Raw genomic sequence first — 144,179 nt, forward strand, 5'->3', positions numbered from 1 at the left:
TTATTTTAAATCTATATCGATGTTTCATATATCACGACGTCTTTGTTTATTTCAATCTGACGTCGAAGCAAATGCAACTTCCCAAGTTAATTGTTCGATTGTTGCCACGTGGAATGAGTTCATTTTTCAAGCCCCCCTCCCAATTTTTTTTAAGGATAAGGGTGACCATGCATAGTTCAAAAACTTTACACATAATTAAACTTGAAGCCATGTATTGGGTGACTCATTTTCACTTTATGATCTCAACCCCATACATAAAAATGCTTGCAAAGTACATCGACGGTTGGGAGTCAGGCCACCCATTGTTCTTCCTTTCATTCAACATGCACGCTTCACTCTAGCCGACTATGGGCCACTTTGTGTCCACATTAATTTCATTGGCTAGACCCCGGCCAAGTCGAGTGGTCTGAAGTCAAAATTAATCTCCCTCTACACATTATCAAATGAGCCCAAGGCCCAACCTTCGAATGGTCAGGGTCCAATCGGCCCATTCGCAAAATTTTCATTGAACTCGCTCAAAAGCCAACTACTCCAGGGCTGGACTTAAGACCAAGTTGAGATTAAACGAAGTTATGCCTGCAGAAATTCTGGAGGCCGACCTCCACCCACAGGCCTACAACACTAACCACGGCGAATAGACCAAAGAATTGTATGTTAATTATGATCTCCTCCTTGGCGAATACTCTCCACTCTGTGATTAGCTTTGTATCTCCACTTAACAAAATTAAACTCAATTGGTTGGCTTCATTCTAAACTAATTGTTGCTCAATGGCCGAACTAAACAACGTCATTGGTTTCACCTTACGTTAATGTCGAGCCTTCAACATAAAGGAATTGAAAGAATAATTAATCTTAAAACCCAAGCACTCGATAAAAAAGTGTCATAAAGTAATTTACTCAAAGTGCAAACAAAATATAGTTCATTAATTCCTTCCAGCCTTCCCAGTGTAGGTGGGGTCTCTGGACTTATACCAACCATAAAACAAGAAATCTCTCACCATAATATTTATTTAACATTTGCAAATAGAACTTTGAATCTAGTGCACAAAGATGGAACTTACATTACATGGTTACTTGGCCAACCACTAAAACAACTTAACTTAGCCTACTAATTGGCATTACAATGAGCCACATGGCTATACTAACAACCCAGATTCCTCACTATAATTTCCTAATTTTGGTTTATACACAACAAAATAAAAAAAATAAAAACTTCTTCTAGAATCTACATGGCTCCATCAAGCCTTAAACAAATGATTTGTAGAGGGTGATGCTCCTACATCAAAATAATTTTTCATCCCTATTTAACTCATAAAATTCGCTTTGTTACAAATGGAAAAAAATCATAATATATACTAACATCATTTTTTAAAAGTGCTATATTTTGATGTTTTTTAAGTAACTCAAGAGTTGAAGTGGCAATATGTTAATGTCATGTATGTGTTTGCATGTAGATCACTAATAATGTAAGTTGAAATATGTTGTTGATCTTTGAGATGGTGGGAGTATTTTTTCAATTATACACTATGAATGAACCAATTTGTCATATTCAAAGAGAAGTAGGTAGGACGTTTGGTGATAGGTCCAATTTTTTTAGGCCTTCTCAGTTAGAAGTTTAAAATATTGTTTAAAAAATTATGATGTTGCGATATGGACATGGGATTTTAGCCCCAAGGGTTAGCTCAATTGGTCAAGTTCATGTCGTTAAAGCACCTCGCTAATGAAGGTCACGGGGTCAAATCTTCTCGATGCCCTCAGGGTTAGGCTCTACTATTAACCCGAAGGGATGTGATCCCTTCAGGTGGATCTGCCCAGATATTTCCTCGAATATATATATATATATATATATGGACATGGGATTTCAATAACAAATACATCCGCCAAGTACTTGAAAAATCAATTTTTTATATAAGGATCGAATTTGAATTACCTAATTATGGCTCCAACTAAATGAAATGTGCAAATTTTTTAATTTATGGGGCTAATACAACTAAACTTGGTAACTATGTTTTAATTTGCATTCTTAAATGAAATTTGTCATTAAAATTATTTTATATGATACATTGAGACAAAAAGTTATTTTTTATTGACAAATATTTACTTATTTGTACTAAGACTCATATAGTGTGAAATGTAGATTTTGAAATAACTCTCAATGTAAATAAAGGTACAACTCTTTTTTTTTTTTTTTTTTTAAGAGACGGCTAGATTTTTGTATTAATAAAACTTGGATTATAGGCTAGAACCCTTATAGATGTTGACTGTATTTTGTTCTTTGATATTTTTTGTTGAACATTCTATCAAAAAAACATAAATAAATAAAATTCCATTGTTCTTACATATTTTAAAGTCATTACGACTACACAATCTATAAATCATTTGTAATATAAATAATGTGATTGAAGCCAACAACACATTAACCTATTTATTAAATTTATTTAGTTATATGCATTGATACAAGTTTATAAATGTATTGCACATTTGAAATTATTTAAGATCTTAATGTAAGTAAAGATATACCTTTTAGAAAACAAATTAGAATTAATTGATAATGAGTTCTATGTGGTCTATTTGATTTTCAATCCATAATTTTTTATAACTATGTATTCTTAAATCAATTACTTATATATGCAATCATCTCACATAAGTCAGTAAATTGGGAAGCCATTTATTGGCTCATTTATTGACCTATATATTGACCTAACATGTGGTTTGATATCAGTGCATAAATGTGACATTGTTGTTCTCGAAAAAACACTCCATGTAAAAGAAAATTATTTTCCTAATAAAATGTGGAATAATTAATTGATAATTGATGTTAAGTGGACTATTCAAGCTCATTCAAGATATGAGCCATAAATAGATGCCTTAATACTTTTTGCACCATAAGATGACATTTGATTTTCCCATCTATATTAACATTTTAAATTTCAAATTTTAAAAACATTTTGTAATTGATATAATCTCATAGAAGCCAACAAGACATGAAGTTATTTATTGAATTCCTTTTTTTCATGCAAGATGCAACAGTATCATGATATTCATAAAGAATCAAAGATACATACAATAAGTGTCGCACAACCATAAGAAGGAGAAAGAAACTGCAGAGGGTCCAATTGACACAGATCAAAGTTTCATGACTCAAAATTGAAATGAGAGCCACTAAGAAAACTCTCAAAAATGAGTAAATGATCATTCGTACATATATGCCATAGATGTTTCCAACTTAATTTGAGATTTTCGTAGTTGAAAAAATAAGGATAGAAACACGATTTTACTACTTCGAACCATAAAAGCAATTGATGGTTTGCTAAAAAATAATTGTAACTAGTTAAAGATATGAAAGAGACAAAAATATACTTAACATAAATGACCAAAGATTCATAATAGCTTATAAAGACCACATAAGAGGCATTCTCCTCTTATCCATTCATCAAGGTATATTAATCCATTTTGTCGTAGGAGACCTCAATGGATAAACCATAAAACCTTTGAACCTTTACAGTTCTCCAAAATGCACCAAAACATGATAGATTGATAATGCCATCATGAGAGGCTAGCTACTAAACAGAGAAATTGTGAGTAGAGGAAAGGTGGCCCCGCCACAGAGAGAAATTGGCAACAAGGACAAGTGAAAAGCAACGAGCAATGAATACACACAGTACCTTGAGAGGTGAAGTTATCCCACATGATGTTCCATCTAGTGGATTCTCCTCAACCACTGGGTATGGTTTGTAGAAGTTCGCGTCATCGGGCACAGGAATCTCGGAAGATATTGGACACTACCAGAAGCATGGAATTCATCCAGTCATTGCTTAGAGTCACTAACGTGGGTGTGAGATCCAATGGTCTAGAAAATAGGGCCTCTCCCTGAGTCATGGGAATGACCCACTCCCGCTAGGTTTGACATCGAGTTGCGGCGAGGCAAGTGACGACTAGGAGAGGGACTGTGCGACCTCACATAAAGAGCACCTGCGAGTTCTATGGAGTAAGAGAAATTGCTAACCATATCCCTCGATGGGGAATCAAACCCCTGAAGTTCCATGCCTAGCAGATGGGAAATTTGATTGTATGTCGACTTACCATGATGGAGGTGATATTCCAAGTCCAACACATGACCCTTGAGCTACACCTTAATGTCATGTTGATCTCTTTAACGATGGCCCATCACATTACACAACGCTCAAAGGTGGTCTCCTGAGGTTAGAAACTCGTGGGATTTTTCATAAGCCACCATGCCTCGAAAGTGGTGTGGAATTCCATTATGAAAGTGCTCATCTCCATGCCCATGTGAAGAAGAGTTAGGAGGTTGGCCTTTCCCATGCCCTCATTTTCTCAGTCTTCCTTTCTCTAGAACCATGGACATAAGGCCACCCTCTCTCTAAAGGAAGAGGTCTGAGACAGTTGACAAACCACCCTCTCTCGAAAGCTAGAATTGAATTGCAAGGTGCGAGAATCCATTGTTTTAATGGTAGACGATAGCCACGGAGGGAAAGTGGAGAAGTTCAATGCTTAATACACTTTAAATACTTGAAGGGGATGGACTTCATAATAGACACCAACCCATATCTCCTTATCGAGGCAAAATGAATGACTCAATGCATGCTCTAACAAATTCCATCTCGAGGTTCTTGATTGCAACCCATATCTGGGGGAGTAAGGATACAAATTTTACAAAATAAAGAATTAATTGATAATGTATTCTAAATGGTCTACTTTGATTTTTAATCCATTACTTATTCTATGTATTATTAAATTAAAAAATTGTGATTGCAATGTGAGAGTAGTCATCATTTTAATGGTCAATGGTAGTCGCAGGTGGAAAGTGGAGAATGTCAGTACTTAATGCACTTTAAATGCTTGAGGGAGGTGGACTTGATGGTAGACACCACCCTATATCTCCCTTCTCGAGGCACAATTCCAGTTCCAAACATCAGCGTCGTCTTGATTACCACCCTGATCCGGGGCAATAAAGATACAAATTTTACAAAACAAATAATTTAGAATTAATTGATAATGCATTCTAAATGGTCTACTTTGATTTTTAATCCATAACTTCTATGTATTATTAAATCAAGAACTCGTGATAATTTTATCGCCAAACATGGTGAAAACATACATTCAAAGTAGTCGACTAACTGATTTTCAAACTTAATCTAGTTAAAGTTCTAAATTCTAGATGCATTGCATAATTCCAAATTTAATGAAATGTGTTTGTAATAGGTCCTTGTAATAGAATTTTTCCAAACTAACTAACTTTTAAACTTATTCTAGTTCAAGTTCTAAATTCTACATCCATTTCATAATTCCAAATTTAATGAAATGTATTTGTAATCAGAAATCGTAATAGAATTTTTCAATCTTTATTGAAATATGTGTTTTCCCCAATAAAACACATAATTATCATTTGCAATATCACCCCAAGCATTAGTCGTCAAAAAATAACAATAACAGACCAAATTATTTGTATGTTATATGATTGAACTTGGGGAAATAGCTTGACGAGAGAATTTTCCTTCTATCCATTGGCACCAACTCATGTAGGTGCCAACCTCATGATAGGCAATGAAAAACAAGAGCTAATTTACAGATTGTGGCTTTGGTTTGTTGCACTCATCCCAATTTGTAATTATTACAGCCATAATATTAACATTCGCACATTCCCGCTCACTAGCTTCCCTTTCCCTCTCAACCCCACATAGTAAAAAGAATGGAGTTTGCTTCTCTGTTAAATAATCCTTATGTTATCCCACTTCCTTTTAGTGCATTGCACAAGATAACTAGAAAATATCTACTATTCAAAACAAGGAAAATTCAATTTCAAATTAGTTGTTCTTAATCTCAACAGTTACCATGAACATAGTCATGACTTCAGCATACATTCATGATAACAAAACTACAAAAACAACATATTTCTTCTAATAACAAGCATACTACAACATCAACATTCTAACATCCTTTTTTCATAAGAAAATGATTGATTTTTATGAAGGTGGAACAAATCCCTTCCCAAGGCATGCATGAACATAAGATTTGGGAGGAGACCATGCACCCTTCCTTCGAGCTTGGGAAACTAATACTTAAGGCACATAATACAAGGACATAAAGTCTTATGGTGATCGCACTTGGTTGGAATACAATAATATTTATTCGGCCACCCATATTTTCCCTCTTGGTGCTTCATTTCCGATGGTTCTCCTAAGAAGATATAACCCCAAGTGCACCTTTCAATAACTTTATCATATTAAATGTTAATTTTGATAATAACCGAGTGGTAAACATACCAAGTACTTTCCATTCACTTGCACGAAATGCTCATATAATGATAGGGGATGTTACAAGACAAGCCTTTTCTTGGACTATTAGGGAAATGGTATTTAAGGGCATGACATTGACAACCATGGTTTCTTGTAAGGAAGACATATCCTTCTAAATATTAATCTCTTCCAAGAAATCCCTTTCCAATATTGACTTTCAATTTTGAATCCTTTATTAAGAAGAGCCATAATGGCCTATAAAGTGTTCAGGAAAAACTCCAATGTGAGCTCTTCTAAGGGTATATTGATTTTTGGAATTCGAAATATATGATATATAATTTAGTATTAAAACCACAAACCTTTTTGTTGGGTTGTGGAATCATGTTAATTAGTTGTAAGCCTTCCTAACTTTTTAAGGAATATTTTTTCGCATTTTTATCAATCATGAATTATATTAAATAGTAGGCTACAAAACATGAGAAGCCTCTACTTTGAAAAATGAATGGAACAAGTCTACATAAAACATCTTTATGTTTTACATTTAACAATAGAATGGATTATAATATGGAAGATTGTGTTTGTTTTTGCAAGAGTATTCTATTACTCGTATTGTTGTGTTAATGTCAGATAAGGATAACTATGACAACTAGGTAAATACAAGTCCTTATATGAGCTTACAACTCACCATATTTAGCTCATAGGGAAATGAGGCATTGGAAAAACCAACTCTAACACCCCCCCTTAAGCGAAACATAGGAAGTAACTAGAGGAAAAAAAAACAAAGAATGAGTCCCGACAATAAGGCCTGATTAGGTACCCGTGTACAAATTCTCATAAGTGTAGAAAGAGAAAGAAAACCATAGGAAAAAAAATCCCCCCCCCAAAAGAGAGAAAGATTCCAATGCTGAAATTATCATGGAGCAGAAATTGTAGATCTGATAATGATCCACTGAATGGCAAGAACATAGTCCTGCTCAAATCAAGAAGTACGAAATGTTGAAGTACCAAAACTCTCAAGATGAGAGTTGTGACACCTCAATGAGGTTGGTCGATCTCTGAAGTAGGAATGTTGTAGAGGCACAAGGGTGGAAAACACTGTCAACTTATCCAAAAAATGCTTCCAAAAAAATAGGCATCGGTAAATGTTAAAATTGGAAACTAGGGACAAACTCCATGTGAGTCATCTTATTTATGCCAATTGATATTTTTCTTGGATTCCTCTCATCGATAGGTGTAGGATTGATCTAAAGATCATCCAATTTCGATAAGTATTCATGGAGATATGAATTTATTTGTGTTATGGGACAATTCGTCAAAGTTGGCCAGCAATCAAATTGTCCCCACTTGTGCTCAACGTTTTAGTATAAAAAGAGGTGGTTTGCTAGTCATTTACACACACTCTTCTTGTGATCTCTTCCTCTCCACTTGTCTTTGGGTTTTCATGGGAGGAGAGATCCTAAGAGACAACTCTGCCCTAATGAAGAGATGCCCTAGATCTAAATGTTGTCATGAGAAGGAAGAGTCTTGGGCATGCCCTAGCCGCAGTCAAGAAGGGAAGTGAAGTGTAAGCCCTCATCGCAGCCAAGAAAAGGATCTCCAATCTAAGGGATCTTCAATGCTATCTAAGGAGCCCTAAAGGAAGCCCTAGCCGCAGAAAATAGGAGGACATTTGCAGCCCTATAAACGCTGTCAATGGAGGAACATCTAGACGCTATTAAGGGGGATATGCCATGCCCTCATCCGCTATTCTGAAAGAGTCAAGGAAGTAGTCAAAGGAGGTCTTAACTTGTAAAATCCTTCGTTGTCATAAGGAAGCCCTACTACCTAAACGCAGATCTAAAGGGAGATACCTTAACTGCTGATCTAATCTAAATCAAGGTAGTCATAAAGAAGCCCTAAACATTGTCTATAAACGATGTCCTAGCCGCAGTAGGAAGAGAGTCCTAGTAGTCGTTAAGGGAGAGATATAGCTGTTGTGAAAGGAAGGTCTGACCACAGTCAAAGGAGGCCTATTTCAGCAGACAAAAGAACCTAAACCACAACAAGAAGGAGATTGATCAACGTGTCCATTTAAGGGTTGTTTCAGGAGTCAAAGTAAAGGGTTGAATTGCTTGTTGGTAGGAGGCTTGAGTGAGCTCTTGCTGGAGGGATATCAGTCACTCTATAGGTTGTCATAATCATGTTCTAGGGATTGTTGTATGCCACTTGGATTCCATTGTAATAAGAAGAGAGCATAGACATATTTCAGTCATTCTTAAGGGCTTGAAGGCTACTCTGAATAGTAAAGGCAATGACCTTTCCTTGGAGATCAATTGCAGTCAAATATCGGCAGACTTTGAGGATTGTTAGGAGACTACACCTTGGACCTATTAAAGGAGTCTAGTTGCTCTGCTAGGCTATAAACCATAACAAGCAGGGAATAATGATGATTGTAAATGGTTGCAGCATATTGGATGCAGTGATGGATGCAGCATGATGGGTGGAACATTGGGTGCAGCTCAGTGATGGGAGCAACACAGTGATGAGAGCAGCTCAATGATGAGAGCAACTTAGTGATTAGGTGCAGCACAGTGACGGGTGCAGCATGATAATGAGGTACAACACAGTGATGGGTGTAGCATGGTGATGGAGTCACCTTGGAGGATCATCAGTATGCCTTCACCTAAGCTCAGATCAACTACCTCATATGCCATCTTCTTAGATAAGATCTTTGCTCTTATTTAGATAAGTCAAAAGGTTGACTTCTAATATATATGTACTATCTCTCTCTCCGTTGAACTATTGAAGAACATATAAGAAGAATTGATCAAGGGTTCCCCACATTGGGGTTTGTCCCTGGCTGGCACCAGATCTTGTGTCCTCTTGTCTTGGCTTGCCTTTTGCGATTTATGTTTATGTTCTATCTACATTTTACTATCATGCTAAATGTGATTGCTAATCTAGAATTGATATTGAGCTAATATGGAAAATTGAAGTAAATTTGCTATCAGCATAGAACATACCTAAAATTAACATGGTATCAGAGTTGAGGTGAAGACAAATCCCAAGCAAGAGTGAAAGAGCAATAACCAAAGACAGTTGGGAAAGGACAAAAGGCTCAATGGATTCCTCATCCCTCTTCAAATTCACCAAGGGTGAAGTCAAAGCAGAGAATATTATCCAAGTGGCGCAGCGGAAGCTTCTGATGGCCTACCTTAAGATCACTTCAATGGGAAGTTTGGACCTAAGGGTGGAAGGAAAGGTAGATTCCTTGCTTGCAATAAGTTCGGCCATTATGCGAAGGAGTGTTTGAATGGTAGGGACACATCACTTGATGAGGATAACAATCATTCCAAGGACATCTTCAATGATCAGAGGAATGACATGTAATGCAAGTCATCAAGGAAATCGTTGTCTCTTCAAAGAGAGCAAGGAACTCGAGGTATGAAGAATCAAACATTGTTTTTGATAAGCTTAAGAAGTATCATCTTATATTGGCCCTCTCCACTACTTCTCCTACAGACTCTTTGGGAATATGGCTTATTGATTGTAGTGCTTCAAGGCACTTCATCGAATAGAAAGAAGCTCTATCTAATTTGTTAGAGATGGAAACAATCTTGGATATTATACTTGGAGTCAATGCCACCTATACCGGAAAGGGTGTAGGGCATGTTACCCTTCAATTGAATAAGGGGTAGAACGATTCATTAACAAGAAGTTATTTATATACCTGATCTCAAGAGGAACCTGGTGTCCATTTCGGCAATGGAAAACAAAGGTTTCAGGGTGGCATTCATTGATGGAAATGTACGTGTTTGAAAATGGAATTTTCAAAGATGTTTTTACTCATGGGTTCAGGGTTGGCAATTTGTATCAAGTTGCGGGAAGACCTTTGGGGACCATGTCAGTTGACACATCCCTTCTATAGCACCAAAGGTTTGCTTATTATGGGGCCCTACCCGATGTGAGTCAGATGGTGACAGGGATACCTGAATTCAAGAAGAGCATGAAGATACGTGTCCGATATGTACCGAAGGCAAATTTTACAAGGGAACCATTCCCCTCATGTAGCAAGTCCACAGGTTTGGAACAACCCAAGGGGTTTGAGATTCATGATCAGGATTCCCATGTATACAGGTTGAAGAAATCTCTCTATGATTTAGAGCTAACACCACGTGCTTGATATGAGAGGATTGATAGTTGTCTGATGAAGTTGAGATTCATTAGGAGTGAAGCCGATCCAAACCTTTACTTGAAGGTTGTGGATGATAAACCTCTCATACTGGCACCTTATGAGGATGACCTCTTCCTAACAAGTGAAGACCCTCTCATTTGCAAAAGTAAGAGGGAGTTGGATTCTGGATTTGGAATGGTAAACTGCAAGCCCGTGACTACCTCGATGGAGCTTAACTTTCAGAATTTATGTGATAGTGACGTCGGACCTGATTTGGGAAATGCCTTTGAGTTTCATAAACTCATACTAGCATTGATGTTCTTGGTGAACTCCTGTATGGATATATGTTTTGTAGTTAGCATGTTGAGCTCATATATGGTTGAGCCTCACTGGATTGGTGCCAAGAATCATTTGAGATATGTTCAGGGCACAATCTCTCATGGATTGAGATACACTGTCGGAAAGGCAGGTAGTGTGGAGGATTGCAAGAGCACTTCTGGGTGTTGGTTCTCTTTAGATTCCTCTTTGATATCCTAGATGAGCAGGAAGAAGAAGTCGATTTCTTTGAGTACCACTGAGGCCGAATACATAGCTACGACTATGAACTCGTGTGAAGCTCCCTAATTGAGGAAGCTATTTAGTGAGTTGTTTGGACACATGATAGATACCATGTGATCTTCTGTGACAACCAGAGGGGAATTCGTTGTTGAGGGATCCCGTATTTTATGATCGCTCCAAGCATATATACATCAGGTACGACTTTATCTGGGATATGGTACATCGATGAGAAAGAAGGCTCCATCGCATTGGGACTGATGTGCAAGTCACCGACATTCTATCAAAGCCCCTGGGAAAGGTCAAATTTGTGACTTTCCAAGAACGACTAGGAGTCGTGGAGAGACTCTCTCCTAAGGGTCTTGTATGATATGGACATTGAGCTCTGGGAGCTCCGAGGGGCTTCGGGGTACATCATGGACTGATGAGAAACCATTGGGTGAGTTGTTCAGCCTTCCCCTAGTGGTTTGCTTTGTAGGCGGGATGAGTGGTTCATCCTTCTCCTGCTGAGACACAGTCACAGGGTGAGTGGTTGAGCCTTCCCCTAGTGATTTGTTGTGTACAGGGTGAGTGGTTCAGCCTTCCCTTGGGATACCCCTGGTGACATGTAGGCAGGATGAGTGGTTCATCCTTCTCCTTCTGAGACATCCTACCCATGTAGTCTGGGACTCATGGGAAGTACCTCTCATCTGGCCAATGAGTAGGGAAATGAGGATAGGGGACCATAGTAGTATCGATGGACGCATCATGTTACTACCGTACTCCCTATGCTAGGATGATATTGATCTAGGATCAATGAAACTAACTTTGATTCAATTTGAGTGGTTTGAGACACTCTCTTTTGGAACTGACTTCTAGTCAGTAAGAGTGATATAACTCACTCTCTTTTGGAACTGATTTCAGATCAATAAGAGTGGTATGATACACTCTCTTTATTTGAAATTGATTTCGGATTAGGTAGAGTAGTATGAGACACTCTCTTCATATGGGACTGACTTTAGGTCAGTAGAGAATGGTATGAGACATTCTTGATCAATTCTTCTTCTTCATGGTTCAGCAGAGAAGAGCAGTGCAGGGCACTAATGGCAGAGATATCACAGTCTGGCAGATGGATCAGCGGATGGAGTTCTCCCTAGTTGAGAGGGAGTGTTAAAATTTGTTGGGTCCCTATAATACTAGTGATTACCCCATTACTATTGTAGTTATACCCCTTATTTATATTGTTGTGCCCCTATTACCCCCATATTGTTATTTCTGTGCTCCATAGAATCCCTCTATTGTTATTTTTGTGGCTTTATATTATTATTGTTAGGTCGGCTGGATTATATTGTAACTCCTTAGACTCCTATATATAGAAAGGAGGTTTTGTCATTTGTATCATCCAAGAATTGTTCATTTATGTAATGTAAAGGAGGTTTCCCCCTCGAAGAGGCTGAATTCTAAGGCGTTGATCTATCTTTTCTATCTTTTCTTGAGCTGATTTCATAACATTTGGTATCGGAGCTTTGGATTCTAGGGTTTCGCTGTTCCAAACAGGTCATCGTGGCATTTTCGCTATAACTTTTTTTCTGTAACGTTTCAGAAGTCGTAAGAAAAACCCATTTGAGAGGAATTGGCGCTGAACCTTGGGTCCGAATTTCAGAATTTTTCGCGTGATATTTTCGGAGATATGATCTGAGGAAGTTGGCCTTTTTGCAGACTCCTGAATTACATTCAAAACAGGTGACCTGGGGAAAATCATCATAACTCTCTCTCTGAGGATCGGATTGAAATTTCGTAAAAAGGTACAGAAAGAGGACGGACTATAGTTTCTTGTGTGTGTGTTTCAAATTCAAAGGTTGAAACAGTGACTCGTGGCACGTCGTACAAGTTCGCTCTACTGAACTAGTCTAAAACAAGTCACTGTGGGAGATTTTACATAACTCTTCCTTGGAGAATTCAATTTGGCTCAGACTTGTGGAATTGGAAAGAGGACGCAAAAGGCTACTACAGGTAGCAATTTCAGAACTGGATGATCTGAAATTACATAGATATATCAGATTCAATATCAGGCTTCTATAAAGTGAAAAAAGGTGTGTAGTTTTTTTTTAAATTTTTGTGTAAGCTTGGTTTAACGGAATTCAAAGGGCATAGTAAAGCATTATTATCGGTAACTGATGCCCCGAGGAAAGAAAATGCAAACACCTAGTAAGGAACCTGAAAGCTCTAGCATGACACATGAAGAAGAAGAAGAAATGCTACATGATATATCAAAATTACAAGAACAAGTGCAACAAATGTCACGCTCACAAAAGCTAACAGAAGCTAAGATAAGTGGCGTGGAATCTAAGATAAAGGGCATGGAAGCTAAGATGGATGATTCGAAGACAGATTTGAAGAGAGACATGGCAGATTTGAAGATAGATTTGAAGACAGATATGGAAGAATTGAAGAAGTTGCTACAAGAAAGGGTCACTAATGGTGAAAAGGTAGTAAAGGAAACTCATGATGAGAACAAAAGAAATGTTAATCATGATACCATAGACGCTAATGTTGGATTGAAGAATCACCATATTCCAAAAATCGATATGAGGAAGTTTGATGGCAAGGATCCCGCTACATGGATATTACAGATGGAGCAATTCTTCGATCTCAATAATGTGCAAAACACACAAAAGGTACGTATGGCAACTGTATATTTGGAACCAAATCAGTTTGTATGGTATCAATGGCTTTGCTCTCATAAACAATTTATCACTTGGGCAATTTTTACGGAAGAATTGATAGCACATTATGAAGATACAAAAAGCAACACTTTTTTTAGCCAATTGATAAGTCTCAAACAAAAGGGTTCAGTAATGGAGCACATTGAGGAGTTCCAAAAATTGAACATAAGGGTAAAAGATATTCCAGAGGAGCATAGGATTGATGTGTTCATAGGGTCTTTAAAGGATAATATCCAACATGATGTTCGCCTTTGGGAACCTGATTCATTAGAGAAGGCATTCAGGTTAGCAAGAAAAATGGAAAGCAAAATTATGGCAACCAGGAAGCATACCACTCACAACTATAAAGACGGAAGTGTTGTTGCCCCTAGTCTTCCACAACCTATAAGGTTGACACCACAACAATTGGAAGAAAAAAGAGCAAAAGGGCTTTGTTACAGTTGTGATAGCAAATACACTAAAGGTCATAAGTGTGCTGAGAAGAAATTATTCTACATAGATTGTGAAGAGGAAGAAGAAAAGGAGCAAGAAAGGTCAAAAGAAGAAGATATACTCCAGGAACAAAGCCTAGATGAAGAACAAATAAATCCGACCATATCTTGTAATGCATTGGCGGGAATTACCACTCCTCAAACCATCAAGATAGAAGGACAAATCAAGAAGAAAAAGGTAATAGTGTTGATTGATTCAGGAAGCACCCACAATTTTATTCATTGTAGGGTAGCAAAAGAATTGAATTGCTTCCTATATCCAGCACCAGAGTGTCAAGTGATGATTGCAAATGGAGGAACAATAAATTGCTCTGGAAAGTGCCATAATATCAAGCTATCCATGGGAGAATATGTATTGACTAGCCCAATGCTTTCCATTCCAATGGGAGGTGCGGATGTTGTACTAGGAGTCCAATGGCTACAATCCTTGGGTACAATAGCTTTTAATTTTCAAGAACTTTTCATCAAATTTTCTACGGAAGGAAAGGAAGTTGAATTAAGGGGTATTATAGGGAAACCAGGAAAGATAATCAGCTCTCATGGTATGACAAAGCTTCTAAAAAAGGAGCAAAGAGGTGTAATTGCACAATTATGTTCGCTAGATGTTTCCACATTGGAATCATCTATTTCTCCAGATCTCCAAAAAGTCTTGGACAATCATTCCAAGGTATTTGAGACTCCCAAGGTCTCCCACCTATGCGTGATCATGATCATGCTATTCATCTGATTCCAGGAAGTGTTCCTCCAAACATCAGGCCATACAGATATCCCTATGTCCAAAAAAGTGAAATTGAACGTATGGTTGCAGAAATGCTAGAGGCTGGTATAATTCAACCGAGTCAAAGTTCTTTCTCAGCTCCAGTAGTATTGGTGCACAAGAAGGATGGATCATGGCGCATGTGTCCATATTATAGGGAGCTCAACAAGCTCACTATTAAAGATAAGTTCCCCATTCCTGTTATTGATGAATTACTGGATGAATTGCATGGATCAATTTACTTCACCAAGTTGGATCTTCGTTCGGGATATCATCAAATCAGAATGAAGATTGAAGACATTCCAAAAACGGCATTTAGAACTCATGAGGGTCATTATGAATTTTTGGTCATGCCTTTTGGCCTTACCAATGCACCTTCAACATTTCAAGGTTTGATGAATTCAATTTTCAAACCATTCCTTAGAAAATTTGTGTTAGTATTTTTTGATGATATACTAATCTACAGCAAGTCTTGGAAGGATCATGTTGAACATGTTGACAGGGTGCTACAACTATTGGAGGAGAAACAATTATATGCAAAAAGATCCAAATGTTTCTTTGGAGTCCAGGAGGTGGAATATTTGGGTCATATTGTATCTCATGAAGGAGTTAAGGTAGACCCTAGCAAAATTAAAGCCATTAAGGAATGGAAAATCCCCACATCCATAAAGCATCTGCGAGGATTTCTTGGGTTGACAGGGTATTATCGCAAGTTTGTTAAGAATTATGGGAGAATAGCAGCACCTCTAACAACATTATTGAAGAAAGATTCATTTTCATGGACTCCGGAAGCAACAAAGGCCTTTGAACATCTTAAAGAGGCAATGTGCCAAGCACCGGTCTTAGCTACACCGGACTTCACAAAAACCTTTATTGTGGAATGTGATGCTTCAGGAAATGGAATTGGTGTTGTTCTAATGCAAGATGAAAGACCCATTGCTTTTGAAAGTCGTCCAATCAAGGGAAAGTTTTTAAGCAAAGCTATTTATGAGAAGGAAATGTTGGCAATACTCCATGCACTTAAGAAATGGCGACCCTACCTAATGGGAAGACACTTCAAGGTAAAAACGGATCATGATAGCCTTAAATACTTTTTAGAACAAAGATTATCCTCTGAAGAGCAACAAAAGTGGGTCACAAAGATGTTGGGTTATGACTTTGAAATCATCTACAAAAAAGGGAAGCAAAATGTGGTGGCAGATGCACTCTCAAGAAAGGATGAGGATGTGGAAGCATTGTTGTGTGCCATTTCTATTATCCAACCAGATTGGATAAACGAAGCAAGGGAGGAATGGAAGAATGACGAAGAAGTGTGGGCACTTATTCGAAAGCTACAACAAGATTCCAGTACTTCTGATACATTTAGCTGGCAAAATGATTCGTTATGGTACAAAGATCGCTTATACCTCTGTAAGAATTCCCAGCTAAAACAAAAGATTCTTATGGAATTGCACACTTCTCCCTTAGGAGGGCACTCAGGATTTTTAAAAACTTACCACAGGGTTAAGAAGGAATTTTTTTGGGATGGCCTTAAATCAGATATTCAAAAGTTTGTGGCGGAATGTTTGGTTTGCCAGCAAAATAAAGTTGAAACAATTAAGACACCAGGTCTATTACAACCTTTATCCATTCCAAGCCAACGTTGGGAGGAGGTTTCAATGGATTTTATCACAGGTTTACCCAAGTCTGAGGGAAAGAGTGTCATCATGGTGGTAGTTGACAGACTTACCAAGTATGCACACTTTTGTGCATTATCACATCCATTTAAAGCCAGTACAGTTTCTACTGCATTTATGGAAACAGTTCAAAAGCTACATGGAAACCCAAAGATTATTGTAAGTGACAGAGATCCCATTTTCACTGGAAATTTTTGGACAGAATTATTTTCTTGTCTTGGTACTCAGTTAGCTCATAGCTCATCTTATCATCCTCAATCTGATGGGCAAACTGAGATAGTAAACAAATGTTTGGAAGGATATCTTCGTTGCTTTGTATCTGATAAACAGACACAATGGGTCAAATGGTTGCCTCTGGCTGAATGGTGGTATAAAACTTCCTTCCATACAACAACAAAAATGACCCCATTTATGGCACTTTATGGGTATCAACCACCATCCATCACATCATATTTAAGAGAAAATTCTAAGGTTCAGGCAGTGGAACATCACATCGAACATCAACAACAAGTCCTCCAACTCTTAAAGGATAACCTCGTGTTGGCACAAAATAGAATGAAACAACAGGCAGATCAACATCGCAGTGAAAGAAGTTTTGATGTAGGTGATTGGGTATTCCTACGGCTACAACCATATAAGCAAATGTCCCTAAAGCAAGCTAAGAAGGATAATAAATTATCACCAAAGTATTATGGTCCGTACAAGGTGTTGCAAAAGATTGGTACTATGGCATACAAATTGGAGCTTCCTGCAGCTTCTCGATTGCACCCAGTCTTCCATGTTTCATGTTTAAAGAAGGTTATAGGTGACAAGCTCCCAATTCAAACAATATTGCCAGAACTTGATGAGGAAGGAAAAATTATATTGGAACCAGAAGCAGTCACAGAAACAAGAACTCGACAGCTACGAAATCGATCAATTTCAGAGTATCTTATCAAGTGGAAGAACTTATCCGCTGAAGATTCCACATGGGAGGATAAGAATTTTATGCAAAAGTATCCAGAACTACTCAAGCGTTGAGGACAACACTTTTTTGAAGGAGAGGGGCATGTTGGGTCCCTATAATACTAGTGATTACCTTACTATTGTAGTTATACCCCTTATTTATATTGTTGTGCCCCTATTACCCCCATATTGTTATTTCTGTGCTCCATAGAATCCCTCTATTGTTATTTTTGTGGCTTTATATTATTATTGTTAGGTCGGCTGGATTATATTGTGACTCCTTAGACTCCTATATATAGAAATGAGGTTTTGTCATTTGTATCATCCAAGAATTGTTCATTTATGTAATGTAAAAGAGGTTGCCCCCTCGAAGAGGCTGAATTCTAAGGCGTTGATCTATCTTTTCTATCTTTTCTTGAGCTGGTTTCATAACAAAATTGGAAATTAGGGTCAAACTCCATGTGGGTCATCTTATTTATGGAAGTTGGTATTTTTCTTGGATTTCTCTCATCGAGAGGTGTAGGATTGATCGAAAGATCATCCGATTATGATAAGTATTCATGGAGATATGAATTTGTTTGTGTTATGGGACAATTCGTCAAGGTCAACCAACAACCAAATTGCCCCCACTTGTGCTCAACGTTTTAGTGTAAAAATAGGTGGCTTGCTAGTCATTTGCACACACTCTTCTTGTGATCTCTTACTCTCCACTTGTCTTTGGGTTTTGGTGGGAGGAGAGATCCTACGAGACAACGCTACCCTAATGAAGAGATGCCCTAGATCTGAATGTTGCCATGACAAGGAAGAGTCTTGGACATGCCCTAGCCATAATCAAGAAGGGAAGTGAAGTGTAAGCCCTCGTCACAGCCAAGAAAAGGGTCTCCAGTCTAAGGGAGCTTCAACGCTATCTAAGGAGCCCTAAAGGGAGCCCTAGCCGTAGAAAATAGGAGGACGTTTGCAGCCCTATAAATGCAATCAATGGAGGAACATCTGGACATTGTTAAGGTGGATATGCCATGCCCTCATCCGCTATTCTGAAAGAGTCAAGGACGTACTCAAAGGAGGTCTTAACTTGTAAAAGTCTTCACTGTCATAAGGAAGCCCTATTGCCTAAATGTTGACCTAAAGGGAGATCCCTTCATTGTTGATGTAATCTAAATCAAGGTAGTCATAAAGAAGCCCTAAACCCAGTCTATAAAAGATGTCCTAGCCGCAGTAGGAGGAAAGTCCTAACCACTGTTAAGGGAGAGATATAGTTGCTGTGAAAGGAAGGTATGACCGCAGTCAAAGGAGGCATATTTTAGCAGACGAAGGAACCTAAACCGCAGCAAGAAGGAGACAGATAAGCGTGTCCATTTAAGGGTTGTTTCAAGGGTCAAATTAAAGGGTTGAACTGCTTGTTGGTAGGAGGCTTGAGTGAGCTCTTGCTGGAGGGATATCAATCACTCTATAGGTTGTCATAATCATGTTCTAAGGACTATTGTATGCCACTTGGATGCCATTGTAATAAGAAGAGAGCATAGACATAGTTCAGCCATTGTTAAGGGCTTGAAGGCTACTCTGAATAGTAAAGGCAACAGCCTTTCCTTGGAGATCAATTGCAGTCAAATCTGGGTAGATTTTGAGGATTGTTAGGAGACTACACCTTGGACCTGTTAAAGGAGTCCAGCTACTATGCTAGGTTATAAGCCATAAAAAGAAGCTAAGACTGGTGAGTGTAGATGGTTGCAGCATATTGGATGCAATGATGGATGCAGCATGATGGGTGCAGCATTGGGTGCAGCTCAATGATGGGAGCAGCATAGTGATGAGAGCAGCTCAGTGATTGGGTGCAGCTCAGTGATTGGGTGCAGCACAATGACGAGTGCAGCATGACGATGAGGTGAAGCACAGTGATGGGTGCAGCATGGTGATGGAGTCACCTTGGAGGATCAGCAGTATTCCTTCACCTAAGCTTAGATCAGCTACCTCATATGCCATATTCTTAGAGAAGATATTTGCTCTTATTTAGATAAGTCAAAAGGTTGACTTCTGATGTATATGTGCTATCTCTCTCTCTATTGAACTATCGAAGAACATATCAGAAGAATTGATCAAGGTTTTCCCCACTTTGGGTTTTGTCCTTGGCCAGCGCCACATCTTGTGTCCTCTTGTCTTGGCTTGTCTTTTGTGATTTATGTTTATGTTCTATCTGCATTTTACTATCATGCTAAATGTGATTGCTAATCTGAAATTGATATTGAGCTAATATGGAAAATTGAAGTAAATTTGCTATCAACATAGAACATACCTAAAATTAATAGTAAAGAATCAAGACAAGACTTCAAACATAAGCAACACCATCAACCAACAAACAAACAATGAGGCATGTAAATATGATAACTCGGCTAAAATGGCATACAACAACACTCTTGAAGTTCTATGAACACTCTCACCATCACATTTATCAAACAAGGCAATGACAACAATATCTGCCACAATCTAACTGCACCCCCCGCCCCCCTCCTCCTCAAAACAAAACTACAGAAGAAGCAAGAATCTAAAATCTTTGTTGTCAACAAATTTCCTTTCTGAAACACAACTGAGGGAACAATGAGAATCAACAATGAACAACTAATGCAACATGATGATATGAATTCTGCAAGAATTGGTTCAATTGATGCCATGACCATCTATCGACCCATCCACAGTCGATCCTAATGGTTGGAACTGGTCCACGATGCATTCTTTCCCATCTCTTTTGTAACGATCTGAATGCAGGACTAGTAATTGACCAAGAATGGTGATGCTTGGTAATTTCTTCTGATGAGGATGTGCAAATAATTCATTTTTTTTTTAAGAGTCAAAGTTGGGTGCCACAACATTTTCATCTAGAATGACATTAGCAGCCATGTCATCAAGATGTTTACCACAATCAACATGAGCATTTTTTTCAAGCACCTCACATTTGGATGTAGGTGATGAGGCAGCATCAGGATCATATCCAAGACCTTCTCTTGATGTCTGCACTACAGGTTTAATAGGAGCAACAATTCCATGTCCATCCTTGCCAAGTCCTCCTACAGTGTATCCCATTTTACTCAGCAGTCGGCATCCAATACCAGTGGTATGTTTTCCAAAACTGGGTGTGACAAAGGCATGTGATGTGTCAACATCAGGCTTCTAGTATTCAACACCATCAAGTGTGGAAGAAGGTGAACTTGGAAGCTCAACATCAATTGTCTCTATCTTCAATTTCTGAAGACGACTAACCTCTAATTCAAGTTCTTGCTCAGCTTCTTGCAGCTTTTAAATGACCTCATCCTTCTCAATTAGTTGTTGAGACAAGGCATCATAATCTTGCTTTAAAAAATGATATTGCTCCATCATTGTTTCTTTTAAACAATCAATTTCTATAATGTGTTGATTATTTTGCTCTTCTAATTGCTTCTTCAAATTTGAGTCAAAAAAATACTCAACTTCCTCTTGCAAGTCATCAAAGAGATCAATCTTCTCTTGAAATTCATTTGCAAGCATCTGGAAATATTTTTCCATTGTTGATTCTATATGGTCAACCTTTTGAATTTTCTCAATTATGGAAGTTTGCAACCTATTCTTAAGATTTGCATTCTTTGCTTGCAAAAAGGCTGCATTCTTTGCTTGCAAAAGGGCTACCAATGACTGTAATTAGAGAACCACTTTACGAAGTTCATCTGCTGCCTTCTACTTACAAAGCTCCAGCGACCCTTTACCATCTTGATAATACAAAGCTCACATAGCAAGGGGCTTTCCGAAAAAAACTTAAAAGAAATTTGTGATGGCCATGAACACTGGTGGTTTTCTACACCAACAGCGAGCTTTGAGGGTGGTCGATCAGTCTTTATTAAGAGGATATTGTAACAGCTCTGTTGGGATCTTAGAAATTTCATCTACCAGCTCTGAACCAACCAACCTTCTTCCACCATTGCCTAATCTGCCAAATTCAAACAGTCTTCTGAAGAGAGCTGACTTAATCACAGGTCTAGACTCGCCACGTATAAGTTGCAGCAGAGACCATGTAAGAGTATTGAATTGGACTGGCCTCTTCTGATTAAGATTTGATGTCAGCTGGGGCGATCGGCAAATTTGCAAAATTTGTGAAATGCTCAGCCGAGAGATCAATTTCAATCAGATTTTCCTCCTCTGGAAATGAAGCTCTCTCATTTTCTAGGAGATTTTGTTCACGAACAGAGCCCTGTTCAGGGAATCCCTCGAAATAAATCCAGATCAATGAGATTGGGTTCCTCTGTGACATCTGGGTACAGTCCACGCATCCCCTCAGCTACATATGTTTGGAACTCGCTGCTTTGCAATGGCAATTTCTATTCAATTCGCATCTTCGGAGGTTGAATTTGAAGAGTTCCCATGGAACATCTCAAGTCGACTCTCATCCCTACCATGGAAATGGAAATCTACAGGTGGGCCATTCTTATCCTTATTTGGGTTTGCTCCATCTGCTATCGAATGTGGATTCTAATAATCAAACAAAGAACCCAAGTTTTCTGAGGATGCCTCCGAGCCAGAGTCAGAAAATGAATCGAAGCTTTCCCAAGAAGAACGTAATGGTTCGGAGAAGAAATCATTTGAGCTCAAACGCAATGAAAATCTGGGTAGTTCATCACCTTCTCCTTCTCCTAAATCCAAACCTGAATAAAAGATACGCTGCCCAACGTGAAATGATCCATCTTCCTCCTCAAAAAAAAAGTTGCAGAAAATTAAAATAATTGTCAAATTAGAAGGGCAGAACCGGCAGACGGTTGAACGAAGTGTTGAACCCACAACCTCAGTGCTTCGGCTGCTTCAGATCTGCAGTAGATCCCACAAAAAAACTTCATCCGGCCAGATCTAAACTGTGACCAAAAAGTGCAGTCATTGATAAGCTACAATAAAAATAAAAATAACTGTGACCAAAAAGTGCAGTCATAGAACTGTGACAAAAAATTGCAGTTATTGATAAGCTACAATTAAAAAAAATAGGAGGTTAGGGAGGAATTGTCCCTTCGGGTAAAAGCAGTTGGAATGTGGGTAAAAAAATTCAATAAATCATGTAGAAGCAGTGTTTAAATCATGTTTTTGATGGTGGAAATAGATTTAACACCATCAATAACTTTTGGAGCACTTAAAATTTTGAAGTTTGATAGTTTTAATTTGGATTTACAAAAATTAGTGCTGGATTTTTTCAAAATATGGCCAGAATTTCCATAATTTTCTGGGCAAAAAAACAATCTGATTAGACTACGGCAAAAAAAATAGATCCATATCGTGTCACTCAATCAGATTTGTAGATCTAGAAAATATTGAGACATCTCACTAAAAACAAAAACTCCATAAAGTCCATTCAAATAATAAAATAAAATTACAGAGATTAGGAAGGAGTTGTTTTTAGTGAGTTTTTTGGATTTTCTCCTGCAGAATCTGGCAGAAAAAATTGATGTGAAATCTTGATTTGTGTTATTTAAACTGGTTTTTTCACTGTATTTATGGAATCAGCACCTTCAAAAACCCCTAGGGCACTTCAATTGTGCAGGGATTATCCATCAAACTTGTGATTTCAATAAAATTTTACCGGATTTTATTGAAATTAGACCGAAAAAGCTTCCAAAAAATCTCACTAAAGACAACTCAGATTAGGAATCGCCCACTTTAACATTATGCAAGAATATTCTATTACTCACATTATAATCACTAAATAAATACAAATTCCTTTATAAACTTACAAATCACCTTACTTAAGTTACAGAGAAATAAAGCATAGAAAAAATTGAGAAATAAATATAGAAAAAATTAATTCTAACCGTTCTTTGATTAAAATTACATTATATTTCAAAAATAACCTTTCAAAAATTTTAGAGAGACCGTGTAAAGGTGGGCTTAGTTACAATCTACCTACCAACCAAATAAGAGCATATTTACTTACCATACTTTGGAGAGGGTTATAATAAATGATGTCTAAAAGGATTTGTAACTGAGTTTTTGGTGTAGGTCGAATGATTTATACTCATCAAGGTCCTCTTTCTGGTGAAATTTTAATGGAACAAATTTATTGGTGGAATTTTAATGGAACAAATATTACGCTAGTTCATTCAATGAATGCACTCCTCTTTATCGGTGAAATTTTAATGGAACAAATATTATGCTAGTTCATTCAATGAATGCACTAGTATATCTCCTAGACTCAACTAGGATTTATTTTTCAATTTTTCTCATGCAAATCTATCGATATGTGATTATGTCCTAAGTCAACATTCAAGGGATTTACCAAGTTATGAACTTGGGATTTTACAAGTTATCTCCCAATTTATAGTAATAATTGCGAGATAATATGTTTTAGGAATTTATTTGATTTTTTTAAAATATATTTATTGGAATTATGAAAAAATAAAAATAAATAAATGAAATTAAAATATGTTTAATGAAATACAGATGATATTGTAGAAAATTAGAAAATAAATATTTTATAACAAAATTTTAATTTTAAATAAATTTGAACCAATAAATTTATTATAAAAATTTGAAAAAAATATTTCACAACAAAACTCTAATTTCAAATAAATATACTCGAATAAAATTATTAAAAAACAAAACTCAAATTTCATAAATAATATTAAATTTGAAAAATACATGTAAACACATTATAATAAAATTATTCATAAAATAATATATTAACATTAAAAAAAATGCAAAACAAGGATTACCATGCAATTTATGCAAACTTTTACTTTTCAATCTTCCCCTCAACCACCCCTTCTCCCAAAGGTCCTTCTTATGACTCTATTACATATATTTATATGATTTAAAAGTGAAAAATATAATAATATATTTTTCAACGCCTCTTATGGTTGTTCACTCACTCTTTACGCTTAGATATGCAAATTGTAATTCAAAAGACTCTTAAGTAAAATAATTGGTTATCATGAATTAACCTTATTCCATTTAATTCATGTTAAAATTTGTTATGAGCATGACCTATTCTGGAAGGGTAATCCATCGAAAAATACATCCTCATGATTGGGTCTTAGATGTGTTTCTTCATTGAACTTTTTGTGATATCAACCTATTCTAACAACTTAGGTTCATGTTGTTCTAGGAACTTCTTTTGCTGGTTGACAAGTCCACTTAGTTTAATGAACTCATCCTTTTTTAAAATGGTGGAAAGCCATATTGGTTGGCAACCTCTTGGGTGTTAATTATGAGTTCTTTATCAACTTGTAACAATTTTTTGGTGTCTTCATGGGCTTCCTTCATGCAATCTCAATCTTGTAACACGTTTTTGGTGTCTTTATGGGCTTCCTTAACGCAATCTCAGACATGTTGAATGTTCATAATAAGTTAAGTTGAGTTATGTTATGAGAATGAGTTAAGTTTATCTATGCTGAAGGTTTATAATAAGTTCAATTGAGTTACGTTATGAGCATGAGTTAAGTTTATCTATGTCACGTGAATGGAGAGGATGTACTTTCATTGGAATGGAATTGAACTCATCTTACTATACAATGATGTTGTTTAGATCTTGTAACTTTTTAACCAATTTGATGATTCTACATTCCAACCATCTTAAATGACCAAAACTATAATGAATAGATTCTTAATTGTGTGAACATGTTCATAATAATTGATTTGCATTCCTTATATGTTAAGCTTTATACAAGCCTCATTTTAACCCCAAAACCCTCAGTAAGCCCTAGATATTGAGTGATTACATTTCTATTAATAAATTGTTATGTAGGCTAGAGCCCCTCATGGTCTCATTTTATTATAATTGTACCCCTTGTCTCCTATATATTTACTAAGGAGACCTAGTCTTAGGATCATCAAATATTGTCATGTACATTGCATTCATTGTAAAAGGAGGTCTCCTCCTCGAAGATAACTATAATTATTGATTTCTTATCATTTTTTAGGCGTGGTAAAAATAACATTTGGTATCAGAGCTCATGATCGTAGGGTTTTGTTGCTTCAAACATGTCATCGTGACATTTTCGCTTTTTTTTTGTTGGGAGGTTTTAGAAGGTGAAACTCTTAGTTCAAATTTCAAATCTTGGTTCGCTATATTTTCGGAGATATGTTCCAAGGAAGGTAGGGTTTTTAAATTCTCCTAAAATTTGTCTCAAACTTGGACCACGTTGAGGCAAAATAGTGGTGAATATCTAGTTTAAATTTCATATCTTGGTTCACTATAGTTTTAGGTATATGCACTAAGGAAGTCCAAGTTCCTGAATGCTCCTGGAATCAGTTTCCAACAAGTCAGTTTGGCATTTCGAAATAATTTATTTATTTATTATTTATTTTATGTTTCATATAGTGAAACTTGAACCATATTAAGGAGAAATATTGAGGAATGACTGATTCAATTTTCAAAATTTAGTTCACTATACTTTCATAGTTATACCCTATGGAAGTTAGGGTTCATGAACAATCACAAAATTATTTTGAATAGGTAATCTTGTTGTTTTTGTTATACGCTCCTATCTAGTACTTTTCAAATTGTGAAATCTTAAGGGATTTTGGGAGACATAAAAGTACCTCAGATACAAATTCTAGAATTATATTTGAAAAATTGGACATGTGGCATGCTATACAAGTTTGCTCATGGGAAGAGGTCAAAGAGGAATTATAGAATCATAGTATTATAGAACAATTTTTTATATCTAGAAGGCCTCAAATCTTAGAGATATATCAATAAATCTTTGGCCATTACTATATTCATGAAATTAAGATATGTAACTTATCAGTGACCTAATTGTTGGTTAGAAGATCCCTTCTTTTGTGACTGAAATTTGTGAGAAAGAGAAGTGTTACTATTATTATTTTCCAACATTCTTTCAAAGAAAGCTACTACACCATCTACTCAAGGTTCATCCTTGACTCTTGAAGAATGTGAAGACTTAGAATTTATGGTATCTCAATTAGAGAATAAAATTAATGAAATGAACAACAATATGTTCAAAAAGGTGGATTTATTAGATTATCAAAACAAACTTAAAAGAGAAGTGGAAAAGAAGATGAATGAAAATAAGGAAGGAATAGAAAACAAGATGAATGAAAATAAGGAAGGAATAGAAAATAAGATAAATGAAAATAAGGAAGGAATTAAAAAGAATATGATTGAAAATATGGAAGAAATATAAATCCCATGATTGCCATGGAAAATGTTTTCTTGGAGAGGCGTCCTAAAACTGATGTGGAGATACAAGGAAAGCATGATTATAGGGAGAAGCGCAGTGTTGGGAATCAGTCTCATATGTGGAGTATGCTATCACAATTGGAGAGAACGGACATTGAATTGAATAACTATAATCATATCTTTTTAATCCAAGATCCACAGCATTAGGGCTTTAAGTTGGGACCAAGGAACTATTAATTTCAAAATTCGATATGAGGAAGTTTGATAGCAATGATCTTGTAACATGGATATTTAAAATGGAGCAATATTTTGATCTACACCAACTGGCATCCTTACAAAGGTAAATATTGCATCTTTCTTTTTAGAACAAAAGCAACATGTATGGTATCAATGGATTTGTGAAAGGAAAAAGGATTTTGTTATATCTTGGCCCATTTTTATAAACGAATTGATAACACATTATAGGGATATTAAGAACAATACATTCTTTAGTCAATTGGTAAATATTTTACAAAAATGTCAATTACAAAGTACATTCAACAATTCCAAAAGTTGATTCTCAAAGTAAATAACATTTCAGAGGATAATTTATTATACCTATGTATGGAAACTTTAAAGGAAAACATCTAGCATGAGGTGCATCTCTTTGAATCTAAACCTCTAGAGCATGCTTTCAATCTAGAAAGGAAAGTTGAAAGTAAAAATATGGCCACTAGAAAATCGATCACTAATAACTATAAGAAGATCTCACTCCCTCTCATAAACTAGCAAGGTTGACTCCTTAGCAAATGTATGAAAGAAGAGCAAAGGGGCTATGTTTTAATTGTGGCAGCAAGTATATTAAGGGGCATAAATGCAATGAGAAGAAATTATTCTACATTTACTCTAAAGAAGAAGAAGATTAAGTATTGGAAAAGTCACAAGATCTAGAGCTACAAGAGACTATTCGAACAATATCATGCCAGGCATTGGTTGGCATTAATACTCCACAAATCCTCTGTTCAGGAATTATCATTGATGTCAAAGCAATGGTTAAGTATGGCCTCAAAAGCATCACCTGAAGTAAATCAAAATTTTGGTGGACAAAATTAAGGAAAACACAAGAATGGATTACACCATCTCGCAATTCTCACCAAGACCTTTTCAACGGTAGGTGTCACACCCCCTAACTCCTCTTGGTTGAGTAGATATGACTTTTTGAAGTCAAATTTTGGAATTTGGGCCCTAGTGAAGACGACCCTCCTAAGGAACAAATTTGCCCTTCTAGATGTGAAGTTGGCCTTGTTTGGGGGTCAAAGAGGCCTATAAATAGGTTTTCTCCACACTCAATTTGGCAAGAAAATTAGTGGAGGAAGGAATAAGAACTTGGACATGTTGAGGAGTAGTTTAGAGAGGTTCATAACTAATGGACCAAGGAGTGTGAAGCGAGGTTGAAGAGATAGCTTTTAAAGGCTTTTCTATTTTGGTTAGGGAATTATAGAGGCTATTTTTGACTAGTTTTTTAACATCATTATGGATTAGATGAGGGAAAACTTTCAGCCCTGATCTAAGACTTATTTCATCCCTATTGCAGCCCTATTGTTTGACCTTATTACCTGCCTCAGGTTCATCCCTATAATAACCATGTTCCAACCCTGTAACAACCCTATTTGGGCCCTGTAACCTACCTTATATCCAGCCCTGTGAAAACCCTATTTTTGGCACTGTAACAAACCTTAGGTTCAACCCTATAACTAGCCACAGATTCAAACCTTATTCAGCCCAGTAAGTTGCCTCAGTTTTTGGCCTTAGTAGCCCTATTTAGACACTTTTAGAAACTTTTTTGGAGCCTATTTTGAAGCAATTTTGGAGAAATTTTTGGATTAATTTTTGGAGCTTATCTGGAACAAATTTGTTAGTAGTTTTGAAGACTATTTTGGAACCTGCTTTGGAGAAGTTTGAACAAGTTGATGCCTGAAAAGGATCGGTGTCATAATTCTTTTTCCAGATTGGTTTCTAGGCTTGTTCAAGTGGATTGGTATCCTCATTCTATTGCCAGGTTGGTGCCTAGGCTTGTACAAAAGGATTGGTGTCCTTATTTGACAGGTTGGAGCTTGAATTTGTAAAGGAGGATTGGTGTCCTCATCATTGTAATTTGAGCTAAAAATATACAAGTGATTTTTCATTTTTGAATTCTTGTGTCATGGCATGGTTTTTGTTTCGTAATTTTAATAGGTTTTAAATTAGAAAAATTAATGATTGGGTGAAACACTTATTCACCCCATGATCCGAATGGAAAATGGCATCAACCCATGGTATTCATCCACCCATGGTATTGTAAGTGGCATCCACCCATGGTATTGTAAGTGACATCAACCCATGGTATTCACTCACCCATGGTATTTGCCCATGGTATTGTGACATCCACCCATGGTATTCATTCACCCATGGCATTGACCCGTGGTATGATGACATCCACCCATGGTATTCATTCACCCATGGAATTGACCCATGGTAATGTGACATCCACCCATGGTATTCACTCACCCATGGAATTGATTCGTGGTATTGTAACTAAAAAATAATATAAGTAACAAGTCACATTTTGTAAAAGGACAGTTTGTCCACCACAATGTAGCTTTTACAGTTATTCTTCGTTTTTAATAAAAAATATCTTTGTGGTTTTGTTTATTGGGTGTTCTCCTCTTTTTCTTCTAGCATTTCAATTTTTCAGAGCTTGGGGGTCTTCCCCCAAGATTCGGATCAGTGGTATCAGAGCAGGTTACGATTCCATGGGAATGAGGGTTTCATGCATATTTCAGTTTCAAATTTTTGCAGCAATATTCAACAAACTTCAGGCACGCGCTGCAACCTCCATAGAGCACTTTCTTGGGCCAAGCAGGAAGAATTTTTCTTTTTTCATTTTTTTGCAAGAATTGTTTTTTGGGCGAAGAGTTTGCAGATCAGATCTGAAACATTTGGTGCAATATTTACAAAAAAAAAAAAAAATAACAGATCTGGATTCCTTGCAAAAAATACCAAAATTCAAAAAAACAATCGGCCGAATCGGAGTCTGGATGAGGGAGATATCGTTGATTTAAAATCAAATATGTTGTAGAATTTGTTTCTGATTGAAACTGGTGGATGGCGAGATAAACAAAAACACAAAGATTCAAAATAAGAATAAAGGACAAAAGACATGGGTGATTTGGAAGCATAATCTATCAACGCCTTAGAAGGAAGAATGAGAAGTTAACCAGAGAGATCATCTCTCCCAAAACTGCGAAAGAGGAAGTTAAGCAAGTAGAAGAAGTCTTGAGAAACAAATTAAAGGAAAAGGAAGAGATGTGAAATGTTGGAAGCTGAAGTAGTATCTCTAAAAAAGGACTTGGACAAGCTTAACAAAGATTTGAAGAGATCTAAAATTCTGGATGCCATTCTCAATTGTCAAAATTCACCATATGACAAGCCCAGGCTCAATTATATAGGTGAATCCTCTAGGTCATAAAAGATAGCCAGTAGTACTCATCGTTAAGGAAAGTCTAGAAGCTTCATCAAAAGCAATGTCGAAAAATCGAGAAGTTTTATCGATATCCTCAAAGGGTCTCCTCACAATCCTCACAACAATTAGGCAAAAAATATAGATCATCCAAGAAATGAGATACAACCCTCCCTTGAAGAAATGACTCACCAAGGAAATATTATACTAGAAGGTATCAAACTATATTCCTTGGTCATTTTTTCTTATGTAAAAACTTTGGTCATTAAGTAAAATATTGCAAACCTTATAGGACTAATCACCAACCTCCAAAAACTAAGGTTTTTAAATTAAAAGTTTAGACCAAATCAGAACTCATAATTATTTTTCTCTTCTTTCCATGTATATTATAGAATATTGGAAATGTAATAATATAGGTCATGAAGCACAAAATTGCTCATTAAAGGTAAGAGAAGGAGTCTTGAAAAGGAAGACCAAACAATCTACACCTGAGGAATGTGGGTCAGTTACGTATGCTCAGAACAAGCAGATCAAGTTGTTCGTTTACAATGGATGCTCTAAGCACATGACAGGAGACCAAAATAAATTCATCTCTTTAATTAAAGAGAAGGAAGGAAGTGTAACTTTTGGAGATAATGGGTCAGTTAGAATTGTTGAAATAGGTACCGTAAGTCAACAATGACAGGGGAAAATCACACAATGTGTTATATGTTGAATGCCTTAAGCACAATATTCTAAGTGTCATCCAAATGTGTGATCAAGGATATGATCTCATCTTCAGTGTTGAAGATTCTGAAATAAGGAGATCATCTTTAGGAAGTCTCGTAGGAAAAGGCGTACGAAAAACAGATAATGTATACATTCTTAGTGAAATTCAAGAATAAACATGTTGCATGATTCAATCAATCGAAATTTGGCTATGGAATAAACACTTGGGACACCTAAGCTTTGAAAACTTGATGAAGATCAATAAAACACAAGCAGTAAGAGATATGCCCAGAACTTCAAAACCAACAAATGTTGTATGTGTATCATGTCAGCATGGAAAACAAATTGAAGCCCCAAGGGATAGATCAGTTGGTTAAGTTCTTGTTGCTAAGTACCTCTCCTATCGGGAGGTCATGGGGTCAAATATCCTCGATGCCCTTGGGGTTATGCCTTGCTAGTTTGGCTGACATGTAGATCCCTTCCGGTTGATCTACTTGGATTTTCCCATGGATGTAGCAACCACTCAATGTCCGTGAACCACCATTAAAAAAGCATGGAAAACAAACCATGACTAGATTCAAGTCAAAGGAGTGCTCAACGTCAACGTTGTTGGAAGTTACCCACACAGATTTATGTGGACCAACTATAACTTTGACATTGCAAGGAGAAAGGTACTTTATGTTATTCATAGATGATTATACTAGAATGATTTGGGTTAAATATGAATCATAAGCGTTAGATTGTTTCAAAATTTTCAAAGCATCAGTTGAAAATGAAAGTGATTTGAAAATCAAGTGCTTAAGATTTGATTAGGGAGGAGAATTTACTTTAGGTGAATTCAATTAATTATGTGAAAAAACATTGAATCAAAAGGCAACTCTCTATTGCTATCACCCCACAACAAAATGGGGTGGTAGAAATAAAGAAAAAGTCAATGCATGAGACATCAAGAATGATGTTGTTAGAAGCTAAATTACCTGTTAAATTATGGAAGGAGGTAGTTGGGGCAACAGTATAAATCATGAACAGAGCACAACTCCAAGTAAATAAAAATAGGACTCCATATGAACTATGGAAAGGAAGGACCACTCTGTAAAACACTTCAGAATATTTGGGAGAAAATGTTTTATGAAAATAAATGACAATTATATGGGCAAGTTTAATTCCTGAGTAGATGAGGGAATTTTTCTTGGATACTCATTACGATGTAAGGCCTACAAATGCTACAACAATTGATTTTGAAAGATAGTAGAAATTATTAATGTAAAAATAAACAAGGCTCTACCCGAAAAGAAAAGGAAAAAAAAAAAAAAAAAAAACAAAAACAAAAACAAAAACAAAAACAAAAAACAAAAACAAAACAAAAAAAAACAAAAAAACAAAAACAAAAAACAAAAAACAAAAAAAAACAAAAAACAAAAAATCAAAAATCAAAAAACAAAAAACAAAAACAAACAAACAAAACAAAAACGAAAAAAAACAACAACGACAACAAAAAACAAAAACAACAAACAAAAAAAAACAGATCTAACAAATGAAAAAGACCTTACCTTTACAGATCAGTGGGAAATTGTTGCAAAAGAATAATGGGAATTAGAAAACCTAGAAGAAAAAAAGAAACAAAGACTCCAACTAAGACAACATTCAAGTTTGTATAGAAGCATCATCCGGAAAACCAAGTCATTGGAGATATGGATGAAGGGATACAAACACAAAGAAGAATGACCATTACACCAAAGAAAAAAAGCATAACTTTGCTATCCCAAATAGAACCAAATAATTTTTACTCAAGCATGTATCAATTAGCACTTGGTAAATGCGATGGAAATAGAGTTTAACCATATTGAAAAAAAGTGAAACTTGGGATCTCGTGCCTCTTCCAAAGGATAAAAATTTAATTGGAATGAATTCGATGTTCAAAAAAAAAATGAATGAAGAAGGACATATTATAAAAAATAAGGCAAGATTGGTGTGCAAAGGGTATGCTCAAATTGAAGGAATTGACTTCAAAGAAACATTTGCTCTAGTTGTTAGGTTAGATGCTATAAAAATGTTTTTAGCACTTACATGTTCAAAAATATTCAACTTCTACCAAATGGATGTAAAATTATCCTTTCTAAATGGAAATTTAAAGGGAGAAGTATACATCGAAAAACTTGAAGGCTTTGACTTGTCAGAGAAAAAAGAGTATGCGTGCAAATTCAAGAAGGTCCTGTATAGATTAAAACAAGCTCCAAGAGCTTGGTATGTCAAACTAGATCACTACTATCAACAACAAGGGTTTAATAGGGGATTTGTAAGAAGTAAATTGTATAAATTATGGTGTATATTTGCAATTTCTCATGAAATTTTAATCAAAATCACAAGACATGGACCTATTCTATTGCTCTGTAGAATTCAATTCACAATTTAGAACATCAATCACAAGCATGCAATACACAACATTTTTTCCAGGGGAAAGCAATCTGCTAAAAACCCCAATGCCTACTTGCATTAATCTGATGAATAGAGATGTATTATAATTTCTTTTCTCAACTGAGCATAATCGGCAAGTGAATAACCTATCTCTCTAACAAGATCTGACCCAGACTTAGTCAATTTTTGCCTCTACTTGAGCCCCTATTTCCTTGCGCAATTCCTTGAGAAATTAGGCCCCTATTATTTAGGAATTTCTCCAAAATGGATTGCAAAATTCCCAAGGTTGGTCATCTTAATGCATGAAACACTTGTACACTCATGAATAGTCTATAACTCATGTTACAATACCTTGGAATCTCCACCACAGCTGGGTAACCCGAATTCTCTACATGCACTAGCTATTTTGGGCTAATTGATTAGTTAACTAGATAATCACTAAGTTAGACTGAAGTCCCACTGCATAGTTGACCTTCCACTAGTTCCTCCAACAATTGGAACTAGTTTAACTAAAAACAACTTGAAATAATTGTCTTTGATTGCTACAAATTAGCAATCATGCATGCTTAACTGAACTCTAACTCCTCCAACTCGAATTTACTAAGATAATTGAGTGACAAGAGCCATGTCACCTCAGTTAACTACATTCAAGTTGTATGTTGATGTGGAAATTTGAATTTTCTCAATTTCACCAAGGAAAAATCAAATTGAGACTTTCTTGCTACATTTTTCAACACTCCCTCTCAGTAAGAGAGGAATTATCAACCACCCCTATCCTGCACCTTTGGAACTTGAACTTCCCTCCTAATAAGGCCTCTGTCAAAATATCAATATCTGTTTCCTCTATCGAAATGTATTGTAGCAACATTATCCACCTCTACACATAGTCCCGTAAATGGTGATACTAAATATCTATATGCTTGGATCGACAGTGAAATACAGGATTCTCAGAGAGCTTACTGCAACTCTGATTATCACAATAGATCACTATTGGACCCATCATTTGACAAAACAGTCCCACAAGTATCTTTCTCATCCAAATCACCTCACATGTTGCTTGACTTGTAGCCATGTATTCTGCTTTTTGTGAGTTGAGTGCCACAAATATTTTCTTCCTTTTGTACCAGGAAATAGTTGCGGACCCAACACTGAAAATTCCACGTTATTTACTCTTTCAGTTGGATGGAATCCCTGCCCAATCTGCATCTATGAAGCCACACAACTTCACTCCCTCTGTCTGTTTGTACCATAATTCATATTGGGCAGTAGCTTTGAGGTACCTTAAAACATGCTTATATGCCTTGCAAAACAATTTGGGCAGCCTAACCATATCTTGAATCAGTTGGTTAACTGCATAACACATATCTGGTTATTTGTTCACAAGATACATCAGTGAACCCATTAGCTATCAATAAATGGTAGCCTCCACTTCCTCACCTGAAGTGGCATCCTCCTTTCTCCATTTTGTCGCTAGAGATGTCTCCATGGGTTTGCAAATATCCATGCGGAATCTCTACAATATCTTATTTTCATACTTGCCTTGAGAGACAAATAGTTCCCCATCGCCTTTCCATACATCCAACCCGAGGAAGTAGTGCATGAGACCCATGTCCTTCATTTCAAATTCTCTTACAAGGTCCTCCTTGCAAGATTTGATCAATCCTTCATCACCGGTTAAAATTAAATCATCAACATATAAGACACCTCCTCCTCAATAAACCCATTGACAAATGTTGTTTTTACATTCATTTGGTGGATCTTCCACCCCATCTGTGCAACTAGATCAAGAATTAATCTAATGGATGAGTACCTTGCTATAGGAGCAAAGGTATCCTCATATTCAATTCCCTCAAATTTAGATTACCCCTTGGCTACAAATATGGACTTATACTTCTCTATGCTTTCGTTTTTTGCATCCTTAACCTTTAATATCAATCTTGAACCCACAATTGACTTATCTGTTGGTTTTGGGACCACTTCCCAAACATTGTTCTTCATAATGGATTTGTATTCCCCCACCATTGCATCAACCCATATAGGTTTCTCTACTGCTTCCTCGAAAGAGGATGGCTTAGTCTCTATAAGCTCAAGCATTAGAGGCATGTAGCCAGTGTACCAATCAGGTGACCTCCTCTACCTACGAAAATTTGAAGGAGCTCCCACATTCTCCTTTGCATCCTGCACGAGTCTATCAACTTCCCTAGTTCTTTTTCTACATTATCTAGATGTTTCTGCTTGATTGGATGTATCCACTCTCTGCTCCTCTACTTTTGGTTGCTCCACAACTTCTTGAGGCTCCTCCTTTGGAGCTTAAAGATCCTATTCTAGTGGGATCTTAAGCTCCCTCTCAAGAGAGCACCACATCACTTTATCCTCATCAAATTTTGCATCCATTCACACAACTTTCATTATGAGGGATTGCAAGTACACATGGTAGTTGTGGGGAGTTTTTGTGTAACCCAAAAATACCCCCAACTCTGTTGTTGGCTCAAGCTTCTTCCTTGATTCTTTGGAGACATGACAGTAAATATAGGCTCCAAAAATCACATTCAACTTTCTCCTCAAGAAATCCTCCTCCTGTGTAATCATGCCCAGAATTCGATGAGGACTTTGGTTTTGCAAATAGACCATTTTGTTGCATGCATCTTCCCACAAGTGCATGCATAGGCCTTGTTCATGAAACATCACCCTCACTGCTCCCACAATGCTATGGTTATTTATCTTAGCCACCCCATTTTGTTGTGCGTCATGGGGTGTTGTCATCTCTTGTCGAATGCCGCCTTTGGTACAAAAAAATTTGAATTCATTCAACACGTACTCACCTCCATTATCACTCTTGAGAGCCTTCACATTATTTCCAGTTTCTTTCTCAACCAGTTCCTTGAATTCTACGAACTTGGAGAACGTCTCATCTTTCTTCTGCATGAAGAAGATCTAGCACTTCCGTGAGAAGTCATCAATAAAAATGACAAAATATTTGTGTCTTCTAGTGGAGGCTATCGAGAAAGGTCCACAAACATCAAAGTGGATCCTTTCTAGGACTGCATGTGCCTTGTTGTTCCAATCATGGAAGGTGGATTTTGTGTACTTCCCCAACGTACATCTTTTTCATACATCCTATTGCTCAAGTGCTCCTTTACAAAGGCTAATGGTTATTTGTCGCATAATATTTAAGGTGCCATGATGCAAATGGCCAAGTCTTATATGCCAAAGTTCACCAACATCATGGCCCTGCACATTTTCTGCCTTAGTGCTTAATGTGAAAGAATATTCCACTTCTAACTTATATAGTTTCTTCACACAAACCTCGATCTGCTTCACATGTCCCATGGCTATGTGTCTCAGGAATGAATTCCCTTTGCTGAAGATCACATCATAGCCACGGTCTTCCAAAACTGCAACAAAGATTATATTTTTCTTTAGGCCCAGAACGAACATGACATCCTTGATTCTGAGAGGGGATCCTGACTCCCTCTTAAAGGTTATTGTACCAACCCTGGTCGTGTTGTTCCTTTCATCGTCCCCTAACTTGACGTGCATCTACAAATATTTCTCTGCAAGGTCACTGAAAAACTCTCTACACCCTGTCATGTGGAATGGTGCACCTTATTCCAAGTACCACATGCTCCCCATCATTGTTTTGTCCATGCAAGCGATAAGGGTAAATTCAAGCTCAAACTATGAAGCCAAGGCTTTACCTATTTCTCCTCTAAGGTCTTCTTTCTTGACTTTTTTTTTGGACACTTTGCGGTAGAGTGCCCCAATTCATGACAATGGAAACATTTGATTTTGGAACAATCTTTCTTCTTGCCCCCTTGGCTAGATTCTGGTTTGGTTTGATATTTCTTCCATTTTCCCTTCTTTACCTTTCCAACCAATGCAAATTTTTCTTGATATTCGCCCTTGGATGAAATGCCATATCTGGTATTCTGCCTTATTTCATCTTATACCAAATCAGACCATAAGCGTTCCCAATTCAGTATTTTCTCCCTCTCGTTCACCGAATCTTGGTAGCTATGTGTTGAAGGTGTTGGACCCACCAACATGTCAAGGGATCTCCCTGGTAAGAAGTCCCAACTAGACCTCAGAACGTTTGGTGTAGGACTCCCAGTAGTGGGTCGTACAATATCACCTTGACCGCGATGGTGTGCAGAGGCAAGTAAGATGTCCCTGTTGGTAGCAAGGGTGTGACATATGCAATAAGTCAAGGAAGGTGCATGAGCAGTTCTAACACACAGGGGGTGAGGTGAGTGCACCCCTTGGAAACCTATGAAAGCACAGAGTTAAGAAGGGAACACACGAGCAAAGATGCATCACAAACTAGAAAGCAAGTGAGCTAGAAATCCAAAGTGATGGTTAAACCAACAACACATTTCAGTAAGATTCATACATACTTATATAGGAAATCCATACATGCATGCGTAAGCAAACAGATACATATATTATTAGAGTAGACAAGTTAGCTGAAATACAATAACAACATATGCATGAAACGTGTTGGCTCTGTTATATTAAGAAGTGAAAGTTCCAGTCATACAATACAACCATGACCAACCACTAGTTCCGACAGCAAAATGTTATAGTCACTGCCGCCTGCTCCTCCAAAGAGATATACTAGCTCTGCACAGTGGAGAAGCCAAGGCTTGTTACAATACTGTCTGAGCCTTCTCTACAATACTCATATTGGAATCTTGGTTGACCAAAAGCCTATACAATGAGTTATGAGGTACTATAAATAGAAAGGGGTTGGGTGACCCTTGACATCCCCCTCTGTGACTGTTCAACTACCCTCATGACTCTTCAACTACTATATGACTATTACATTCAACTATCAACACTTGGAATTTCACTTTACATGATGTTACATTACAATGCACATGTACCCATGTGGGATGGCATAGGCTTGAGCAAGCCATGCAAGACATCACTAAGGCTCGGACATATGTGGGATGACCAACTCTTCGACATCCTCATGGTGGTTGACCATGGCGAACTGATGCCAAGTTTGGTGGTCCATTGTGGTGTCCGCGCACTCAATGGTGACATCCTATTGAAAGCAAACTCTTGCCTTTGTTGCATGCCGGTACACTGGTATGGATCCTCTGTCCAATTCGTCTGATAACATGCACATGATCATCCTGGGTGCGACCAGACCGGAAACATGTTGATGCATAGTGTCTGTGCTGATCTCCAAGTATGTGTTGGTGGTTGTGCGCGTCAACTTGTCGGAATACATGTTCAGGTCCAGTCAGACTTGCTTCTTGTCTTCACCTCGGTGAGTGTGCCAAATGGGTGGGATCGCATGCGTGCGCACGATGACATGCATGATGTTCAATTCCCTTACATGTGATCAACAACACGGCTTACCTTGTATGTTGTGTTCCAACTGCTGGGATGGATCTATAACTTGTGCGGGCGCAATTTCATCTATTTGTGCATGTTGTGCCCCTATTGTACCTGTTCCTGCTGCAACTTATTCTCTCATCTGTGAAGCTCTTGTTCTTCCTTGAGTTGCCACTTCAGCACATGAAACTCCTTCTTTGTTTCTCTCTCTACCTTTGTGGGATATTCACGCCGCTCCGTCACGTTATAGCTTCAATCTCCAAAGTGTCTTTCATCACGAGTGGATTTTCTTTGAACTCGCAGCTTTGCTCCGCCTCTGTGTTGTCAACAACCTTCCTCTTGCATTTGTCACATGTGGGTGTGTTGCCTTCTACTGTTGCTGATGGTGTTGCTCATTGTGATGCTACTACCATATTATCTTGATGTCCTTGTCTACAAACAACTTAATGTCTTCATAGGTATGCAAGCTCATAGACACCTGCTTGGTTGTAACTCCGTTGTGCTCTCAACAATGTCCTTTGACTCTGCTCTCCTGAAGGCCATTGTACTTGTGCTGCTGAGAGACAGAGGAACACTTGTGATGCCTGGATACATAGCAACACCTATGGAAAGCAACCTATCAGTCAAAAACCAAAATAAACTTGAGGACTGACTTGCAATATACCTGTGTGATTGATTGTGAAGATTGTGTAATTTCCGTTGGGAGGTCGGGAAACTGACTACCAAAATTGCGCAAGGCATATTTCAGGATGTCAGAAAGCTGACTGGCTGCTGGAACTATGAAATGCATAGTCCAACCTAGCATGCTGAGGACCAAAACTGCACAATGCGCAATTTCAGTCAGTAGTGACATGCAACCAACAAATTGCATTGCGCAGTTTCTAGGGACAACAGGACACTGCCTCCAAGACTTGCATAATGTAAGCCTGGAGTTTAATGTTGGGCCAAACTTGTGCAATTTTTGGAGGCAAGGTAGAGTCTTCACTTTCAGAAATGTGCAGTGTTAGCCGGGCAAGGCACGGTCTAGGCCAAGGCAGCCCAGACCAGCTGACGGGCAACCGAAAACATGAGAAGTATGAATGCATGATGAGATGAGTGCAAACAAGAGTGAATTATTATGCATGCAAACAGTAAGTGCATGATTCAAAAATAGGATAGCACGCATGCGAGTGAAGTGGGTCGTCGCGACAGCGACCGTCGGTGCAAAAATGCTATCATGCATGCGACAACAGTGAGATGCAAACAAAAACTGAAACGACGCTTGTACAAGCTAATATGCATGCAAATGACAGCAAACATTCATAGAAATCAAGCAGACAACACTCACACAAGTCGAAACACAAAAAGCGGCAGAAACGCAGCGCAGGATATGCGAAGCGAGCTTAGCCCACAACAGCTGATATGAATGTGTCGACGAATCCTAGATGTAATGTGGAATGTCAGAGCTGCAAGATTGATGCGAGGAATGAGCTCTGCAGCGTCTGGAAAAAGGGTTTTGATAAAATTGAGGTTATGACGTGCATGCCACAAATCTAGGAAAAGCGACACTTGGAGGGAGGTTTCTAAAGTGATCCATGCATGTAATCTCTAGCTGCTAAAAATGGATCCCTAAATCCATGGATTCCTTTGCATGCTTCCTTGGAAAAGCAATCCATGCATGAAAATTAGTTTTTCTCGGTCCCAAAGGGAACTAGTCAACCTGAAGGCACATGCATCGGGCTGTGAGCCTAGGGGAGGGATTTGTGCAGTTTCTGGGTTGAGCAGAGATGCTTGTCCCAAGGGGATTGCGCAATTTCTGGGAGGAACAGGTGACTGTCTCCCAGGATTGCGCAATTTCTGGGTTGAGCAGTTGCCTTAGGTCATATTGCACAATGTTCTCAAGGAAGCCTGTCTGACTTCATTGCGCAATTTCTGAACCCAGCAGGCTACCTAGCTGATTTGCGCAATCTCTGTTAGCTACTAGGTTGCTGTCCTAGAGGGATTGCACAATTTCTTAGAGCAGCAGGTGAATGTTGCCCAGAATTACACAATTTTTGGGTTGAGCAACTATCCTGGGATGAATTGCGTAATTTTTTAGAGGAAGACTGTCATGAATAATTACGCAATTCTGGAGCCCAAGTGGGTGTCCAGCTAGGTTTTCGCAATTTTTGGAGGGAAGGCTGGTTCCCCTCTAGAATTGCAAAATTCTCAGAGGGAGTTGCTCAACCAACAACTAACACTAAGTTTGGAAAGCAACCTGTGAACGAGGTGGAACAAACATGCATGCACAGGATGACAAGACTCTATGAAACAGCTGAAGCCTATGTGCTTGACGATGTAAGACATGTTGTTGAGGATGGTTGGTAGGGAGGCTCCAAAACGAATCTAAAGAAAAAATTTGGAGGGTGCTTGTAGTCGCTACAACATTATGTCAGCTCTTCAGAAGGCCTGGAAGGGCTAGGCTTACCAAATCATCAGCTGAAACTGTAATGCCAACTCCTGCAAGATCATCACTAACTTGTGTGGACCTGCTTAGATACTATTAAATAGTGTCATTCTTTTGCATCTTGATATTTCAAAGTTTATCCTTGAGCACTAGTTTCCTATGGTTGTTGCTATTCTGGAACAGATATGTTAGTGCCTGCCACATTGCATAAGGAGTTTCTTTCCCATGGATATTTGTGACAATGTGGTCCCGTACTCCCTCCAATATTATTCTCCTCTCCTTGTCTACATATTTCTTCCATTGACCAAGGTTTTGGGCATCAGATGCTTGTCATTTTGCAACATTTTTCTTGATGTATTCTAGCAATTCATTGTCATCTAATACCACCTCCATGTGATCCTTCCATGCGATGAAATTAGAGTTTCCTTCCAAGGCATACTCTAGCCTCAACCCGTTGAAGGTCATCTTCCCAACTCTGTAGATATCCTACTACACTGAAAACCAAATTCGAACATCCTGAGAAACAACATCTAAATTTTTGCTCTAATGTGAATCTTGCTATGATACCATGTAGAAATTATGGCGTAAATTTACAACTGCTCATGAAATTTTATTCAAAATCACAAGACACGGACCTACTCTACTTGTCTGTAGAATTCAATTCACAATTTAGAACATCAATCACAAACATGAAATGAGAAATGAGACTCATGCACACGGTATTTTTTCTAGGGGAAATCAATCTGCTAAAAACCCTAACACGTGCTTGCATTAATCTGATGAATATAAATGTATTAGAATTGATTTTCTCAACTGAGCACAACCTGCAAGTGAATAACCTATCTCTTTGCTCACTGAGAAGCTCTGACCCAGACTTAGTCAATTTCTACCTCTGCTTGATCCCTTATTTCCTTGTGCAATTCGTTGAGAAATTAGGCCCCTATTATTTAGGAATTTCTCCAAAATGGATTGTGTAGTTCCCAAGGTTGATCATTTGATTGCATGCAACACTTGTACATTCAAGACTAGTCTAAAATTGATATTACACCGCCTTGGAATATCGGCCACATCTGAGGAACTTGAATTCTCTACATGCACTAGCTATTTTTGGTTGATTGATCAATTAAATGGATCATCACTTAGTTATACTGAAGTCACACTACACAACTGACCTTCCACTAGTTCCTTCAAAATTTGGAACTATTTTACCTGAAAAAAATTGAAATAACTAACCTTTATGGCTACAAATTAGTAATCACACATGCTTAACTGAACTCTAATTCCTCCAACTCGAATTTATTGATCTAATTGAGTGATAAGAGCCATGTCACCTCAGTTAACTGCATCCAAGTTGTCAACTGATGTGGAAATTCGAATTTTCTCAATTTTACCAAGGTAAAATCAAATTAAGACTTTCTTGCTGCATTTCAACGCAACTTATACTTGAAAATGGACAAAGACAACTTGTTGATCATGCTCATGTACATGGATGATCTGATTTTCGGTAGAAACAATGATGAAATGAGTCACGTATTTTCCCCAGAAATATCAAAATAATTTGAAATGTCAATGATCAAAGAGTTATCCTTCTTTCTTGGACTTCAAGTAACTCAAACTAGTGCTAGAATTTTCATTATGCAAACAAAATACCTCATGGAAATGCTTAAACAGTTTTAAATGGAACAATGTGTTATTGTAAGTACACCTATGACTAGAGGTTGTAAGCTAAGTAAGGATGATGAATCTCCTGAGGTAGATTGCACTCTTTAAAGATCGATGATTGGAAGTCTCTTATACATGATAACTTCAAGGTCAGACATCAAGTAGGTAGTTGGCATGGTGGAAAGATTTTAGTAAGCTCCCAAGGAATCTCACATTCAAGCTATAAAAAGGATATTCATATATCTAAAAGGCACCCTTTATTTTGGAGTATGGTATCCAAAAAGTACAAATCTTACTTTGATAACATACACCAATGTTGATTAGGCAAGAAGTATTGACGACCATATGAGCACCAATGGAAATGAATTTTCTTTAGGGGATTGTCTTGTATCATGGTTAAGCATGAAACAATTGTTTATATCTCTCTCCATAATTGAGGTCGAATATATAATAGAAAAATATTGTTGAAATCATATTCTATGGATGAAGGCAACCTTGAAGAACATCAAAATGGAAATAAATCAGCCCATCACTATCTTCTGTGATAATTCCAGTGCAATCAACCTCTCAAAGAACCTAATTATGCACTCAAAAACAAATCATATTCTAATCAAGTACCACTTTCTCGAAGAACAAGTTATTGATCAAAATATCAAAATGGAATAAATCAACACTAAGAAACATATTACAGACATCTTCACAAAACCTTTTCCTCAAGAAACATGTGAATATGTTCAGTAGAATTTTGGTGTCATCTCTCTTACATCTCAAAAAATCACCATAGGAGCAACATGAAGTCAAGGGGAGTAGTAGAAAGTCCTGGGGAACACAAGCTTAAGGGGAGCAATCTTTAGTGACAGAAACAAAGGGAGTAGCTAACAGATTGTGGAGAAGAAGTAGATAGGGGGAGCGCCCCATTTCTCATTGATGTCAATGGATGAGAAATGGTAGAAGGATTTCCATCAATGGAAAAGGGGTAGATTCTTGAGGAATTTCCTTTGATGTCAAAGCAATGTTTAATCATGGCCTCAAAAGAAACCCATGAAAGAAATCAATATTTTTGTGGATAGAATCAAGGAAAACATAAGAATGGATTACACCATCTCCTAATGCTCACCAAGACCTTTCCAACGGTAGGTGTAACACCCCCTAACTCCTCTCAGTTGAGGAGATATAAATTTTTGAATTCAAAGGTGGAATTTGGGCCCTAGTGAAGACGACCCTCCTAAGGAACAAGTCGACCCTTCTAGATGTGAATTCAACCTTATCTAGTGGTCAAAGAGACCGCCTATAAATAGGTTGTCTCCACACTCAATTTGGCAAGAAACATTGTGGAGCAAGGAAGAAGAACTCAGACTTGTTGAAGAGAAGTTTAGAGATGTTCATACATCATGAACCAAGGAGTGTGAAGCAAGGTTGAAGGGATAACTTTTGAAGGATTTTTTTTTTTTTTGGTTAGGAAATTACTGAGGCTATTATTGATCCATTTTTGAAGAACATTTTGGAGAAACTGAGGGGCAATTTTTGGCCCTGATATATTGTAGCCCTACATTTTGGCCTTTTAGCCTACCTCAAATTTGGCCATGTCATAGCCCTATTTTGGCCCTATAACAACCTTGTTTCAATTTCTGGCCCTATAACCTACCTCATATTCGGCCTTATAAAAACCCTATTTAAATCAACCCTATAATCTTCCTCAACTTCATCCATTTAACAACCTTGTAACCTACCTCATATTTGGCCCTGTAACAACCATAATTTGGCCCTATAAGATGCATCAGTTTTTAGCCTTAATAGCCCTATTCTTAGTTTTTTTTAGAAACTATCTTGGAGCCCATTTTGAATCAGTTTTGGAGCAGTTTTGGAGCTTATTTTAGAACACTTTTTTGACTAGTTATGAATCCTATTAGGGAGATCTGGTCTTTATATATATATATATATATATATATATATATATATATATATATATATATATATATATATATAGATAGATATATATATATATATATATATATATATATATATATATATATATATATATATATATATATATATATATATATATATATATATATAATATATATATATATATATATATATATATATATATATATATATATACACCATGGAGACCTAGTCTTCAAATCATCAAATATTGTCTTATATATTGTATTCATTGTAAAAGGAGGTTTCCCCCTTGAAGAGGACTGTAATTATTGGTTTCTTATATTTCTTTAGGCGCAAGGATCGTAGTATTATCAAGTTTACATGCATGTTTAACAAATTCATTTATGTGGTGCTTTGTTTTGTTGTAATACTCAAATTGGTTTAAGAGATTAGCAAAAAAAAAAACATTTTTTTCTACTTCATCTACTCCATCTCTAGGATTTTGGTCTAGGTAGGTTCTGCCACAATTATTTTATTAATTTCCATTAAAACTTAGATGTATTGTTCTCACGTAATCAATAATTGATATGATGATTTCAATATCCACTTTATCTCTCTATTCTCTCTTTTGTTGGTGAACTTGATCAGCCAACACCTTCTTCTATTTATCAAGAAGAAATATCCAATGTCATGGATAGTTCTTCATCGAAAGATTGAGGCACTTAGAAAAGTTTGAAACCATAGCAAAGATTCAATAATATTAACAGTTCCTCCGAACGATCATGCTCAGTCCTCATATTGGGCTTTCATTATGCTTGGTTAGAAGTTATTAGTTGTCCTTTAGTGATTCCCTAGTCAACAATTTTAGTGCCTTTACCCTAAGTTGCAAGTTCAACACCAACTGAAATATATTTAGCATCATCTCCTTACTATAATGTATTTGTTTTATTAGTATTTTTTCTCTATATTCCCCCTTCAATGCTAATTGGGTCATGACCATGATGCTTTGTAATACCCTTACCTTATGTCTCAATTATTTTTTATGGTATAGGTTGTTTTTTATCTTGATTACTAGTGATGGCTTATTTCCCATTGGGTCCATGCTTTTATGGACTACATCTAGTAATTTAATATTTGAGGCCAGTTTGCTTGTATCCAATCTCATTCTTACATGTTGGGGGCTCCTCAAATTCTAAAGTTTTCATGTGCACATGCCCCTACAGGAAATGGAATTAATGCCAAACTATGCATTATGAATTGAAATGTTCTACAACCTTATTTATTGGGTCCTGCATTTTAAACATCCCTATTAACAATTTGTAGTGCGTGAGTTGGCATGCCAAAATATATTCATAAATGAAGTTTCAAATACTATATACACAAATAATAATGTGATATATAGGGAAACATTTCTTATTTTTTCTCCTTCGTACAACATTTCCCCATAAAGAGTTGTTCAGTATGTGTTATCTCTTAAAACTATATTATTAGGCACAAGCGTAAGCAACAAATGGGGAACCTTATGTATCCATATGTTCTGACATAATTGACATTGTTTTGTATATTGATAAACTACTTTCCTTTATTTAGGTACTCTTTGGATGCTCATGACTAACTCATGCATAATAGACAAGATATGAATGGGATTATTTAGGATGATATTTATAGAAAATACATCTAGATCACTAAGATTAGTCCCTCTATGAGTTTGAGATCCAAGATGACCTTTTTATGCAAATCATTTCATAAAGTGTAGATATGACCTCATATTGTAGCTTGCATGTTGTAGCATTGAATGCATGGGATCAAGATTCCCTTGGTCTAGTTCAAAGTGGGATCCCATAAGCTTCAAGTAAAGTTCAGCACTAGATCCCATGGGAGGTCAGATTATATTAGATCTATCATAGATAGGATATAAATACAAAGTATTAGTTTATATTTATATGTCCTTAACAATATGTGACACATGATTGGTACCATTGCTTGTTCAAGGGTCTTAGAAATCCATGTCCACATTTTTCTAGTATCTATACCAATGGTGTATAGTGTTATATTTGTGACAAGAACTCAAGATTAGATCTCACATAATCCCACCCCAACTCAATAGGAAACTACTTATAGGATTGAAATTATTCTTCCTGGTGTTCCCAATGGTCATGGTCACTAAGAGGATTGCAGAGGGAAGCACCGTCATATATGTAGATATGCTAGAACATGGGAGGTAGCCTAATCCCCAACAGTGTGACCCATGCAAAGTTTTTCACTGAGGCCTTATTATAGTTTATGCTAGAAATAAAAGTGACCCCCTCTACCATCTCTGGATAATGAGTCACCTCTTTTAGATAAAGAGAAATCTCTTAGGTGTGTCATAGCACTTCCATTTCGTCTCCTATACAAAGATTATTTCCTTCGACCTCAAATGGTAAGAGAGTTTCACATTTAACTTCAAAAAAGGATATATCTGTTACCCCCCTTCCCACTCCTTTGACTATAGGTGTATGGAATTGTCACCCACCAAAAGTGTGTGACCCCTAGGAGAAAATTTTCTCATATTCATATCTTCCATCCGGCAGCTAGAAGCCCCTAATAGCCACCTTGTAGCTGATGTGGTGCATCATTCATATCACCTACATCGGTCATATGTATCTTTTCCCATTTTCCAAGAGCGCATGTTGGAAGGTAGGATCCTTATCCAAAAGGTACTTTATTCATTTTGCAATCAGGTGCTTATGCTTGCTTTTATTTTGACTTTTTAGCATGGATTATGGGGTGACTTGGGAGAAAGAAGTGCATTGGTCGTGATATTATTCCCTCACATTAAATGGGAAGTTAATTTTCAATCTTAGTCCAATGGGATCTCCCCTACTGGCCCATGGCTTTAGGAAGGGGCACTACTTGGGAAGTCATGATTGAGATAGTGTAGCCCCATCTCTCCCTATCCCATACTTACCACTTCCATATTACAATACAAGCCCTTATTCCACTTCCCTTCTTCGAGTTCAACTGACCATTGATCTTTCGGATTTTCCACCAACACATCCTCATACCTAGGTAGGGCCTAGAAATGCACCCTAGGAGGGTTATGCAGTAAAAGAAACCATAAAGATCATATGATGGCCATAAGAAAAACAAAAGAAAAATCAAAATGCAAAAGATGGACAGGACTTACAAATTAGCATGTGGGAAAAAGCCAGGCATTAGCTCTATCTCTCTCATATGGCCATCCCCCAATTCCTAGGCCAATGTTACCCTATATCATATAATATAAAGAACCCTTGTGTATACCAATCCCTGGTGAGTGATGAATTTCCCCACCACCAAGGGGGTAATAACTATTGTACATCATACAAATCAATCTCATATTCGTTGAGCTACGAGTAGTAACACAATGAAGAATATAAAAAAAAAAGAAGTAAAAGACATATAGACAGGTGTAAAAGTAAAGGCTAAGTTAACTCATGCATCCATGGTTGCTCCCTCCTTGTGTCTATACACCCAAGATCAGGTACTCCATCATAGTTGGTCCCTTTGACCATGGAATTTGGCCATTAAGTATTTTCTCCTTCGTTCCATCATTATTCACATGGTACCTATCGATTGAAGGGTGGACCAATGGCATGTCACTTCTCCTTACGGGTTATGAACACCTTATAGGATTATCTATTAACCAATCCTACCTAGGGAGGTGTTGTGCTCAACAACAACCTCCCATTTCATATCATTTTTGTTCACAAAACTATCATATGAAATGGGTCCCTTTAAATTTTGATTGGTATCAATATTGTATTATTTAAAAAGGTCCGAAAACCAAATGAAAACATTATAAAAACCTTTTGAAAAACCCATTTTGATCATATTTACGCAAATAAATCAATCTTTTATCATTGCGATAAAGCGATCGCATATCGCAATGACATAAGGAACATAAGTAAATGGCACATTGGTTTCCACCGATGCGATATCGCTATCGGCTATCGGCAATGTTCTATACACATTCTTAAAGCGCCCAGGCCATTCCCCCGATGCGATGCGATATCGCTATCAGCAATCGGCAATATAATATCCATGTCTCATATAATGTCAATACTCCCGATGCGATGCGATATCACTATCGGCGATCGGGGTTTCAAAAGGTGTCAATATAAGAGGTTAAGCTTTCTCCGATGGCCGATTGCGATAAAGCGCAGATTTCAAAAAAGCCGTTAAAATGAAGGGATATTACGATCAATTCATATTAAAAGCTTGATCTGTCGAACAATGATTCACCTGCGCTCAACCGCCAAAACATCTATAACACGCTTAAACGAATCATTCGGCCGATTAATGGTATAATGGGCATTTAAGGATTGGCAGGTTTTAAACGGCCATTTAATGTAATTGTAAGTCCTAAAAGCTTCCTATGGATTGTATCCGCGACCATTGTAAAAGTTTTCTCTTATCACGCATTGGTCAATATATCTCACCGTGTTGGAGTTTTCATTGCCAAGTCTCTGTGTTACGTTTATTTTCACTTCTGTGCAAAATTCATCCAAAGAAGAAAGCTCAAGCAAAATGGGGAAGAAATCTAAGAAAACCACAGTCATTTCCGTTGCACCAGCCACAGGGCAAGCTATCGCTGATCCCTCAAACAAAAAGAAAGGATTGATTTCGAATACTACATGTTCTGGTCTCGGCAAAACTACTTGGCAAAGTACCTACAACTTGATTGAAGCCGAAGAACCTGAAGTGACAACAGTACAAGCTACTGCAGATTCAACTCAGAAATCTGATGGTACTCTAAAGGACTTAGCTGACTCCTTCCTTCATCGGATAGCAGCTAGGGAACAAATTCTCCCATATACAGATGTAGTGCGGTGGGCAATTGAGGAAATCCCAATCATGGATAGAACTTTCAGCACCAGAGACGGGAGAATTTTCGAGTCATTCAAGGCTGATGATTTAAGGCAAATGTATCATTTTCCTGAGCCAGAGAAGAAATACAATAAGGCATTCCTGGAGAAATTCTGAAACGAGAACGAAGTTGAATCCGAACCCATCCGGGATTGGAGACAAAATCCGGCAAAGCACAAACATGAATCTTCCGGTAAGTACTCGGTTGATTCCCTGGCTTCTCCTTATTGCTACGGTGGAATAATGATGTGTAGATTGTGGGGATTGCACGACTCTTCTAATTTCACTATAGAAATGGTTCCCTTAATGGAAGCAGCATGCAACAGTATAATAATGGATTGGGCCACTATTCTCTCAGATAAACTAGCCACAGCTGTTCTTGAGTTTAGGAATAAGACCCGCAATACTGAAAGGCTAATTCCTCCATTCTATTACAATGCCTATATTTTAGATAACTTGTGTTTTAATTCTGAATTTCCCGTGCTCAGCTGGAGGTGGACGCCACAAGACCCCATGCCTATTCACATATACCATCAAAAATTATGGAAATACTCTTATAAGCACCATTTGTACCAAGTCTGCAATGGCTTTATGTTGCCTATTTATTATTCTATTTTTGATAAACCTGTTCCCAAGATTTCCTACCAAGCTGGGATTGATTTAACAGCAGTAGGGAGATGGTTCGGGGAGGAGAAGTTCACTTATGTAAGAGTTTTCGGTAGCCAAGCCAAACCTCATGTCCTCCCTTTATACATACCTGATAAACTGCTGGCAAGGGAAATCACTTACCAGATCATTGCTGAGAGTGTTACACAGACTCTCAAGAAAAATAAGAAGCAGGGCTGGCCCTCTTTTCCTTTGAGATGCGGTGTCTATACCTTGCATGATCTCAAACATGCAGAAAAAGAAGCTACAAAGATTAAATCATTAACTTTAGCAACTCTCCCTAATAGGCAATTTGATCCAAGCAAAGTTGCCTATAATGCACTAGAACAGGCCAAATTGTCAAAATTTGATCATAAAGAAGATATGTTTGATGACCTGTTCTCCTCCGCTGAGTCAATAATGCAGGTTAAGGCATTTGCTAGAATGAACTATCATGATGAAGGGTTGGTTGAATTTAACAGGCTTAGAGAACAGAGGTTGCAAACTCTGCCTCTAGATCTATTAGCAACAACCCCAACAACATCAACAAGAGAGCCTGAACGGCAACAGTCAAAGGAGCCTCTGATTACAATAATAGAACCAGAAAAGCCACAGGAGGAAACTCAGACTACAGAGCAGGAAAAAGTGCAGGAAGAGACCCAGATGAAAGAGCAGAAACAGACCACCACTGAAGTAAACGTGGATACTCAAATTGACCCAAAATTGCTCCAGGAATGGCGACAATTTGATTCCATTATCAGTGGTCTGGAGTGTTCAAAGGACACTGAAACTTCAAAGGCAACAGACACACAAGAAACCACTTCACCATAGGTTCTAAGTGGAACCAGCGGCCCACCCATTTCAAAAGAGGTAGAGATAATACCAAAGGACCCCTCCGATCAAATCATTTTGCAGGTAGAAGAGATTCCTCCCTTGGATGTCTTCTACAGCCCAAGACATAAAGCTGTAGTAAAACGAAAGAGGAAGAGAAGAAGGACCGATCAACCTTCCCTTTTCCCAGAACAGACGGTCATGGGCAATGTGGTTTGGAAGGAGGAATTTGACCCCTCCGATGACCTGACAAAACTGTCACAATATGCTGGAGCCTATTCGGAAGCAACAATAGATAAGCCATCGGAGGTGAGTCTTTTACTGAAAACAAAGGTTCAGGAAATTTTCTTGTTACAGGCACAGCTGACTGAAGCAAAGCAGAAAGCGGAGCAGGCAGAGCAGCAATTGTTGACGCAACAGCAATTAAACAGTCAACTAACTCAACAATTGCAGGCAGAAAAACAAAGGATTGACCACAGCACAATCCAAAAGCAGAAAGAATTGTCAGAGGCCTTGGCCCAATTGAAGGCAGCGAATGAGAAAATGCTGAAATCAAAAGATGAGAAAATTGCTCAACTATCAGCACAGATTGAAAAGACAAAGGGCGTTCCACAAGTAGTTGAATTCAGAGTAGAAGCACTACAGATAAATACTGCATTGATAGCCCAAATTAAGCTTCTATGTCAACAAATCACCCATGCAGAGCCACTATGTGAATTAACGGCATCCATAAGTAATAAATTAGACAAGGCTAGGACTGAATTGGATCAAGCTGAAGAAATGATAACTGCATTTCTCGACTGGCAAGATACTGATCAAGGACAAGCGGCGAATTTACCAAGAATCTTAGAGTCACATAAAGATATACTCTTTACAGAATGGCAGTCCCAGTTAATGAAAGCAGAGAGGGCAGTTTCAAGATGCAAATCAACTTCAAGCAATTTAGTTGAATTAGTCAATAACACTCTCTACTTATCAAACATGATTTCCCAATGCACACCAGGAAAATTGACAATGATGAAAACATTGGAGCAATCATGTTATCCAGATCTAGAGGAAAAGGGGAGATTAATCGCTGGGATTAACAGTTTAACCTGGGACACCTATTGGTTCTTTTTGGTAAAACCACACACACAGAGAGCCGCCCTCAAGTGCCTTACGGATGCAATCGGGTATATTATCCCCGATATTCAGGATGCCAGCTATGCCGCCCAGCTCAGCTCTCGCCTCAACAGACCACCCGAAGTGGAGCCGATGCTTGCGATAAATCAGCTCAGATTTAAAGGCAAACAGCCTACTTGATGATTCATGCCGCCGACTGCCAGATTGCTGAAGAAAATAGGATCAAAATCAATTGATACCAATTAAGTAGGATTTCAGTTTTGTAGATAGTTAGATTAATTAAGTATTTATAGACCCTTTCATTGTTTTGGAAGGGGTCGTAAAGTTTTGTACTTGACTTAAAGACTGAAGTTGCACTATTGTGCTTCAGCCATATTCTTTTATGAAACTGGACCAGTTATTGTAAATTTGACAAGGAAGCTTTTATGCAATTGTGCACTATTGTCTTTTTTTGAAAGTGTCTCTGCGTTGAAGGAAGAATCTCAAGTAGCGATTGATATTGGGAGTGTCTAGCAGCTCATATGGTAATTTTATCTATGTCTGAATTCATTCTTTTCATATGAATTGTTATTTGATTATCTTTGCTATTATCGAATATATGTATGTGCTTTAACAGCAGTTCTATATTCCTTCCACTATTGGATGTTTATGGTGTGCTTTTCTTTTAATCATATATGTGTCGATGATATAAATGACAAGTGTAGTAATATTGTTTTAATCGCTTTGCTTGACTATTTAAGCAAAGTAATCCTTGAATGAATTAATGTCCATGTCTATTAGATGGAGTCATCTATATGCCTGTCCATAGACACAGATCATCAAGCGCTACACTTCAAAGTACAATAGTTCCCGGGATAAGTAATAGCTCTTTTATTTTGCTGATAGATTTAGCTATTCGCCTATCATTAGATTAGTCAATCAATTATCCATTCATCCCGTTTATTCATTGCTGGGAAACTGGTCCCATTATCCCCAGTCGGAGCCACCATTCCAAATGGACAAGGAGCTGTACTAAGGTCTGGACCAGGTGGTTATCCCCCAATGTTGTTGCAGCGATTTTCGAGGCATCAACATTTTTGGCGCTAGAAGGAGGGCCATCAACTATGAATGGCAAGCAAACCCAAATCTGCAGGCCATTCTAAGAGTAATTCTCCCTCCGTATCCCCTCAAACTTCCCAATTGCATGCTGGTTCTCCAGTATCCAAACAAGAAGAAGAGGAATCAACTACCACTGCTCAAACCCATCATACTCCAGAACAATTAAGTCTTGAATCCCCTGAAGCCCAGTCTCTTATCCACAAACTTCAGAGCTTCTCGATTTCACCACAGAAATCTGAGATATCACAAAGCAGTGCGACTTCGCAGTTCAATTTACCTCACCCTCTCACCAGACTTCAGAGCGAAAAGCTCGGTATTGAACCCACTGAGTTCCCTTTACCCAAAAGGAAAAAGGCGAAGAAATATACTGAAGGATCTGACAGTGAAGAGCTTTCATCCACATCCTCCATTTCATCTTCCCCTCTGCAAAGTCAACCATCCACTCCCCCATTACATATTGTTGTTCATCAGGGATTAGGAGCTTTAACATCCCAACCTGCTCACTCCTCAACATTATTTCCTTCCCAGACATTTGGAATTCCAACAGTAGTATCAACCACTACTGCTATTACAATGGCATATCCATGGACCAGGCCTGGTGCGGTCAACATGCCTGCACCATTGCATGCATTACTAGATGCTCCTGAAAAATGGCTACCCAAGTTTAACCCAGATGATGGACCCAGGCTGAGGAACATATTAATAATTTCATGTTGGTAGTCAACTTGAAAGGAGTGACAGAACAAGATGTTGTTGTTAGACTTTTCCCTTACACCATGCAAGGATCAGCAGGATCCTGGTATTTTTCTTTACCCTCTAGTTCCATTACAAGTTGGAACACTTGCCAAGAGCAGTTCCTTACCAAGTATGGAGATGATAGGTCTTTGGCTACACTAATAAACGATCTCTCCAATCTTAGGATAGAGCATAGGGAACCGATTAAGGAATTTAACGCCCGATTCAATAAACTCCTGAATAAAATCCCGACAGCCTCCAAACCAAGTGAACAAATTCGAAGCGAATGGTATATAACCGCCCTACCTGCAAATATAGCCATTTTTGTAGATAGGGCTGGGAAACCTACCTTAGCCGAAAACATGAAAGAAGCACTTGCTGTGGAAAAACGTATCAATGCTCTAGAAAAGAAAGCTGCTCTGGAAGACAGAAAAGCCAAAAAAGTCTCTTTTAAAGATGACTCAAGGAAGAAAACCCCAAAAGACCCATATGACATGGAGGGTTTGCAAAAAGTCCTAAAAACTTTGTCAAATGAAATGGTTGAAATAAAAAAACAGGTAGCCGAAACCTCAACCAAAAGACCCTTTAGGACTTATAAGAAAACCGAATCAAAGCCACCGAATGTCATATCTAATGCAGATTCAAAGCAAGAAGAAGAGGAAGAGGAAATAATCTCACCAACTTATGCTGAAGAAGAAGTTGTTGAATGTCATGGAATGTGGGATTTTAAACTCCCCAACTCCGATACCGATAATGAAGAAGAAGCGTTCCCGGTCACTACTAGGAGTAAAAGTACTTCCGAACCTGTTCAGGCAACGTCAAAGAAAAGGAGTGCAGGTGCTGCTACAACAAAGGAAAAAATACCTGCAAAGAAATCACCTGCATCAGTTCCCCAAAACCAACCTTCAACTTCTAATACTCCTTCAACATCTAAAACGTTAGTGGTATCCAATTCAATGGATTACAATATTGTTGATGACATGAAGAAAAATAAGGCAAACATTACCATGTTTGAACTTAGTAAATTAAAACATCAGCAAAAATTGCTTCTCAAAGAATTGAATGTTGTTCCTTCTTCACCTCTTCCCAGTGCTAAAGTTGCTAATGTTACAGGGCAACCTCCTCCTGGTATGGTTGAAGCTACCGATGCGGTTCTGATTGGAGATAGATCAAACTCTCATACTCCACCTTTCCTTCTAACCTATGAGATCTACAATAGAAACCTGCACAACTGTTTGATTGACTCAGGGGCATCTTCTAACATAATGCCAGCTTCAGTTTGTTCCAAACTGAACATTGAACCCCAGAAGTCTGCTATTCATATTGTACAGTTGGACAGGACCAAAGTACAGGTTGTGGGAGAGATTAATTCCGTAACTATCAGGTTATATGCTGATCCTAGAGTAGTACAAAGGATTGATATCCTAATAGCCGATATACCTGAATTTTACAGTTTAATTTTGAGTAGGGATTGGTCTGAAAAACTACATGCGTATATTTCTACTGATTGGTCACATATGTGGCTTCCCTATAAGGGTAAGCCAAATCAAATAAGGATTGATCGAGAAAAACATATGACCCATGCAGTTACTGAATTTGAGCAAGAAAACCAACATGTAGCATTTAATAACAACATTTTGGGGAATTATTCATCTGAGTCATTCTTTGGCAACATTACTGCCCAGCCATCCCCTTTCTCAGTGAACCATTTTACATCTCAGATTGAGATTTTTTCACAAACAGATAGGTCTAGATGTTTCAATGATACTGAGAAAACTGTAAATAAAATTGTTAATACTTCTTTATTTTGGTCGTTATATTTCGATGGGTCCAAATCTAGTGAGGGCTCAGGAGCAGGATGTATTCTGGTTAATCCACAAGGAGAAAAAACAATGCTGTCCTGTAGGCTAGAATTTGAATGCACTAACAATACAGCCGAGTATGAAGCCTTAGTCCAAGGACTGTATAAAGCAATCAGCCTTAAAGTGCAATATTTAAAAGTATTCGGCGATTCTGAAATTATTATCAAACAGGTGAGAAATACAATTCATTGTCTTTCAAATCATCTTAAACATTATCAGTCGCTAGTACAGGAACTCACTTCACACTTTTCGGCGTTCAATATTTCCTCCATCCCTAGGTCTCAAAACTCGGCAGCCGACCTGCTAGCCAATGTAGCTTCCAAGCTCCTACCTTCTGAAGACTATAGCCCAGATAGATTTTCAATAGAATTGCTTTTTAGGCCATCAATTCCTGACAATGTCACTAATTGGAGAGTATTCAACCATGATGAGGATATTTTACAATTCTTAACTTCTGAAAAGTCCTATGATAATCAAATTATTGAGGAAAATGAGCATGACTTTCAAATGAAAGAAACACCTCAGGAAAATTCAATCCCTAAACCTGTGGTAAAGCTGGAGGATCTTTATGATATTAAAGACAGGTTTAAACCTGTGACTAATACAAAGCTCCAAAGTTCTACCCTAAGGTTTGAGTTGATAAATCTTGGCACTGAGCAAACTCCTCAAAACATTAATTTAGGATTAGGACTTTCCTTGGAAGAGAAAGAGGCATTCATTAAACTGTTAAGGAAAAATAAACAGGTTTTTGCTTGGAAATATGATGATTTGAAGACATATGATACATCCATTATCCAGCATACCATTCCAGTGCTTCCCGATCAGAAACCAATTCAGCAGAAGTTAAGAAAAATACATCCAAGCTTAGAGAGTCAAATAAAAACTGAACTTAACAAACTCTTGAAAGCCAAGATTATTTTTCCAGTCCGACACTCAAACTGGGTCTCCAATATGGTGCCAGTCAGAAAGAAAAATGGCGACATTCGGATTTGTATTGATTTCAGAAATTTGAACAAAGCGAGCTTAAAAGACAATTTCCCATTACCTACCATGGAGCAAATACTCCAATCAGTAGCAGGCTCTGAATTAATGTCCTTTTTAGACGGTTTTTCAGGATATAACCAAGTTTTGGTCCATTCTGATGACCAGCTTAAAACCACATTCAAAACAAAATGGGGAACATATGCATATCAAAAAATGCCTTTCAGACTTATTAATGCAGGAGCGACATTCCAAAGAGCGATGGATATAGCTTTTAAAGGGTTGATTAATAGAACAGTAGTCGTCTATCTAGATGATATTACTGTATTCTCTAAAGAGAGGTCCAATCATTTGCATGATCTAAATCAAATCTTTCAACGCTGCAAAAGATATGGTATTTCTCTTAACCCTAAAAAATCTTTCTTTGCTCTTGACCAAGGAAAGCTCTTAGGCTTTATTGTGTCTTGTTAGGATATTCCGACACATAGGATATAGTTAAGTTCAACTTGGTCTAGTTTAGAGTTAGGTATAGAGTTAGGTAAAGTGTGTTTCTTTACCGTTGTACATATTGTAACTTACAATCCGACGGTCACGATATGTAGTGATCTGACGGTTCACTCTCACCTCGGTATTATCGACACTTGATCCGTGGCTTGACACCCGATTGGTCCATGAGTTCTATTTAAAGCGCATGGAGGGTCATTGTTCGTGTAATCCGTGCATGAGAGAAGCTTATGTAAATTTTCATTCTTTGATTAATAAATTGCCTGTAGTACCCACGTTGGGACAGGCCGTGGACTGTTTCCCTCCTTGCACTCTGAGGGTTTTAACCACGTCAAAAATACTGGTGTATTGATTTGAGATCTGGTTGTGAGCAGTATGCTTGTGATATTCTTCGTCATTTTCACATGGAAGACTGTAAGCCAGCCCCTTCTCCCTTTCAGTCTGGAGTCAAACTTTCAGTCTCTTGTACTTCTCCTGAAGTTGATGCTACCTTATACCGTCAACTTGTAGGAAAACTCTTGTACTTAACCCATACTCGTCCTGATCTTTCCTTTGTTGTTGGCCTTGTTGCTCGTTTTATGCAAAACCCCCGTGAAAGTCATTGGAAAGCAACCAAAAGAATACTTCGTTATGTTCGAGGTACAGTACAGTTTGGGATTCATTACAGTACCAAAGCAGCTCCTCTGTTAGTTGGTTTCACTGATTCTGATTGGGCTGGTGACCCTGATGATCGGAAGTCTACTGCCGGTTATGTCTTCACTCTTGGTTCAGGACCTATTACATGGGCTTGTAAGAAACAGGCTGCCATTTCTCTTTCGTCAGCAGAAGCAGAGTATCGTGGTGCCATGGAAGCTAGTAAGGAAGCCTTGTGGCTTCGTCAGATCCTATCAGAGTTTGGCTTTGAGCAGCAGCATCCAACCACACTTTGGTGTGATAATCAAAGTGCCATTCAGCTATGCAAAGATCCAGTTCAGCATCAGCGCAGCAAACACATCGAACTACACATGCACTTCATCAGAAAGCTCATTCATGACCATGTTCTTGAAGTGCAATATTGTCCAACAGATGATCAGGTTGCAGACATCTTCACAAAGGCTCTCACAGAGGCGAAGTTCACTAAACTTCGATATATACTTGGAGTTCAGGAAGTTGTCACTAAGGGGGGATAGGCTCTAGTGCCTCCTTCCTTCTCCTATTGTGTCATATTTGTAAATCCTTCAATCCTATCCCAAGTTGTTCTTAAGGGGGATGTTAGGATATTCCGACACATAGGATATAGTTAAGTTCAACTTGGTCTAGTTTAGAGTTAGGTATAGAGTTAGGTAAAGTGTGTTTCTTTACCGTTGTACATATTGTAACTTACAATCCGACGGTCACGATATGTAGTGATCCGACGGTTCACTCTCACCTCGGTATTATCGACACTTGATCCGTGGCTTGACACCCGATTGGTCCATGAGTTCTATTTAAAGCGCATGGAGGGTCATTGTTCGTGTAATCCGTGCATGAGAGAAGCTTATGTAAATTTTCATTCTTTGATTAATAAATTGCCTGTAGTACCCACGTTGGGACAGGCCGTGGACTGTTTCCCTCCTTGCACTCTGAGGGTTTTAACCACGTCAAAAATACTGGTGTATTGATTTGAGATCTGGTTGTGAGCGGTGTCCTTTTGGTATTCTTTCTGAGGAACTTACCCTGTAAATTCCTACATGTCTAAAGATGGCATTTATATTGATCCTGATCGGATCAAAGAAACCTCTGAAATCCCTTTCCCACATAATAAGAAATCCATGCAGTCATTTTTAGGCCAAATCAATTTTGTTAAAATATTTGTTCCAGATTTTTCTCAAATTATTTTGCCACTTCAAACTATGATCAAGAAAAATTCAATCTTTAAGTGGGGATCAGCAGAAAAATAAGCGTTTGATTTAATCAAGCAATCAATAATCAATGCCCCAGCCTTAAATACTCCCAATTTTTCTAATCATTTTACATTATACACTATCGCATCCCCCTCCTCTTATGCAGCAGTACTCACGCAGCTCAACGATCACAATTTGGAAGCACCCATTTCATTTTTTAGTTCAAATCTTCAGGGTGCTGAATTGAATTACTCCGAAGTAGAAAAACAAGCCTTTGCTGTATTTAAAGTGGTCAAACATTATAGACCCTTCCTTTTGAAAACCCACACAAAAGTTATAGTTCCTTTCCCTGCAGTTAGGCAACTATTAATTCAAAGAGAATTGGGTGAAAAAAGGGCAAACTGGGTCACAACGCTTCAAGAATATGACTTAGAAATTAAGCCAGCAAAGATTGTTAGGGGCCAAGGTTTTTGCAGGTTAATGGCAGGAGCATCCAACATTCCAGAATCAAGTGGTACAGATCAAACTGAAGAAGTTAACCAGATAAGTGTTACTGATTCTGAGTCTCAATATGCAGATTTAATCTTTTATTTGAAAAATGGTTATGCACCTCCTAACCTGTCTTACAAAAACAAAAGGGCCATTAGGTTAAAAGCGAAAAATTTTACGATTATTGATGATGTTCTTTTTAGGTAGAATTATGATTCAATCTTATTAAGATGCCTTGAGAAACCTGAAGCACAAAAGGTTTTGCAGGAGTTACATGATGGACCGGCAGGAGGACATTTTGGAGCTGACACAACAGCTCACAAAATTATTCATGCTGGATACTATTGGCCCACTCTGTTTAGAGATGCCCACAAGTATGTAAGGAAATGCCGCAATTGTCAAACTTCTAGTGGAAGACAACGAAAACCATCTTTCCCTCTGCAACCAGTCAACATTGAACAACCATTTGAGCAATGGGGATTAGACATCATTGGGGAAATTACTCCACCTTCTTCCAAACAGCATAAGTATATCCTTACTGCTACCGATTATTTTACTAAGTGGGTTGAGGCAATTCCTTTGAAGACAGAAAATTCTGAAGCAATCATTGAATTCATAGATCAATTCATCATTACCAGGTTTGGTGTCCCAAATGCTCTTGTTTTTTATAATGCATCTTACTTCTTAGGCAATGCTATGTTTGATTTCGCTATTAAAAGAGGATTTAAATTGAAATATTCTGCTAATTACTATCCCCAGGGTAATGGTTTAGCAAAGTCTACTAATAAAAATCTGATCAAAATCATTAAGCGAACTATCGAACAGAATCATAAAAACTGGCACAAATCCTTAATGTTTGCATTATGGGCTGATAGGATAACACAGAAAGCTTCTATAGGATCTTCTCCGTTCAACCTTGTGTATGGAAAAGAAGCAGTACTACCCACAAATCTTATTCTTCCTTCTCTAGCCCTAGTTCAGTTCATTGAGGAAAGTCCTTCTTCTTCTATTCAGCTTAGACATGATCAAATTTTAGAACTAGAAGAGGAAAGAGAAAAAGCCAGGGTTATTCATGCCAAACATCAGCAAATCATCAAGGCAGTTTTTGATTCAGTCTCATCCGGTTCAAAACAATTTCAAGTCGGTGATTTAGTTCTGAAATGGGACAAAGCCCATGAGGACAAGGGAAAACACACCAAGTTCCAAAAGATGTGGCTTGGACCATTTCAGATCTATGAGAAGATAGGCCATTCGACCTTCATATTGCAAGATTTATCAGGTTTGAGAGATTCTCTCCCTATTAATGGCCTTATCTTGAAGAAATTCTTTAATTGAGGAGGTAACCCCTTCTCCTTTTTAGTTTAATAGAGTTTTGTAATTTGTAGGATCTTTAGAAAATAAAGTTGTAAGGTATCCTCCATTGACCTTTGCTGTGTTTGAAAACTTGATCCACAGAAGTAGTATGATATTTGCTTTTAAAATAATAGAAGTCTTAACCAAAAGAGATAATTTCTAGGAAACTAGGTATCATTGTATTCTGAAACCACACTTCAAGTTTTGTGAACTCCTCTCAAAGTTTAGAAGTATTGTAAATCATTTTCTGTTTTCAAATTGGTCACAAAAGGTTGTCAATATCAAGATAGAAGCTAATCCAACTTCAGCATCTTCAACTCTTACCCTGTCATCCATCTACTCTTAAGGAGAAAATTGTCCATCCCATTCACCAAAGTTTATGATTACTCAGAGTGTAATTCTAAAAATTTTGATATAAAAGATAAGAGGTCTTATTACAAGCCTGCTTACCATGATCATAGGGAAATAGTTTAACCGACATTACCAATACTGCATACCATAACAGGGTAATGGCTTAAGAATTATAAGACAAGGGGTCTCATCACGAGCCAGCTTGTTCGGTTAGATTACTACCAGTGAATGACATTGTCAATAGTTGGCTACCAAACCAGGAAAATGGCTTTTTATCTTATCAATAACAGAAAAAGGAAAAGAAATACAAAATATGAAAACATGTTTTGAATTCATTCTGTTAATCACACTCTTAATTGGATGGGACAATGGACAATAAAATGGTGAAAAGGTATCCCTGTCGAAACTATGAACATTTGCTGGCAGCAGAGGCTCTACCTATGACAGACGAGTTCACTATAAAAGCTGATTTGGAAAGGTTTTTTGTCTTATCATTATAAACCAATAGAGGCCTATTTAAAACTTAGAATGTATCTATTTTCTTAAAAAGAGAGGAAATTAGCAAAAATAGTTTCATTTTACCCGGAATGCATATATACCTAGTTATATTAGAATTTTCCCCTTTGATTAGAACTCTATTTTGAAAAAGTTTAAGTATTTCTATACTTTTCAGAGATAACTGTTTCTTCCAGCGAATCGCCAATTGTTGTGCTCAACAACAACCCCCCATTTCATATCATTTTTGTTCACAAAACTATCATATGAAATGGGTCCCTTTAAATTTTGATTGGTATCAATATTGTATTATTTAAAAAGGTCCGAAAACCAAATGAAAACATTATAAAAACCTTTTGAAAAACCCATTTTGATCATATTTACGCAAATAAATCAATCTTTTATCATTGTGATAAAGCAATCGCAAGATCGCATATCGCAATGACATAAGGAACATAAGTAAATGGTACATTGGTTTCCGCCGATGCGATATCGCTATCGGCTATCGGCAATGTTCTATACACATTCTTAAAGCGCCCAGGCCATTCCCCCGATGCGATGCGATATCTCTATGCAATCGGCAACATAATATCCATGTCTCATATAATGTCAATACTCCCGATGCGATGCGATATCACTATCGGCGATCGGGGTTTCAAAAGGTGTCAATATAAGAGGTTAAGCTTTCCCCGATGGCCGATTGCGATAAAGTGCAAATTTCAAAAAATCCGTTAAAATGAAGGGATATTACGATCAATTCATATTAAAAGCTTGATCTGTCGAACAATGATTCACCTGCGCTCAACCGCCAAAACATCTATAACACGCTTAAACGAATCATTCGGCCGATTAATGGTATAATGGGCATTTAAGGATTGGCAGGTTTTAAACGACCATTTAATGTAATTGTAAGTCCTAAAATCTTCCTATGGATTGTATCCGCGGCCATTGTAAAAGTTTTCTCTTATCACGCATTGGTCAATATATCTCACCGTGTTGGAGTTTTCATTGCCAAGTCTCTGTGTTACGTTTATTTTCACTTCTGTGCAAAATTCATCCAAAGAAGAAAGCTCAAGCAAAATGGGGAAGAAATCTAAGAAAACCACAGTCGCTTCCGTTGTGCCAGCCACAGGGCAAGCTGTCGCTGATCCCTCAAACAAAAAGAAAGGATTGATTTCGAATACTACATGTTCTGGTCTCGGCAAAACTACTTGGCAAAGTACCTACAACTTGATTGAAGCCGAAGAACCTGAAGTGACAACAGTACAAGCTACTGCAGATTCAACTCGGAAATCTGATGGTACTCTAAAGGACTTAGCTGACTCCTTCCTTCATCGGATAGCCGCTAGGGAACAAATTCTCCCATATACAAATGTAGTGCGGTGGGCAATTGAGGAAATCCCAATCATGGATAGAACTTTCAGCACCAGAGACGGGAGAATTTTTGGGTCATTCAAGGCTGATGATTTAAGGCAAATGTATCATTTGCCTGATCCAGAGAAGAAATACAATAAGGCGTTCCTGGAGAAATTCCGAAACAAGAACGAAGTTGAATCCAAACCCATCCGGGATTGGAGACAAAATCCGGCAAAGCACAAACATGAATCTTCCGGTAAGTACTCGGTTGATTCCCTGGCTTCTCCTTATTGCTACGGTGGAATAATGATGTGTAGATTGTGGGGATTGCACGACTCTTCTAATTTCACTATAGAAATGGTTCCCTTAATGGAAGCAACATGCAACAGTATAATAATGGATTGGGCCACTATTCTCTCAAATAAACTAGCCACAGCTGTTCTTGAGTTTAGGAATAAGACCCGCATTACTGAAAGGCTAATTCCCCCATTCTATTACAGTGCCTATATTTTAGATACCTTGTGTTTTAATTCTGAATTTCCCGTGCTCGGCTGGAGGTGGACGCCACAAGACCCCATGCCTATTCACATATACCATCAGAAATTATGGAAATCCTCTTATAAGCACCATTTGTACCAAGTCTGCAATGGCTTTATGTTGCCTATTTATTATTCTATTTTTGATAAACCTGTTCCCAAGATTTCCTACCAAGCTGGGATTGATTTAACAGCAGTAGAGAGATGGTTCGGGGAGGAGAAGTTCACTTATGTAAGAGTTTTCGGTAGCCAAGCCGAACCTCATGTCCTCCCTTTATACATACCTGATAAACTGCTGGCAAGGGAAATCGCTTACCAGATCATTGCTGAGAGTGTTACACAGACTCTCAAGAAAAATAAGAAGCAGGGCTGGCCCTCTTTTCCTTTGAGATGCGGTGTCTATACCTTGCATGATCTCAAACATGCAGAAAAAGAAGCTACAAAGATTAAATCATTAACTTTAGCAACTCTCCCTAATAGGCAATTTGATCCAAGCAAAGTTGCCTATAATGCACTAGAACAGGCCAAATTGTCAAAATTTGATCATAAAGAAGATATGTTTGATGACCTGTTCTCCTCCACTGAGTCAATAATGTAGGTTAAGGCATTTGCCAGAATGAAATATCAAGATGAAGGGTTGGTTGAATTTAACAGGCTTAGAGAACAGAGGTTGCAAACTCTGCCTCTAGATCTATTAGCAACAACCCCAACAACATCGACAAGCGAGCTTGAACGGCAACAGTCAAAGGAGCCTCCGGTTACAATAATAGAACCAGAAAAGCCACAGGAGGAAACTCAGACTACAGAGCAGGAAAAAGTGCAGGAAGAGACCCAGATGAAAGAGCAGAAACAGACCACCACTGAAGTAAACGTGGATGCTCAAATTGACCCAAAATTGCTCCAGGAATGGCGGCAATTTGATTCCATTATCAGTGGTCTGCAGTGTTCAAAGGACACTGAAACTTCAAAGGCAACAGACACACAGGAAACCACTTCACCACAGGTTCTAAGTGGAACCAGCGGCCCACCCATTTCAAAAGAGGTAGAGATAATACCAAAGGACCCCTCCGATCAAATCATTTTGCAGGTAGAAGAGATTCCTCCCTTGGATGTCTTCTACAGCCCAAGACATAAAGCTATAGTAAAACGACAGAGGAAGAGAAGAAGGACCGATCAACCTTCCCTTTTCCCAGAACAGATGGTCACGGGCAATGTGGTTTGGAAGGAGGAATTTGACCCCTCCGATGACCTGACAAAACTGTCACAATATGCTGGAGCCTATTCGGCAACAACAATAGATAAGGCATCGGAGGTGAGTCTTTTACTGAAAACAAAGGATCAGGAAATTTTCTTGTTACAGGCACAGCTGACTGAAGCAAAGCAGAAAGCGGAGCAGGCAGAGCAGCAATTGTTGACGCAACAGCAATTAAACAGTCAACTAACTCAACAATTGCGGGCAGAAAAACAAAGGATTTACCACAGCGCAATCCAAAAGCAGAAAGAATTGTCAGAGGCCTTGGCCCAATTGAAGGCAGCGAATGAGAAAATGCTGAAATAAAAAGATGAGCAAATCGCTCAACTATCACCACAGATTGAAAAGACAAAGGGCATTCCACAAGTAGCTGAATTCAGAGTAGAAGCACTACAGATAAATACTGCATTGATAGCCCAAATTAAGCTTCTATGTCAACAAATCGCCCAGGCAGAGCCACTATGTGAATTAACGGCATCCATAAGTAATAAAGTAGACAAGGCTAGGACTGAATTGGATCAAGTTGAAGAAATGATAACTGCATTTCTCGACTGGCAAGATACTGATCAAGGACAAGAGGCGAATTTACCAAGAATCTTAGAGTCACATAAAGATATACTCTTTACAGAATGGCAGTCCCAGTTAATGAAAGCAGAGAGGGCAGTTTCAAGATGCAAATCAACTTCAAGCAATTTAGTTGAATTAGTCAATAACACTCTCTACTTATCAAACATGATTTCCCAATGCACACCAGGAAAATTGACAACGATGAAAACATTGGAGCAATCATGTTATCCAGATCTAGAGGAAAAGGGGAGATTAATCGCTGGGATTAACAGTTTAACCTGGGACACCTATTGGTTCTTTTTGGTAAAACCACACACACAGAGAGCCGCCCTCAAGTGCCTTACGGATGCAATCGGGTATATTATCCCCGATATTCAGGATGCCACCTATGCCGCCCAGCTCAGCTCTCGCCTCAATAGACCACCCGAAGTGGAGCCGATGCTTGCGATAAATCAGCTCAGATTTAAAGGCAAACAGCCTACTTGATGATTCATGCCGCCGACCGCCAGATTGCTGAAGAAAATAGGATCAAAATCAATTGATACCAATTAAGTAGGATTTCAGTTTTGTAGATAGTTAGATTAATTAAGTATTTATAGACCCTTTCATTGTTTTGGAAGGGGTCGTAAAGTTTTGTACTTGACTTAAAGACTGAAGTTGCACTATTGTGCTTCAGCCATATTCTTTTATGAAACTGGACCAGTTATTGTAAATTTGACAAGGAAGCTTCTATGCAATTGTGCACTATTGTCTTTGTTTGAAAGTGTCTCTGCGTTGAAGGAAGAATCTCAAGTAGCGATTGATATTGGGAGTGTCTAGCAGCTCATATGGTACTTTTATCTATGTCTGAATTCATTCTTTTCATATGAATTGTTATTTGATTATCTTTGCTATTATCGAATATATGTATGTGCTTTAACAGCAGTTCTATATTCCTTCCACTATTGGATGTTTATGGTGTGCTTTTCTTTTAATCATATATGTGTCGATGATATAAATGACAAGTGTAGTAATATTGTTTTAATCGCTTTGCTTGACTATTTAAGCAAAGTAATCCTTGAATGAATTAATGTCCATGTCTGTTAGATGGAGTCATCTATATGTCTGTCCATAGACACAGATCATCAAGCGCTACACTTCAAAGTACAATAGTTACCGGGATAAGTAATAGCTCTTTTATTTTGCTGATAGATTTAGCTATTCGCCTATCATTAGATTAGTCAATCAATTATCCTTTCATCCCATTTATTCATTGCTGGGAAACTGGTCCCATTATCCCCAGTCGGAGCCACCATTCCAAACGGAAAAGGAGCTGTACTAAGGTCCGGACTGGGTGGTTATCCCCCAATGTTGTTGCAGCGATTTTCGAGGCATCAACAGGAGGTAACACCATTACGTGACTAATGCCCCGATTTTGGAAAAGAAGTCTTATATGAAATGTTAATTTTCCCATTTATTTCAACCTTGGTTCACTTATATGCAATAATGATTAATGTGTATGATACTAAAAGTTGCAACACTAGATATTGTGTGTAATTGGCAGGTAGTTCCAAATATAGTTCTGGGCAACTTAACGAGGTTTCAAGTCCTCCAAAGGGACAAATTAACACCCACAAAAGATGCATTGAGAGCCATGGGACTTCAGACAGTTGTAGAGAATCATTCATATCCATGGGCACTTTCATCATCCACAACATCCCTCCACTTTTATTTATTATTCATAATATCTGGATGATACACCTAGACCAACATGACCCCAGCCGGATTATTTGTGGTCACATGATTTGGCAGTTAATCTAGGGCCTAGAGGAGGTTTCTATCGCACCTTGAGACATGGGAGGGCTAGCACTATCCTCAAATCCCTCAACATTGGAGTAGAATCAAACATTCACACCACTAGGAGACCCATGAGACCTAGTTTTGTGCCCCAACCCCACATTTGGGGTCCACGAGATGATTTTCACATAGATTTAGGGGACAACCCATACATTATGATTTTAGAGACCCTCTACACTTGTCATGGCACTTGAGGAGCCCAATGCAGGCCCTATAAGGCTAATATGCTAGGATGACATCATCATTTTTGCTCACTTCAGCTCACACATGTGGAGATACTTATGTCTTAATGAAAGCTACAAGGTCAGCTTGTGACCTTGATTGTAGTCTTCCCATTGTTTTATTGTTTGAGGGGATTGTAGGCTTAATTAGACATTATTTAGTCACATATAAATTAGAGATCACTTCATTGCAATCTCTCATCATCATCACATTAGAATTTTAGCCTCCTTAGAGGAACTTGCACATGCTTTCTTGTGGATTTTTCAAGACCTTTGGATGTATTTTGATGTTTGGAAGTTGATTTTGGATATTCTTTGGAGCTATTCTTTGGTCTAATGGATGGAAATATTTCATGTTATCTTGTATGTGCACTTTATTGTTAAATATCTATTTCTTGATGTATAATGTATGGAATTATTGATTCTAGGTTATGCTAAATTGTGCCCTAATTTATTGATTATGAATATTAATGCTATCTAGATGAATGTTGCATGAATTACTCATACATAACATGTGATGAATTGTCCTAGTGGTGAACTCCTAGTAGCTCCCCCATAAAATTCCATTTTCCATTGAGTCGGTAAATTCTTGAAATTTGATTGCTAGTGCATCAAATTTTTACCTATTTAAGAGTGGTTTTGGCTAATATTTATCATCTTGGACTCCATATTCCCAAGGAACAAGGCACTAGTCCAAATAGTTGGTGATAACTCTCAAATTTTATCCATATTTTGCCTCTCTCAATTCGACCCTTTTAAAGCTAAGTTAGCAAGCTAGGGCTTGGTGTAAATCCCTAGGCAAGTGGAATTTTGGTGGTTGGGGAGCCTAAACACCAAGAGGATAGTGTTTTCCACAAAATCTATCCTTTTGGTGGGAATCCACTTCAATTTCATCTATAAATTTCCTTTCCCTAGTTGCTTGCCCAAGAGGGAAACCTTGGTTTTCCATCCTTCAACTTAAGGGCTTCCTTCAAGGTTTCATGAGCATTTTCATGGCTGGTATACATTTTAAGAAACCTTTTTTCCTAGCCTTTACCTTTTGGTTACTCCAACACTCGTCAAATTTATCAATCCCTAGGTCTTGTTCCCTTATTCTAAGTCTCTTCATATAAAGTGAATTGCTTCCTTGTGAAGCCTTGAACCTAAATTGTGTCCTTCTCAAAGAGTTTCTAGTGATATCATTTAACACATTAACCCTAAAATACCTATTATAAGTGATATGTCCCCTAATGGGACTCCCCCCACCAGTGAAAATCCATAAAGAGTAGGGGGTTTTGGCTATGGTGATAGTGGGCCACTACCCCATTGTTGCTTCTTGGTCTAGCTTATGCTTTGTAAGGTTTCCCTCTCCAAGTCCTACAAGATTTTGCAGCAATAGGAACCTTAAGACTCTTTCCCTTGTACTCCTCTTTAGAGCAGTGCATTCATTTTTGTCCTTGTTATAATTAATCTTAGATATTATGTATTAGCTTTAAATTTTCATTTTATAATAGCGAGCCTTTGTACCCTGATTATTTATCACCACTTATGTATTGAGAAATCCATTAACCAAATTTTTTTCATTTGTTGGAAATTAATGAACTTATATTATCTTATCTTTATCTATATACAAGTCACCAATAATATCCATAACTCTTATACAATTCTTTGAAGACCTCAAGAAACGCATCCCAACTATAACCTCATACATGAAAAGAAGCATATTGTCACATATGGATTCATACTTCAGTATGTAGTTACTATTCCACTAGTCTTGACAATATACTTGAATATAAGGTTTGGAAGGATTCCAAGACCACTCATTTTGAGGAAGGGGTTGGGTACACAAATGATGTACATCGTATATCAATTATGTAGAATTCTATTACTTATTAGCTTTAAGTCTCATGGAACCTACAAAATGTTGAATCATAGTAACATACTTGATTCCCAAGGTCACTTTATGGAGGTGGGTACAATTTTTTTTCTCTTCCTACAACTATCTCAAACCTATTTTATAAAGTCACAATCGTCTTTTGCTCATCGAGATATTTTTGACAATATAAATTTCATCTCATTCTAAACTCTAGGCATAAAGTTATGGCCCTCTAAAGCATTGCCACTTTATCTCATTCCATAATTCGTATGACTAAGACGTGGCTAACATGTGACAATCCTATGCCCATGTGTCACCACCTCATTATGCCATGTCATCTGACACACGGATGACACATGGTAGAACTGTGATCATGTGTTTCCACCATATTGAGCCACCTCCATAGGCCAAGCACATTAGTTGTGGGGTCATATCCAGATCTGTACTTTCATTTATCAGTTATTTCCCATTCTTCCAGATTTCTAGATTCCTATTGGTATTCAACATCTCAACCTTTTGGATATCTAGATATGGAATTTTCCATAAGTTCCCATTTCTCAAAAAGTTGAATCTCCATATTTCCGATACCAAGATCTTCCACTAACCCACATCATCTCCATGGTGGTAGTCACCGGAGTCCTGCCACATTAGCTTTATCAATGTGGCTCAAACTCCCGCTTATTTGGATATTTGAGATATTTGCATATATGTGACATTCATATTTGGAAAAACACAAAAAACTCTTTTTCCAAAATTTTTGATCCTAAACACCCATAATCCATGTAACCTCCACCATGTGGCTCCACATCATCTTCCTAACACTTATTTGCCATGTTAACATTTCCTTGTTGGCATGCTACCATTAATTTGGCAGCTCAGGGACAAATTCCCTCCATTTGGAAGTCTTTCTCATCCTGAGCAACCCCTCCTAGCCCTTGGAAGAATTTAATTTGGCCAAGGAAAAATATTATTTTTAAGGTGAAACCCACAAGTGCAGAAAAGTACAAGTCAGCATGGGCAAGCTAATTCAACCCCCTTGAGACACATATAAACAAATCATATGTCACATCACATCTTCTCTCTCTTGATTGGTTAGGTTCGTATAGATATAAGACAAGGAGGTTTTAGCTCACACATGTGAAGGGAAAGAGGCATTTTCTATTTTTTGTGTTAACTTTCTTATTAGGAAAGTTTGACCAACATTGACTTAGCATGTTTTGACTTGGTTTGACCAAATTAGGATCTCTTCTTGGAGGCTGAGTTGACTTCTCCTTTGACCAAGTTTTCCTGGTCACTTTGACCTTCATTGACTGCAAGTTTGCACCTAGGGTTGCTGCAGGTCAAGAGTTGACTTTGACCGAATTTTCATGGCCTAAAATTTGATTGTTTTGACTACATTCAACCGATCTTAGAAGGTCGAATTTAGTGTTACTTTGACCGAAATATTTGGAGGATAGTTCATTGTTTACTTTTGATTGGTTAGGGTTCTTGTTGTTGAATTTGAGCATAATTATATATTTGACTTTTGGGCACATATTTTGGATACAAATTGGTTAATTTCTTGGACAGTCAAAGGATTTGACTTTGAATAATTGTTGATGAATTAGAACATTATATCTCTTTGTTGAACATTTGATGAAAATATAATAGAAGAAAAATTTTGAAATAGTTTTCCCCACTGTGGGGTTTTTCCCTAGTCTTTAACCAAATGCTATGTCTCTCTTGTTCTTGGTTGTCTTTTATTGTGCATTTCTTTATTGTTCTATCTAAAATTTCTTATTATTACTGGAAGATTAATTATATTGGATAAATTGATTGCTAATTGAAGAAAGAATTGGAATAAGTGATCGTGTTAAGCATAGAACATTGGAAAATTAACAACTACATCAACAACCATGGTCCATAATACCATTTCAAAAATACCATGCCAATGGTCCTTCCATGGGATCTCCATCTGGGCCATATTGCTAACATCCAGATCTAGGTTGTTCCATTAATGTGCATCTTCAAGAAGTTCTGGGTTAATGGATTTTGGATCCAAATCTTCTTAAAGAATGAGAAAACACCAACAAGAACATCGCTTAATAGTGTCTGGAATCCCCACTATTCAAAATATTTCTAAGGACAAGGAAGGACTTTAGCATCTGACAGTATGGTCAACTAACAAATTTTGTTATGGATTCCATCAACATATAGTTTTTCCCGAAAGTTCTCATTTACAAAAGTTATGGATTTTCAAACTTCCATTATGGTCAATAGGTCTACCTTTTTTATCCCTTTGGGTTCCATATTATGCATTGAATCAATTTCCACATCAACTCCTTCCTAGAAATTGTGCCATTTCAGCATGCCACATCATCTAGTCCTATCATATTACCATGGAAACATGCCATGACACAAATGACAAATCAACAGCCAGATCACACTAACTCTATTATTTAGCCACAGGGTGATATAAGCCAACGGGTTGAACTTTTTTCCTTCCTTTGATTGAAACCTAGTCTATGTTGAATTTTGTAGCTATGGTCGGTCTTCATAATTAATATTTTAGCCCTTAAATTATGTAAGGCATGTTCTTCATGTCATTTTTATTTTATCCCTTGAAATATAATTAATATAAGACAATGTTCTTAATGTCGGTTGCAAAAGAGAGAAATTTTGAATTTATAATATTGAATTTTTGGCCCAAAAACAATAATTCGGCCCTCTAAGAAGTCAGGTTGGACTACCCCTTTGGTCACACCCATTTGGCCTCCTAAATAAGTATAAATAAAGGCTTCAACCTCCTCCAAAAGGAAACTCAATCATCTTCTATACGGAGAGAAATTAGATCATCTGAGGCAGAGAGAATTTAGACCATCTGATGCAAGTATTGGACAAATTTGAGGCATAATATGGAAAAATATGACGCAGTGTTTTCTGGGCACTTCTGGAGAGAAAGACTGAAATTCTTGGGCATAGTAGAAGATCGTAATTCATCCCTAGTAGATCAGACCAAGTTGAATTCATTGGGCAAAAGTTTTTCTTGTCTAAAGGGTAGTTTGACCAAGCTATGTTACTAGTTAGCTTGACTTTATGTTTCGCTTGATGTATCTCTATTGAACTTAATGATTTCTCTAAGAAAAAGGTTGTTTGGTTCCCCCCCATGTAGGCCTCCCTGAGATAAATTCTTGTGTCTCTTGTTTGACTATCTCTTTATGATCCTACTGGAATTTTATTTATAATGTTGAGATTTTCTGTGTAATTGCTCTATGATGAATGTGAATGAAAGAAAATATTAGCTTAAGAAATCATAAGAAGTAATTATCAATTTAGAAGATCCCTAAAAATTCAACATGGTATCAGAGCTATGGTTGAAGAGCATCCTTAAAGGTGTAAGGTTAAAGAGAAGTCAAGTTATGGTTCATGTTCAGGCCAATTTTAGAAAGAGATGCCACCAAAGTACTGTGTGTAACTCGTGTTGTAATAAGGGTATATCTAGGCCATGAAAAGGAGCGTAAAATTCTGTTTGAAGTTTTTCTTTCTTCTGTGACAAAAAGAGGAGTGTCGAGCCATGGAATAAAACCTACAAAGCTTTAGATTAGCTTTTTGTGAAGGGTGGAAATTCCTCAAGAGGTTGCATAGAGATTTATGAGGTAAGGTCAAGCCCTAAATTATGTTGAAAATGTCTCAAGTTAACATCAGGTAGGTCGAAAGAGTTAAGAGGCCTCAGGGTTGGCCTCAATTTGTTACAATAGGCTGAGAAGGTATCAGGACCTATTACACGAGGACAAACGAGGATAAAATAATATCAAAAAGACTAAGCTACCTCAAAAGAATAAAACATAAGTTACTAATGATCTTTGTAGAAATTCTCACTGTAGCTCACCTGGTAAAGCAATGTACTAAAGCAAAACACTTGATCTACTTCTACAAACAATTTAGCAGAAGCTTAATCGAACATGAGAAACATCAATAAGAACACATATAACTGATAAGAAGGAATCAATCACAAATAACACAGAAGAATTTACCCGAGGAAAGCACCAGCCTAAAACCCCATCTCTGTATTATCATACAAGTGGAAATATAACCAGTATTACAAAAAGAATCAGCTCAAAAGCTATCCTGCTCTCTTTGTAATACCTCTGCTGCTCATAGACAGTCAAAGGCCTCTATCTAACCTCTGGTCTGCCCTCCAAGCCTCCTATTTCTTTGCGCAATTCCGATTAGGGTCCAATGATGTCATATGTGTGAATAGGTCTCATCACACTCATTATAACCTCGGATCCAACTACGTAGTCCTGAAGGAGATAAATCCTCATCATGGATGAGCTTCCTTTATAGGAAAAACATTCATCCAAATGATAGTACACTATCCCTTCTTTGATATCAAATGGGTCTCTGTCTGAACTGACATGCATGAGTTATTCATGAGTGAATACTCAGTTATCTGAAATACAGTAGTTACATGCATGCAAGCATTAACTAACTGAACTCTCATTAATTTAACAACTTGTTAAATTAATCTAACTGGACTTGACTCAGTTAACTGAGCCAACTTATTATAACTCATCTTTATCTCTTTAACTGGATAAATTCCTCAATTAATAGATAAACTGTTGCATGTCCTCACAAAGACTTCAAGTTTTTTTTTCCTTAACTAATTAACTCAAGATTAATTAGTTAATTAATTTACAAACTGCTGTTAATATCAAATTTGAATTTTACTTCCTATTTTTAGTCCAGGGACTGACTAAAATAGGAATACATCCTGAACTACTAAAAATAGAATGTTATTTTTAGCACTTCCATTTTTCATTCCTTGGTTCCCAATCCAGCACTGGTACCCAAACTGCTGTTTTTAGCAGTGCTATTTTTAGCACTTCTATTTTTAGCATTTCTTATTGCCATTTTTCAACACTCCCTCACAAAAAGAAAGGCTTCCTCTCGAACCCGATCCTGTACCTTTGGAATGTTCTGCATGCAAAATTCCTACCAAGTGTGGTTGCTCCAGTAACTCTCGGAACAAAAAAAAACTCCCAACTGACCTCTCTGTTGGGCTAGAAACATACTCTGATGTTGAAGCTCTACCTGCTGCTGACAAGTGCTCCCTCTCTGACCTCTAAGCTGCTGCAACACTCCATGCATCTCACACCGTTGCACACCTCTTTGTGCCATCATGCACTAATCCAACACTCATGTGCCTCTCGCAATGTTGCAGCCTGCTAGCTCTACATAATCCTCGGACTCCTACATTGTAGCTCTCTCTGCCACTCCATCTGCATCTGTCTCTACCCAATCAATCAGTCTTGCTACTCCTCATCGGGGCTCCTGTAGAAAATTCAAATCAAAGAGGTTGGGTACCTCAAGGATCCTGCCCCTCCTCCTTGGGACAATCACTCCACATCGCCCCACCTCCTACCTAGAGGTATGGTTGCATGTGATCCCTCTACCCACTTGGCTCAAAGTTTCCCCCTACTAGAGGTCTCTGCATGAGTACATGTCTCTACTTGATCTCCTCTCAGCTTCTCTAGTTGTGACTACTCCACAACCTCCTGAAGTTGTTGCACCAACTGTGGCTCCTCCACAATTTCCTGAGACTTCTTCTGGCGCTGCATGTTGAGAGGTAATTTACTCTCACGCTCAACCACCAAGTCTCCATCAATTGCCTTGCTGCTCAAGGCTTTGCATGCATCTTGAACCTCAAGAACATACAGGTTCTTGACCCGTGAACCAATCTACTTCACTTGTCTAGTGATGATGTGTCTAAGCAAAACCTTTCCCTTACTGAAGACAACATCATAGCCTCTATCTTCCAGCATCGCAATCAACACCAAGTTTCTCTTCAGTCCTGGTACATACTTGACATCAGTCAAGGTAAGGCAAGCTCCATGCTCCCTCTAAAAAATAACTGTGCCTACACCTGAGACCTATACTTTTCATCATTACCCATCGCTATGAGTATCTAGAGATCTTTCTCCTCCAAAGTACTGAACAAACTCTTGTCGCTGGTCATGTGGAAAGAAGCTCCACTGTCAAGAAACCAACCACTTCCCACCATGGATGAAACCATGCATGCGAAGAGGGTGAAATCCAACTAGAACTATGAAGCAAGTGCCTCACCTTCAGATCCTTCCCTGGATCCCTTCTTGGATTTTGTCTGTGGACAATTTGTAGCAAAATGGCCCACCTCATGACAACGAAAGCATGGTACTTTTGATTTGTCAAACTTCTTCCCACCATGGGAAGAACTGGATTCGGAAAGAGAAACCTCCTCCTTCCCCTTCTTCGCCCTACGTTCTAAGGCACAGTTTTCTTCATCCTCCATGGATGAAGAACCATCTCTGGTGCTTCTTCTTATCTCCTCCTGCATCAAATCCGACCAAAGTCATTCCCAATCTAGCAGTTTCTCTCTTCCATTAACCGAGTCCTGGTAGCTATGCCAGCTCTTAGGAAGACTGAGGAGTGCAAGACTCACCATGTCATCATCAGTTGTCACGATCCCTACACTTCCAAGCTCATCCCTGCATGTGGTGAGCTTGTTCAGATACATAGAGATCGTGTCGCCCTTTTCACACTTGATCTTTCGAAGTTTGTCCTTCAGTGCTAGCTTCCTCTGATCACTGCTATTCTGATAAAGATCTTTCAATGTTTTCCACATCGAAAATGGAGTCTCCTTCCCATGGAGGCTCGAGACAATGTGATCTTGAACTCCCTCCAGGAGGATTCTCCTTGCTCTAGCCACACACTTTTTCCATTCCGCCAGTTGAGTAGCATCAGTCAGCTTCTGGACTTCTTGATCAATGAAGTCCTTTAGACCGTTATCTTCTAATACTGCCTCCATGCGATCCTTCCAGGCTATATAATTTGAACTACCATCAAGGGCATATTCGAGTCTCAAACCACTGAACGCCATCGGTGAAATAGATGTGATAAGAACTCAATTCAATATTCAGAAATCACAAACTTGAACTTCTCCCTTCTTGTATACTGTTTTTGCTTGATCACATGTGCTCCGATACCATGTAGAAATTCTCACTGTAGATCACCTAGTAATGCAATGTACTAAAGAAAAACACTTGATCTACTTCTACAAACAATTTAGCGGAAGCTTAATTGAGCATGAGCAACATCAATAAGAACACATATAACTGATAAGAAGGAAGCAATCACACATAACATAGAAGAATTTACCTGGGGAAAGCACCAGCCTAAAACCCCATCTCTGTATTATCATACAAGTGGAAATATAACCAGTATTACAAAAAGAATCAACTCAAAATCTATCCTGCTCTCTCTGTAATACCTCTGCTACTCATAGATAGTCAAAGGCCTCTATCTAACCTCTGGTCTGCCCTCCAAGCCTCCTATTTCTTTGCACAATTCTGATTGGGGTCCAATGATGTCACATGTGTGAATAGGTCTCATCACACTCACTGTAACCTCTGATCCAACTACGCAGTCCTGAAGGAGATAAATCCTCATCATGGATGAGCTTCCTTTATAGGAAAAACATTCATCCAACTGATAGTACACTGTCCCTTCTTTGATCTCAACTGGGTCTCTGTCTGAACTAACATGCATGAGTTATTCATGAGTGAATACTCAGTTATCTGAAATACAGTAGTTACATGCATGCAAGCATTAACTAATTGAACTCTCATTAATTTAACAACCTGTTAAATTAATCTAACTAGACTTGACTCAGTTAACTGAGCCAACTAATTACAACTCAATATTAGAACTCATCCTTATCTCTTTAACTGATGGATAAATTCCTCAATTAATAGATAAATTGTTGCATGTCCACACATAGACTTCAAATTTGTTTTTCCTTAACTAATTAACTCAAGATGAATTAATTAATTAATTTACAAACTGCTGTTAATATCAAATTCGAATTTTACTTCCTATTTTTAGTCAAGGGACTGACTAAAATAGGAATCCATCCTGAATTGCTAAAAATAGAATGCTATTTTTAGCACTTCCATTTTTCAATCCCTGTTGCCCAATCCAGCACTGGTACCCAAACTGCTATTTTTAGCACTTCTATTTTTATCATTTCTTGTTGCCATTTTTCAACAATCTTTGCAAAAGGAAGGTTTCCTGTCAACATTGATATTCATTGCTTAAGAAAATTTTATACTTCAATGTTATCTATCTCAGTCCAAACCACTAGAAGCTCTAGTATGAATATCTAGAAGTAGGATAAAGGTCGAGGCTATTAGTAAGGGTGAAAGACCTCAGATGAAAGATATGAATACCTATTTTCAAGTTATCCAAAATAGTCTGAGATTCCTCAAGCCAGCAAAGGTGTCTTCAATAAGTCTACTAAAATCTGATTGCATTGCAAGGTATGTATTATTGAGAGATCAAGGTTCTTTTGACAAGCATTATTGTAGACTATGATCACTTGTAAAATGAGGAACATGTATAGGCCTGGTTGAAGACTCCGAATTAAGATTTGTAGCATTTTTTTCTTTGAAGTTATTGATCTGTAATTTGATGAAGTAAGGCTGATCTCATTGTGCCTTGAAAGATAAAAAAATCATTTTTGCAAAATAAGATTGTGAAATATTCCTTAATAAGATCAAAGTACTGTGTGAATATTCTGTAAATTTTTCCTTACAAAAAATGTGCATTACATGAAGTTATCCTTGAATAAGCCATCAAGGATAGTTATGTACAAAGTGACCCTTCACCTACTTGTGGAAAACAATTTTAGTGATCTTCATTAGTGCTTGTGAAAAATGTCAAATAGATCTTTGATCTGTATCATGTGAGCCATTTGGATGGCTAAGAAAGATTAACCAAGTATATTCGGTTTACTGAAATATGATATGGGTTGAGATCAGTGACATGTATAACACATCTCATTTGATATAAGTTCATTAAAATGTTACCCTTAAGTTGCAAAGTATGTAATATCATCTACTACAATGATATGTGTCCTACATTATGTTGGTATTTGTATGATTGTACTAGGTGATGGAAGAGCTTTATAAATATAAGGATACATCTCATATTGATCAACGAAGGAAGTTTCTCTCTGAGCCAAAATTAGTTAAAAAAGGACATTGAAATGAACTGAGCCATCAGGTTAAATGGTTATGATTCTCTGAATAAGTTATTCAATCCTTGTTTAAAAAAGAAGAAGCTTGACTATAAACACTACCAAATCTGAAGCAAACATTTTGAAGTCCCTTGATGAGGTAGAATGAACTTTGATACACTTATTTCAAGTGTCATAAGCAGCTTCAACATTTCAATGATGGTATTTATCTAGTTTACAGAACTTGCTAATGCATAAAAAAAGTCTATACTAGTCAAAGAGTGTTTACTTATTGATGCTATTAGAATGCCTTCATAAAGCATTTTAATAAAACAAGAAAATTTATGAAAAGTTCTCTTGAAAATAAATTAATTTGTAGAACAAGGGTTTTCCTTGAAAAGGAAAAATTATTGTTACTACTAAAATGTCTATGAGAAGTCAAAATTACAATAATTAGTGAATACTGCTTATATAAAAGGAAGTAATTAAGGCATGTGAACACTAAGGGTTTTTGGACAAATTTGAATATGTCAAATTTTGGTGGACATACAAAAGATGTAGATGAAAAATATAGGGTTTGTAAAACCTAGCAGACTTGGATTAAAAGGAACTAAGCCTTGTGGATAAAACCCTATAGATGGACCTAGATCGATGTTTTTGTTGAAAGAAGAAACCCTAGCTCTTGCAAGGAAGGAATTACATCATGTTGATGATGAGGATGAGGTTGAAAAACCTACAAGATGGACACATAAAGGCCAAGATCAAGAGGGAGATGAAATTTCCCTATAATTCTCAAAATACAACTACTTTATATCTCTCTTCCTTTAGTATTATTGTTGATGTTGTTTTTATTATTAGTTAGCCTCTTGTCGTTGTTTTTATTTTCTTGGGTTGTAATTTTTCTTCCATGGCCTCCTAGGATTGTAGGTACATAGTGAAAATTTCCAAGGCTCTGGAAGCAAATGGAAGTAGTGGAAGAATGAAGCAAAACTTGTGACAATGGGACTCTCCCAAAATCGGTGATTTGAGTGTAGAGATATTGTAGATGAAATATGATCTCAGAGGGAGAAGGAAGATCAAAAATTATGAAGTATACCTTGATTGCATCGAAGATAATTCAATGGTGACTTCCAAATAAATCTACAAGATCTAACATGTAGCAGATGATATCATAGAAGAAATATTTGAGAAGGTTCTCCCAGAAAGAGGGATAGGATCATGAAAATATATTTTCTCCAGTTGCGAGGTACACTTTTATTAGAATTATTGTTTCTTCTATTATGGAATTACAGCGAATGGATGTAGAGGTTGTTTTTCTCCATCAATAAGTTGAGGAAGAAGTGTACGTGGAATCACCTCAAGGATTTAATGGCCATGAAGAAGCCTCCTGCTTGCAAATAAAATATTGTACCTAAGATTTGGATTGGTGCATCAAGGTTGGTCCTATATGATTTGTTTCTAATGAAAGAATGACTCATGTATTAGATGGAGAATAATTTCTTATGTAACAAAGGGAGAAGTCAGGGAGCCTTGTTTTAGCTTCAAAGGAAGTTGACCTCTGAATTTGAGATGATGGACTATCATTGACATTGTCAGGCTAGATATTTGATATGCTAGAAAGCAACAGTGGTAGAGGGAGCATCCAAGATTGCCACAACAGAAGTTCTTTCAGAAAGAGCACCCAGTTAGGGTAACCAAAAATTAGTCAATAAGCTTATGGTTGAGCCAAGGTAAGAAGATCAACATGTGTTGAAGTGCCAGGATGGTACAATTGGTTATGGCACAACCAATTATGGTTTGAGATATGTCTCAAACGATGAAGTACAATTGTAGGGATTCACATATTCTAATTGGGTAGAGAGTGAAAAAGACAGGAAGAGTTCATCATGATGTTTCTTCAGTTTGAGATCCATTATGATTTCTTGGATGATCAGGAAGCATACATCTATCATACTCAATATTGCAGGGGCTGAATATTGTAGCTTGGTTGGAAAATTAAGAAGCAGTATGGCTTCGTAAAAATACTTGCAAGCTTGTTTGAACAAGCATAGGTGACAACCATGTTGATAGGTCAAAGCGTAATAAAATCTAGTACCAAGACATGGATCTAGTACCAAGACTAGTCTGTAAACCATGTGTCAGAGGGATCAGAATTATGGTGACTAGTTGATGCTAATGTTGTACCATGTGTCAGGAGTATTGACCAGGATTATGGTGATGATACATCATAGATTAGAGGTAGCGACTGGAATTATGGAAACTAGTTGATGTTATTGATTTACCATGTGTTAGAGTTGTTGACCAAGTAATTAAATGATGTTTATGCTAATGATGAATTGTTATAACCTTTTCTTAGAGAAATTTGTCAACAAGAGAATATTTGGATAATCATTATGAATACCTCCCTAGATAAGAGGTAGCATTGAATTTTGTAGCTATGGCCGGTATTCGTAATTAATATTTTATCCCTTGAATTATGTAAGACATATTCTTCATGTCATTTTTATTTTAGCCCTTGAAATATAATTAATATAAGACATGTTCTTCGTGTCGATTACAAAAGAGAAAAAAATTGAATTTCTAATATTGAATTTTTTCCCCCAAAAAATAAGTCGTCCCTCTAAGAAGTCAGGTCAGACTACCCCTTTGGTCACACCCATTTGGCCTCCTAGACAATTATAAATAAAGGCTTTGACCTCCTCCAAAAGGCAACTCGATCATCTTCTATACAAAGAGAAATTAGATCATCTGAGCCAGAGATAATTCAGACCATTGAAGCAAAGGATTCGACGAATCTAAGGCATAGTATGGAAAGATATGAGGCAATGTTTTCTGGGCCCTTCTGGATAGTAGGACTAAGATTCTTGGGCACAATAGAAGACCTAAATTTAGCCCTAGCAAATAAAAAAAGGTTGAATTCATTAGACAACAACTTGACTTGTCTAAACGGTGACCAGGTGTGAAAGGGGTTATGTTACTAGTCAACTTGACTTTATGTTTGACTAGATGCATCTCTATTGAACTTAATGATTTCTCTAAGAAAAATGTTGTTGGGTTTTCTCCCATGTGGGTTTTCTTAGGATAAATTATTATGCCTCTTGTTTGATTGTCTCTTTGTGATCCTACTAGCATTTTATTTATATTGGTGAGATCTTTTGTGTAATTACTTTATGATGAATTTGAATGAAAGGAAAGATTAACTAAAGAAATCATAAGAAGTAATTATCAGTTTAGAAGATCCCTAAAAATTCAACAGTCTAATGGATGGATCATTAATCAACACAACATCACAATTCCCACCAACTTACAAATATGTCAACTGACCATAAGAAGAAATGAGAAATGTTCCTTATCCCTTTTCCTCGGTTTGGTTGACAAAAATTAACTCACGAACACACCTTCTTCGAATGACAATATTGTTAATCAGATCATTAGGCTACCAGTATAACTAAGAATGTCTATAATTCCCTTCGAATTATGTTACATGACGAGAAGTATTGACTAAAGGGAAACTACCATAATTTGGATATAGTGAAAATCATGATTCTATTGGGTGATATGGAAAGCTTTGTCGATGGATGACATCCAAATTCACAAATATATTTGTCATTTTTAGGAAAGCTAGATTCTTGGACCTCTGCCATTTCAACCCTCTTCCAACTAAGTGTATCGTCTTATCCCTATTAACCCATTTGATCTAATGTTGGGTTAAAGACTTCCAATATCTAGATCCAAAGAAATTTTCAAGTGTTTGTTTTAGGAAAATGCAAAGTTTTAGACCTTCTTCCCCCTACTGTCTTCTAGTGAAGCCTACAATCTTGGCCTTGCTAGCCCATGTGACTAGGGGCTAGGGATAAGAACTCTCATCCTCGAATTTCTAAGAACTTACAAGATTCAAAATGGATTTCCAAAGTTGCTCCTTATTGATTTATCCTGACTTTGATGGGTGTATATTTTCCCAATTTCCTCTGAGGAGTCCCAAATCCTGCTTATCTTGAAAAGGCATCCAAGATTTAGGCCCACATAAATTAATTTTCATTGTTTTAATGTAAGTTTCATAATTGGAATAATACATGCATTCACATTCATTTAAAAGGGTTATACCAACCAAATCAAGTCCTTCTCATATATAAATAGGTTTCTTAAGTTTACTAGTGGTCTCTTTAAATCTTAAGGTTAAATGTTCTGTGAAGGCTCCTTACATTAAATCTTCACTCTAAGGCTCAAGCCTTTACTCAGGATTTTGGGTCCACTTCATCAATAGAACCCACTACTCATAGGAAACATATTTAAGGTATCCTTTGTCTAGTTGTTGTTACACATCAATTAATATACTCGGGGAATCCTTATAGGCATGCATAAGCATACATAATACGTAACAACATGCTTGCTTAAAAATATATATAACATTGATCGTAATTACTCATAGAGCACATTATATAAACATTAAGCATTTAATACAAGGTGGAAACACTTAAATTTTGAATGTTTCCACCAACTGGTTGCAAACCTTCAATGTTCCTCCCAACCATAGACCACATTATTATTATCTCTCAACAACGAGTCAACCCCAATTTGAGGCTATAAATTCACACGGGAAAGGCTTATTCTAGAGCCAAATTGGACACACAATACCATTTAGGTATGAGGCCTCACTCTGGTATACCAATTTGACCAGTTCTTCCTTTAAGCTCCAACGTTTTCCTAGGGAATCAAGGCGAACTTGGTCATATAATCAATTGGGTAGCACAACCAATTTCCCTACCAAGCTCCAACCTCACCCGAAATGAGCAAGGAAATTTTTTGGCCAATTAATTCTCCCTCCAAGCTACAACATCACCCAATATAGGCAAGAAGAATTGATTATCTAATTCCACTATGGATTCACAATAAATTTCGAGTCACTAAGTTAAATGGTTATCTTAGGTTACTGGTCAATGGTTGACCCACGTCACAAGCTAAAGATTGACTTGGGTCACAAGGTTCAATATAAAGAATTCCCTTGCCAATTCTAAATGCCAGTCTATCACAATATACACAACGGTCAACAAAACCCTATGATAACTACCAAAAATATTTGTTATTCCATACGGTTAAAGACTCATTCAAGTCATAGGGTAATGGTTAACTCAAGGCATGGGTTTTATGACTGTCTTAGCTATCGAGGTTTGAGCTTCATCTGAGCTCATAACTCATCTCCAAATCCAACCACAAAGTACCTACAAATAACACTAAGTATATTTTACCTGGATCTCTTTGAAGGCGTATCGAATGGTATGAAGCCTTCCTTAACCTAATGGGAAAAATTGACTTATATATGCATGTGAATTCTCTTCCAAGTAGCACGTGAGGGACTCACTCCCATAACTTTAGACTTAGGATATAATATATTTTCATGAATATATGCTTCATTCATTAAATGATTATATGAAGGGTTTTTTCATTTACCATGATTAGGATCCATGTTAGGGTTATGCCTTCTCACATTTCCCTATTGTGGAGTTCTCACCCCCACACTCTTTTCTTTGGGTGGTCTGTAATTTGACGTATTTTTATTATCATGTGTGAGATTACATTTTACAACAATAAGCTCATTGTCCTTAAAACAATAATCATAGGAACACATGCCCAAAAACATATAAACAATTAAATATACATGGGCATACAAGCCCCACACAATCTAACTCACCAACTTAATAATAAGGTATTTGAGTACATAGAAGAGCTCATCCTAAGATTTTTACAAAGCCAAAATACATGAGATTATGTCTTCCCAATTAAAAAATGATCCTTTGTAAAGTATGTAATGCATAAGGAGTACCCAATATTCTTGTAGCATCTATCTCTCCATATATCCTACTCATTAACATTACCATATCCAACATAGTAGGGTACTCAAATTAATAATAAGACAAACCTCACTTGTTATCTTTTGAAAGGTTTTGTGACCACATCACCAACACTTCAATTTGGTCCTATTGATTAACAAATGTCATTATCTTTTCACAAACTAGTTGTATAAGTTAGAGATATGATATTGGATGTGGGTTAAGAAATAATTTTTTTTATTGTTTGAATGAATCTTCCTATATTTAGGATTAACTCTTCTAGCTCTTTTAATTTTTCATTGGATCACATCTAAACATGAGAATATGCCAGACCAGGAGGTAACTCCTCAAAACAATTCATTGATATTCATTCAGGTTGGTCTTTATTATATACATGAGGGAGAGATTGTTCATTTCATCTCCCGGTGACTATTCATATTTTCTATTATTTATTTACATCAATTTCAGTTATTCACCCAATCCTGATGATTAGGTGTCAACATTCCCCCCCTTAATCTGAAGGGATGTTGGTGAGTCCAAGCATCGTTCTGAATCTTTCAAGCTTTTCTCTTCCAAGCACTTTGGTGAAGATGTCCGCAATTTGCTCATTAGTGAAACAATGGCGGAGATGGATTGTTTTGGCCTCAACATGATGTCGAATCAGATGATATTTAGTATTGATGTGCTTCATTCGATCATGGAACTTTGGGTTCTTGGCCAACTTTATTGCCGAGGTATTGTCAATCATGAGTGGAGTCGATTGTACTTGTTTTACCTGCAAATCTTCAAGAATTTTCCTGAGCCACACCATTTCTTTTGTTGCCTCAGCTGCTACCACATATTCTACCTCTGTTGTGGAATCTGTTGGAACTAATTGTTTGCGTGATCTCCAGGAGACAGCTCCTGATCCAAAACTCATAGCATAACTTGAAATAGATACCCCAGTTTCTTTGTCTCCATCGAAGTCTGAATCAAAGTATCCAATCAAGCTGAAGTCGTCCATCTGCGTATAATTGATTCCAAAGTCTTGCGTTCCCTTCAAGTACCTTATAACTCTTTTTGCAGCAGACCAATGTCCCTCACAAGGCTTTTGCATAAACCTGGAGAGGATTCCAACAGCAAATGAAATGTCCGGTCTGGTAGTAGTTAGGTAGTTGAGACTTCCTACAAGCTGTCTATACTTTGTTACATCCTCAAATTCTTTTCCTTCAATGGATGTGAGCTTTATGTTTTGTTCCATTAGATTAGTAAGAGGATTACATTCTGTCATGCCAAACCTGTTCAACAGATCTCCAATGTACTTCTTTTGAGAAAGGAATATGGACTTCGGATGTTGAGTTACTTCAATACCAAGATAGTAATGAACATAGCCCAAATCAGTCATTTCAAAACCTTTCTTCAATTCCTTCTTTATGGATGCAATGTAGCTTTCATTGTTCCCTGTCATCAAAAGATCATCTACATATACCACAATATATACAACTGTTTTTCCAACTTTCTTGACAAATAAAGTTGCATCATCAAGATCATAATGTTTGAAATTGAGTTTCAGAAGATGCTCAGTTAGTTTTTCATACTAGGCTCGCGGTGCTTGTTTGAGGCCATACAAGGATTTCACAAGTTTTCATACTTTATGTTCATGTCCTTTCACAGAAAATCCTTCAGGTTGGGACATTAAAACATTCTCTTTTAGATCTCCATTCAAGAAAGAAGTTTTTACATCCATTTGATGGACTTTCCAACTATTCTACGCTGCTATGGCAAAGAGTGTCCGGATGGTAGCCCATTTTGTTGTGGGGGCAAAAGTCTCCTCATAATCGACCCCTTCCTTCTGTGCAAAACCTTTTGCCACAAGCCTAGCTTTGTGCTTGTCAAGTGAGCCATCAGCTTTATACTTGTTCTTGTAGACCCACTTGCAGCCAATTGGTTTGGTTCCTAATGGAGGATCAACCAACTTCCAAGTGCCATTCTTTATCAGGGCATCATACTCCTTTTGTATCGCTTCTTTCCATTCATCATGAGAAGCAGCTTCTTTGAAGGAAGTTGGTTCAAAATCTATAGACAAATTCAATTCACAATCATAAGAAACATCCATATCAACAGGTGAATCTGAGTCATCTACATCACCTCCATTTTGTCGGTTTGAATCTCTAGTTCCTGTCTTTCCAACCTCATCAGGATGAACACTTTCAAGTGTCTTTGTCAGCCACTTTAGAGGACCTTTCTCAGATGGTCTACGCTGCTCCGTTGATTGAGTTGGGACTGAATCAAGATTGAGTCTCCCAATTCTTTCAATCACATCACTCAAAGTATCATCCATTGTTGGTGTTTCATGTGGGAGAGAGTGCTTCAGAAGAAGATTCCACAGGTTGATCTAGTATAGGAATCTCCCCTTCACGATGTGGAATCTGATTATCAAATTCTTGAAATGATTTTTCATTTGCGAATCTATCCAAGCGATCAAGTTTCTGCACAACAACATTGACAGTTTTGGATAATTTAAGAAAGATTACATCTCTAGATACAACAAAATTTTTATTGACTTCATCATAGAGATGGTATGCTTTGGAGGTGTTTGAATACCCCAGGAAGATACACTTAGGACTTCTTGCACCAAGTTTGTTTCTATGTACCTTTGGTATCAAGGCATAACAGGTGGAACCAAAGACCCTGAGATGCTTTACCGAAGGAATGTGCCCATACCACATTTCATAAGGAGTTTTGTTTCTCATAGCATTAGATGGACATCTATTCTTTATATATACAGCACATAGAACTGCATCAGCCCAAAACACCAATTTTACATTTTTGAAAAACATCATGGAGTGCACCATATTTAAGATTGTCATATTTATTCTTTCAGCTACACCGTTCTGTTGGGGATTATAAGGCACAGTTGTTTGACATTTGATCCCATGTTGGCGAAGATAGTTTTCAAATTCATTTGAATTGTATTCTTTTCCATTATCAGTGTGAATAGAGCCAATATGAGATTGTGCATCATTTTTAATCCATGTATGAAAGTTCTTGAATGTTTTAAAAGCATCAGATTTGTTCTTCAATAAATAAACCCAACACATTCTGGTGTAGTCATCAATAAATGTCATCATATATTTATTTCCATTTGTAGAAGGAACAGGCATTGGACCACATAAATCTAAATGAATGAGTTCAAGTTTTCTATGTGCTCTTGAATATGAATCATGAAGACTGTTTGCTATGCTTTCCTAGAATACAAGCATCACATTTCTTAAGTTTCCTAGGAATTGTAGACAAACCAGTAACACCGTTTTTCTTCAACAAGCGGAGGCTGTCATAGTTCAAATGTCCAAATCTAGCATGCCATAATAAACTTGATGGAAGTGTACTTTCTTCATAATTAGAATTGTATGAGAAATGTTGTGCACGAGTAGAGGTACCCTACAGCTTGAGAAGCCTTTCTTCTTCTATCACCCTCATGACAAGTGAGTGGTCAGATGCTTTTCTCACCTCAAGCTTTCCATCAAACAAATGAATGGAGAGACCTTGCTGGCGGATGTGGACCAAGGACAGTAAGTTTCTCTTCAGTTGTGGGAGATATAGAACATGATGCAAAAGAAAGTCTGGAAGACCAGGAAATTTAAGCCTGATTGTGCCAAGACCTGATGGCTTGAGTTTTGATTGGTCTGAAAATTATACTGCTCCATCAACATTGTCAGTAAATTCTTCAAAAAAATCTTTTCTATGAGTCATGTGGCAAGTTGCTTCTGAATCAAGCAACCAATAATTTTTCCAAGAAGCAAGTGAAGCATTAAATAAGTCTTCATTTACTCCAATATTACATTGTGCCACAACATAATGAGCGGATTCAGGTGCTTTACCTTTATCTTTGTCATTAGGTTTACCTTTGGGTTGGTTTCTTTGCTACTCAATTTTGTCCCAAGGTAACTTGCATGTGGAGGCATCATGTGATCCATTTCTTTTGCAGCGTATGCAGTGCAAATCTGGCTTTTCTCCTTGAGAGTGTCTGCCCCCCCACCTCTGAAATATCTTCCTCTTCCTCTTCGACCACCTCTTCCTCTGGAAGAATCTTGGGCAAGATTATTTTCTTTATGAGCAAGGCACATATCCTCTTCAGAAGATTCAAGGGTTGTCTTCTTTCCAAAAGCTTTCTCGCTTTCAACAAATTTTTTCACAAGAGAGTCAAAGGTAATATCTTTGAGACTTCCATTTGCTTGCAATGACTCAAGATAATTGGAGTAAGTAGGATAAAGTGCCTTGAGAAAAGAGATAAGAGGAATATCCAGTTCAACATTAGTGACTTTGATATCATGCATTATAGATTTTACTTATGATGCAAGAGCAAGAGGATCATTGTTTTGTAATTCAAGAGTGAAGAGTTTAATCATGAGTTGAACAACTTTAAGTGCAGAGTGTGAGTCATAGAGTTCTTTCAGCTTTTGTAACGCTTCGAAAGCAGTTGAAAATGGCAAAATATGGCTACTCACCTATTCACTTACAGATGCTGCAATTAATGCATAGGCTTTTCTATTCTTATTTTCCCAAATGGCGAACTCTTTGTCTGAGGTAGGTTGTTCTGGCTCTTTGTCTCTGTCTCCAACACACACTCCTTTCTAGAACTCATTGAAAATGAGGGTGTTTTTTATCTGCTGGGACCACTCAGGATAGTTCTCCTTGCCAATGAGAACTACTCCCACAATAGATATGATTGAATGCATTGTAAAATCTGAGTACTGTGGAAAAAAAAAAATACTTCTGTTGTAAAATTTTACTCCTAATGGTAAAAAAAAATGTGATCCTAGTATATGAAAACAGAGGTATTATGTGGGGAAGGTGGTTTATGGGGGAGGGGTTTATGGGGAGGGTGTATATGGAACGAGATTCATTGAACGCATAATATCATATGGCGGTATGGTGCGTAGAGATACGACCGAGCGGGAGGACCATATATCAGAGCATGGTATATCATTCAACATAAGTGTCCACAACATTATACTATTGAACGGAGTCCACAAAGTTATATATTAAAAACAATGATATATGGTATGTGGGCATATGATAGGCTTCGCTATATATGGAGTTCAAATAACAGTGGTATATGAGGATTCAGGAATATATGCAACAATAATATGGTATGGCGTTACAGTATACCAATAGAGCCGCGACAACAGAGCCGTGGGTGGAGGCACAGCGAAGGGGAGGTATGCGGATTCAAAACAATGTATACCACAACAGATTCAAAACAATATAAAACCACAACTTCAAAACAACTCAATGCAGTGAGCGTGGAAATGGAAGCAGAGTTTAGGACCTTCATTCAACATAACCTGGAGCAAAGTTCAATGTATGAAATGAATATGGAGTTCATTCAACGTATGCAACAGATTGGGAGAGCATTAACTGGAATATGGTGAGGAGCGATCAGTTACCATTCCTCCACCTACGAGTCTCAGCCTTCCTTCCTCCTGCGTGGAGGCACCAGCAGCGCCAAGAGTTTCGACCCCAACTCACTCCACAGCACCTCCAGGCAGCAACTAGCTCCAATCGACTCCTTCAATGCAGTAACGCACTTCAACAATGAATGAGATTTCGCAGGGATTTGACAGAGATGTCAGCCTGCAAAAAATGCAGAACATAGGCAGAATAGGGAGTTACAAAGCAGAGGGAAGCCAAAAATGGCGCTGGCTCTGATACCATGTCAGACCAGGAGGTAACTCCTCAAAACAATTCATTGATATTCATTCAAGTTGGTCTTTATTATATACATGAGGGAGAGATTGTTCATTTCATCTCCCGGTGACTATTCATATTTTCTATTATTTATTTACATCAATTTCAGTTATTCACCCAATCCTGATGATTAGGTGTCAACAGAATAACTTTCTTGTATATATGATATTTGAACCGTGTGAATTATTATGATTTATCATGGTTTCATCAAACTATCGTAAACAACTACTCAAGTTTCCCATATACTAGTAACTCCATGTTAAACATTGCGTCTTTGAATATGTGGCTTTTAATTATGGATTCAAAGTTGCAAGGACTAGTTCTACTTTGATGTTTCCTCTCTTCCTATTCTTAAGATCAATGCTACTTCTATTATTTAAAACTAAGTCCATTGGAAAACTTTACACAGATAACCATTACATTCAAATACAAATGCTTAAATTCTAATTTAAATGTATAGTCCATGTTCTATTCTAAAGCATTGGCTCAAAAAAAAAAAAAAAAAAATGTAGAACTTTTAGATGTATCGAAACTTGATCAATTTTTATTTTATAAATACCATATTTCTTGAGATGTTTTCTTAATTATGAAGTAAATTTAAAAGGATGTAATCTAAACATTTTATATTTTTTTTTGTTTTAGAATATTTTTAGATGAGTTTTACATAATATCTAGTTAAAAATAGTTGGAATGGTAAATTTGAATTTTTAAATCTATATAAATTAGATGTCTAGGGTTTCCAAGCAAACATTTCATCAAATTTTGATCCCTCTTAACACATGATAGATCTAGATTTAAGATGATCCTAGGTTGGTTTTTAATATGCATGTGCCAACAAAATTTACCGAACTCACTAGAGGTGTAAACATTTTCTCAAATTTAGATTCCTTTCTAATGTTTAAGATGGATCTACACTAGTTATTAAAATGGCACATGTCAACTCCACGTAATGCACATACTAGAATTACACACCTTCCTAATCCATTGAAATGTTTTAACCATAACAAAAAAAAAATTAAACATAGTTACATTATATATAGAGAGATAGATAGATATATATATATATATATATATATATATATATATCTATATATATATATATATATATATATATATATATATATATATATATATATATATATATATATATATATATATATATATATATATATATATGTATGTATGTATATATTATTTGCAATCCACATTGAAATATTTGTTTACTATTGATATTTCTTAAATATCTTTTGTTAATTCTATATTAAAAATTGAATGAAATACACATATTTTTTATAGTGAGAAGTAGAAAATACCCATCATCACAATAAGAAATCTCTCCCTTCTATAATATATATCAATTTGATAAAGAAATATTTTATCTAAGGTGGACATTGAAAGATTTTATTTATGGTAAACATTAAATATTTTTTCTACCCTAAGAAGCTAATTCCGCAACCCAATATGAGGGAGATGTGTAATTCATTTTGTGCTCCACCTCGAAGTGACATGTCTCCCTTTTTTTTTTGTCAATCAAATTTATTTCATTAGATTTTCAAAATGGCATGGCATACAAAATGTGCCTCAACAGTCCCCACACTCTCGTTCTGACCAGACTTTTTGAGGTTGGGGACTGGAGGATACCAAAAAAGACACTTAGCATACATTATTTTTGTGAGGCATAGAAGTCATGTCATACTAGTAATAACCAAAAAAGAGACCAAAACTGACATCATCAAATCAAGGAGGGGGGTGGGGGGAAGTATAGGGGGGGCGGAAAAGTAACCAACATGATCATGAATGTGGAAATAAATATGTTCCACTCTCGCTTCCAAGTTGTGAAGGTGATCATTAGTGCGACGGTGACTGCGTCGGAGACTATCTAGTTGAGCCAGTATTTCATTTTGACTATACTGAATATCAGTAAGGTAGGCCACTATCTCATTCTAGTTGTCATACATGTGGTCCCTTAGGATTTCCAAATCAATTTGGATGTACCGGAACTGCTCAGCAAGGGAGTCCAAAGAAGCCATGGCCTCAATGCAGCTTGGAGGGCAAGCTGGAGAAATGGCTTATGCACCCTCTATCTCTGGGCTTTCCGTATTGGTGGATGATGAACTATATTCAAGCTCAGGATTGCCAAACTGGGCATGTTGGCCCCTCCCATGACAAGGGCGTCCCTGTTGGCGGGGCATATCACACTTACCGTTGATTGAAAACCGACTACAGGAGAAGACCAAGAAGAGGTCGTTGTGATACCTGCAAGAGGCGATGCAAAACCAAAGACCACGGCACCACTACCACCACTGACAGGAAACCTGAAGACTAACATAGGAATTACTTGAATGAAGCAAACCAAAGGAAACCCTGACCAGAGAACTAGATGGGAAAAACCCTCCTCGCAACCTAGGCGAGTTATGAGAGCAGAAAACACTAGCCCAGATGAGAGGAGAAACTTTTCTGACTTCAATATAGCATAGAGACTCAAACCACATTCCAAATTTTCCAAAGAACAAGATATCACTATCTCTCTGGAACAGACCAGGAGGAACGTTGAACACTAAGACCACATTAGAACTTCTGCCAACCCACATAGGCAAACTCTTGAAACCGCATAGAAAAGTAGGGGAACTAAAAAACACAGAGACCTTACCTCGAGCACCAGATGAAGGAATCCGTACTTTCTAGAGATTTGCAGAAAATCGAAGACGTGCAGCGACTAGAAGGCAGAACCAGACACTACTCACTCGAGTATCAGGTCCCAAAATAATACCAGTAAGCAAAGACAAGCCCAAACCAGAGAATTGCATTTGCACTCGTCCCTCCTTAACCTCGGAAGAAACCTTAAAGAGCTACCATGGCACCAAACCTAAACACCTCCAACCTCCTCACAACCCCAACTCATCACCCAATTTAGCAGACTGGATCAAAAATATCTCCAAAGAACAAATATAACAACCAGATGAAGGTAATTAATCGTCACGCATGAGATTTGATGGTAGGGACGGCACATAAAGGCCAAGTAATTACACGCATGGCGAAGGCGCGGGCCCCAATGGCCTCACTTGGGACACTTGTACCCTCATATGATCACCCCCATTGGGGAGAGAGGATTCTGTCAGGCCAGGCAGTAACTCTCCAAGGGCAGAAAAACTGATTGGTGTTTATTCCATAGGTATGTTATTGTCTTATACATTAGGAGTGATTATTCAGTTCATCTTCCGATGACTGTTCACATTCCTGATTTATTTATTTTACAAATTCCCCAATCATGAAGATTAGGTGTCAACATCCCCCCCCTTAATCTGAAGGGATGTTGGTGAGTCCAAGCATCATTCTAAATCGTTCAAGCTTTTCCTTTCCAAGTGCTTTGGTGAAGATGTCTGCAATTTGCTCATTTGTGGAACAATGACGGAGATGGATTGTTTTGGCCTCAACATGATGTCGAATCAGATGATATTTAGTATTGATATGTTTTGTTCGATCATGGAACTTTGGATTCTTGGCCAACTTTATTGCAGAGGTGTTATCAATCATGAGCGGAGTTGATTGTACTTGTTTTACCTGCAAATCTTCAAGAATTTTCCTGAGCCACACAATTTCTTTCGTTGCTTCAGCTGCTGCCACGTATTCTGCTTCAGTTGTGGAATCTGCTGGAACTGATTGTTTGCATGATCTCCAGGAGACAGCTCCTGATCCAAGACTCATAGCATATCATGAAGTAGATACCCCAGTTTCTTTGTCTCCATCGAAGTCTGAATCAGAGTATCCAATCAAGCTGAAGTCGTCCACCTGTGTATACTTGATTCCAAGGTCTTGAGTTCCCTTCAAGTACCTTAGAACTCTTTTTGCAGCAGACCAATGTCCCTCACAAGGCTTTTGCATGAACCTGGAGAGGATTCCAACAGTAAATGAAATGTTTGGTCTGGTAGTAGTGAGGTAGATGAGACTTCCTACAAGCTGTCTATACTTTGTTGCATCCTCAAATTCCTTTCCTTCAATAGATGTGAGCTTTAAGTTTTGTTCCGTTGGAGTAGAAAGAGGATTGCACTCTGTCATCCCAAATCTGTTTAACAAATCTCCAATGTATTTCTTTTGAGAAAGAAATATGGATTTTGGATGTTGGGTTACTTCAATGCCAAGATAGTAATGAACATAGCCCAAATCAGTCATTTCAAAACTTTTCCCTAATTCCTTCTTTATGGATGCAATGTGGCTTTCATTGTTCCTTATCATTAAAAGATCATCTACATATACCACAAGATACACAACTATTTTGCCAACTTTCTTGACAAATAAAGTTGCATCATCAAGATCAAAATGATTGAAGTTGAGTTTCAGAAGATGCTCAGTTAGTTTTTCATACCAGGCTCGCGGTGCTTGTTTGAGGCCATACAAGGACTTCACAAGTTTGCATACTTTATGTTCATGTCCTTTCACAGCAAATCCTTCAGGATGGGACATAAAAACATTCTCTTTTAGATCTCCATTGCTGTGGGGGCAAAAGTTTCCTCATAATCGACCCCTTCCTTCTGTGCAAAGCCTTTTGCCACAAGCCTAGCTTTGTGCTTGTCAAGTGAGCCATCAGCTTTGTATTTGTTCTTGTAGACCCACTTGCAGCCAATTGGTTTGGTTCCAAATGGAGGATCAACCAGCTTCCAAGTGCCATTCTTTATGAGGGCATCATACTCCTTTTTCATCGCTTCTTTCCATTCATCATGAGAAGCAGCTTCTTTGAAGGAAGTTGGTTCAAAATCTGTAGACAAGTTCAATTCACAATCATAAGTAACATCCATATCAACAGGTGAATTAGAGTCATCTACATCACCTCCATTTTGTCGGTTTGAATTTCTGGTTCCTATTTTTCCAATTTCATCAGGATGAACACTTTCAAGTGTCTTTGTCAGCCACTTTGGGGGACCTTTCTGAGTTGGTCCAGGCTGCTCTGTTGATTGAGTTGGGACTGAATCAAGATTGAGTCTCCCAATTCTATCAATTACATCACTTAAAGCATCATCCGTTGTTGGAGTTTCATGCAGGGGAGATTGTTCTTCAGAAGAAGATTCCACATGTTGATCTAGTATAGGAATCCCCCCTTCAAGATGTGGAATCTGATTATCAAATTCTTGAAATGATTTCGTTTTTGCGAATCTATCCAAGCGATCAAGTTGCCGCTCAACAACATTGTCAGATTTGGATGATTCAAGAAAAATTACATCTCTAGATACAACAAACTTTTTATTTACTTCATCATAGAGACGGTATGCTTTGGAGGTGTTTGAATACCCCAGGAAGATACACTTACGACTTCTAGCACCAAGTTTGTTTCTATGTACCTTTGGTATCAAAGCATAACAGGTGGAACCAAAGATCCTGATATGTTTTACCGAAGGAACATGTCCATACCACAATTCATAAGGAGTCTTGTTTCTTATAGCATTAGATGGACATCTATTCTTTATATATGCAGCACATAGAACAGCATCAGCCCAAAACATTATCTTTACATTTTTGAAGAAAAGCATGGATCGTACCATATTCAAGATTGTTCTATTCATTCTTTCAGCTACACCATTTTGTTGGGGATTATAAGGCACAGTTGTTTGATGTTTGATCCCATGTTGGCGAAGATAGTTTTCAAATTCATTTGATGTATATTCTTTTCCATTATCAGTGCGAATAGACCCAATATGAGATTGTGCATCATTTTCAATCCATTTATGAAAATTCTTGAATGTTTGAAAAGCATCAGATTTGTTCTTCAATAAATAAACCCAACACATTCTGGTGTAATCATCAATAAATGTCATGATATATTTATTTCCATTTGCAGAAGGAACAAGCATTGGACCACTTAAATCTAAATGAATGAGTTCAAGCTTCCTATGTGCTCTTGAATGTGAATCATGAAAAGACTGTTTGCTATGCTTTCCTAGAATGCAAGCATCACATTGCTTATGTTTCCTAGGAATTGTAAGCAAAACAGCAACACCATTTTTCTTCAATAAGCGGAGACTGTCATAGTTTAAATGTCCAAATCTAGCATGCCATAATAAACTTGATGGAAGTGTACCTTCTTCATGATGAGAGATATATGAGAAATGTTGTGCATGAGCAGAGGTTCCTTGCAGTTTGAGAAGTCTTTCTTCTTCTATTCCCCTCATGACAAGTGAGTGGTCAGATGCTTTTCTTACCTCAAGCTTGCCATCAAACATATGAATGGAGTGACCTTGCTGTCGCATGTGGACCAAGGACAAAAAGTTTCTCTTGAGCTGTGGGAGATATAGAACATGATCCAGAAGAAAGTCTGGAAGACCAGGCAGTTTAAGCCTGATTGTGCCAAGCCCTGATGGCTTGATTTTTGACTAATATGCAAAGTATACTGCTCCATCAACATTGTCAGTGAAATATTCAAAAAAATCTTTCCTATGAGTCATATGACAGGTTGCTCCTGAATCAAGCAACCAATCATTTTTCGAAGAAGCAAGTGAAGCATTAAACAAATCTTCATTTACTCCAATGTTACATTGTGCCTCAATATAGTGAGTGGATTCAGGTGTTTTACCTTTTTCTGTATCATCAGTTTTACCTTTCTGCTGGTTTCTTTTCTGCTCGATTTTGTCCCATGGTAGCTTGCATGTAGAAGCATCATGTGATCCATTTCGTTTGTAGCGAATGCAATGTAGAACTGCTTTTTCTCCTTGAGAATGTCTACCCCCCTGCCTCTGAAGTATCTTCCTCTTCCTCTTCGACCACCTCTTCCTCTTGTAGAATCTTGAGCAGGATGCTTTTCTTTATGAGCAAGACACACAATCTCTTTAGAAGATTCAGGGACTGTCTTCTTTCCAAAGGCTTTCTCTCTTTCAGCAAACTTTTTCACAAGAGAGTCAAAGGTTATATCTTTAAGATTTCCATTTGCTTGTAAAGACTCAAGATAATTGGAGTAGGTAGGATAGAGTGCCTTGAGAAAAGCAATAAGAGGTATATCCAACTCAACCTTAGTGGATTTGATATCATGCATTATGGATTTTACTTCAGATGCAAGAGCACGAGGATCATTATTTTTCAGTTCAAGAGTGAAGAGTTTAATCATGAGCTGAACAACTTCAAGTGCAGAATGTGAGTCATAGAGTTCTTTGAGCTTTTGTAAAGCTTCAAAGGCAGTTGAATATGATGAAATATGGCGACTTACTTCTTCATTTACTGATGTTGCGATTAATGCATATGCTTTGTTGTTCTTGTTATCCCAAATGACGAGCTCTTTGTCTGATGTAGGTTGTACTGGGTCATTGTCTCCTTCTCCGACACACACTCCCTTCCACAACTCATTGAAGATGAGGGTGTGTTTTATCATCCGGGACCATTCAGGATAGTTCTCCTTGCCAATGAGAACTATTCCTACCATAGAGATGATTGAATGCATTCTGTAAAAAAAAATACTTCTGCTGATAGAAAAAATACTTCTGCTGATATACAGTGAAATTGTACTCAAAAGGGCATTCTCAAAAGATTTCAAATCTCTTCCTCATATACCAATATGTACGTCAATACTTCAAGCTACAACTTTATGCAACATATTTTCTCCAAATTTATTTTCTTCAAATCCCTCCAATGTTTGATATAAAAAGCATCCAGCATTTCAAATATTACGTATTACATATCACTTCAACCTTTTAAATGTAATATATGTCCATTACAAAATATTACATATTACTTCAACGCTTTACATATTACTTCAACCCTTTAAATGTAATATATGCCCATTACATTTCACATGTAATATACGCCCATTACAAAATATTACATATTACATTACCAAACAATGAAGCACGCAGGCGTGATGATTTCTCTGAGGAGCAGCGGTGCGTGATCTCTTAATATTGTGCAGTGGCAGTGCTTCTTCCTTCGGGAGCTCGGCCTCTTTGGATGCGCCTTATCTCGTTTAGCCACACAACAATGGCGTTCCCACAATATGCGGAGGTACAAATCAGTCTCGGCCTTTATATTGATGCGATCATGATACGCACTGGTTCCATGAACCTGCTCTGTGAAAAGCACGAGTCTTCAAGGATTTCATACAAATATTGAGTGTGGACACCAACAGCGACAACCTTCCCTTCGCCTATATCTCAATACTCACTGATTTGGATGAATCAAACCTATTGAATAATCTCTGTCAATTCAGTTCAGCCATTGAAGGCAAAACCACCATCATAAATTCGGAATTGGCATTTTCAATGTTGCTTAGGCTCGTAGCAGGTTTCCCTGTGTCTTCTCATCATAATGTGTCTGAATGGGTGCAAATCTCTGTGGGCATGCTAGCTAAAGCCGACAACATCCGAAAGGGAGGCCGGCTGGCGTGCAACAGGTCTGGCAATGGAGCGCTGATACAACAGTGTGGTGACAGTTATGGGAAGAGCAGCAGCATAGGTTTTTTTTGGTTTGGTGATCAGCGTGGAAAGAGCAGCAGTGTATGAAGGGAGGCCAGCTAGCGATATTTACCAAGCATAACGGTTGGAGGGCGGTTTATTGAGAGAAAATGTCAGGCAACTGACACCAACGAATATATGGGCAGCGTACTGTATGGAGCAGGGCTCAGGTAATGGAATATGGAGTAGAGCGCAGGTATTCAGTCAGACAAGGGAGTTACAAGGCACAAGAGCTAAAGAAAGGAGCTGGCTCTGATACCATATCAGGCTAGGCAGTAACTCTCTAAGGGCAGAAAAACTGATTGGTGTTTATTCCATAGGTATGTTATTGTTTTATACATTAGGAGTGATTGTTCAGTTCATCTTCTGATGACTGTTCACATTCCTGATTTATTTATTTTACAAATTCCCCAATCATGAAGATTAGGTGTCAACAGATTCAACTTCAATGAGGTCCTGGAGAGTCTGAAATTCGCTAGGATCTAAATCTATTGCACTCAGAGCATCATGCCATGGAAGGGAAAATTCTTTGTGTTGATTCTTTGCTCCTTAATTAGCCATCTAATTAGCCACTTTGTTTCCATCCCTGAGAACGTGACCAGAAGTGACATACTCAAATCTTTCCAAGATATTTTTTATCTGAATCAGCTAGGCCTCAAGACGCCAACTCTGAGCAATTTTGAAGATAGGAGAGCCATCAATGATCTTTTGATCCATCTGGAAAACCAATTTGGAATCCACCGCTAGATGGATCCTCAAGCAAGTCTGTTGCAGGGCAAGAGTGGGTCCCTTCTCTAAAGAAGTAAGTTTAGAAACATTATTTGTAGTGTATCCACAATAGTTGGCATAACAATCAGTAGGGGATCCCCTAAAGTTTCGCAAAATGCCACCGTACCTTGTCGGTCCCGGGGGCTGAATGAAGACAGAAGGGGATGAAGTTGGAGGACCCTTGATCGGAGAGAGGGTGGTCTCATATATTGAGAGAGGTTTAGTGAACGAAGAATCTATATTTATGAAGGGTCATCTTTCTAGTCTTCTGGTACCCATTGCTCCATTAGAATAGTCTCTCTTGTGTTTTCTTTAGCTATACCCCAGACAGAAGCATTGGAAGGGGTTTAGCCATGAAAGATAGCATGGTTCCTTTCTTTCCAGATATTCCAAAGGATAAAACCCAAGATCAGGCACTATGCCCTAATGATAATCAAATTTTAGAATCTATGATCGGGCCAGTTTTCAATGGTCTCCAGAATGTCTGCCTGATGGCGCACAAAGGGGCTAAAAAGGCCAGCAACTAGATCCCAAACTTATCCAGCAATAGGACATGCATTAATAAGGTGATGAAAAGATTCCTCCTGGTTTCTACATAGGGGGCACTGAGAGGGCCCCAAGAAAGACATGTCTCCCCTTTAAAACAAAAATAAAATATTATTTAAATAAACAACAATGTTGGCTATATATATATATATATATATATATATATCTAAAAACAGGAGGAACCCTAGGCCGGTGCCGAAGATGAACCCTAGCTTTACCGTCGTCGCTGCCTCGCCCTCGGCCGCCGTCTGGCCTCTGGTTTGCCATTTCGAAGCTGGAGACGCGCGTTTCAGTCCAGGATTACGGGACTATCATCTCCTTTCTCTTTTTTTTGCTGATACGCAGGTTTTCAATCACTCTCTGAAAGCTACCCTAGCCCTCTTTTGCTCTGCTCCCGGCATTGCTTCTGCGAGATCTTGGACCTCGGCTGCCGCATCTCTTACCAGCCGCCTCCATCAGAATGCAAACGCAGAGGCCAAGGATGAGCGCGCCGATTATTCTATCGTCTTTTCTCAGGCGGAGGCTCTTGGGAAGAAAGTCTCTATTCTGGAAGGCTGCTCATTCCTTCCATTGCCCTCTCTGTCCCCCCAAAACAACCATTCCTCTGTTCTAGATCTTCAGTTTTTTTTACGTGTCCTGGATCTACCTGGACGCATTGTCTGGAAGCTCTTCTGGGTGGATCGCATTGACAGATTCAATGGTCTTCGGACTCTCTCCTCTTCTCCTCACAAACCCCTACGACAAGTTCAGGGGAAGAAGGCCTTTCAATGCTCCAGCCGACTCTCGACTTGGATCTGCAAAGGAAAGCAGAACCCTGATCCTTCTGCCGCGTTTCAGATCCAGATCAGGCTTATCTCCGGCAAAACTCAGCTTCATTGGGTGAACTCGTCGGATTTAGTGCAGAACCTCAAGAATGCTCTGGATCTCAAGTTGGGGATACCCTCTGCAGCTCAACGACTTCTCCATGAAGGTAAACAACTTGAGGATTCTCTCCCTCTATCTTTCTATAGCATTATAAGAAATGCATCCATTACTCTTACTCTTCGATTGAGAGGGGGAGTTGTTGGGCAGTCCTCCTTTGCTAAGACGTTTTCATATAAAGATGTTGTCCATGCTCAGTTGCCTAAGTCTTCAACAGCAGGCCATCCATTTGAGGCTCCAAAGCCTTTTCTGGTAGACAAATCAGAGGACATTCCTTCCATCAATCTCTCCCATCCTGGGATTGATGATCGCTATCAGCTTTTTGCAGAATCCGCACTTGTATGCAGATTTAATGGGCTATGGCCTCGCACATCAGATCTATACCAATGGATCCATACCAATTGGACTAAAAAATGCCAGATATACTTATGTTCAAAAGGATTCTTCATTGTGGCTTTTGACCTAAATGAAGATTACCAGAAGGCCTTAACGGGAGGACCTTGGTTCTGGGGCTCGGCTGGGCTTTTTCTTACTCCTTGGTTTCCAGACTTCGACCCTACTACAGCTGTTATCACCAAAATTCCCATTTGGGTCAGGCTCCCGAACCTTCCGGCGCATCTATGGCATGTCTCTATCTTCATAGCCATTGCAGACACTTTAGGACGCTATCTGGCTGTAGATTCTACTCGGAAGGAAAATGGGCTCTTCACCTACGGTAGAATCTGTGCAGAAATAGATATTAGCAAAGGACTCCCGGATCAGATTAATCTCAAGTATGGAGATTTTCATTGGACTCAAACCTTGGATTATGAGAATACAGCCTTCCGTTGCCGCCATTGTCATCAAACAGGACACCTCCAAAGCTCCTGTTCCCAGTACCTCGACAAAAAGAAGAATCTGAAGCGCAAGCCCAAGTCCAAAAGTTGGAATCCTTGTGTGCCTCCCCCCCATGGACGATTCAGATTCCTCCAGTTCGGATGAGGAGGAAATTGTAGCAGATGGGCAGAACGTTGAGATTCCGCTGGAAGCTCCCTTGGACGATCCGGCAAACCCCTCCGTCTCTCAGATATCTCAGAAACGTTCTCATTTTACTTCGTCCTCAGACTCTGATAAGGATATTCCGCCGCCAGGGCAGAATAGTCTTCAACTTGTTTCGGCTCAGCCAAACTCCACTGGATGGGTCAGCGTAAGCAAGAAAAAAGGAAAAAAAAGTCGTGTGATAGTAACTGCCCCCTCAGGGTAGTTCTCTCTGCTTAATTCTAGTTTTTGTTATTCCGTGCTCTCTATAGCCCTCCTGGTTCTTCGCCTCGGAGCAAGGTGGAGCCTCTCTCCTTTGGCTCCCTTGCTTTTCTGCTTCGCTTGCATGCAAGCTTGATTGTACTATACTCTTCTTTTCTTAATAGAATTAGTCTTTATTCAGAAAAAAATAAAATAAAAATTAAAAAAAATTAAAAAAAAAAAAAATATATATATATATATATATATATATATATATATATATATATATATATATATATATTATTTTTAATGAAAATTATTATAAAACATCAATAATATCATTTTTATTGTGACTGGTTGGTTATTGCACCGAGACCAATATCATAGAAATGTTGTAATGTTCTATCATCTTAAACATTTTGACATGGTCGAACTACATAAAAATAAAAATAAAATAAAATAAAATAAATAATTATTGTAATTATTAATAAAATATTTTGACTCAATCAAATTATGTAAAACTAAAAATATAATTATAATTATAATAAATAATTAAACTATCAAGTTTACAAAGAGATCAAATCTCTTGAGGTGCAAACCTCTTTTGATCCTTTTTAGCACTTGTAGATCCTTTTAGAGTGAAAGAGATTTGATCCTTCTATGCACTTCGTAGATCCGGAGTTAAGATGAATTTAGGTTGATTGATATTACAACCCAATATATGGTAAAATATTTCACTTTCATTCTCAATCATAAATAAAATATTTCAACACTTAATTTTATATCAACCTTATATATAGATTTGTTTGTTTGTTTGTTTGTTTTGATGCTAACTATTAAAAATATCCCAAAATTTAAAGAAAATTAGAAAAGAGGTAATTTATTTTTAATATCAACTTTATATAGAGATAGGAAAAAAAAAAGTGATTAAAATTAAAATAATTATTTTGCTTTATAAAAAGAGTAATAAGATAAATATATGTAATTCATTTCATTTTTAATATGTGATAACTTTTTCTTTTCTTTTTTTCTTTTTGGATTTGTAATAGGAGAGATTGGCACTTGGTTTGGGGTCATACTTGCCTAAAATTAGGTACCACTGTACCTCTGGCCTATGATTGTCCTTCTCTCCATAGACCAAGTTACTTGGGATTTGAACTTTGAATCTCTTAGTGACACAATACTTCATATCAAGATGATGGCCAAGTGAGATGCACATAAGGAATAAAATTAATATGTGATGTTTAAAGAATAATAATAATAATCAATATACACCATGTTCATGGGGTTTTGGATAGACTCTAATGGGGTGTTCTGTTAAGGCACTCCTTGATGTGAAGTCTCCACCCAAATTGGGGTGATATATTGAACATGATGGAGATGTAGTATTTTACAAAAAACAATTATCAATATACATCATAAAGAAAATATTTCAATAAGTAATATTAATGTATATTTAAAAATAAGGGGAAAAATATTTTAATGTGAAATATTTCAATGTCAACTATGTATATATTGTATATGGCTAAAAAGAGACTATGTATATTATATATAAATAAATTGAAAAAAAAAACTTATGGTTAAAACATTTAGTGGGAATTGCAAGTTTAAGTTGTCTACTCTACACAATTCATGTTCTCAAAAATAATTTCAAGGAGTTCAATCCATTTATGCATTCAAAAATACAATTTAAATAGTGAAAATTTACTCTCACGAAGTCGCACAGACACACAAACACACACATATAACTAGTATAGATTCATCTTAAAGTCTAAAGAGAGATCAACTCTCTCGAGGTGCAAACCCTTTTGTACTCTAAAAAAAGTTTAAACCTCAAGAGATTTGATCTTTCTTGATACCTATCATGAATAAAACATCTCCTTCTAAAATATATATCAAGTTGATGAAAAAAATATTTTATTTAAGATAAGCATTGAAATACTTTATTTATGATCAACATTAAATATTTGTTTTATCATACAAGACAAAAATAACATATTTTATTATAAGATTTCTCAAACAAAATCTATCCATATTTTTTAATTTCAATTATTTTATTTTATATATATATATATATATAAATATTTGGTTTATTAATAATAAATTTTAAATATTAAATGATAAAAATTAAACACCTCCATCCTATTATATTGTTAAAGCCCCCTTCACTATTCCAAAGGTATAGTCACACTTGAGTATAGGATTACATTAAGGTATCACTTTGGATCTCTCCTCACAATCAACACAATTAAGATATAATATGCAGAAAAACTGTGAAAACTTACGTAATATATTATCTTCCCATTTTTCCATAGTTAATGCAAATCTATCTCACTTTGGCGATGTGTAGAATTTCCTGAACGCTAATTAACAAAGAACAAGAACGCGTTGTTTTTCTTTCATACTAGTAGTTTAATTATTTTCAGTTTTGTAGGTTTAATTATTTGAAATTTGGTCGTAATTACAAATTTGATGTGTGAATCGTTTGAGAGGTTTTCAGAATGTTTAATTAATTTTTTTATCAAAAATAGATTTTAAACCATAAAAAAATATAAAAAATTGTTTCGCAGAATTCTAACCAAAAACTCTAAAACACAGAGGTCTCACAAAAATGGAATGGATTGAAGAAAGTTGTTAGGTTGATTATTTTGTTGAATTCCAACTAAAAAAATCCAAAACATAGAATACTAGATAAAAAAAAAAAAAAAATGAAACTTTAGGAAGATGGTACCCCAAGGGAATTGAGGAGAATTGACCCCATTACCTCCCAAATGCAAGGTACTTTAGCAATTGGAACTCAACCAATTAAACTAACCCTCAATGTTATGATGATCTCTAGCTAAACACCTTTATCATAGATTTCAACATTTTTTTTTGTGTTTAGAGGTAGACTAGTGAGTTATTGTGCTCTCTTTAAAGAAAACTACCTTCAAGCCTGCCTCTCAATTGTTATTAAAAAATCCAAAAAAAAAGACAATTGTGAATTTACATAAACCGTTAAGTAACAAACATGAAAAACAAATGACCTACATCAAATTTCCAATCAAGATGTGTTGGACACCTAATCCTAAATGGGTTAGTGTGGAAGCCGAATAGACCAAAGCAGTCCAAGAGACCTTGGGATCTGAAACCCAAGAGTCATATGTTGTACTATAAATGTATATCTCATGTTAATAAAAAAATGTACTGCATGATTTATCTTTCATATCCCTTGTGCTGTCCATGTGTGTTTAACATGGTATCAGAGCTGGCGTATTCCTGCCCTGCATAATTAATGTGAGCCATTTGTCTTATGGTCTTTCTGTGCAGTCATTTCTGCCATCAATTCTGCATCTCATGAATATTTTCTCACGAATATTTCTTCAGCTAAATGTTAGCTTCTCCTGGCGCTGTCCAGCACAGTCCAAGCGGTTCTTCTGACATGTCTGTCTGCCATATTTTTACCTACGCTCTCTGTCCATAAGCGTTTCATGCTCTCTCACTGATTCATAAAACGTCTCTGACTGTTCAGCTCTCTCACTCATTCATAAACGTTTCTGACATAAACGCCTCTGTCCTACGTCTCAATGATGTTGATTCTCTGCGCCCTCTGTCCTGAGCGCCTCTGTCCTGAGACTGCGCACTGCCTGGTTTGAACGCCTGCGCTATTTGATATTTTTCTGTCCCATTCCTTGTAAAACTATACAGAGACTGCGCATGAGTGAGGTTCTTCTCTATGGCCAAAACTTCGAAGCGAAGACATTCAACAATACATTTTCCCATTTGAGAAAGTCGTTTTCTCTACAATAAACTCTGAGCGGGTGGAACATTAAATGAAGGGCAGATCTCTTGAAGGGTTCTAGCATCAATTTTTGTCTTTATTGTAGATCTACGGTTTGAGTTCTGACGTGGAGCTTGATCTTTTTTTAAGGTGGGTTGCGAGCATTTAATCTTTGATTATTTTGCTTGGGGTTCGCTATTTTCATTGGTACATGGATTGGTTTTTGTTTGAGAAATCCCAGGCTCTTTTACACCAGCCCAGGAGAGACATTACCGTTCTGTGTTAGAGCACAGTTCTGTGCCATTTCGGACTGGCGAAATCTGTCTGCAATCTTTTAGGGCACAATGTCGGTCTTAGAACCAACGAAGTAACAATTTCTTGTGCATTGACTGTGCACAGTTTTTGTGATAAGTCTGTTGTCTATACACTAGCGAAGAAGCTCTGTTTCGAAGACTAGAAATCATGCGGTCTTGTTTTGTTGGGAAGCAGTTAACTAGAGTTCTCAAAGTTTATCATAAACTTTGAATCCTTGGCCGTGCAAGTAAAGCCTCTCTACGTGCATCTATTACAACAGCGAAGTCAAGAGAAGTTAATATGCGTGGGCGCAAGTGATGATGCAGATTTGATTGAACATTCCCTTGCCTTTCTCTTCGAATGATATTGTAGATGTTTGAGATGTCGACTCCAACATTGGAAACGACTCCATGAAGATCAGCAACGCAGAAATGATTTTTAGCGAGGTATGTCAAAATCTCAAGGACACGACGAGAAACAAGAGGTGGTACACCATCTGAGATTCGAGAACGTGCATAAACCACATTCCATTGGCATCCTACAACCACCAGAGGGTGAAGACGGGGATGTATTTTGACTTACTAGGACTAAATCAGGAAGACTTCTAAGAGGCGTTCGGCGCTCAACAGGAGGAAGAGGTTCTACTCTTAGGTGGCCGCTGTGTCCTGTGAAGCCGACTCTGAAGGGAAATTCGTTGGCTGCAAAAAGCCGATCCATTCTCTTCGCAGTCTGTGATGTTCAAAGATTTAAAGATACGAGAAAATGGATGTGTAGTTTAAATGCAGACATTGAATTGGCTCCGCGGACATCCCAGTCTAACATAGTTCCAAATGTCAGTTGTTCGATCAAACTTGCAAAGCTTATTCTCGCGGGGCAAGATAGGTCAAGGAGAAAGAAAGTGCCCGGTAATATCACTTTGATAGAGATCCTTTCTTTCTTAACTGTTTTCGTAATTCTTGCAATCAATGCATTTGCAATTTTCAGAGCATAAAATATTTCCTTGGATCCATCATAAGTTGGAGAACCGGACTCCGCATCTGGAGAGCTCCCATCACCTTCTTGAGCCTGAACAGTGACCAGTACTTCGTCCTTCTTCTTCTTGGTAGACTTTCTTCACTTGTAGCAGCGCTCTAATGAACGGGTTAATTCTGAAGGGGTTGGTGCACATAACTGAGGCTGGAATGAAGCGTTGAACTTCCGAGTCTGAATTGTGAAACACGATATCAGAAAGATTGTCCATAATACACTTGGTTCATATTAACGTTGTCCGTTAGCTGTATTGTAGCCGAAGATTGCTAGGAGGGAAGAAAGATTGGCCCAGGGACCGACTGAGGCACCGACAGCACCTGCACAACAGGCTGCAAGGGGAGCAAAGAAGAAATGACGTGTCTGCTGTAGAACTTAGTTTTGCTAAAGTTTTTCCAGGCCTTGCTGAGCTTTCTAAGAGTTACTTCAGAAGTGGAGAACAATAGAGAAACCAAAACTGTTGATTTTTTAATTGTAGAGTAGCGCAGCCTTGTAGCAATTTTGATTTTAATGGGATCTCGATGTGTTATTATCTTGGACTGATTGGATGCATATGATGATATTTATTTACTTTTCCAAAGCTGAGGCAAAAACGTGCAAAGAACAAGGCAAGTCGTGAAAGGAAGACTCTTCACAATTGGATGTGCCTAACAGTTCTCCAAAGTTGTATATGTTATCTGTTATTCATTTATCAAGGTTGGAGCGTCCCTACACTTGCTGGAGAGTATTCTTGTACACAGGATTTCGTTTGTGAGCACTGAGAGTAGTGTAGGGATAGATATTTCTTGAGAATGATTTTTGTCAGAACTTGAAAGTAAGAACAGCATTCAGTTCAAATTTACGGTGGTAATTGCACAGTTGGGAATCTTGTAATTATATAATTAAAACATTCAGCTAGACTGCCTGTCCTTGAGCAGCTGTACCTTGTAACAAAATACTTGAGAGGCAGGAACTAGTGATGATGCATTTTGTGAATGTAGTTGGATCCTGCTGAAGAGTGGAGCATGCTTTGTTGGAAGTTAAATTCTCAGGTGAATTGAAGAAAATTCATTTTTTGAATGAGGAGTCTGTTTTCTGGATATCACCATTCTTTGTATGTTGAATCTATTGCAAGCTGATTGATTTGAAGCTGTTGCCATAAGTTTATTTGGTGTCCATCTTTTCCTCATTGTTTTACTATTTTGAGGTTAGAAATGGCTCCAATCGGTGCAATATTAGAGTTAGTGGACAATCTAATACTCTCTACTATGGATAATACAGTCAAAATCAGCAAGGATTTTCTCACCGATATTCATAGTTGTTTACAAGATGTACATGAAAAGATTGACTTTTTACAACTTGAATCTCAGCTTCAGCAAGAAGAATTAAAACGAAGGAGTCATTCTGAACCTGTTTCTGTTCAGAACAATGAAACAGACTCCCATAAACAGCAAGTCAATATTGTTTCAGATTCAGTACCCAATAAAGCAGCAGTTGTACATACAGATGCAGAAACTCAGTCTGCACTTCCCAAGCCCATCATCAGACCTTGGGAACAGCTTGTCCACAACAAGCACAGAACTGGTCTTGGATATGACAAGGACTTGTCCTTTCATATTCCAGACTACGCCAAGCCCATTCAATTTCAGAGTGCCGGATTCATTCATGACAGTTTACTTGCTCCTCATGACAGTTCACCTCCAGTTGTTCCAGATTCTGCCCCTCTTCCACAGCAACAACAACAACAACAGATTGAGAAATGCCAACACTGTGATCGAGTTGGCCATCTGAAAGATCACTGTTTTGATCTTCATCCATGTAAGCATTATCATAAAACCAGCCATTCTTCACACAGATGCTTCAGAAACAAACGTCCTGTAAGAACAAAGATTCATCTTGGATGGATCGCTTCTTGGCAATGGGCATCAACAGCCAAGAAGATATTCCAAACACATGTCAGAACTTGTTCCAGAGTATTGAACAGTCTTGCAGTTGAGTTTTCTCCATCATCTCACCTTGTATCTGACAGGGGGGAAAATGATGGTCATCTACAAGCTTCAAAGTCACATCAAGCGAGCCTGAGCCACAACCTGCCACACCAGTTTCAGAGTTGTAGCCAGAGACAAAGATGCCCATGAACATGCCTTCAGTTAGCAATCTGGGACACTTCCTCTAGCAGAAGACTTCAGCTTCTTGCCAGTTTTGGAAGAGTTCCAGGAACACAATTGAGAACACTTCCTCTAGCAGAAGACTCCAGCTTCTTGCCAGTTTTGGAAGAGTTCCAGGAATTGCATTAAGAATTCCAGAGTTGTTAGTCATCCTTAAACCATCACAGGTTGAGACTTCCCTTTTCAGGTTGAAGTTTTACCTTTTATGCGGAGTGAGACCTCCCTTTTATGGTTAAAGGTTTCCCTCTTTAAAACAATAGGATCACTTCCTCTAGCAGAAAACTTTAGTTTCTTGCCAGTTTTGGAAGAGTTCCGGGAACTGCACTAAGCGTTCCAGTGTTGGTGGTCATCCTTAAACCACCGCCCTTTATACCAACATTTCATAGAGCACATTCAGCCTAGTGCTGCCATGCATATTTGCACATTTTGTATTACAGCTCTCTTCTTGGACTCATACATAACCCTTCGGATTAAGGGGGGGAATGTTGGACACCTAATCCTAAATGGGTTAGTGTGGAAGTCGAATAGTCCAAAGCAGTCCAAGAGACCTTGGGATCTGAAACCCAAGAGTCATATGTTGTACTATAAATGTATATCTCATGTTAATAAAAAAATGTACTGCATGATTTATCTTTCATATCCCTTGTGCTGTCCATGTGTGTTTAACAAGATGAATTAGAAACTCTAGGTCTAGTGGTGAGTTGTATGTAGGCTTGGAAATTCAAATTTATCTTATATGTATTTGATGATGGTCATTTGTAGCTTGTCCTTTTATGTGTTATATAGGTTCTAAAGTGTGAAATAGACTTGAGTATTTAGAATAAAATCTTCTAAGAATAATAGCTCACTAATTTAGCTCTATAATAAGGAATTTATTTTTAAATAACCAAAAAAAATAAAAAATAAAAACCATTTGGGGCACTTCAAATTTTAGGTACCAGTATGTATTGTGCAGCGAACATCAAAGAATTCGACCACCAGTATTTGTGTAGCCATTGATCCATTAATGCTACATAGATTTTGTATGCACATTCGTCATATCTACGATGGCCAGGGTTGGAATTTGGATTCCTCTTTACCCTTCAAACCATTTTTTTCTGACGTTTTAGGTGTCTATGCCACCCATCAAGAAACATTACATTTAAAATTTTTCCCTTCAAAAGTGATGTTTTCATAATAAATTAACCCTTCGCCAATAAAGGTTTGATTAAAAAATTGAGCTTTAATAACACAATTATGTTATAAATGTTCACATATTTATGATAACAAAATAGCAAAATGACCATAACACACAAATGACTAATTGAATCTTGAAACTTGATTTGAAATTTCATGGAACACTCACAAAAAAATCTCCAGAACTCTGAAATCAAATTCTTTTGACCTGAACATGCCATAGAATTTGTAAATATGATACATGACTAAGGATATCTTATGGGACATATAATATGACCCACAAAGTAAAACTATAAGATGGACTATCCTCCACATCCTCTTTACAATCATAATCACATGGAATCAATGTGGGGTCCACACTGGAGAGTTTATAGACAAGCAAGCATAATGTATTAAAAGAATTTTAATATTTTATAAATAGTAGCAGATGTTGTTCTTCATGAGCCAGAGATTTTAAGTGATATGTTTAGACACCAAAGACCTAACAATAAATTTTAGTTGAAATGACACCTCCATTATTCCACAGGAGACATTGTGACATAGGATAGGTTTCACAGGTGAGTGTTGAGTTAGTGACACTGTGACAAGACCCTGACCCAAACAATTCAATAAGGTTGGGTAGCTAATACACTTAGGGAGAGCGAGTGGAAACAAGCAGTATTATTGTCCAAATTCATTATGACAAGGAAGAAGTTTTGTGTTTTTAGTTGTTGGTTCATTGATGCACTACCACACTCATAGATTGATTACTTGTTTCATTCAAATGAGATTTTTAATGATATTTTCATAAGAGATAGATGCATATTCATTGGATTTCAAGGACACTATTTGGACTTGGATTTTAATCCAACTTACCCTGATGAAATGAATGAATTGTGAGTTATTGAATGACATTCCTTCCAAGGAGTATGAAATATGTATGTATTTTTTCCCTTGTCCCGAAGGTGAACATCTAAGTGACACCTATGGGAATTTGAGCACTTGATGAGATCTCACCATGAATAAAACATTTCAAACCAAGCCAAATTTATATCTATATCTATAGAGACTTTATATCAAATAATGTTAGTTATATATATATAGTCTCTATAGACGAGGTAAAAAACCTTTGTTGAGTAGTCTCATATCCATTTCACGTGGCTATTTGTCCTTATGCTATAGGTGCTTTTGCATAAATGAGATGTCTTATAATTCCTACTTGAATAAAAATATGTTTTTCTTCCCCATTTTCTGTGGTTGTTTGTCCTTATTCCATAGGTGTTTTTCCTCAAATTGGATGTAATTTAGTTCCTACTAGAATACAAATAGCCGCATCAACAAGGAAACAAATCAATCAAAGATGAAAAAGGGCCTAAATAGATTTACCCACAAAAAATTGAAAGCTTGCGGTATTAATGGCACAAAAGCAAATAAAGAAATACTAAAAATGTGAAACCTAGGAGTAAAAATATACAAAATCTTTATCTACAACATTATAGCTTCTAATTGTAATAATCTTGAAACCTTAAAAAAAGCCAAACAAATGTCGTTTTTAGATGGTTTTGTCAAAAAAGTTTTCAAAGTAAGACATCTACATTATGTTACAATTAAGTTTTTCAATATTATTTCTATGTTTTGTTAATCTATAAACATTATATATTCATAATTTAATAAAATAACAATTTATTTATATAATTTGGTAATTTAATTAATTGATAGATTAATTAGAAACTATTTGATAATATTAATTAAAAGATATCCATTAACTATTTATAACTAACATAAACAGTGTATATGATTGTCCATTCCTTATTTTTGGAAATTCTCCCAAACTTTTTATAAATGACAATATTGTTTTGAAGTTGGTACGGTTTCGTTTTGAAGTTATTTAATTGATGGAACATCAGAATGGAATAGGGTTTCTTGTCATCATTGCAATTAAATTTAACTATTTGAAAATGATTTCATGTGATGCCCAATAGCAAGAGAAACGCCATTGGATTCATTCCCTACATTTGTGTATGGGGAAGAATTTGGCCTCGTGAGAAGTTGGCTTACATGGAGCAGAAATCGATACCTATCATGATATTGTCTAAATTTTTCTTCACTTGATCCCCCAATTACACTAATCTCCTATTTCGTTATTTAGCATCATGCCATTCAATGGTAAGTGTGATATGCCCCGTTGGCGGGGCATATCGCACTTATCATTGATTGACAACCGACTGCAGGAGAAGACCAAGAAGAGATTGTCGTGATACCTGCAAGAGGCAATGCAAAACCAAAGACCACGACACCACTACCACCACTGATAGGAAACCTGAAAACTGACACAGGAATTACTTGAATGAAACAAACCAAAGGAAACCCTAACCAGAGAACTAGATGGGACAAACCCTCCTCGCAACCCAAGGGAATTACGAGAGCAGAAAACACTAGCCCGGATGAGAGGAGAAACTTTTTTGACTTCAATCTAGCACAGAGACTCAAACCACCTTCCAAATTTTCCAAAGAACAAGATATCACTATCTCTCTGGAACAGACCAGGAGGAACGCTGAACACTAAGACCACATTAGGATGTCTGCCAACCCACAGAGGCAAACTCTTGAAACCGCATAGAAAAGCAGAGGAACTAAAAGACACAAAGACCTTACCTCGAGCACCAGACGGAGGAATCCGGACTTTCTAGAAATTCGCAGAAAATCGAAGATGTGCAGCAACTAGGAGGCAGAACCAGACACTACTCGCTCGGGTATCACGGTCCCAAAAGAATACCAGTAAGCAAAGACCAGCCCAAACCAAAGAATCACATTTTCACTTGTCCCTCCTTAACCTGGGCAGAAACCCTAAAGAGCTACCATGGCACCAAACCCAAACACCTCCAACCTCCTCACAACCCCAACTCATTGCCCAAGTTAGCAGATTGAATCTAAAATATCTCCAAAGAACAAATATAACAACCAGATGAAGGTAATTAATCATCACGCATGAGATTTGATGGTAGGGATGGCACATAAAGGCCAAGTAATTACGCACATGGCGAAGGCGCAAGCCCCAATGGCCTCGATTTGGAAACTTGTACCCTCATATGACCACCCCCATCGGGGAGAGAGGATTCAACTTCAATGAGGTCCTGGAGAGTCTGAAATTCGCTAGGATCTAAATCTATTGCACTCAGAGCATCATGCCATGGAAGGGAAAATTCTTTGTGTTGATTCTTTGCTCCATAATTAGCCATCCAATTAGCCACTTTGTTTCCATCCCTGAGAACGCGACCAGAAGTGACATACTCAAATATTTCCAAGATATTTTTATTTGAACCAGCTAGGCCTCAAGACGCCGACTCCAAGCAATTTTGAAGATAGGAGAGCCATCAATGATCTTTTGATCCATCTGGAAAACCAATTTGGAATCCACTGCTAGATGGATCCTCAAGCAAGTCTGTTGTAGGGCAAGAGTGGGTGCCTTCTCTAAATAAGTAAGTTTAGAAACATTATTTGTAGTGTATCCACAATAGTTGGCATAACAATCAGTAGGGGATCACTAAAGTTTTGCAAAATACCACCGTACCTCGTCGGTCCCAGGGGCTAAATGAAGACAAAAGGGGATGAAGTTGGAGGACCCTTGATGGAAGAAGCAGAGGGTGGTATCATATCTTGAGAGAGGTTTAGTGAACGAAGAATCTATATTTATGAAGGGTCATCTTTCTAGTCTTCTGGTACCCATTGCTCCATTAGAATAGTCTCTCTTGTGTTTTCTTTAGCTATACCCCAAACAGAAGCATTGGAAGGGGTTTAGTCATGAAAGATAGCATGGTTCCTTTCTTTCCAGATATTCCAAAGGATAAAACCCAAGATCAGGCACCATGCCCTACTGACAATCAAGTTTTTGAATCTATGATTGGGCCAATTTTCAATAGTCTCCAGAATGTTTGCCTGATGGCGCACAAAGGGGCTAAAAAGGCTAGCAACTAGATCCCAAACTTATCCAGCAATAGGACATGCATTCAGAAGGTGATGAAAAGATTCCTCTTGGTTTCTACATAGGGGGCACTGAGAGGGCCCTAGGAAAGACATGTCTCCCCTTTAAAACAAAAATAAAATATTATTTAAATAAACAACAATGTTGGTTATATATATATATATATATATATATATATATATATATATATATATATATATATATATATATAGATATTATTTTTAATGAAAATTATTATAAAACATCAATAATATCATTTTTATTGTGACTGGTTGGTTATTGCACCGAGACCAATATCATAGAAATGTTGTAATGTTCTATCATCTTAAACATTTTGACATGGTCGAACTACATAAAAATAAAAATAAAATAAAATAAATAATTATTGTAATTATTAATAAAATATTTTGACTCAGTGAAATTACGTAAAACTAAAAATATAATTATAATAAATAATAAATAATAAATAATTAAACTATCAAGCGTACAAAGAGATCAAATCTCTTGAGGTGCAAACCTCTTTTGATCATTTTTAGCACTTGTAGATCCTTTTAGAGTGAAAGAGATTTGATCCTTCTATGCACTTGGTAGATCCGAAGTTAAGATGAATTTAGGCTGATTGATATTACAACCCAATATATGGTAAAATATTTCACTTTCATTCTCAATCATAAATAAAATATTTCAACACTTAATTTTATATCAACCTTATATATAGATATGTTTGTTTGTTTGTTTGTTTGTTTTGATGCTAACTATTAAAAATATCCCAAAATTTAAAGAAAAGAGGTAATTTATTTTTAATATCAACTTTATATAGAGATAGAAAGACACAAAAAAAAGTGATTAAAATTAAAATAATTATTTTGCTTTATAAAAAGAGTAATAAGATAACGATATGTAATTCATTTCATTTTTAATGTGTGATAACTTTTCTTTTCTTTTTTTCTTTTTTGATTTGTAATAGGAGAGATTGGCACTTGGTTTGGGGTCATACTTGCCTAAAATTAGGTACCACTGTACCTCTGGCCTATGATTGTCCTTCTCTCCATAGACCAAGTTACTTGGGATTTGAACCTTGAATCTCTTAGTGTACACAATACTTCAAGATGATGGCCAAGTGAGTTGCACATAAGGAATAAAATTAATATGTGATGTTTAAAGAAGAAGAATAATAATAATCAATATAGACCATGTTCATGGGGTTTTGGATAGACTCTGATGGGGTGTTCTGTCAAGGCACTCCTTGATGTGAAGTCTCTACCCAAATTAGGGTGATATATTGAACATGATGGAGATGTAGTATTTTACGAAAAACAATTATCAATATACATCATAAAGAAAATATTTCAATAAGTAATATTAATGTATATTTAAAAATAAGGGGAAAAATATTTTAATGCGAAATATTTCAATGTCAACTATGTATATATTGTATATGGCTAAAAAGAGACTATGTATATTATATATAAATAAATTGAAAAAAAATCTTATGATTAAAACATTTAGTGGGAATTGCAAGTTGAAGTTGTCTACTCTACACAATTCATGTTCTCAAAAATAATTTCAAGGAGTTCAATCCAATTATGCATTCAAAAATACAATTTAAATAGTGAAAATTTACTCTCACGAAGTCGCACACACACACAAACACACACATATAACTAGTATAGATTCATCTTAAAGTCTGGGGAGAGATCAAATCTCTTGAAGTGCAAACCCTTTTGTACTCTAAAAAAAGTTTAAACCTCAAGAGATTTGATCTTTTTTAATACCTATCATGAATAAAACATCTCTTTCTAAAATATATGTCAAATTGATATTTTATTTAAGATAAGCATTGAAATACTTTATTTATGATTAACATTAAATATTTGTTTTATTGTACAAGGCAAAAATAACATATTTTATTATAAAATTTGTCAAACAAAATCTAACCATATTTTTTTATTTCAATTACTTTATTTTTTATAAAAAATTATATATATAGATATAAAATATTAAAATATTTTATGTATTAATAATATTTTTTACATATTAAAAGATTAAAATTAAACACCTCCACCATATTATATTGTTAAAAGCCCCTTTCACTATTCCAAATGTATAGTCACAATTGAGTATAGGATTACATTAAGGTATCACTTTGGATGTTTCCTCACAATCAAGACAATTTAGATATAATAAGCAGAAAAACTGTGAAAACTTAATATATTATCTTCCCATTTTTCCATAGTTTATGCAAGTCTATCTCACTTTGGCGATATGTAGAATTTCATGAACGCTAATTAACAAAGAACAAGAACGCGTTGTTTTTCTTTCATACTTGTAGTTTAATTATTTTTAGTTTTGTAGGTTTAATTATTTTAAATTTGTTTGAAATTTGGTCGGAATTACAAATTTGAATTTGATGTGTGAATTGTTTGAGAGGTTTTTAGAATGTTAATTTTTTATCAAAAATAGATTTAAACAATAAAAAAATATCAAAAATTGTTTCGCAGAATTTTGATAAAAAACTCTAAAATATAAAAGCTTCACAAAAACATAAAATAGTCACAAAAATAGAATGGATTGAAGAAAGTTGTTAGGTTGATCGTTTTGTTGAATTCCAACTAAAAAAATCCAAAACATAGAATAACTAGATATTTATTTTTTTAATGGAACTTTGGGAAGATGGTACCCCGAGGGCATTGAGGAGAATTGACCCCATTACCTCCCAATGGCAAGGTACTTTAGCAACTGGAACTCAACCAATTGAACTAACCCTCAATGCTATGACAATCTCTAGCTAAACACTTTTGGCATAGATTTCAACATTTTTTTTGGTGTTTAGAGCTAGACTAGTGAGTTATTGTGCTCTCTTTAAAGACAACTACCTTCAAGCCTGTCTCTCAATTGTTATAAAAAAATCCCAAAAAAAAAAAGACAATTGTGAATTTACATAAACCGTTAAGTAACAAACATGAAAAACAAATGACCAACATCAAATTTCCAATCAAGATGAATTAGAAACTCTAGGTCTAGTGGTGAGTTGTATGTAGGCTTGGAATTTCAAATTTATCTTATATGTATTTGATGATGGTCATTTGTAGCTTGTCCTTTTATGTGTTATATAGGTTCCAAAGTATGAAATAGACTTGCGTATTTAGAATAAAATCTTCTAAGCATAATAGCTCACTAATTTAGTTCTATAATAAGGAATTTCTTTTTATAAAATATATGTCAATATTGTTCAATTAAAGAATAAGACTACTTCAATCTTTCCATGTGTCCATAAAAAAGAAAAACGTTTTCAACATATCCACTTAAAAAATGGTAACAAGAAATAGGTGGATTTCCATGATTCACCAAAAAAAATAAAAATAAAAACCATTTGGGGCACTTCAAATTGCAGGTACCTCTTATGTATTGTGTAGCGAATGTCAAGGAATTTGACCACCAGTATTTGTGTAGCCATTGATCCATTAATGCTACGTATGATTATGTACGTACATTCGTCCCATCTACGACGGCCAGGGTTGGAATTTTGATTCCTCTTTACCCGTCAAACCATTTTTTTTTTACGTTTTAGGTGTCTATGCCACCCATCAAGAAATGTTATGTTTAAAATTTTTCCCTTCAAAAGTGATGTTTTCATAATAAATTAACCAGTCGCTAATAAAAGTTTGATTAAAAAACTGAGCTTTAATAACACAATTATGTTATAAATGTTCACATATTTATGATAACAAAATAGCAAAATGACCATAACACACAAATGACTAATTGAATCTTGAAACTTGATTTGAAATTTCATGGAACACTCACAAAAAAATCTCCAGAGCTCTGAAATCAAATGCTTTTGACTTGAACATGCCATAGAATTTGTATATATGATACATGACTAAGGATATCTTATGGGACATATAAGATGACCCACAAAGTAAAACTATAAGATGGACTATCCTCCACATCCTCTCTACAATCATAATCACATGGAATCAATGTGGGGTCCACATTGGAGAGTTTGTAGACAAGCAAGCACAATGTATTAAAAGAATTTTAATATTTTATAAATAGCAATAGATGTTCTTCATGAGCCAGAGATTTTATGTGATATGTTTAGACACTGGATACCTAACAATAAATTGTGGTTGAAATGACACCTCGACTATTCCACAGGAGACACTGTGACATAGGATAGCTTTCACAGGTGAGTGTTGAGTTAGTGACACTGTGATAAGACCCCGACGCAAACAATTCAATAAGGTTGGGTAGCTAATACACTCAAGGAGAGTAAGTGGAAATAAGCAGGATTATTGTCCAAATTCATTATGACAAGGAAGAAGTTTTGTGTTTTTGGTCGTTGGTTCAATGATGCACTACCACACTCATAGATTGATTACTTGTTTCATTCAAATAGGGCTTTTAATGATATTTTCATAAGAGATAGCTGCATATTCATTGGATTTCAAGGAAACTATTTGGACTTGGATTTTAATCCAACTTACCCTGATCAAATGAATGAATTGTGAGTTATTGAATGACATTCCTTCCAAAGAGTATGAAATATGTAAGTATTTTTCCCCTTGTCACGAAGGTGAACATAGTGAACATCTAGGTGACACCTATGGGAATTCGAGCACTTTATGAGATTCCACCATGAACAAAACATTTCAAACCAAGCCAAATTTGTTGTGTTGTGGGCATATCTATATCTATAGAGACTTTATATCAAATAATGTTAGTTATATATATATATATATATATATATATATATATATAGATATATAAACTAGGTAAAACCCTTTGTTAAATAGTCTCATAAACATTTCCCATGTCTATTTATCCTTATGCTATAGGTGCTTTTGCATAAATGGGATGTATTTTAATTCCTACTTGAATAAAAATATGTTTTTCCTTCCCCATTTTCCGTGGTTGTTTGTCCTTATGCTATAGGTGGTTTTCCATAAACTGGATTTATTTTAGTTCCTACCAGAATACAAATAGCCGCATCAACAAGGAAACAAATCAATCAAAGATGAAAAAGGGCCTAAATAGATTTGCCCATGAAAAATTGAAAGCTTGCAGTATTAATGGCACAAAAGCAAATAAAAAAAGACTAAAATGTGAAACCTAGGAGTAAAATATACAAAATCTTTATCTACAACATTATAGCTTCTAATTGTAATAATCTTGAAACCTTACAAAAAGCCAAACAAATGTCATTTTTAGATGGTTTTGTCGAAAAAGTTTTCAAAGTAAGACATCTACATTATGTTACAATTGAGTTTTTCAATATTATTTCTATGTTTTGTTAATCTATAAACATTATATATTCATAATTTAATAAAATAACAATATATTTATACAAAATTAATTAAAATATACACTGATAATTTAATTAATTGATAGATTAATTAGAAACTATTTGATAATATTAATTAAAAGATATCCATTAACTATTTATAACTAACATAAACAGTATATATGATTGTCCATTCTCTATTTTTGGAAATTCTCCCACTTTTTATAAATGACAATATTGTTTCGAAGTTGGTATGGTTTTGTTTTGAAGTTATTTAATTGATGGAACATCAGAATGGAATAGGGTTTCTTGTCATAATTGCGATTGAGTTAAGTTTAACTATTTGAGAATGATTTCATGAGAAGTTTTAGCAAGAGAAACGCCATTGGATTCATTCCATATATTTGTGTATGGGGAAGAATTTGGCCTCGTGAGAAGTTGGCTTACATGGAGCAGAAATCGATACCTATCATGATATTGTCTAAATTTTTCTTCACTTGATCCCCCAATTACACTAATCTCCTATTTCGTTATTTAGCATCATGCCATTCAACGGAACACGTCTGCATTAAAATTAAAACAAGTGCTATATAGTAGATTTTCTTTGTCCCTTTTAAAATAATAGTGAAATTATTTGATCATTATTGTGATATATTAAAAGAATTAGCAATTTTTTTGAAATTTAGTTGTAAAATGTATTTTTGATAAGATTTGTTTTATGATGCGGAATATTAAAATTTATCATTCAATATATATCTTAATTTAAAAAATTAAAAAATGATACAATGTATTATTTATAAATAGTTATTTGTAATATATAGTTTGTTTTTTATGATTTTTGAAATATTAAATGTTATAACTATATTAAGTAAATATAGAATGGTAAACATATTTAGTGATGATAAATATATAAATTTAAAAATATAAAAAAGTTAATTTCAAATTTTTTATTTATTATGGAGATTACAAAATTAGCTTACAAAATTATTAAACATTTTTTATGTTAATTCTAATATTAATTTTTTAATTAATATAAAAATTATTTGGTCACTTTTGAATAAGGAAATGTATGAATTACTTACTAATGAAATATTTCACTCAATTATGGAATGTAATAAAAACAAACACTGATATAACCCATGTACTCTTGGATTTTTAATTAATATAAAAAATATTTTGTCATATTTGAATAAAAAAATGTATGAATACTTAATTATGAAATGTCTCGCTCAATTACGAAATGTAATAAAAACAAAAACAAAAATTGATGTGACCCATGTACTCTTGCATTTGTAATTAATATAAAAAAATATTTTGTCACCTTTGAATAAAGAAATGTATCAATTACTTAATTATGAGATGTCTCACTCAATTATGAAATGCAATAAAAATAAAAACAAAACCTAATATGTCCCATATACTCTTGACTCGTTATTTGAGACATTGGGCAATCACATGTCCAAATTAACAACCAATCCCATGAAAGATAAATGCCATTAAAAAAAATTATAAATAAAAAAAATTACACTTTGTTAAATTAAAAAATATTTATATTATTTGACTAAATTAATAAATACTCAATTCGTAATCTCTGTCTAAAAACAGAAATAATAATGTTTAATAATATCTTCTTTGTTAGCCACTTTAAAGTCTCCATGTGAAGCGTTGAACACGCCATTGAAATGATAAAACAACATGTTACTTACCCGTTCATTCATGGATTAATCATTGGCTTTTACTTGTGTCTCTTCTCGTAATATATATTGCAAGGTTCAAACTTTATGTTTTGGTACTAAGAGATGGGCTGCACTTTAATATAAAGAAAATTGTTTGCGTTAGGAATTCAATTTTCATGAATTTATATTTATAAATTTAAATATTATCATAATATGTATAAAAGTTGTAGTAATAATTATGTTATTGTATTAATGTAGTTGATATAAGTTGAAGGTTTTATTTATATTTATTATTGATAAATACATAATTTGTAACTACTAAAAAACCACAATAAAAATATTATTATTATTATTATTATATTTAATAGCATTATAATTATCATTATTATTTAATATTAAATGTTATTTATTATTATTTAATTTAAAATTATTTAATATAAATATGAACTTTTAGATTAATAAATTTAAGGATTGATATTATAAACCCAAGAGAATAATAAACCCAAGGGGTTAATACTAAAACCCCAAGGGATTAGAAATCTAATGAAATAATATTAACCCAAGAGATTATTACTACAAAACCTTAGGGTTTATACTCCCTTGGGTTTATAATATCAATGTCTTGGGTGTATTAATCTAATTATTCATATTCATAGGGTATAATATTATTCATAGGTTTATAATATTAATCTCTTAGGTTCAATATAAATCATGGTCAACCAAGCATTTATATACCTTAAATTTATAATATTAGTCCCTTTAGTTTATAATACCTTAAGGTTTTAGTACTAATTCTTGGGTTTATAATATCAATCCCTTCGGTTTACTAATGTAAGGGTTCATATTCGTAGGGTTTAATACTAAAACCCCAAGTGATTATGAACCAAAGGCAATAATATTAACCTAAAGGATAATAAATCCAAAGGATTAACACTAAAAACCCAAGGGAATAATATTAAACCCTAGGGATTAATATTATAAACCCAAGGTATATAAACCCTAAGAAAAATATTATAAACCCTAAAATAAACATGGTTGACCATGGTTGACAATGGTTGATTTTCATTTTGAGACAATCTTTGTCACAATGCAACGTTGGACCATGGTTGTCCATGATCAACCATATTTATTCAAGGGTTTATAATATTTATCTTATGGTTTATATACCTTGGGTTTATAATATTAATTCCTTTGGGTTTATAATCCCTTAAGGTTCAATACTAAAAATCCAGAAATTATAAACCCTGGGGAATAATATTAAACCTTAGGGATTAATATTATTTACAAACCCTATAAATAATATTATACCCTAGGAATATTATGCCATTGACTTTTTAAATTTAAAACCCAAGGGATTAGAAACCCAAAGGAATAAAATTAAACCCATGGAATTAATATTATAAACCCAAGGTATATAAGCCCTAAGATATTAAATACCCTCGAATAAAAATAGTCAACCATGATCCAACGTCACATTGTGACAACAATTGTCTCAAAAATGAAAATCAATCATTTTCAACCATGGTCAACCATGTTTATAAATCCAATGTATATAAACCCTTGGTTGACCATTATTTATATTGAACCTAAGGGATTGATATTATAAACCTATGAATAATATTATACCCTAGGAATATGAACCCTTAGATTAGTATACCCAAGGGATTGATATAATAAACCTAAGGGAATAATATTATACACCTAAAGGAATATAAATCCTAGGGTTTTTAGTAATAATCTCATGGGCTTTTATCCCTTGGGTTAATATTATTCCCTTAGGTTTATAATCCCTTGTGGTTGACCTTGATTAGTATTATAAACCAAAGGGAATAATAAACCCAAAGGATTGATATTATAAACCCAAGGGATTAATACTAAAACCCCAAGGGATTATAAACCCAACGGAATAATATTAAACCCAAGGGAATAATAAACCCAATGGATTAATATTAAAACCCCAAGGGATTATAAACCCAACAAAATAATATTAAACCCAAGGGACAAAATTTATAAACCCAAGGTATATAAACCCTAAGATAAATATTATAAACACTAAAATAAATGTTCTTGAACATGGTTGATTTTCATATTGAGACAAGCTTTATCACAATGTGACATTGGACCATGGTTGATTTACATATCAAGACAATCTTTGTCACAATGCGACATTGGACCATGGTTGACCATGGTTGGCCATGGTTGAATTTCATATCGAGACAATCTTTGTCACAATGCAACGTTCGACCATGTTTGACCATGATTGTCCATGATTGTCCATGATTTTCATATGGAGATAATTTTTGTCACAATGCGACATTCGTCCATGGTTGACCATGGTTGGCTATGATTGACCATGATTAAGCATTATTGATATTATAAACCTAAGGGAATAATAAACCCAAGGGATCGATATTATAAACCCAAGGGATTAATGCTAAAACCCAAAGGGATTATGAATCAAAAGGAATAATATTAAACCCAAGGGACAAATATTAAAAACCCAAGGCATATAAACCCTAAGATAAATATTATAAACACATGGTTGACCATGGTTGATTTTCATATTGAGACAATTCTTATCACAATACAATGTTAGAGCATGGTTGATCATGGTTGATTTACATATCGAGACAATATTTGTCACAATGCGACGTTAGACCATGGTCAACCATGGTTGATTTTCATATCAAGACAATCTTTGTCACAATGTGACATTCGGCGATGGAAACTATGGTAGATTTTCATATCGAGAAAAAATTCATCACAATGAGACATTCGAGACCATGGTTGATTTACTTATTGAGACAATCTTTGTCACAATGCGACGTTGGGCCATGGTTGACCATGGCTGACCATGATTGATTTTCATATCGAGAAAATCTTTGTCACATTGCAACATTCGATCATGGTTGACCAATATTGACCATGGTTGGCCATGTTTCATTCTATAAAACATGGTTGACCAGGGTTGACCATGATTGTCCATGATTTTCATATGGAAACAATTTTTGTCATAATGCGATATTCGACTGTGCTTGACCATGACTCACTATGATTGACCATGATTGATATTATAAACCCAAAGGAATAATAAACCGAAGGGATTAATATTATAAACCCAATGGATTAATACTAAAACCCCAAGGGATTATGAACCCAAGGGGATAATATTAAACCCAAGGAACAAATATTATAAACCCAAGGTATATAAACCCTAAGATAAATATTATAAACATATGGTTGACCATGGTTTATTTTCATATTGAGATAATTTTTATCATAGTGCATCATTAGACCATGGTTAACTGTGGTTGATTTATGAGACAATATTTGTCACAATGTGACGTTAGACCGTAGTTGACCATGGTTGATTTTCATATCGAGACAATATTTGTCATAATGCAACGTTAAACCATGGTTGAACATGGTTTATTTACATATCAAGACAATCTTTGTCGCAATGCAACGTTGAACCATGATTAACCATGATTGATTTTCATATCGAGACAATCTTTGTCACAATGCGACATTCGACCATGGCTGGCCAAGATTGACCACGGTTGGCCATGTTTCATTCTATAAAATATGGTTGACCATGACCAACCATGGTTGACCATGATTGTCCATGATTTTCATATGGAGATAATTTTTGTCATAATGTGATATTCGACCATGGTTGACCATGGTTGACCATGACTCGCTATGATTGACCATGATTGATATTATAAACCCAAAGGAATAATAACCAAGGGATTAATATTAAAACCCCAAGGGGATAATATTAAACCCAAGGGACAAATATTATAAACCCAAGGTATATAAACCCTAAGATAAATATTATAAACACATGGTTGACCATGGTTAATTTTCATATTGATACAATTCTTATGACAGTGCAACATCAAACCATGGTTGACCATGGTTGATTTACATATAGAGAAAACATATGTCACAATGTGATGTTAGACCATGATTGACCATGGTTGATTTTCATATCGAGACAATCTTTGTCACAATGCGAAGTTAGACCATGGTTGAACATGGTTGATTTTCATATCGAGACAATATTTGTCACAATGTGATGTTGGACCATGGTTGACCATGGTTGATTTTCATATCGATACAATCTTTGTCACAATGCAATATTCGACCATGGTTGAACATGATTGCCCATGGTTTTCATATAGAGACAATTTTTATCACAATGTGAGATTCGACCATGATTGACCATGGTTGGCTATGATTGACCATGATTAACCGTGATTGATATTATAAACCCAAGGGATCGATATTATAAATGCTAAATAAACATGGTTGACCATGTTTCATTCTATAAAACATGGTTGACCATGATCAACTGTGGCTGGCCATGGTTGACCATGATTGTCCATGATTTTCATATGGAGACAATTTTTGTCACAATGCGACATTCGAGACCATGGTTGATTTACATATCAAGACAATATTTGTCACAATGCGACGTTGGACCATGGATGACCATGATTGATTTTCATATCGAGACAATCTTTGTCACAATGTGACATTCGATCATGTTTGACCAGGATTGACCATGGTTGACCATGTTTCATTCTATAAAACATGGTTGACCATGATCAGCCATGGATGACCATGGTTGACCATGCTTTTCATATTGAGACAATCTTTGTCACAATGTGACGTTGGCCCATGGTTGACCCTAATTAACCATGGTTGACCACAATTGATTTTATAAAACATGGTTGACCTTGGTAGAATAATATTAAAACGAAGGGACTAAGATATAAATCCATGGTATATAAACTCTAAGATAATTATTATAAACACTAAAATAAACATGGTTGACCATGGTTGATTTTCATATTGAGACAATCCTTGTCACAATGTGATGTTGGACCATGCTTGACCATGAGTGATTTTCAAATCAAGAGAATCTTTGTCACAATGTGACATTGGACCATGGATAACCATGTTTGATTCTCATATTAAGACAATATTTGCGACATTGAACCATGGTTGACCATGATTGAATTTATAAAACATGGTAGACAATGGTTGACCATGGTTAACCATGATTGACCAAGTTGACTATAGTTGACCATGGTTGATATTATAAACCTAAGGGAATAATAAACCCTAGGGATTAATACTAAAAACCCAAGGGACTATAAACCTAAGGGAAAAATATTAAACCCTAAGAATATGAATCCTTAGATAAATAAATCCAAGGGATTGATATTATAAACCCAAGGTATATAAACTCTAATATAAATATTATAAACCCTAAAATAAACATGGTTGACCATGATTGATTTCCATATTTAGACAATCCTTGTCATAATGCGACATAGGACCATGGTTGACCATGGTCAACCATGATTTCTTTTCATATCGAGACAATCTTTGTCACAACGCGATGTTCGACCATGGTTGACCATAGTTGATTTCCATATTGAGACAATCTTTGTCACAATACGACATTTTTCCATGGTTGACCATCCTTGGCTATGATTAACCATGATTGAAAATGATTGATATTATAAACCCAAGGGAATAATAAACCCAAGAAACTAATACTAAAGCCGCAGGGGATTATGAACCCTAGGGAATAATATTAAACCCAAGGGACTAATATTATAAACCCAAGGTATATAAACCCTAAGATAAATACTATAAACAATAAAACAAATATGGTTGACCATGCTTTATTTTCATATTGAGATAATCCTTATCACAATGTGACGTCGGACCATGGTTGACCATGGTTAATTTTCATATCAAGACAATCTTTGTCACAATGCGACGTTGGACCATGGTTGATTTTCATATCGAGACAATCTTTGTCACAATGCGACGTTAAACCATGGTTGACCATGTTTGATTCTATAAAATATGGTTGACCATGATTGTCCATGATTTTCATATGGAGACAATTTTTGTCTCAATGCGATATTCGACCATGATTGACCATGGCTAACCATGGTTGGCTATGACTGACCATGATTGACCATGATTGATATTATAAACCCAAGGGAATAATAAGCCCAAGGGATTGATATTATAAACCCAAGGGATTAATACTAAAACCCCAAGGGATTATGAACCCAAGGGAATAATATTAAACCCAATGGACTAATATTATAAACCCAAGGTATATAAACCCTAAGATAAATATTATAAACACTAAAATAGACATGGTTGACCATGGTTGATTTTCATATTGAGGCAATCATTGTCACAATGCGACATTCGACCATGGTTAACCATGGTTGGTTATGATTGACGATGGTTGACCATGATTGATATTATAAACCCAAGGGATTATGAACCCAAGGGAACAATATTAAACACAAGGCACTAATATTATAAACCTAAGCTATATAAACCCTAAGATAAATATTATAAACACTAAAATAAGCATTGTTGATGACGATTGATTTTCATATTGAGACAATCCTTGTCACAATGTGAGGTTGGAAGATGGTTGGCCATGGTTGATTTTTATATTAGAGCAATCTTTGTCACAATGTGATGTTCAACCATGGTTGACCATGATTGACCATGGTTAACCATGTTTGATTTTATAAAACATGGTTGATCATGATTGACCATGGTTGACTATGATTGTCCATGGTTGACCATCATTATTGGTCATGATCAAAGAGACTTTAATCAAGGTTGATCATGATTGATGAAATTCAACCATGGCTAATCATGGTTGAGCATGATTGATTGTGGTTGACCACAAAGACATTGACCATGGTTAACCATATTCGAGCATGATTAACCATCATTGATCATGGTTCACCGTAGAGACATTGATTAACCATGGTTGATGATGGTGGAGCATACTTGACCATGGAAGATCATCGTTGAACATTATTGATCATGGTAGACAATAATTGATATTGATTGACCATGGTTGAGCATGTTTAACCGAATTCAACCATGGTTGTCCATATTCAATTTTATTAATTTATCAATATTTTTTATTAATCAATTAATTAATTAATTAGTATTCATATATTAATCCAAACATGGTTAAATTAATGTTAAATGTTATCCAATATTTTCAATTTTCAATTATTTATAATTAAATTATTAATGCTCTTTCAAATTATTAAAATTATCATTAATAAAATATTGTTATTTATTTATAATATTATTATTTTTTATTTTTTATTTTTAATAATATTTAAATTTAATAATATTATTATTTATTAATATTTAATAATGTTATTGTTTAATAACATTATTAAACCTCAATTTTATTTGTTTAATGTGGCCAACCATGGTCCAACATCGCTTTGTGACAAAGATTATTTCAATATGAAAATCAACCATGGTTAACCATGGTCTAATGTCGCATTGTGACGTTGGACCATTGTGTGTCAATATGAAAATCAATCATGGTCAACCATGTTTATTTTAGGATTTATAATATTTATCTTAGGGTTTATATATCTTGAGTTTATAATATTTATCCCTTGGGTTTAATATTATTCCCTGGAGTTCATAATATTTATCTTAGGGTTTAAATACGTTGGGATTATAATATTAATCCCTTGGGTTGTTTATTATTTCCTTATGTTTATAATTCCTTGGGGTTTTAGAATTGATCTATAGGGTTAATAATTATTAATAAATAAAAAATAATTAATAATTAATACTAATTATTTAATAATTAATTTTTTATTATTATTATTATTATTATTATTATTATTAAAAATGAATTATTTAATTAATAATTGTTAATAATATTTATTATTAAACAATAATGTGTTGTGCTAGTTAGTCCAATATATCGATCTCTCATTATTAATTTCCCTTTTATTTTTGATTTGTTATTCCAATGCATCAATCTCTCATAATTGTTTATTTAGTTTAATTTTTACCCTCATTAATTACCCTTATCTTTTTTCCCCTTGCATTTTTTCCTCATTTATGTTTTGTTACATCGTTTATATTTTCTTTTCTTTTTAATTATTTTTCATATTATACAAATTTGTTAATCCTAGGATTTTTTTGTTTACTCCTTTATCCTTTTAACTCCTTTAATATTTTCATTTATTCCTCATTACTTTAATTTAATTAATTCTTAATGTCTTATTTTATTAGTTTTTAACCGTTTAATTGAATTCCTTTCTATTAAAAAAATCATTATCACTAAATTGTCAACATTATTTCCATTTTCACTTGGAATCCTCAACGTGCCGAAGTACTATTTGATGGTTCAATGAGTCTTTTATTTAAGGAATCATTCATTTCCTCTTGACATGTCTATATTTTTAGCGGTTCATAAAGGCTGCAAAAGATTTCTGTGGACTAACTTTAACAAAAAAATTGTAAGGAAGAGCTAGACAATATTTTTTCTTACACCAAAATTTATTGGGGGATTTTGAAGTGTTGGTAGTTGACAACTAATTAATGTAAATTTCGGTTAATTGTATTAGTTATTGAAAAGTTAGTTTCATACCTAATCAGCAGTTATGTAACGGAGGCTCATATATAAAACTGATGAATGCCCGAACTATTGTAAGGATAATCATTTATTGATTGAATAGAGATTCCAATCCCTTGCCCCATGGATGTTTCCTTGACACTCTGTCAGGGTTTTACCACGTAAATCCTGAGTTATTACTTGTTTGGTTGCATTCAGTTTTCTTTCGGTTTCATTTTATTTCTTGTTGTGTAACCTCCATTAACTACAAATGGTATCAGAGTTTAGTTGAGTTGAGTTTTGTTTGGAGGCAAATACGTGTGAAATGTGTGTGAAAGAAAAAAGGCTACATAAAATCTTGCGTGATCATCTTTGAGGCGATTGCACGGCTGTCAAGGAAGGCACTGCTGCGTCGTAGCTGGAAGAGCTTGCCACCAGAGCCATGGAGCTGTTGTTGGCTTGCAAATCGAGCGCTGCGTGTGGAGCTATTGCTAGCTCAGACCCATCAATAATTTTGCGTGCTTGCTGGCCTGTCCAAATCCGCCAGAGGAAGCAACACTGCATGTCGTTGCTAGCCTGGTCCAACTGTCTGCTGGTTTTTTTGTGTCAAGCATCCAGAACCAGAGCAGAGTTGTCAACTGTCTGCTGGTTTTTTGCGTCAAGCGTCCAGAACCAGAGCGAAGCCGTCATGGAGTGCTAAAAGACAAACGTCGAGGAGGGGCTCCATTTGCTGGCCTGTCCAAATCCGCCAGTGGAAGAGTTGTCGAGGAGGGACCCCAGAGCCTAGCTTGCTTGTCGCCAGAGGAAGTTGATCAGCACAATAAGTCCGGGATTTTTTTTTTTTTTTTAGAACAACAGAAATAAGAATTTTTTTTTGCTAAGACTCTGGTGAAGTTGAAATTTTTTTTGTTTTTGGGGTTGAAGTAATTTTTTTTTTTTCTAGAAGTTGAATTGTTTCATGAAGAAATCAATATCTGTAAAAGAAATTCATGGAACTAAATACAAAATTAAGTTTTTAACCCTATTTGAAGACAGAAATCAAGGTTTAAAAAGGGGGCAACAAAAATTAGGTTTTTTGTTGAAAAGAAAGAAACCCTAGTTGCTAGCAGATTGTGGTGAGCAGATTGTGGTGAAATTCAACCCTAGAAGTACAGTTTAGAAGAAAATTAGAAATAAATGGCCAACATGTCAAATGCAAAGTTCGAGGTGGAGAAATTCACCGGCAAGAGCAACTTTGCTCTGTGGAAGCTCAAAGTTAGGGATTTGCTGGTGCAACAAGGGTTGCACAACGCATTGTACGGGGCAAATAAGAAACCTGCAAGCATGACTGATTCAGACTAGGAGGACTTGGATGCCTGAGCTCTCAATACCATCAAGTTATGCCTGGTGGATGAAGTTCTCTTCAACATTGTTGAAGAGAGTATAGCTTCAGGTTTATGGGAAAAACTGGAAAAACTATATATGACAAAGTCATTAACCAATAAAATTTATTTGAAAAGACAAATGTACAATCTTTGAATGAAGGAGGGTTCAAAAGTTGCAGAACATTTGAATGTTTTTAATACACTTATATGCCAATTAACAGATATGGAAGTTAAAATTCAGGAAGAAGACAAAGCTATAACCTTGTTGTGTTCTCTGCCCAAATCATGGGATCACTTCGTAACTTCAATCAGTTTGAGCACCACTGATTCTTTGAAATTTGAATCAATTGTGGGAGCTCTCTTGTCTGAAGAAGTATGAAGGAAATCTAGTAATGAAACAGCTGCATCAGAAGCCATGATAGCTAGAGGACGGTCAAAGGAAAGAGGAGAAAAAACAAGGGGGTCTTCCAGATCTAAATCAAAGGGAAAGAAGTGTAAGGAAAAATGTTGGCATTGCAATAAAATTGGACACCTGAAGAAAGACTGTTGGAAACGACAAGAGTCTGATAACCCGAAGAAGGAAGCAAATCAGGTTGATTTAGGTATGATAGATGAAGTTTTATCTGTTGAAGAATTATGTATGATAGATGAAACTTCATGTAATGTCTCTCAAGGTGTTGAAAGCTGGCTGTTAGACTCTGGTGCTTCTCATCACATGTGTCCACACAGAAATTGGTTTACTTCATATGAAAATGTAAATGGTAGTTCTGTGTTTATGGGTAATAATGTATCATGTCAGACTGTTGGGATGGGAAATATCAGGATTAAAATGTATGATAACACAGTTAGAACATTAACTAGTGTTAGACATGTACCTGATTTGAAGAAAAATTTGATTTCTTTGGGAGTGTTGGATTCGGATGGTTATAAGTTTACAGGTCAAAATGGAGTGTTGAAAGTCTTTAAAGGCGCCCTAGTTGTTATGAAAGCAGAAAAGGTCGGAAATCTTTACAGACTCAAAGGAAGTACTCAGGTCAGTGAAGCAGCGATTGTGTCAGAAAAAGAAGAAGAAGGTACTCGCCTATGGCATCAGCGATTGGGTCACATGAGCGAGAAAGGTCTTCAGGTATTGATGAAACGTAAATCACTTCCTGATTTGAAATCCTTGAAGTTGGATTTCTGTAAACATTGTGTGTATGGAAAACAGTGTAAATAGAGATTTAAAACTGGAAATCATAATAGTAAAGATATTTTAGACTATATTCATTCTGATCTGTGGGGACCATCTCTTGTTGTATCATATGGAGGTGCTCTATATTTTTTAACGTTTATTGATGATTTCTCCCGTAAATTTTGGGTCTTTATGCTGAAAAAGAAAACCTATAAGGGAAAGGAAAACTCCCAAAAGGTATGAAGATTTTTCTTCATCTTTTGCTTTAATTACTGAAGACGGGGAACCTTCTTGTTATCAGGAAGCAGTAGATGATACAGATAGTGAAAAGTGGAAAACGACTATGGAATAAGAAATGGATTCCTTAGTCAAGAACAATACCTGGGATCTTGTAGAACTTCCTGAAGGGAGAAGTGTTGTTGGGTGCAAATGGGTCTTCAAATTGAAATGGAAAGTTGATGGAAGTATTGAATGGTATGAGGCGAGACTGGTAGCAAAAGGGTATTCTCAAGTTGAAGGTATCGACTTTCATGAGATTTTTTCACCAGTTGTAAAACTTGTTTCTATTCATACTGTGTTGGCACTAACTGCATTACTTAACCTTGAGTTAGAACAGTTAGATGTTAAAACAACTTTTCTACATGGTGATTTGAATGAAGAGTTATATATGGAACAACCAGAAGGTTTTGTACAAGGTCGCAGCAGAAGATTAGTTTGCAAGCTCAGGAAATCATTGTATGGTCTGAGGCAGTCTCCCAGACAATGGTACAAGAAGTTTGATTCCTTCATGGTGAGCCAGAACTTTATTAGAAGTGAGTATGATCATTGTGTATACTTCAAAAGTTTCAATGGCATATTCATTATCTTAGCTTTGTATGTTGACGATATGCTTATTGCAAGCAAAAGCATGGAAGAGATCAACAAGTTAAAGGCTCAACTCTCTAGGACGTTTGATATGAAGGATCTTGGAGCAGCAAAACATATCTTGGGCATGGAGATACACAGAGATAGGAAAAATGGTAAGATTTGGTTATCACAACAAAAGTATGTGGAGAAAGTACTTGAAAAGTTCTGTATGAACAATGTGAAACCTGTTAATGTTCCATTAGCTTCCCATTTTAAGCTTTCTTCAGTTTTGAGTTCTAGAACTGATGAAGAAAAGCAATATATGTCTCATTTACCATATTCAAATGATGTAGGCAACTTAATGTATGCGATGGTATCTACAGGACCTGACATTTCACATGCAGTTAGAGTTGTCAGCAGGTTCATGGCAAATCCAAGTGAAGAACATTGGCGAGCAGTGAAATGGGTGCTTCGATATCTAAGAGGCACAAGTGACCATTGCATCATCTTTAATGGTAGTGAAGGATCAGTCTACGGATATGTAGATGTTGATTATGCAGGTGATTTGGACAAAAGAAGATCTACTACAGGTTATGTCTTTACTCTTGCAGGTGGAGCAATTAGTTGGATGTCAAAGCTTCAAGAAATAGTTGCATTGTCCACTATCGAAGTAGAATATATAACTGCTTCAAATGCCAGTAAAGAAGAAATCTAGTTAAAGGGTCTACTTGATGAGATTGGAAGGATGCAGGAGAAAGTGAATGTACTTTGTGACAGTCAAAGTGCTATTCATTTGGCTACAAATCCTGCTTATCACAGTAGAACCAAGCACATTGATGTAAGGTATCATTTTCTGAGACATGTGATCGATGGCGGAAAAGTAGCTCTTCAAAAGGTCCATACACGAGAGAATTGTGCAGACATATTCACAAAGCCAGTTACAATAGAGAAGTTGCGATGGTGTTTAGCTTCTCTTGGCTTGCAGAAAAGATGATGAATGGGCATGGGCAAGGGATTAGGAAAATTGTTGTCAAGGTGGAGTTTGTTGGTAGTTGACAACTAATTAATGTAAATTTGGGTAAATTGTATTAGTTATTGACAAGTTAGTTTCATACCGAATCAGCAGTTATGTAACGGAGGCTCATATATAAAACTGATGAATGCCCGAACTATTGTAAGGAGAATCATTTATTGATTGAATAGAGATTCCAATCCCTTGCCTCATGGATGTTTCCTTGACACTCTGTCAGGGTTTTACCACGTAAATCCTAAGTTATTACTTGTGTGGTTGTATTCAGTTTTCTTTCAGTTTCATTTCTTTCTTGTTGTGTAACCTCCATTAACTACATGAAGTATAATCCTAAGCTAATTTTTTGCTTGAATGATGAGAGCATCTTCTCCTCTCCATGTATTTTTTCATAACAAATGTTTCTCTCCATTTCATTTCGATCTTTGGATGAAATTAGATCTATGGATGAAATCACATGGTTAGTTTTTTTTTTTTTTTTCCCTTTTCTCAAGAGTTTGTGATCTTATATCTTTCTTCTAAAACTAAATGATTTTGTGACTTTTTGACCTATTATTATAACATTTTTTTGTTTGGCATGCAATTATTGTTTATTGTAGTTAGAGGGGCTTTCTAGGTGATGTTATGGTGGCTTAAATATGTAAATTCTATTAAAAAATAATAATAAAATAAAATTAATATAAAGCCAAGTATGAGGAAGATGTAGCGCTTTTAAATGTGTGTAAACTTAATTAATAATAAAAAGTTAACAAAAAAACAAAAAATCAATTTGTTATATTTATATCATGTAAATAGTAGCTATAGATTAAAAGCCATTTTACCATATAAATTAGAATAATGATTCTGTAACCATGGATATTTCACAATCAAAATATTTTATTTTAATTTCATTTAATAATTTTTATTTCAATCTAGAAGCAAAAATGTTTTAATTTTTTTAAATTCTCTCAAAGTAACCTCCATCATGAACCCCTCCCCATGAGGTTTGAAGGTGTGACCGGGCTAGGACAAAACATCACTAAAACCAATTGGTCTACAAATCATGGATTAACTAAAAGGTTACAATTACTTTTGAGATATATCTAAACCCTTTATCTCACTACTACTAAAAATATTATGTGGATATTCCATAGAGATTAAATCAAGGTTTTAATAAAATTAAAAATGAGAATACTTTTAAATATAAAGATGTGAAATTTATTTAATATAAATAATATTATTAAGAACCAGGATAGATCCATAAATCCATGTTAAGTAAGGATCTACTAAGCCATGAGAGGAATCAAATCTCGGAGGTGCAAACATTTCCTCAAGTTTTGCACGCAAAAATAAGTTTGCATCTTGAGAGATTTGATCCCTCTTAGCGCTTGGTAGATCCAAAGTTAAGGTGGATCTATGTTGGTTTTATCTACACAACAGAAAGTGAGATGGAGATGATTTGTTTATTTTAACTAGGAAATTACAAGCTTTTCCTTGGATACGTAGTTTAGTGCCATCGATGTATTTTCCTATAAGAGTAAGCTTTCCTCAATAAAATGTAGGAATAACATTTTTTCTTAAACAAGTTTTGTTGGAGTAACTCCTACTTGTGATAGAAAGATGATGGAAGTTATTAATGAACCATAGGAATGATCCCTTATAAGTTATTAATGAACTGTAGGGATGAACCGTTATACGTTAAGTTATTGATGGACCATAAGGATGATTTTTTTTGTAAGTTAGAAATCTTTGTGTTACAAAAAATGTACAAAGGTTACATGTTTTGAGGGACTTAGCCATCCAGTTACAAGATTGAGCGAGAAGTAGAAGAGGTTGGTCGTCACAAAACTGTAATAGGAAAGACCATCTGCCCTTGTGAGGGAAACCAAATGACCTCCTGTATAGTTTAGAGTGTTAAAAAAACATGAAAACAATAGTAGGGTAGAAGCCTCAAAATGACCTAAGTCACATTGGTAGCCTGAGTAATGCCAAGATCTACTTGTTGGGGTTCTCATCACCATTTTTGAGCTCAGGAAGATCTTCCCATTCCACTGGCATTGGTTTGTAGTAGTCATCATCATTGGGCAAAGGGTGCTTAGTTGGTGAAGGGTGCCTAGCTAGCAGATGGTGCATTGTTGGCAGAGGGTGCCCAGCTGGAAGTTGGTGCATTGTTGGTGGAGGATGGGTGACGTCGCCTTGGCTTCTGGTTTGTTCTCTTTTTTTGCCATACATTTCGACATCAACATGATGTTCAGGCCTGAATGAGGACTGGCCCTTAGTGCTTCACGTAGGCTGCCTATAGGGTTTGCTATCTTACCAAGTAGAATTGGCAGGGCTCTAAGAAGAGGAGTTGTTCACAGACAAGGAAGTATGCTAGAGTTGAAGCCCTAGAGTGCCAACAATAGCTCGCAGTGCTGCTCGGGCGTGGTGTATGTGAAAATCAAAGTCCCAAACACGACCCTCCAACACCATAGTGGCATCTTCCTGGTCTATGAGGTGGTGACCCAACATATTACAGAGAGCCCACACATTATCACTAATGATGCCCAGCTCTTGGGCCTCCAAGTATGCAACTAAGTGTCGATAGCGACGGGGGATGTTATCATCAAATTGATCAGTGTCTTGGTTGTGCTAGGGACGGAGAGACGACATGCCTCTACCTCTGCCTGCCTTATGGGGTCTGCCATGCTCCTCACCATATAAACTCCATAAGGAAACTATAACCAACTCCTTTGTCTTATGTTACCTTAAGTTGTTTGCTGCCAGAGCTTCTTCCTTCGATTTCCCATGTTTTCGGCCTTCTTAACATTATCTGTAGGTAAGCCATTACTGCGATCAGGTGGACATGTGTGCCAATACGTGATGGGCCATAAACACTGAGTCGAGAGGAGTATGCCACCATCACAACTCATTGAATTATGGACAAACAAGAGGGCAAGCCAGATGTTCCACCATTCTGTCAGAGTGATTACTATGTACACATTAACCATAAGGGTGATTAATGCATCCCTCTATTGTCTGGATACCTAGATCTGGTGCCTTGAGATCACGGTGGGTGATCTCTATACACTGAGAAACCTAGGGGGAAATTTGGGGGGAATTAAGGGACAAATATGCACATGGAAGATATTCCTCTACTCATTTGTTAGCTTGGAAATCAAGTAGAATTTCCTTCCTCTTGACATGAGATAAGATGGTTGCTTCTTGGTGATGGTGGGGGACCGTTGCAGTGTTGGATATGTGGCAAAGATCATCGCAAGAAGGATTGTCTATTGTACCAAGGTGGTAGGACTCATATTTATGTTGGTCATAACATTTCTTTGATTTGTCTATAGTGCTCAGGAGGTGCAAACAGTTGTCTATTCTTCACATCCATCTAATGGATCTTCCATCCCATCTGCGCTACAAGTGCTAGAATTGATCTCATTGAAGAGTACCTTGATACTGGAGCAAAGGTCTCCTCATAGTTAATTCCCTTCACCTGAGAGAACCCCTTGGCCACAAATTTGGCCTTGTGTTTCTTGATTCTTCCATCTGATGCTTTCTTCACCTTGTAGATCCATTTGGAACCTACCACTGATTTGTCCTTTGGTCTTGGGATCACTTCCCAAACACATATTCCTTGAAGAGAGGTTATAACATAACAGTAATAGTGCAAGCGCAAGGATAGTTTGGAGTGTTTGGCTATAGAAAATGAATGGGTGATCAAGCATAACAAATGGCATTCCTTCATATTCATAAATAAATTTCAATAGAAGTGAAACAAGCCAGTCATAGTAGAACCTTTAATAGGCAATTACATATGGTTTCCTTTGTTTTAACACATAAATAAGTACGCGAGAAAATATATAAAGCTGAAGATATGCTCATATACAAAAGTTTCACATATACAAGAGATATGTGCATATACAAAAGTTGCACATATACAGAAGATATATGCATATATGAAAGATATGTGCATATACAAAAGATATGTGTATATATAGAAGTTGTGCAGAACTTCGGCCTCTATATAGGCGCAACTTTCGTATATGTGCAACTTCCATATATGTGCATATATTTTGTATATGCACAACTTTCATATATGCGCATATACAGAGGTTTCACATATGCGGAAGTTACACATATATGGAGGCTCCGCATATCCACAAATTCCATATATGTGCATATACAGAAGTTGTGCAAAACTTCAACCTCCGTTTATACACAACCTCCGTATATGCACAACTTATATATGGAAGATATGTGCATATACAAAAGTTGCACATATGCAGAAGATATACGCATATACGGAATATATGTGTATATATAGAAGATGTGCAGAACTTCAGCCTCTGTATAGGTGCAACTTTCATATATGCGCATGTTTTGTATATGTGCATATTTTTCATATATGCGCAAACAGATATACGCAAATACGGAAGTTGCGCATATACAGTGGGTGAATTTGCGCATAAATTATGTATATTCACATCTTCCATATATGCGCAACTTCTGTATATATGTGTCTACCCAGATATGTGTAACTTTCATATATGTGCATATACGGAAGCTATGCATATATAAAAGTTGTGCACAACTTCAACCTTCATATATATGTAGCCTTCGGATATGTGCAACTTCTGAATATGTGCAACTTTTATATATGCACATATACGAAAGTTGTGCATATACGAAAGATATGCGCATATACCGAAGAAATGTGATACAAAATATGTAGATATATAAAAGATATACGACTTTCGTATATGCACATATTTCGTATATCTACATATCTTCTGTATATTCACAACTTTCGTATATGCGCTTCTTTCGTATATGTGCATATCTTTCGTATATGCGCATATCTAGAAGTTGTCCATATACAGTAGATGTGCATATACAAACGTTACACATATACGGAAGTTGCACATATACAAAAATTATGCATATCTAGAGACTCTCGCATACACATAATACAAAAGTTGTGCACAGCTTCTATATATGTGCATATACAGAATTTTCACATCTATAGAAGATATGTGCATATACGAAAGTTGTGCATATACGAAATATATGTGCACCTTTCGTATATGTGCACCTTCTGTATATGTGCAACTTTCAAATATACGCCAAATTCCATATATGCGCATATACAGAAGTTGTGCACAACTTCAACCTCTCTATAAGCACAACTTATATATATGCACAACTTCCATATATGTGCATATTTTCTCTATATGCACAACTTCCATATATGTGCAATTTTCATATATGTGCGTATACAAAAGTTGCGCATACCAGAAGATATAAGTTGCGCATACCAGAAGATATAAGTTGCGCATATACAAAGGTTGAAATTGTGCACAGCTTTTGTATATGTGCATATATGGAATTTGCGCATATGCAGAAGCTGCGCATATACAGAAGGTGCACATATCTTTCGTATATGCGCATATCTTCTATAAATTTGCAACTTCCATATATATGTATATTTGTCATACATTCCTACAGAGGAAGATGATACAGATATTTTGAAAAAGGCTTTGTCAAGAGGAAAATTTGAGTTCCATAGAGGCAGGATCGGGGTATCAGATAATCACTTTCTTGCTAAGAGGAAGTGTTTGAAAATGCAACAAAAAAATCTAGATTTGACTTTTCCTTGGTCAAATGCTTGAAGGTAGTTAACTGAGGTGACATGGCACTTGTCACTCATATAACTCAGTTAATTTGAGTTTGAGACACTTGAGTTCAGTTTAGTATGATTGGTTGCTAATTTCTAGCAATCTATTTCAGTTAATTTAAGTTATTGTGAGTTAAACTAGTTCTAACTATTTGAGAACTAATGGAGGGTCCGGTAGTGGGATGTGTTCACCAGTTAACTCATCAATTAGCCCAGAATAATTAATGCATGCAGGAAACTCGAGTTACTCAATTGAGATTAGAGTTCAAGGGCAGTGTACTATCAGTTGTAGAATTTTCCAAGTTGTACAGGTGGTGCATGCAGTCAGAGAAGGGCCTACAGGAATTGCGCAATTCTCAATGAGAAATTTCCCTAAATAATAGGGGCTAATTCCTCAAGGAACAACACAAGGAAATAGGAGCTTGGAAGGCAGGAAAATTGGTTAAGTATTGATCAGAGTCAACTTGTGAGGCAGTGAGATAGACTATACTAGTGCAGAGTTTTCTCAGGCTTGAGAATGCATTGTATTTCTTCTCTATTTTCTGGTTAATGCAATACAGATAGGAAGGGGTTCTAAACATTTTTTTCCCCTAGATAAATCTATGTGTATGTGTGTTGAATCTTGTCTCATGTTTATGTTGTGATTTCTCGATTGTTAATTGCTTTCTGTAGATGAGTAGAATAGATTCTAGTTTTATGTATTAGTAAATTACATGAGCAGTTTTGAATCTACAAGGAATTTCTACACTGAGTGGTATGTGGTCTATGGGGGACATCAGTTTGTGGTCGGATTGCAGGCCCCACTTCCATAAATAGAACTTGGAGCTTGTGTCATGTCATAGTAGCAGTGAGTCTCACATTTACCCTGGGAGCTTGTAAAAGTGGGTAAAGGTTGGGAGGGGTGGTTACAAAAGGAGATCAACGCGTCCAAAATAAGTCTCGTGTGTATCAACAAAATTCAGCAAGTCCTTGTCCCGTCCTTGGAAACGAAAAACTGGAAAGTGTAATCTTGTAACAACATCTCAACAGACCACATGCCCTAACAAAACCCATTTGTCTTGAGAGTCAAAAACTGTAAAGAAATGATAGGAAAATGATTGCAAAATAATGTCAATTCCACGTCCTAATAGGTCTATCCTCACCACTCAAGGAACATAAATATGTGGCATCTAGTGGAAGAGGATTGGGTCGATGGAAAATATGTCTAGTCAAATCAATATTGAGTAAGCAATCTTCGATGGATCTACAATGTGATATATATGCCAGAGGCTAAGGGAATAAAATCATGTAACCCATAAAATAATTTTTTAGATGATACCCAAAACACAAAAAAAAGGAAAGAAAAGTTTCAATGTGACTCAATAATCCATGACAGGGAAATTTTTTTATGAAATCAAACCCATGTGCTCTTCATTCGGCAAAACCAGATCATAAAAAATCGCACCACTATCTCATTCCTTTTTCCGTTCTCTGTAGACCCGAGGTTAGAATCCCATCATATTTAATACCATGTTGGACATGTAATTTACCAAAAAGGAGAACAATGATCTAATAACAATGGTGGTGTTTAGAGACATTGTTGCACCAAACCACAAATTATCTTCATGAATCAATATTTTAATAGACCGATCCAAGGACCATCTATGAATAGGTTTGGATATGGACCAAACCAAACAACCACAGAACCATAGTTGTAACTATTCATGAAAGGTGGATATAAAAATCCAAATTTGCACACGAACCATTCATATTTTAGTCAACATTCAAAATAAAAATTTGTTGACTCCCTTGATTAGACGAGGTGACGTTTACCAAGGAACCTAATGTTACAACCATATTTATATTTATGTGAAGTGATTTTCTTCCCAATGTATCATTAATTTATTTGGCCACACTAGACTAAGGACTTACCCATATAAATTAGGAGATAGAGGAAAACATATAGCAATAAGCATGTATTATTTAAGATCTTTACTAGATTTAAACAAGTGAATTTAGTTGACGAAAAATATTAGTTTTATCCATACTTGACAAATTCTAAATGGGAATTGTTACTCTAGCTCAGATGAGATATTTTAAAGCTTCCTAAAATCCCATAAAAATTTAGACGTCAAGGCCAAAGTGTTGGCTTCATTCTTTTTTAAGAGTTAGTCATACAAGACCTTCAATATACACTTATATTTTAATACCATTTGGTTTTTCTTCCTAAGTATGCAATAGTTCTATATTTACTACAATGGGGGTCCTAAAACTTGCCTACCATCTAGAATAACTAAGAACCCAACATGGGCTATAATATTAATTTTGTAGGAATTAACATTCATAGTGAAACTTGTATTCTCTTGTCTTCAGATGTTTTGTGAAGGTTCATAACCATTCATATTCCTCATAAATCCAAGGATTCAATTAAGGAAATAATTATGGTTTGAAATAAACAAGCTTTAAGCTCAGCGTCACATGAGAGAATTGCATACAACCAAGGAAGTAACAATTACAACATCTTAAGATTATATGACACATAGTCATTACATCAACTACCATCTATACAACCTCATGCCCATAAGTAAATCCCTTAGTAAGCATACATAAATTGGCCCCTATATATAGAGACAACAATATTCAACATAATAATCCCTTTGAGCATTAAGAACATTCTGATAACTAGAGGTACATGATAGTTTAATGTAAGTATGACATTCCAAATCCCATATGATGAAAGGCACAAATTTCATTTCTAATTTACCAACATCATTCAAGGAGAAAATGAACAATAGTCATTTAGAACACAGGCAAAAATCATCTAGTGTTTTGAGCTAGCAACCAATTTGGGAAAGAGATTTTTCCACCCAATCATAGGCTCAACTAAACCAACACCCTCTATAGGTATCTACCCCTAACTGGGCCATGCTACCACAAGGGGAAACAGCCAATACTCAAAAAGTTGGGATGGGTGAAGGAAACTCGCATTCACAAATACAAGAAAATTAGAGAATTTTTTTCTTAGTGAGCTTGAGGTCTCCACAAATTTTAGATTTCTCTCTACCAACTTTCATAGAAAATTATACGGAAATCCCTTTATTTCTCTATAGTTTGTTGGTGACTTCCTTGCCCATTATTTCTCATGTTTTCCCAACATATATCAATTCATGAGACCCATTGCTCATCTAAGTTTTAGAGCTCCTCAATGAGTATTTGGCATGCAAAAATCAATTTTAAAGCGCCCAAAACACACCATCATTTTTTAAATCCATGATTAGCACCTATTTTGCACATATTTAGGCACCCAAAAATTAGTGTAATAACTCAAATTGCCCCAACAATATTTACAGTTGAAAATGGTAGCATTCTACTCACAATTATGTTGCTTTAGGTTCTCATATCTCTACTCTCTTTGGATTGAATGTCTCTGTGAATTTCTTCTCCACATGTTTTCTCATGTTTTCTCACACCATTCATGGGTCAACTCTCTAAATCTAAGATAAGAACTTATTTATGTGGCCCTTAAAAATATGAGTGTACTCCACAACCACCATTTAGGCCCCATAAAAGTGATAGGTGGTTGCTTCAACTATCTAATGCTTCGCTCATTGAGTTAGGGGTTGGTGGGAAGAGCAAAACTACAAATTTGAATTTAAATTTTGACATAGATATTTTGGGTGAGGTTTTTGGGCAATACTAGGCGTGGATAATTTCTCATCATCCCCTCCCCAGTTCCCACTCATGATATCATATTTTATATCAATACCTGCATTCTCAATCAACTGCTCGACGTTTTTAATTATCAGATGAATATTTACATACTTATCATCTTTTATTTTTCAATTTGGTTTGTTGTAGCGACGACATTTAAATGTCCCTACAAGTGATAATAACATATTAGTTACAATAATCCTAGGGTTCAAAATGGGATTTTTAAAGAAGTTTCATGCAATGTCACACATCTATTGTTTGCAAGTTATATACTATTTTTCTGTCAAGGTATTAGAAGGGTCAATAAGAAATTTAAGGTTATTATGGATTTATTATGTAAGGAAAATAGAATAGTCATTAATATGGGAAACTATTGAATGACCTTATGGGGCACATCTCAATAGGAAAGATAATTTATTACTTAGATATTTCCCTTTAATGTAATTGATTTAAAATAGGGTCTGAAATATATGGGATTCTATTTGAGGCCAAACCAATATAGAAAATGTGATTACCAATGGACTATAGGGAAAGTTGAGAAGAAAATAAACACCTAGTGCAATAAATGCTTGTCTAGGGGAGGTCCTCTAATTTTGGTAAAAGTGCTTTCAGAAGCAATTCCACCATATTAGATATTGCTTGCTTGGGTCCCAAAATTTGTTCTTGAAATAGGCATTAGGAAACTTTGCTACAAGTTTGTATGGTTTAGACACTAAATAAAGAAATCTTTGGTGTTGACCTCATGGAAAACTTTAGTATAATCAA

General features: G+C 36.5%; 1 pseudogene; it reads right to left on the reverse strand.

Annotated features, from left to right (window-relative positions):
- Positions 1-21,539: 21,539 nt before the first annotated feature.
- Positions 21,540-92,361, reverse strand: LOC149254281 (uncharacterized; annotated as a pseudogene).
- Between the last annotated feature and the right edge of the window lie 51,818 nt (positions 92,362-144,179).

Source organism: Pinus tabuliformis, chromosome 7 (genome assembly GCF_031772625.1).
Source record: "Pinus tabuliformis cultivar Carrire ecotype Pingquan chromosome 7, CPIR1, whole genome shotgun sequence".
In the NCBI taxonomy this organism is placed as follows: Eukaryota; Viridiplantae; Streptophyta; class Pinopsida; order Pinales; family Pinaceae; genus Pinus; species Pinus tabuliformis.